This window comes from Euwallacea similis, chromosome 12 (assembly GCF_039881205.1).
Source record: "Euwallacea similis isolate ESF13 chromosome 12, ESF131.1, whole genome shotgun sequence".
NCBI classification, from domain to species: domain Eukaryota; kingdom Metazoa; phylum Arthropoda; class Insecta; order Coleoptera; family Curculionidae; genus Euwallacea; species Euwallacea similis.
The window spans coordinates 1,022,654-1,130,192 of record NC_089620.1 but is presented as its reverse complement, the minus strand read 5'-3'; the positions used below and the strand labels follow the sequence as shown (position 1 = coordinate 1,130,192).

At 33.9% G+C, this 107,539-nt stretch overlaps 4 protein-coding genes across 14 annotated transcripts; 1 reads left to right on the top strand and 3 right to left on the bottom strand.

Moving 5' to 3' along the window:
* Positions 1–6,373: 6,373 nt before the first annotated feature.
* LOC136412642 (rac GTPase-activating protein 1-like) lies at positions 6,374–11,564 on the bottom strand. The gene is made up of 13 exons (XM_066395781.1): positions 11,451–11,564; positions 10,355–10,482; positions 9,937–10,226; positions 9,705–9,873; positions 9,490–9,644; positions 9,254–9,394; positions 8,926–9,119; positions 8,499–8,619; positions 8,191–8,337; positions 7,846–8,096; positions 7,653–7,785; positions 6,898–7,049; positions 6,374–6,575 (listed from the first exon to the last, which is right to left on the bottom strand). Exons 2-13 carry the CDS (start codon positions 10,473–10,475, stop codon positions 6,521–6,523), a joined length of 1,929 nt encoding a protein of 642 aa, XP_066251878.1. The 5' UTR covers positions 10,476–10,482; positions 11,451–11,564; the 3' UTR covers positions 6,374–6,520.
* A 3,483-nt stretch (positions 11,565–15,047) lies between these two features.
* Positions 15,048–19,697, top strand: LOC136412623 (prion-like-(Q/N-rich) domain-bearing protein 25). Its single transcript, XM_066395740.1, has 9 exons — positions 15,048–15,170; positions 15,539–15,682; positions 15,760–15,874; positions 16,016–16,206; positions 17,051–17,518; positions 17,628–17,903; positions 18,282–18,401; positions 19,046–19,207; positions 19,260–19,697. Exons 1-9 carry the CDS (start codon positions 15,131–15,133, stop codon positions 19,463–19,465), a joined length of 1,722 nt encoding a protein of 573 aa, XP_066251837.1. The 5' UTR covers positions 15,048–15,130; the 3' UTR covers positions 19,466–19,697.
* Positions 19,698–19,709: 12 nt separating this feature from the next.
* On the bottom strand, positions 19,710–22,882 carry LOC136412624 (uncharacterized). Of its 3 annotated transcripts, none has more exons than XM_066395742.1 (5): positions 22,649–22,882; positions 22,455–22,578; positions 20,602–20,717; positions 20,092–20,226; positions 19,710–19,883 (listed from the first exon to the last, which is right to left on the bottom strand). In XM_066395742.1, exons 1-5 carry the CDS (start codon positions 22,755–22,757, stop codon positions 19,831–19,833), a joined length of 537 nt encoding a protein of 178 aa, XP_066251839.1. In that variant the 5' UTR covers positions 22,758–22,882; the 3' UTR covers positions 19,710–19,830. The 3 variants fall into 3 exon arrangements, with proteins under 3 accessions (XP_066251839.1, XP_066251838.1, XP_066251840.1); XM_066395741.1 differs by having other exon boundaries at positions 20,092–20,232; positions 22,649–22,880; XM_066395743.1 differs by lacking the exon at positions 20,602–20,717 and having other exon boundaries at positions 20,092–20,255; positions 22,649–22,879.
* Positions 22,883–23,376: 494 nt separating this feature from the next.
* Positions 23,377–107,289, bottom strand: sei (seizure). 9 transcript variants are annotated; one of them, XM_066395926.1, is made up of 24 exons: positions 106,528–107,289; positions 92,197–92,430; positions 82,934–83,083; positions 77,570–77,702; positions 76,626–76,898; positions 76,448–76,566; positions 74,995–75,143; positions 67,589–67,669; positions 49,350–49,593; positions 43,712–43,893; positions 41,788–41,808; positions 38,913–39,067; positions 38,617–38,858; positions 37,627–37,936; positions 35,962–36,152; positions 35,757–35,902; positions 35,537–35,696; positions 35,096–35,206; positions 33,915–33,983; positions 30,330–30,541; positions 29,953–30,270; positions 29,512–29,630; positions 29,298–29,442; positions 23,377–28,230 (listed from the first exon to the last, which is right to left on the bottom strand). In XM_066395926.1, the coding sequence occupies exons 1-24, from the start codon at positions 106,601–106,603 to the stop codon at positions 28,189–28,191; spliced, it is 3,882 nt and encodes a 1,293-aa protein (XP_066252023.1). In that variant the 5' UTR covers positions 106,604–107,289; the 3' UTR covers positions 23,377–28,188. The 9 variants fall into 9 exon arrangements, with proteins under 9 accessions (XP_066252023.1, XP_066252022.1, XP_066252017.1 ...); XM_066395925.1 differs by lacking the exon at positions 41,788–41,808 and adding an exon at positions 41,154–41,180; XM_066395920.1 differs by lacking the exons at positions 41,788–41,808; positions 106,528–107,289 and adding exons at positions 41,154–41,180; positions 95,849–96,255.
* Positions 107,290–107,539: the final 250 nt, after the last annotated feature.

Here is a 107,539-nt window from a genome sequence, read left to right as displayed (position 1 = left end):
GGAAAAAATTAATAGCGAATTTGTGGCACTAATAAAAATTAAATTAAGTAAAACTTAATTGAAATAGCAGAGCCCTTCTCTTGAAATTAGAAAGTAAATGAAAATGTCCGTATAATGTATGAAAAATTTTCTGGCGATACAGGTTGGGTAAAATATTAGCAGTCATTAGAAAATAATGACCTCCTAATTATGTCATACATATTTTGTTAATATATTTAACAAATGACCACCCATTTATTTGTAACAATTTAATTCGAACTGAACATGGCCAAACTAGTGATCTCCGTAAGTGATTTTCCTTTGTGCCTAGAAGTATAATGGTCTAAATCCCGATTTTTCAAACTCCTGATAGCTGTGCCAGCAAGATAATTCCCTTAGAAATAGAGAAATTTATCAATGATCTGCTCTAAATTCGTCGCTTGTATGGAACTTAGCTTGCTGGAGAGTTACGAGGGGTTTGAAAAAACCGGCCCGTTATGACTGTTTGAGTGTCAGTGCTACAGAAATTTTAAATCATAAATTTCCAGTTCCTGTTTTTGAGTGTGTGCGCCTACTGCTCCGCGTCTTTCCAGTTCAGCACCCTAGACACCGACAATGTTTCCAACAACACTAAGGACAATCCAATGGCGACAATATTATTCCAAAACCTTATTAACTTAATTTCTGAACAATTACAAGCTCTTACCAGAGCTTTCAATTTGAAGCTCAGAGTGATCAGGCTTTTGGCCTCCTTGTATACCAACGAAAACCTGCTTTTGGCCAGAGATTTAATTACGCATGGAATTAAACTGGCCAACTTTACTCTTGGAGTGCTACCACAATCAGTTGATGATCCTAGTTACTCCTGGATTTTGCCATTAATCCAGATTTTTAATGAATCCAAAGGAACAGGAGGTAAGTTCATCTTAACCACCGGATATCAATGTAATTTTAATGATGCTTTTAGGTATTGGCCTCGACCTTTCGGCGGATTCTGAGGCTGCTAATGATATTGACACTCTAACGGAGGATTCATCAGAATACCCAACCACCACAAATCCTCCTATTTTTTACAATGCCCCGGTAAATCGAGAAACGAGGAATGTTGTTGAAGGGAAACTGCTTGTAAACGAGTCTGAGCCTCATGTGGTTAAAGATAAGGCTTCAAATTTACATGAGGATGTACTACGTCAACACCGAGAGAGACTGCTGGCGTTAGAGAAACTAATTAACTCAAGAAGGAAGTAACTTCGTTTCGAAATTGTCGTACCATGTAACCTTTTACTCGCGTTTACTTGGAGAAATATGCCAATCAGAAAATGTCGTCCATTACAATGTGCTAAAATAAAAGATGCAATTGTTGCAAAAGTTCGATTGTCCATTTTACAAACAGATTTACATTCTAGTGACTCTTAAAGGTCGTTGAAATTATCATTTATTAGATTATGCAATTTACCACTGACACAATAATTTGATTAACGCAGGCGAAGAAAGAAAAGAGTTTGCCCCAGTAGGGAAGATGAGTAAGGGTCAAGCATTGCAGGCTAAGAATTCGAAACACGGAGCTCTAATATTTTAATTTAAAATCCGTATTTGGTAATCAACTTATGAAAGTCGTCCCGTCGCACAGCAGTAAAATCAGCCTTCAAGTATACGTGAACACTTCACTAAAACAATAACCGTCTGCTACGTGTAAATATTTGAAAACGAAAGTACCCATCTATTTAGAATTTAATACTACTTATCGTGATGGATGGTACTTTGAAATAATAAATTTGAGCAGACATTTTTGTCCTTAAGGTATTGCGTGAAGCTACTTCGTATTTGCCGTGTTAAATACAAATATAACGAATTTCGAAATGATAATATGTTGGAGGATTGAAACAAATAATTGCTTGAGAACGGTTAGGTATTTGGGTGCCATAAAGTAACCGTAAATGTAGCAATAAATCATTGTGCACGTATTTTTAGTGTAGAAAATCCATTATTGGTTCACTTCTTCTAATTGACCCAATAGCCGCAACCCACAAATAATAAGACCATGGTTTATTGAAATACAGGTATTTACATACAAGGTGTTTTTTAATAATTGCGAAAAATTTTAACCATGGATTCTACATCGAAAAATAATGCCAGTTTGCTATATAAACCATATTCCGAAAATGCTTCGTATAATAATAAATATTAATTTTGTAATCATTTCAGTTACTTTATGTTTATCTGTACATAATAATTGTTAAATACTGCTTTTAATGTAGTTATTTTATTATCAGAGTGTTTTTTAATAAGTGTCCCATATTTCACAAGATTATTTCTCGGGTATTTTTAAGACAAAAAGTTCATATAAACATAGGTCAGCAAGGCCTTACTTATCGAGCTACAGGGTGTTAAAAATTTATTTTCAATTTTGTTTTTTCTAATTAATTTTTGAAATAGTATCGAATTTGAAGGAAACTTGGTACTTAGAAGTTTTGTAACATGAGAAACTTAAATTTTATCATTAAAATTAATAATTAATAATATTATTTTAGTATTATTTTATCTTTTTTTTTTATTTTCAACATTTATTATGATTTTGATTTAATTTTTTATCAATGCGTTTCTTCGTTTATTGTTGTTTAAAAATTAGCGTTTGCAATTTTTATGTCAATTAAAAAGTTATTTTACACAATATTGTAATTTCACTTTTTGAAAAGCACATGCATCGATTACTTTATATCAAAATATCTCGAAAACAGTTGTTCATAGCGACGTTTGATGAGAATACCTTTTTTACGTAAAAATGATAGAGGAATTTATTTTTTTGCTAAAAAATGCGATACAAGCATGCGCGAAAAAATTATAACACTTCAAAAGAGAAAAAGATATGTACGTAGCGTTCTCTACATGTAAGAGTGGAACTAAGATAAAATTTAAGTTTCTCATGTTACAAAACCCCTAAGTACCAAGTTTAATCCAAATTCAATACTATTTCAAAAATTACTTAGAAAAAACAAATATGAAAATACATTTTTAACACCCTATAGCTCGATAAGTAAGGCCTTGCTGACCCATGCTTATATGAACTTTTTATGTAAAAAATACCCGAGGAATAATCCTGTGAAATATCGGGCACTTATTAAAAAACACCCTGTATACTACTGTAACATTACTCTCCCAAATTGAACTAAATACTTTTGTGCGAGCTATGCGAGCATATTTCTGAAATCAACATCCCGTGTAAGGGAAGTGAAGCATTTGTGGATCTTCCGGGTGGAAAAGAATATGGCTATATTTTTTCTATTTTTCTATTTTACATAAAAACTTGAATTTTAGATCACTTACAAGGGCAACTTGATAACTTTTTTGGAGAATTTATTATCTATTTCATTTCATTCAAAGAACTTATTGTTATTATTGTCAAAGAATTTATTGTAGATATTCATTTTTAAAAGATTTTAAAACTTTGGGTGTCTAAATGTATATAAATGTTCAGATTTTCCATTCTTGAATGGGATCCACCCTACTTGCGCTAAAAATAATCTAAAAAACATTTTGGGTGAAAATAACTACTACATAAAAAAACAATTAAGATATAGAATTTTTCCGATAATAAGAATCCCAAACAAAAGCGATTTATGAACATCTGTTTCTCAACTCATTATTTTCGAATCAAATTAAAATTACTTTATGCCAATAAAAAAAAAACCAAAAGGTCAACTTGTACTGATACAGGTTGCCTGATTTCGAAATCAAAAGTTAGCGTCATTTCCGGTTAAACCGGAAGGAATGTGACATTCTAAAGCTCAGCTATGGACATCTCCGCAACCATAGAAGACACCATGTCAGTTAAATGGGATCAAAGCTGCACAATTTAGAGTTGAACAATATATCATTTTAAAATTTGAAAAATCCCAATTACCTTAGGAAGTATTAAAGGTATTAAATTTATGTGTAGAATCCCACCCTTCCAACAAATAGAGGTGGTATTGTATACTATTCTCAGTTACCCCATACAAATATGGAGAAAAACAACTAAATTTCCTTTAAAACGTATCATGTTCCTATTCCCAAACCGATATATTTCACTAATAAATGCTTTTTTGCGTATCATCACTAAAGATTGAATTATTTTGGTATTTTTGTTGGAAATGGCCCTGAAACAGCAAGACATGGTGAAACAATTATGAGTCGTATCAAAAATCTCTTGGCGAAGCTGAAAATGGTGGTCGAGGTGCCATTTTCGTAATAAAGATGAAAAGTGCAGGGGTTCGAATCTAGGTCAGTAACGTAGGTATCAAATTAAATTTTAAAATGATGTAAAATGTGCTCAATTCGCTGCCTAAAGAAAATAATATTAAATTTCCTAATATTAAAATCATTCGTATACATAGAGGCGATAATCATAATGGACTGCCTTCCCCACATATTCAAACACGTAAATTAAGATGTTTAACCGTATTCAGGGTCGTCTAAGCTCAATTTGCTGCGATACCAGGGGCACTTGATTACTAAAGAGCACACTTAATTTTTTTGGTTTTCGCAAAAGCGGCAGTTAACTGATCACTAACGGTGGTTACGTTAACCTTAAACTAACCTGAACTAACTTTGCATTCCTGATGTTTACACAAAGTACTTCTGAAATGCACTTCCTAACGAAGTGCTTCGGGGATGAATTATTTATCACTTATTTGTGAATCCCCGTTTGTTTCGATTTCCATTTTGTTTTCACTTGATTATTTTTTTAATGGGATTGAGTGATCCACTCACATACCTGTTTCCAGCAACTTCGGACAGGACTTTGCCCCAATTTAACTAACTTCGTATTTTTTATGGATATCGAGATCCTTATGGTTGGACTTCACCACGGACACCCAGCATACATAATGTCTTGTATAGGTGACCCAAATTTCAAATTTATACGTGAAATAGCAAGACAGCTACAGGATGAACCTACTTTCTGTTTTCACCAGGTATATTTACTTGAATTCTGTTTTATTTTGATACAAAGCTCTACTCTTGGGTGTTTTCGCAACACGCATCTATCAATATACAAGACCTTTGATTTAGACTCAATCAAATATTGCCCATTTGTAGCAAATAATTGATGGTTGGTCTATAAATAACATGCAAGCAAGTAGAAATAAATTTGATTACATGAGCACGAGATGCGCCTGCAATCTTTATTCTCATTATTGCGTAAACTTTGCTCTTTTCTTTATGAGTGAAGGCAAGCTACCGTATAATCTACCAAAGCTTGAAGCAGATGTGTAAATATAAGGAAACATGTACGCAAAGCACAATAATTGTATAATATCCGTGTAACCCTGACTTCGTTCCACGAATTGGGATGGACTTAGTAATAATTATAGCTGAGCTGATTTACGGTAGAAAAGATGAAATATACGGAATTTTCCCACCTAATATATTATGCTGACAAGATCTGGCAAAATTTAAACTCATATCCTAATTTCATTTTATTTCCTAATGATATCATCGTTAATAGGGTCGAACATTATACACTTTTTCTTCATAATTATGCACAATTTAATAGTAAAATAGTAAAAAGGGTTACTATGCTGTGATTTTGTGTGTTTTATTTTCAAATAATTTTGTTTATCTTTATGACTAGAAGTGCATCATTAAATGAACAAGACGTTTATTAAATATAGACAAACTTTAAGGAATTAACAAAATTACCTTTCGACTGGGATAACATTGCCTTCGCTTAGAAAATCGTTATTTGAGCATGCATCGCCGAGCTGCTGGTTTACCAATTAAATTGCTTTGCTCAACAATTTAATTGGTAAAAACCTATGCATATCAAAGAATTCTTTTTCAAGCTTTAACTCTGTTTTTGAACAATTATTCAAAAGTTTTTGTTTTTAGTTATTTTATTAAAAATATCATTTTATAAAAATACAGAATCGAGTATAAGAAAAAAAATGTCTTAAATGCTTATAACAGGAAAAAAGACTATTAACAAGATTCTTTAACCTCAAGTTGCAAAAAAGTCTATATTCTACCACCATCCACACATACCACTATCAAAATGTCTCCAAAATGACTTGCTTTCTCTTCAGTAAGAGAAATTGAGAATCACTGTGTATGTCGGTAAAATACGGCATATTTACGTAATACCAAAAACATTTCACTGCTGTCTGCCTGCTTTAGAGAGGTCAAGTCACTATGAGTCAGGAAAACTATTTAAAACGTATTTGGATATGTTAAAAACAACTCTCACGTTTTTATCCCCTCAGGACATTTCCGGGTTGTTACAGGTTTGAACAAGAATTCGGAGGTTTTTAGTGGATAAGGGCTGTAGGCGAGTCCTACACTACCCGGTCGACAGAATAACAGACCGGATGTCTTTTTGAAGACTTTCTTCCCGATAAAAAAAGAAGGTATGTTAAAATGTGTTTATTATATATAATACTTATTCGCAATAATTGTAAAACTGGCGTAGCAACCAAATAATTTAATTAGTAATTAGAAGCTAAATAAGATACATTAAAAAATGGAAGAATAATCAATGTAAATGTAAACTCTAGCCATATTAGCTTTAATATCTTTTGATGCTAGGGGGTGTGTCGAAGATCTTTCGCTTCTTATTGGATCTAAAATAAAAAATGTAAATTTATAAACTTATCAAAAATATCTTAAGTCTAAAGTCCTAGAGAGCATCTTAAATCATGTATGTCAATGAAGTTTAATAATTACCAAATTGTTTATAACTGACAGACCGATATATTGAATGCTTACCAATACAGTGCCAAAAACATACCTATATATTGTTACTTTCTCGAAGTTCAACAGATTTCAGTGCACTCTTTTTTAACAAAACACTATTTTTTGCGTACGTAAAGACCTACATCATATCTAGGCTTCGTAAATTTACCGGAAGTACTGATAGTATACACTGTATCTATTAAAATTTACCTTGCGCTCCTTGGAGTGAGAAATCGTCCATTCGGTTTTAACAAGGAACCTGTGCTGGAAACATTTTGCAATCTTCCTGTACAATTTTGACTGGAAATATTCACGAACGAGGCCCAATAATCGGATGGCAACCGCATGAGTTGCTCTGCTACCTAAAAAAAGGATAAATTCTTTTGGAAAAATATCATGTACCGCGTGTTTCCAACTTTGCACTTTAGAACCGTGTTAAAAAAACGGAAAGTAAAATTGAAGATGATTAAGTGGTTTCACAACACTTTAGCAAGACCTTAAGGGGAAATACACGAGATGGTTGAAACTAACATTGAAAACTAGAATAAATTTACTTTTTTCGTTTAAGACTATCCGGATATTCGTCATCCCATCTTAATGCATTCTTTCGGAGTAGTGAAATGGTGCACAGAGACTTAACAAATATTGACATAACAACGGACACAGCATTCACTAAGAGAAAACTGCATCCAAAGTCATGTATTCAACTTCACGAAACATGCCCAGGGGGCACTATAAGATCGTGATTTAATAGTAAATAGGTACATCAAAAGCATACATATTTCTAAACTATGGGCAGTTACATCCTGAAACAGGAGACTGAAATATAATATCGAATTGAGTAACTAATCCCTGTAAAATTATATGCTTAAAGGATCCCAATTCCAAACACGATAAATGTAGGAAATTTCATTTATTCTCAGAAATTGTAGACGTAAGTATTTAAATTGGGCTCTTAGACTTACTGCAATTAGTTTCCTGGTTTCATTCAATAAATTGTCTGGTTTTGGGTTATCGGAAGAATATCCAACTAATGTTGGACCGAAAACTTTCGCTAAATTCTCAATAGGCATCTTACATTCCGGAGACTCAGCCACCCTACACAAAAATTTAAAAATTATAACAATTTCAATCCAAAACCTTGTTCTTTCTACGCACTTCTGCAAATGCAGGGTCATATATGCCAACGTATCTCGATTTGGTTGTGGCAGCTCAGAAATACATTGATACAGGGCTGGAGCAATATCCTGGGGATCTTTCGCTTCCACAGCACTCGTAAAATCTGCCCATAACGCGTTAGTAACAAGCGGTTCATTTAACGACCGCAAGAATTCTTTGACACAACCGCAGATCACGTGGATATCGATCTGAGTAAGAGAGGGAGATCCACGACCTCTCAAGAACCGCTCCTGGAATATAATAAGCATTGGATATATTCTATCTCTTAAAAATTGCTACATGCTCTTTATTTTGAAATATGTATTACTATATGCAGATTCTTACCTTTAGTAACTTTACTTCTTTTTCAGAGGCTGAAATCCTGTATAATCCTAATTCATTCAAGCCTCGAAGTTCAATTTCATTTGTGCAGTGAATAACTAATGCTGGAACCATGGGTGAAAGTGTTGGTGTATAATCGCTAATAAGTCCCTGAAAAATAAAAGTAAAGCATATGAGAAAGCCCTAACTAGAAGAAATCTGAAAAGGTGTTTCAATATAAAAGTCAATAGGAGACCTTCAACTAACATATTTTTAAGATGACAGCATTTCTTCTTCGTTCCCTGTACTTATTAAAATAATATTTAACTTACCATGGCATATTTATTCGTGGGTGTGTTAACCACAGGAACACACGGCAGGGCTAATTGATCCTTACATTCAAAGTGGCAAACTGATCTACATTCCTTGCATTTCATGGCAGATTTACCAAATCTACGAAATTTAGAATACTGAATGTCTGGGTCCACAGTTTAGAATACAGTTAACAAACAAGAACGTGTTTACGCGGATGATTGGACTTGTTGGGAACATATTGAAGGCATTTCTGCAAAATTTCATGAGTTGTGAGGTAGAAAGGAAAGAGTATGTTGGACAACGTGAATAGATGGACATATTCACATAAGAGTGTAGCCTGGAAATCCTATTTTCTTTCTACTTAACCCTTAGGAAATATTATAGAAATAAAGTCAACACTTTCGTAATACAATTAAACTTAAAAACAATTCACAGTGATATTACCTAAGTCTCTTTTCACAGCATATACAAGAATCTGGCATAACAATAGTTTTCTGCTGCAAAGAGTGTTGACGTAAATCCGGTCTTAAATTGCTTACTCGTTGGGATTTCAATGGGCTTCCATTCTTTGCCCATGACTCAAAAATCAGATGAGAGTGTGGTGGTACACTTGGTGCTGTGGATCCAATTCCATCATCCTATAGAGAGGACGTTTTGTCGAAGTTTTAAAAAATAACAGCATAAATAAATTGTAAAAATCCAGCTCTGAGCTTTTCTCACATCAACACCCTTAAGAAAATAAATGATTATCAAACTATTCCGTTTTACTTACACTTGATGGGCCCATATCAGATTGGACACCATTTCCATTATGGTCATTAGGAACAGACTCAATCACAGAACTGGCAGTAATTGGGCCCTTCTTATGTATAGTCAACGTTGTAGTTGTTCTGACAGTGTCAACAGCGCCAATCTAGATGATAATAACAACCTTTAAATATCACCCTCTAGAATCTCGATATATCCTGCTTGCATTGTGGTACAAATCAAATTATCAAGATCTATTACCTCAATCACTTTATTTGTTGAACGCATCTTCTTTTGAGGAGGGTCCACTTCACCTTCAACACTTGGTCTATGTTTTTTCCAGTCTCTTTTACCATGACGTGAAATATCTAAATCATCTTCGGAACGGGAAACACTAAAGTCTGACAACATTGACCCTAAATTAAAAAAAAAAAAAAAAAATGTAATGACAAATTTGAGTCTCCTTGCTTATTCACCTGTAGAATTGACAGCTTCGTGAATGCAACTCAAGTTTTTTACATTATACACATTATTATCATAGACATGGTTCCTGTTGAGGAATGATAATTTTTCCTTGGCATCGTCCCCTATTTTAACGCGATTATCTCTGAATAGCAGCTCTCGAACTTGGCTTAACTGATCATGCTAGAAATTAACAAATTTAAAAACTGCTTAGAAATATTGTAATTTCCTTGGTGCTATTCATACCAGTTCTTCATTTTCCTTTGTAACTTTCAAACATTTCTTTTTCTCTTCATCTAAAATATGTCTTGCAGTGTTCATACGCCTTTCAGCTTCACTGCACTCTTGCACTTTTAAGTCCACCAATGTTTGAAGTCTCTGACACTCGTTAAGCACTTCAGAGTATTTGGCAAATAACTGCTTATATTCTTTGGCAAATTGTTCAAGCATTACTTCTATACGAGTATCTCTACGACTAGCCATTAATCGCAGCAAATCATCATACATGGCCACTATCGTCAAATCATTACATGAACCTAAAATGGGTTGATATTGTATTTTCTAGTATCCCAAAGGAAATAAATCAAATATAAGTTTTTGAACTAAACTCTTCTGACATTTCACTCCTATAAATTATGATAATATATATTATTTATACACTAACCTGAACTATATAATCCTTCCGACGTTGTACTTCCCTCACTATCTGATTTTTCTGAGCCATCATTACTTCTTTTTAGACAGTGAGACAACGGAATTTTGAAAGGTGTATCGCTCATTTTCATATATTGACTAGAAATGAGAGAATTGAATACAAATTTTTTCTAGGTTCCTAAAAGATTACTAGAAAGTGTAACAAGAAAGTTTAAAAATTATCTTTAATATATATTATTGATTTTTGTGAGAGTTTCAACCTTAAAATGAAAAATTATGAAGTCAAAGTATATCAAAATATATGCTGCCAAATAGTGAAGAAGAATATCTGCCTCTCTTGGTGACTACAAAATATGACACAAGTCAGAAAACCCTCAAAAGTGACCATCAATAGGTTTTATAACTTTACTGCTCACAAATAAGTACTGTCACAGTGCTGCACTAATTTTACAAATAGAACATGCTATCAGATTTTATACAAAAAATCTATGTTAATGCTTTTAAATTAGTCCATATTAGTTGATGAAATTATTTGTAAAAAAATTACACCTCAGAAGGATGACAGATCCAGCATTTGTGGAACTGTATGTGCATTAAAGATACCCCACCAGTTAAAAAAAAATTAAGTTCTAGAAATGGAGCAAACTGAGATTGCCAGACTAGGTATTGGATGATCTGCAGAGCATGGCTCAGAAACAGGATCATCAAAGCCCAGTTTTCCATACTTGGAAATTCACAGACATCAATTAAAAATTAAATAAGATAGATTATGCCTGTCACTGTAGGTAACATAGACTATCAGATGGGCATCTCTGAAAAATTGTAATACTACTTATGATTTCAAGAGAGTGTGGAGCATCTTCTGTGTGAATGCTTAGCTAGAGGAATTGCCCGATCAAGGAACATATCCTGTGACTATTGTAATATGCTGTGGCATCACAAGACATTATCAAGCCCGTAGACCTGAACAGAATGTCAGTGAGACGGGTAATCAGTTTACCAAAGAACTTGAACCTACCAGGAGACAACAAATACTACAATGCAATACAAGCTACTGTTAAGCTCTAACATTTGAAAAATGCTCTAGCAATAAGTAATGGAATTACCTTGTTACTGACACTGAATTCAAATTTCTAATATGAACATAACATCAGCAGACCAACAGTTTATTTTCTTTTTTTATTTAACTGGGAAAGCAACCAAAATTCTAAACCGTAATAATTTTTTGAAGTTTGAATTAGTGGAAAAATCGGTTAAAAATCGTGTGACAAAACTGTCATTTGTCACAAATGTCACAATCTTAGGGTATGTTCGGTATCCTGTCCGGGATTTGAAATCATGTCGGAGCAATGCCAGAGCCGAGATTGTGATCGGTCGGTATTATCCAAAAATTTCAAATACAAACGTCGTGTTTCTTATTTCACTCAGATTTTTGAGTAATAAATCTATGTTTATGTAAGATTTGTCTTTATTAAATGTTGAAATTAACAAAGACAAACGTTGTATAAAAATAGATTTTCTACCAACAATTAATAGCTCAAAAGAGTGGATGCTGTTATGACCACAAAATCCTCTCTTCTTACTCCTCTGAAACAGAAATTTTTCATGATTGGAACATTGTTGCCACCTATATGAATAACAATTAGAACTTCCTGTAGAATCATTTCCGTTCTGTGACAGCGGCGCTGTTGCCGATTTTGTGGCGCTCGGGCTCTTTTCCCGTCAAGTAATCAAATTCTAAGAAGACACGAACTTAAGATTTACCTAATAAAAGAAGTTGCCGTGTGATTTAACTAAGTAATAAGAATATTCCAGCAACAATAGACCTGAAAAACAAATCTGGGAACGCAGAAAACAGCGTATGTAAAATTTCCCCAATTCAGAAGCCCTCCTGTTTCTGTCGGGTCTCTAATTTAGTGTAATTTCAATCATTCGACAGGCCCTACATATTTTCCTACTAGGTAACCCGATCCGTTATAACTGTAGCATTAGCTTGGTTTGCTAGAAGGATATTAATATTTTTATCTTTACACAAAAAAATTGATCGTTTTTTAATCGATGGGGCTTAAGTTTTATTCAATTTCAAAAGGTTCAACTGAGATTAATTTTGACCTAGTTCTAAACTCTTGTTAGTGTTCCTATGGTCAGCTTTGAGCTGCTCGTTCTATAACTAAAACGAAGTCGAGCTTAGGAGTATATTTGGAAGCAGAATAATTTAAGCCAGTAGAAAAAACAAGTTTCAGTCCCAGAGAAATTTTTATTGGAGGGAGTTCTTAGTGCCTTTACTGCTCCTTTATTATTGTTATTATTCAGTGTTCCTTCAAGCCCTTAGCAAACGATGAATGTTTAGCTATTGCACTATTTAAGCTGAATTTTGATTTTGCCGCTCGATCATTTTTAGCTTGGACGAGATATTTTTGATATGACGTAAATACGCATCAAATCTTTAACTCTTTTCATCATCATCATAGCGCTCCAGAGCGACCTTCGGTAAAAATTAAAAAATAATTCAACGCTTGTAGACGATACACAAAACAAAATTTATTAATGAAATATATCGTGATTCGAATATACAGGGTGTCCGGAAATTAGAGGTAAATATTTCAAGGGATGATTGTATGACCAAAAATATGTAGAAAACCTCATATAAGCATAGGTCGGCAAATGGACCCTAAGAGAGCTAGACCCTTTTAAAAGGTGAAGCCTGAAAATGGTTTTTTATCGATATATTCTAAACAGTTTGAAGTAAAGTTATGAAATTTTGAAAGTTAACTCAGATTTTTATAGCAAAATTAAAAAACTTAAACGAAATTTAAAAATCTTGTTTAGATGTGTGTTAAACAGGGCCGGCTTAAGCTATTTTAAGCCCTAACTTTTGTGATTCTAACTTTTCCTACATTTTGACTACATGAACTGAAAAAGAATGGTTTTCTAGATTAAAAAGGTACTTTTTGTCGACTTCGAAATAAGGCCTCGTTTTCGAGTAATATCGATTTTAAATAGCATATGCAGTGTCATGTAACGTGAAAAAAAAAACTTTTAAAAGAATTAATTTATGTTTGGAACTAGAAGGAGATCATTTTGAGACATTTTTATAAAATAAAATAAATAAATAAATTATTATTTACTTAATTATTTTAATTAATTAATTAAATTAATTAATTTTTCACGTTACATGACACATTGCACATACTATTTAAAATCGATATTTCTCGAAAACGAGGCTTTATTTCGAAGTCGACAAAAAGTACTTTTTTAATCTAGAAAACCATGCTTTTTCAATTTATGTAGTCAAAATGTAGGAAAAATTACAATCAAAAAAGTTAGAGCTTAAAATGGCCTAAGCCGGCCCTGTTTAACACACATCTAAATAAGATTTTTAAATTTCGTTTAAGTGTTTTAATTTATCATAAAAATCTGAGTTAACAGTCCAAATTTCATAACTTTACCTCAAACCGTTTCGAATATATCGATAAAAAATCATATTCAGGGTTCACCTTTTAAAAGGTCTAGCTCTCTTAGGGTCCATTTGCCGACCTATGCTTATATGAGGTTTTCTATATATTTTTGGTCATACAATCATCCCTTAAAATATTTACCTCTAATTTCCGGACACCCTGTATGTAGATATAGAAATTTACTACATCGATTTAAAGAAAGTTGAACAGCCTTTCAGTATACTTGCTAATATACAGGGTGTTCCATATAGAAAAATGCCCTCTAGGCAGATTCAGAGTCTCACCGTAAAAGCATTTTTTAAATTACACGGGAGGCGAACTCGTGGACCTTTCCGAAACAATCTCCGTGACTTTTGCATTTTATGAACTCAAATCGTGTAACAGAACTTTTCTCAGCTCTTTATTTTGAACTAAGAACATTAATTAATATTTCAAAAACCGTTAGAGATAGATATAGGAATTACTAAGTAGAAATGGTTAAAAGGAAACGGCAAACCTCAAAATGAAATAATATACAGGGTGTCCTTTCACATATCGGAGTTGTAACTGAATTGATATTATTTATAAATCCTTGTACGTGCGCCGTGAAACTTTATTAATGAAATATCCTAAAAACAACTAGAGATACTTTTTTTTGCAGAATAACATTTTGCTGTAGGAGAGTTCAGATCACATCACGAAGCAAATACTTAAATCAATTTATTTTCTGGATATCCTGTGGATATGCATTGCAAATGACAACGATGCAAGACACTTTTGCTGTTATAGGGGATATTCATAGCACCTTCTCCAATGAATATACATTTCTGGACATCCTGTAAATATGCATTACATATGCATATACAAATATACATACTTTTGAGAATATGTAAGTATAGGTATATACTTATCAAAACTATCTAATTTTTAATTTATTTTAGCGCTAAAGGTGAAAAATCAAGTAAGTTACAATGTTTAATTTTATCTTTGAATTATCAAAATAAAGTTCAGGTGCATACATATATATGTACATAGGTACAGGTGGTGAAAAACATTCTATATTAACCGTAATCAAATTATTTAATTTCCCACTTAAATTGTCTATAGTATCTATAGAACATTATTGTATCAATACACCTGCATCATCTTAAGATAAAAAAGCGAGTAAGTGTCTAGGACTACCTAATCAGTAAAAACATGTGGTATTTATTCTCTTTCATCGAAATACTAAATAGGAGGAATATTCTAGTCGTTAATTCTGTCTCGTTCGTCTCATTAGCAGGTTTTTAATATCTTTTTATTTTTTAAATATTTTAAGTAGTGCCAAAGCTTCAGTGAGTGAGTGTAAAATGAGGTACTTTTTTATTATTGTTGTGTCAGCTATCTTAGGTAAGTTAATCGAAGATAATATATTAATGTGGTCTTAAACGAATAGGTAAGAACTAATAATATTACTATATATTGCATTTATTCAAATCCTCTCCTTAAAAATACATATGCAATTATTCTAAAAACTTTTCCAACGAAATATGTATATCAAAGGCAATTATTCCCAATCATTAACACCTTGTAGTATTGTTGTCTCCAGTAATATTTGTGCTCTATTGGTTTTCTTTTAGTTTCATTTGAATAAAACACCTGTGTTATTAGATTCAAGTTATAAACTATAGATGAATTTTAATATAGAAAATAATAGGGTATTTCCCAAACATTTTTTATTTCGAATTCTAGTGATTTCTATCTATATGTTCTTTCAGTTTATTATCCTGCTCTTGCTATAAATGAGAATTGCACTAAAGATGCCAATTGTACTGCCAACGAGAAAAGTGTTTGTCTCAACAATAACTGTACTTGCAATGAACTTTCGTACTACTTAGAGAAGGAGCAAAAGTGTGTTAAATGTAAGTAGGACAAAGGCGAACATTATCTATATAATCAAAGCTTAGTTCATTCGAATAAAACTGTTGCTTTGTTTCAGATTCTACTGAATATGGATCTATTTGTTTTGAAGATAAGCAATGCACAGACTTTCTCGGAAATATGTCAGAATGTAACAGTCTTACCAATACATGTACTTGTAAAACTAATTTGACGTAAGTTTTAAAGGAAAACAATTCTGAAATATCCATAAAAGTACTTAAAGCACTTATTAAAATTTTTCCACTAATTGGCTAAGAGCGAAAGAGAAAATATATAAGATGGTTTTCTAGAGTTTAAATAATTTTTTTTTGTAGGTGGTATCAAGGGGAATGCCAAGAAACTGCAAGTAAAGGCGAAGCATGTAGCGCTACAGACGTAATCTGTTTGGATCATAGCAATCCTCAATCCTTAACTTGTAGCAAGTCGAATATCTGTGAATGCAATGATAGTAATGGATATTATGATAGAGGCAATGATTGCAGACTAAAGTCCACTCTTGATGGAGGTATGTTAATTTTCTCTGCTTAGTCAATCACTAAGAAAGTGCTGTGAGAAATGAGATCTTATTTAAAACTCATACTATAGTAATTTACCTAACAAGCCCCAGTAGGTGATTTATTATAGTATGTGGTTTTTACGGACGAGACGCAGTTAAGAACCTCGTCTGGATAATATCAACAAGTGCTGTACCAGCACTTAAAAGACGTGTATCCTATATGGGTTTTTCCAGTACTAACTTTAAAAGATACCTTTATTTGGTGTATTAAATGACTGAAAAATACGTTTTTTAAAACAGTTGACTAACTGCTTAATAATGACATGTATATGCCCTTTATGTCTTAAATCCCCTAGTACTGTGCGCTTGAGAATTTAACATACAGTTTCAGTCAAACAATAATGTACTTTAAAGCCATAAAATATTATAAATTATTATTTCATAATATTACTTAATTTACAATAAATTTGTTTTTCTAGGCGAAAACAATGTTTCTTGAAAATGTGGCGAATTCAAATTATCTAACTTGACTCTTGAAAAATTGAAAACAAGTAGATATTTTGTTTAATTTAAGGTAAAAAATAATTGCCGAAATAACTGCGATTTTTTAATTCGTTTGACGACAGCCTTAAATAAAGCAACAATAGGGAATGATATCGACATTGTGGCTCGATTATCTCACTAGGTAAATAATGAGTGATATACGTGTCATTATTAACCTATTGTTCAAATATTTTAGAAAAAAATCGAGAAATTGTATTTTACAGTTATTCAACCCACTCAATAATGATTATTTTAAAGCTAGTAGTGGAAAAATGTAATAGTCATAATCATAATAATAAGTTTTTTTTAGAATGTGCTATTTCTCTGGACTGCTTCCCATCGTGCAGTATTCTTGATTTACCTATATATAGCCATTGTGAACTCGGAATATGTGTCCAAAACCATACGGATACGAAGGAATTAGGTGACGATTGCATCACCGATGTCTATCTCTTCAATAGCTCCCTCAGTTATGAAACACAGTCTCCTTTAACAGTGGTTGATGAAGTCTGCTCTACCTTGCCTATAGCAAATTTGACAATTGAACAATGCGTGTCATGTCCCAATACTTTACTCTTCAAAGATTTAATATGTATCTGTAGGCAAGGGTTTTTCCTATTGGACGGTGTTTGCGTTGCTGAATTAGGCGTTAAAGATACCTCAAGAAATTACACTCAAGATGCAGATTGTCTTATCAAACCTGGAAAACTTGTGGATGGGGTTTGCTTCTGTAAAGACTACTGGTTCCAAAGCGAGAATAACCGGGAATGCAAAAAAAGTAAGACTTACAGGAATCTTTTCATTGTATATGCGAATTAATAATATATACTTTGTTCAAATAGACGATTTGTTATTTGTTGATGTTTATATTTTCCAATTTATTTCAGCTACTCTTGAATTTACCAGAAAATGCATGGATAACGATTGGTGCAAAGCAATGGGTGAATACTCGTTTTGTGACGTAGATACCGAACAGTGCAAATGTGGCGCTCAGACTGAATTCAATGAAACTTCTTTTTACTGTAATTTGAAGAAAAACGCAAATTTGACTGGACTTTGTCTTTCAAACATGGACTGTCCTCTCTATGAAACCTGCCATAACCAGCAATGCGAGTGCACGGACGGGTTTTATAGACCCAATGCAACCTCTTTATGCTTGCCAAGTAAGTACAGATATCCATGTTTATTACCACTTTAATAAACAAATCAAACGAGCCTAAAATATTACTTCATAAACAGATTATCAATAATAATTTCTTGTAAGTGAATCTCCTTTTTATACAATTCACACCGAAAAGCAAAACGAAAAATACGGGTGAATTCTGGAGTTCGAAGTAAATGCATGTTGCCGGAATGTTGCCGATAGATAAAATAAGATTAAAAAAAATTAACAGGTTTAAAATAAAATAAACTGTTTTAAATAATAAAAAATACATGTTTTGTGTAAAAAAAATCTGATCCATACATGAACTCCTACTTATTACTATAATACATGAACCTTCCAACAAAAATGAGTACTAACGTTTTTATTTCTGTTTCAGCAATTCAATCCTCATGTGAAGTTCGAGATTGCAGACATATTAACAATTCCTATTGTTCAAGTGATGAAGTATGCTTATGCAAAAGCAGATATGTAACGAACAATTATATGTGCGTTGAACGTAAGTTCAATTTTTAATTCTAATAACAAAAAGACTTTTACTTCCTCATAGAATTCAAAACAGTAGTTTCGGGTCTAATTTAGATTCGTTTGTTTTCATTTTGACTTTAACTATTCAAGACGATATCAGTGTGAGTTATTTTTTCAATTCTTTATTCGATCAATTCTATGACGAAAACTATAAACTTCCTATATTGCCATTCCTTTTAGATACCTAATTCTTTTACGTTGTGTTGCACTTGTTTTTTATTTTTTTGGAAAACCATATGAAAATTTTTGTAAAGATTAAGAAATTATTGAGAAGATATTTTTGGGATATGTCGATTAATTTGATTGCTCAATCTTTGAAACAGTTATAGTTAATATGGGAAAGATAGAGGTGTTGCCTTTTATAGAGCTCAGTTAAGATTTCAATGAGCATTTGTACATTTTGTTTAATTTCTAGATATAAAGAAATTTAAAAAAAGGGAACTTCCCCTAATTTAACATTTGGCATTGGAATTGGCATAATATGGAAGCAGCAAAAAAGGATTATTTGCGAATGTTGGTTGAATAATTTTCAGTTTTTGCGATTGATAAACATTTCATTGGATCTAATATCTAGAGGTAATTTCATATCTAATTATGTATTTCTTTTCTTTGCAGCGGCAGTAAATATTTATGATGAATGCTTAATTGAACAGCAATGTGAATTTGTTCTGCATAGTTCTTGTTTGCCTGATGCCAAATCTTCTAAAAACGCGACGAATCGTTGCTATTGCAGAGATACATATCAGGATGTGAATGGAGAGTGTCACGCTGTGAAAAGTAAGTTATCAATTTGTGTGTTAAAAAATCTAAATCTGAATTTAAATTTTAGTCCCAGGATCTTTGTGTTCTTCTCAAAAAGATTGCACCATTATATTGGGAAATTCCTTTGTGTGCAGAAACATGTTATGCCAATGTCCCATTGGGCAGTCATTAAATGAGCATAACGTTTGTGCTTCTGCAACATTGCTAAGTTGCAGTACGTGTATTTTATTAGTAGCAGTATTATTTTCATTGCTAAATGTTTGGTTCAGTTAAGCAATTAATGGCAATGAATTAGTAGTCGGATGTTTTGCCGATGTTACTTATTCGAAGTTTTCTTACAGAATTGTTTCCTTCGAGATTTGAATACATATGTACATAGATATAACTACAAACCATACAATCGCTCAGAATGATAAGGTTTAAGGCAAGTTACAGTCTAAGTGATTGTTTTAACTTATATTTGCAACTGTGATATTTATTTAGTTAAATTTAGTCGATTTTTTAAATTAAAATAAAATTATTTTCTTACAATAACTGCTTTATTTACTCATTTATATACATACGTAATTCCTATTCTTGTGTATATTTGCAAGTTTATGTTTTCCATGTTGGAAATTATATCAAAATCTCGGATATGTTCATGATTTCCCTTCAGTAAAGGAAACAGAGACTCCGTTTGCATTACTCGTCCCTGAAAGACAATAAGAAAATTTTTAATAGTTAGTGATTGTGTATCTATCAAAGACAAATTTATATAAAAACAAACCATTAATTAATGGACAAGACCGTGGGGCTTGCTGCCAGACTATTTGAAATACATTATACTGTAAGACATTATCCAGACGTGAATTTTTCTCGGTAGGTCTCTATCGTTCTCAGAATTATGGCATAGAGCTTACCAGTCCCACCAATAGCATTTCCGAAAGACACATTCAAAACTTGACCATTGGGCAACTTGTATTGTTGTGCTCCAGCGAAACTGGCAGAAAATAGTGGCCCATTAGGTCCAAAGTTAAAAGACTGGCTTTGGCTACCTGAAGCTGGAATAATCAAAGAGAAGGTCCTAGGGATTAGTGATGCCTAAGAAATGGCAAATATTGAGTGATATTTGTATATATTTTTCGAGTTTTATAAGACAGAAGAAACAGGAAAAAAGAAGAATCTATTAAAAATAACAAACAAGAGGAAAAGAACAAGGGAAGACTGTAAAATGAAGTAATTTAGGTTGAAAATTAAGAAGCAAAAAGGTGATACATGACACAAGACACAATGTATATGAATAATTGAGAAATAAAAACACCAAAAGGATGAACACATCCAAATGGAAAAGGTTAAAAAGATTTAAACCTTCCTGCGAAAATCAACAAATGTAATTAGAAGAAATCAAAATGGAATTATAATATTTTTACCGGAACCTCCAAATGCTCCAAATGGGTTTTTGGCTTCATGTGATTGAGCTTGAGCCAATGCTGTAGCCCCCGACGAACCCTTAAATGGGATGGGATTTCGCGAACGATGAGGGTGGCTGAAATGTTTCGATGTTTTTCGATATCTGCTGATATTTTACCATTATAAATATCGTTTGTCATTATTAGTCAGTTTTTTAAGCCACAAGTAATAAAATCTTAGAAACCTGAGGAAATAAATGTCTTTAAATACCAGGAGGACTGTGGTGAGAACCAGGGATTGCGAAGTTTTAACTTTTTTTTTAAACAAAATTAAGATTTTCGATGTTCGATTGGTACTGATATCAATAACCAAAAGCATTCCATACAGATGAAAAATATTCAAATGCCCTTATCCGGAATAGGTACTTAAAAGTCAGTAATTCTGTCAGTGGTATATTTCATTCCGCAGCATGTGAAAAACTTTAATAAATTCAAATTTCTGAAACAAAGTAGTCAACAATTGAAGTTAAAACGGTTAAAACGGAAAAGTTTAGGGTAAATTCAAAATCAAAATCTCGTTAACGTCTGATTTGATTTCGGCTCTGTTAAAATGGGTAACTTTCTTACTATAACAAGACCTTTTGTTTAATCGGGTACATTTTTTTTATAGGTCGAAAACCATTGTTACCCAGCAAAAGCATAATATACTAGCAAAACAAGGAAATAAAGTTAGCCTATATGCAAAATTCATCGGATCACCTATTAGATCAAATTTGTATTCGGCGGGACAAATACTCAAAAAATTGTTTTATCTTCTCATCTCTTTTAACAAATAAGCTATTATGGGGTTAAATTTAACGTTGGGAAATAACCAAACTGGTCATATTTAACAACACTGATAAAAATTTTATTTTTTTTTATTACCATATGCTCATGGCGGAAAATCTAACATTTCTAAGGGTGAGTGATGATTTTATTTGTTTATTTAATATCATTTGGCTTTTTCTACATCTAGACAATTTGGGAATTTTTCAATGTCTCTAATAACAACAAAGTTTCCTAACTTCTCGAGATAATCGATTTTGAATTTGACCCAAAAATCTCTAGCCATTTCAATCATCGACTATTATACAGTGTGCCCATAAAGTAAGGAATAAATTTGATTAAAATTCAGGGAATTTTCTTTCAGAAAAATGCTCCGACACGTATGTTACTGTTTTTAAGTGCGGATATTTTGAGAAAAAATTTGATAATACAGGGTGTTCCGAAATTGAGAGGCGACCCTGAAGTGGAAATTTTCAAATGAGAACCCCCGTTTTTTGTTGCTTTTATGGATTCTACGTAAAATTCCGAGTATTTTTCATTAACGTACCCTATGTCGATATTCACCTGCTTGTCAGAAATTGGCGATGAAAAAATATTATTTATGATAAAAGATAACAACATTGTATTTAATAATAAGGAGCAATAATTATTTACTTAATTAAATGCTGAAACTGATAAATTAGAAACATCAACATTTTAGACGTTATTCAAATGTTTAATAACATTCCTATGGAAAAGAAAAATTACCAACAATGAAAAATAGATGATCAAAGATATCTTGACTTCCTACAACAAATTTATTTTCCAGTGCTAATAACCTGATAATACACGACGAAAATTTATGTAATTAATTGCTGAAAAAAATTTCCGAAAGAAAATTTCCTGAATTTTAATCGAATTTATTCCTTATTTTATGGACACATTGTATATACGTATCATAAAAAATGAAAGATAATGTATCATTTTTACCAAAGAATGGACGACTCTTGTCATTCCTTTATGTATTTAGTTACTTTATGTTGTATTCTATAACCAAAATATTTTCTTACTTATGATATTGTCTCTTTGTCCTCTTCAGTTGACCACTTCTAGATTGCCTGCCGGGACTCGCTTTCCTTTTAACATTAAGCGTTGACTCAACAATTACTTCATCAAAAGGTTGACCGAATGCCGCTGCAGTGATGCAAATATATTAATCATTATTAAACATTTCATTTATTTTAACGTCAAATTTATAACTCACATTTAGCGTTGGATTCGTTCCTACTCAGCGACGTATCCAGCGGTAGTCCCTGAATGAACTGACTCAAACACAAAATCCAGATAAATAAAGCTGCATATAAAAATCTCATTTTGAAGTATATAAGAGAAATTTACAATATCACATAAGTATTTTGTGGTCTTCGTCGACCAAACTGAAATGATCACATCAGACTTGTTCGGAGAAAATGAAAGCCAGCTCACTTTGCAAAATATGATTTAATGTCCCACTTGACCTTCTTTCTGTAAAAGGTGGTATACCACTTATACCGGGTATTGGAGATAAGTTGGTAATGGTTGTTAGGGACATGGTTGAGAAACGAAATCAAACGGGTAAAAATTTTTGGGATGAATTGAGATAGGTTCCCTGTATGCTCTCATGTTTATCTTCATTGAGTATTAGGAAGTTCGAGCTTTTAAATTGGCTAAAGGGTGTGTAGTCATAACATGATGGTTATTATTATTATTTCTTGAACATCCACTATAAATACAGCAAGTACGGAGAAAATTGAATCATTTTTAGTTAAATATTATGTTGGAACGCGCGTTATAAAGAAATTTATTCTGCCATATTCTTAGGAATCATTAACATTAACTACACATTTATTTGTTTTGTCCCCACATAACCGAACAAATAAAAACATTAAATTTAAAAAACATACTGAAATTTCATGTCGCATATTGATTAATAATAGGAAAATAAAACTACGATTTGTTAACTGAGCGTTCCGCAAACTGGGGCTGCTCATCGGCTTTATTTGGGGCATTTTTCAAAATTATATAGTATTTATTAAAAATATGATAAAACGTGTATAAACATATTACATTTGTGCTTATAAAACGAATTCGTTTTAAGTATGTTTAATGAATTACCTCATACGTAACAAGCGTTTTCATTCTTTCCATAAGTTTAATTTTACATGACTGGAAACAAGCGAGATTGGTCAACAATTTGGGGTGTTTGATGTAGCAAAATGGGAATATACATATTTTGAGAAATACGAAATAGGCTGATGTAGGTATCTAATCAAATTAATAAAAAATTATTTATCGGTACGTACATAAAGATACTTATGTAACTGAGCACCTAAAAATATTCCATTAACATGTCATGCTATAAGACTACGTATATAATAAATGTTACTAGTATGTAATGCACAAATTTTGGTTAAATGAAAATTTGTAATTTAGTGCGCTTATATTAATATAGAATAAGTATAGGATATCTGAAACAAGGATGACCCTTGGTCAAGAGGCAGACAGGTACTTTTTGGCAGAAACGTTTTTTCTCTTCAACAGGAATTTATTGAAAAAGTCTTGACTATATAATAAAAATAAAAGAGACGCAATAAAAATCCCATTTTCAACTTGTTTTTCAATGTGCTGCGACGTACATATTGGTACCGAAATATGCAGGTGCTGCGTGTAGTTTGTTCAGTATTTGCTTCTTCAGTACGTAGGAAGAAACACAGGAAACAGGTTTAAGTGAGCTGTAGAAATCTCGAGAGAGATTAAAGTATGTAAAAGATTTGAGTAAAAGCGAACTTAAATTTTAAACTTTCCAGATATTTTAAATGGGGATTCCCGATCTCCATTTAATTCATTCCCGGTCCTTCCAATCACTTAAATGTAAATTTTTCATGAATTTGGTCTGGTAGATCCCAATTCAGATCGTTTTATTCATAGGTATTTTCCCTTCTCAAAGCGAGGATAAAACTGGAAATCTCTCTCCTCATGGACAAACTATGACTTATTGAAAGTACTACAAAGGTGTCTCTACCAAGCTGAGGAAGAAGTTAGGATAGATATTAAATTAGACCAGATCATAATGAATGGAAAGTGCTAAAAACAATGCATTATTTATGAGACTTTTAAAACATTACAGAGCTATTGGAGATGGCATGATTAATAACGTTATAGTGATGTTAGGCAATCAGATATTTGCTGTTCTTTCCATGCCTTCTCACCACCTCCTTATCAAACTTAATGTCAAATATATCGGAGAAAAGTTATTGTTTTAAACCAATAGAAAATCTCATTATAAAATCCAATACCAATTGGGAAATGCCTAAGGACAAAAGTTTAGTTTAATACTTTGCAGATGTATCGAGATATTCTACTAGTATATCATCATCAACTTATTATTAGTTTTGCTCACTTTGAGATTTTGAACCTCCCTATACATTTATTGAATGTTTCCAAAAATCTTTTTAACTGATTTCCCGCAAAAAAGTACTTCTCGATCTCCTTTTAAAAAGAGGATCCAACATAGGGTAAATTATATACGTTTAATCTTACAACGCCACGATAGAAAACTATACAGGGTGTTTCCTAAATACGGTACATAACTTCGGGAGCGTAGTCTGTCGCTAAAATAAAGGTAATTTTGTTACATAAACTATATCCCAAAAATGCTTCGTTACGGAAATACAGGAATTAAAAAATTACGTGGTAAACGTGGTACGCCAGTGTTCTTTATCAATTATTGAATTATTATTATATTATTATTTTTAATTATTTCAAAATTAGATGAAAATGATTTAAGAAATCGAATAATTCAAAGTTGTAGTGTCACAAAAAATACTTCAGGAGTTTTTTGAAAGATGAGACAATCAATGATGATACGATTGGAATCGTGCGTTTTATCAGAAAATGAACATTTTCAACGTTCGTTTTGATTCTGTCACAAATGATTATTTTTATGATTACTATTTGTCGTTAAACAATAAAAAAATGAAAATGGCTCTTTATTCATGAATAGTAGTTATTACATTACGGCGCATTACAATGTCTTTTTTTTATCGAAAACGTCAAGAGGTATTTTTCCTTCTAAATCGAACAAACAATTAAAAACGAAAAAATATTGAAAAAGAACACCGGCGTACCACGTTTACTATGAATTTTTTTAATGAAACTTTCACACCCTGTATTTCCGCAACGAAGCATTTTTGGGATATAGTTTATATAACAAAATTACCTTTATTTTAGCGACAGACTACGCTCCCGAAGTTACGTACCGTACTTGAGAAACACCCTGTACAAGCAGTTAATAAATTTCCTAACAGCTATAGTACATATAATTAATAATACGACTAAAAGTGTTTAAATATGTTATTCTGCTGAAATGTGTGATATTGCTTACGTATTTCGAGTGATATGAATGGACTAACGTATGTTATATGCAAAACATAATTGAAATACATATTTATTTATCAGATTAATTCAATAATTAGTGATTAAAACGAAAACTGATAGTAAATGGTGTGTGATTTGAAGGTGCCTTGGCATTTTCTAATATGAAGATTTTATGCAAGAACATTGCTACATCAAACACCAATAAAAACTTCAACAAATATAACAATAATAATTAATGGATGCGTTCTTAACCAATACGTATGCCATATACCTATTTATAATGTAATAATACAAGACGGATTTTTCACTTGTGTGCTTTGCCATCACTGGATATGCTTTTAAAGTCAAATCTTAATATCATTAACCCCAACAATACAAAAAAACTAAGTACTAAGTAGTCTATAACCTACGAGGCAAATATGGATAATAATGGCTTCAAAGTTGACTTTAAAATCACAGAAATCCATCAGAAATACCCTTTCGCCAAGCTTTTATATACGAATTAAGTAGGTATTACCTCGAAATATTTTTTTTATTACAATAATTAAAAAATACTCTCACTGTCATTGTAACAATATTCATTTTTAAATACAAATCTCAGTCATTTGTATTTACCATTATTGTTTTTGCGTTTAAGTTATTATAATCAGGGATAATTTAGACGCTATTTGTCTATTAAGTGAAAGGCGAGAAGTGTCCGCTTTGAGGAATTATTAACAATTCTAATGCAATGAAAAGGAAAGCAGTAGATAAGGTTTTATGTGTTACTGATAGTGATGGTAATAGTGACTTTTCTAGAGAAGACGAAAAGTCATTAGTCATTAGGTGAACAGAACTGATTTAATTTGTCGAATATGTGTTGGAAAGGGGTTTATTAAGGCCTAGAAAGTGATATCGTTTTGAGTTGGTTCACACATACCCATTAAATATATAAATTCGTTTTCTCCCACTTCTTTTCAAATTTTCTTATTTTTTATATCCTTCAGTTGCATTCTCTTCACATCTCTGGATATATTCAGTACATAATATGTATCTCGTATAAGATAATGGAACCGATGGCACTCATGCCATTGATATGCATACCAGATTCTGCTAGTCAATACCACCTATCAATATTTGATAGACAATGTTAGAGATTGCAGTTTAAACTTCAGTGATAATCAGGTGCAGCTATTCAATATTCAATTGAGGTACGAGGATTTCTATTTGTTTATCTCCCACAATCTCGGGTTTAGTGGTGCATTGACAAAATGTGACATTTTCTTTTAAGGGGGGAAATGGCAACATAGCAGCTAGCTTTTGTTTTTGAGTAAACTTTAGAAATTCTATTTTGGATAAACCAGGTTGCCGCATCTACGCATAATACACGGAATCCGAGACGAAAGGTGAATTTTATACTTAAGGGGGGAGTTCGAAATTGCAACACTGTAATGAGTTGATATTTTGGAATTGACCGTTCGGTACAAGTGGATGGTACTGGTACAAGGTTCTCCGTTGCGTAAAAATCTTGATTTCTACAGCATTTTTGTGAGGAAGGGCATTACATTATCGTTTGAATGGGGAAACATTTTTTTTTCTAACTCCCGCATGTAAAGAACTCCCTGCTTAAATAACTCAATTTTTGTATAAATCGATCCAGGAATTTTATGTGCAATTCCCGTTGATTAAATCCCATTATTTCTGAGGACATTAAAAAAAATTAGAGACTTTGAGGGATTATTCAGAGATGTCTTAAGAACCACGTCATGGAAAGTATTAAATTCAAGACCTTTCTCAAATCCTCATCTCTAATTTTATCCAAATCACACATTTGAAGAATACTTTTTTTTTTAAGTTTCTTAATATCGCTTTATCCAGGCATTAATATTTTTGCTTCACTTTTTCTGTTCACTCGGTTATTTCTCTCCTTATTGTTACTTTTCTTTTGACGAAGGCTTCTAGGCACCTTGGTTATTTAAGTCGTCAACCATCAGTGAAATTTATTCCCCTCAATAACAATAAATTCTGTGATCTTCGTTTAGACACCTGCCCAACCTAATTATCTACTGCTTCCCCCTTACGTGATCATTGCGCTTTCCTTAAGCGCCAAAACCAAATTTTATACTCTTTTAGAACTAGGTCATTAAGGAATAAATTATAAAGACATTAAGGGTCAAAGTGAATCAGAGTCGGAAGACTAGCCTGCACCAACTGGTATGAAATCATATTAAAACGCTTTATTGAGTATCACGCTTCTGGGCCGTCATGCTTCCTACTAGCACAATGGATGAATAATTTCAAAATGCTGTCAGCTGCGTGTAAACTCAGAAGAGTTCAATGCCACATTTTGACTATTAAACAACATGCTTGTGCGGTGGAATATTCATTCTCACTTCCTTTCTACGGCAACTATTTCATTGACTTTTTCGTGGGGCTACCAGGAGGAGATTCCTGAAAGTCACAAAGAAGAGTTTATCAGTTTCCAAAAAAAAACTCAACTTTGGAAGGAATAAAGAGCTTAATATGTTAGTATTGATTTAGTGACCAACTTCAGACCAATTTAGTGTTAAGATTACGTATTATCCCATGAGTAGCTGTTGGCTTCTAATTTGTCTATCTATAAATGCGGGAGTTGTTCTGAATAATTTTTCCATCATTGAAGGTGCTTAATTTTCCCGTTTTACTGGATCTAATATATCACAGATAATTAGCACTGAGTTATTTTATGATTTTATGATAATATGAGCACATTAGTACCGCCCGCCCATCCATCAGGAGGATTCTCCGGTAATATCTTACAGCACTCATCGCACACATCACCCTCCAATTTTCCATGACATGCGACAGGTTAAAGAACACATATCCGGACCAAATGCCATGCGAATAAGACTTCTCCTTCAACTCCAAATAAAGAACATGATGATAGTAGCTGACTGCCCACCTATGGGATAGTCTCCTTCTAACCTCACTACTGTCTTCCAACACTCATCTCACATATGAACCTCCAATTGCCCATGCCATGTTGTAACCTAAGGAACACATAATCGAACTCAGTGCTGTGTTGACGAGACTTCTCCATTGAACTCCAAAGGAGGAACACGAAGATACTGGCTGCTCTATTGCCTGGTCACTGTTACCTGGCGGCATGACGAAACATCTGGATACGTACTGGAGGACTGTCCAGCTTTCATGCATGTCAGAATGGAGTATTTGCGACAAAAAATCCTGTTGTCCCACGGGATCAAGAATTTATACCTCAATAGACGTCATCGATAATTCGTCAAAAGGCAATTTTTCTGCCTTCCTCCTTCTTCGTTCATTCATGCATAGGACTCTACACAACGCGGTTCATTAATAAATATTTATTGTCCAGCTTAATTTCTGACAATGTGCTCCTAAATTCTGTACACTTTTTATTTTCATTGAAGTTAACTTTCCAATGGGATAACAAAAATGTAATAAAAGTTGTGGAAATATAGTGACGTGCTAACCTGAAGTAACAGGTGCTAGAGACTTACCAAATCTAATTCATCTAAAGATTCTAATTTAGCAATGGGAGCGCTTCTTTCATCTGAACTTTCTTTGTCTTTTGATATTAGACATTCCATCCAAGAGGGATCTTGATACTTTTCGAAGTCGAATGCTTTGTTAAAAGAGGCAAACCTGGAAATTAAAACTACATGTACTATTTTTACGACAAAATTAAGAGATAACCTAAATGGTTGATCTTACCTATGTAATACTTGGGAATGATGTGTTCTACTAATAGGCTTCGGTTCGCTGACAGATCTCTGGAAAGTAGTTCTACTACGACTAGGAGATGGCTCTACAGCGAAGCTTTCTTCAGGAACCTTAAAATAAAGCGATATTTGGATTGACTGAAGGAGACGCATTCTTTCACTACATGCTAGATGAATGATATGGGTCCTAATATGAACATGGATATGAAGCTGTGAACTTGGAAACTTTCCATATGTATGTATGAACAAAAGAAAGAGACATGTTTTCCATACTTCGATGATTTTAACTGAATATATCACTAAGTTACTCTAGTGATCCAAGAACGCCATTGGCAGACTTAGAAGTTCTCATCATGGTTACTAATTTAAATATAGCAAAAGTTGGAAAAAAAGAAAGAGAAAAACTCGACACTCAATGACATGCTTTATTTACCTCAGACTCTTTTATCACAGCTACTTCTCCAACGATCCACCTTGATTCAGTCACCTGTTGCTCATCAGAAAACTCCTTCACACTCACCGCTCGTTCTTGCAATAAGCTCAGTATCGTCCGTACATCGTTGCCTAGTGAACTTTCGAGTGTTTCAACTTTTCGACTCAGTGTCTCTATTTGGTTGTATAAACCATCTAGATGGACACGTTTAATCTCCAAGGCGTCGCCATCTTTTTCGGAATGTTGAGTAACTATGTGAGGTATGTGTTGAGATCCCGGAGGTGGCTGCCCTCCACCTGCGTCCACTGGAACCAGTATCTAAAATATTTATTGAATTGATCAGTGATGTATTCAACAATTTGTTGAAAGTTGAATACTTCGTCTCCATGAGGTTGTTCATTTTGAGGCACTGGCGGACTAGGACTATTGGTGTAGTAGCTGGTACTGCTGGAAAGAGGCGCACTAGAATGGACATGGCTGGTAGTGGCCGTAGCTGGAGCGGTTGGAGCAGCTGAATGGTGATGGGTTTCTACAGAAGACTGTCGACGGATAGTGCGCACTCGGTGGGAGGACGGTGGAGTGACTTGTGCTGCGGCAAATTTTGAGATATAGATACAAAACTCGACATAATTTAACAGCTTCCAGGTATAGAGACTGTCCGTTTTTGGAACCCAAGCATGAAGGTTTCGGTAACCTTAAAATACAGGAAGTCGGTTAAATTGGGGCAAAATTGTGCAATTTAAAGAAGAATATGTCGTCTCAAAATTTGAAAAATTCCCATGGAAGAACCTACTAGAAGGACGTTAATATTAATTTCTTTCAACAAAGAATTGAGCGCGTTTCACAACACCGGCATAAAAGTTAATTTATTACCTGTTTCCTGCACGGAAAAAGCAATTGAATTATCATTTTTAGTTTGACGATACACAAAACCAAATTTATTAATTAAATTCTAAAGTTTAGGTGTACAAACATGATATATCGTTTTAAAGAAAATTTCATTGTTTTTCAGCGCATTTGCTAATAAATTGGTAATTGAGGACATGGTACAAATTCACCCCTATTTATGTGTAAAGTTTTATTCTCAAATGGAAGAAAAAAAAACAGTAAAAATAGTTGTGAAAATTCAATATCATGTTCATAAAAAGCAAAATGGATGATGATTGCCGAAAATCGATATGTCGGATTTTAAATATAATACCGCCATGCTGTAGAAAGGGAAGAGTTGCAACGATGAAGTGTGGATTATGTTGAATTACCTCCCCAAATAACCTGAAAAAAAACTTTTTTACAAAATTTCAGTTTTTCCGAACATTTCTGGAAGTCGCGAAAATTTCAAATTTTCAAACGGCACGTTCTTGAACTAAAAATTGTTCAACAATGCCTCAATTTAACCAATCTTATATTTGTTATGGTTATAGAGAACCCCGTGATTGAACTCCAGAACCCTGTATATTATCGTCGAACACAGGAATATCTAATATTCAGATTAAATTATAAAGAAAGATCTGGGCATCCTTGTAGATCTTCGTTTCTGGTCAGGAAAAGTTTGCTTTAGTAGCTGTGGCTTAACTTCAACAGACCATAATCTCTCCTGTATGTACATTTGCTTTAAATAGGCATACAGAGTGTTTTATAAACATACAGACAAACTTTTAGGAGATGTAGAGTTCATTAAAACAAATATTTAGATCGAATAAAGTTAGATCCAAAATCGTTTCGTTTCCAAAACACAGAGTGTTTAATCTATTTTTTAAAATATTTTTTAAATATTTCAAAAACAGTTTGGGATACGGACATGAAATTAGGGATGCGCTATGATGGGATAAATGTGCACGTTCTGGAGTAGACAGAATATTTCTACATACACCAGTGGCGTCCATGCGGCCAATCAATGCAATGCTTTAATGAAAAAAATGGTACGCCGCTGACTTTTTTTTAATATGAATATATTTTTTTAATATTCCATTAATGCTTTGTAAAGCAGGCCTTAGTGTTTTGATGCTCAAGTAGCTGTTTTCAAGATAAAAAATAATTTGTTATACCTATGTCTATCAAAAAATTGATGTAAGTTTCCAAGGGCGATTTATTTTTAATTCTTTAGGAGCAATTAATTAAATTTTTTTAGTAGAGATAGACGACATGAAGATAAATATTTCTTGTCTAATAAAATATATTCGCAAATAAAAAATAAATCGCACTTGGAAACCTATACCAGTTTTTTGGTAGGCACATGAATGATAAATTATCTTTTATCTTGAAAACGGCTACTTGAGCAACAAAACACTAAGGGGCCTTATTTATTAAGAATTTATGGAATATTTAAAAAAATATATTCGTATTAAAAAAGTCAGTGGCCCAACATTTTTTTTTCATTAAAAATATCCCATTGAATAGCCGTACGGACGCCACTGGTGTAGGTGGAAATATTCCGTCTACTCCAGAACATACACATTTATGTCGCCATACCGTGCCCGTAGTTTCATGTCTGTATCCCAAACCGTTTTTGAAATATTTAAAAAATATTTAAAAAAAGAAATTAAACCTTCTGTGTCTTGGAAACGAAGCGATTTCGGACCTAACTTTATGCGATGTAAATATTTGTTTGTATGAGCTCTACATCCCCTGAAAGTTTGTCGATATGTTTATGAAACACCCTGTATACCTTCACTATGTCTTACACACTATTTCGAGGCATTCTCATTGCATGCAATGGCAAATTTACATCCTGAACTGAAGCATATTTTCTGACATGACAAACAGTACATTTCTTAGGGCGTCGTAGATATGATTACATGCGTTAATCAAAATGTCTTGTAATTATGCTCGAATTTGAGTGAGAAATTTATAAGGAAACAGTTTTGTTGGTTGCTCTGATGATTGCATGCAATGTCGTCTTTTAATGATGGTAACAAGGGATTTTATTAGATGGCCAGTTCTTGCATTTATTGGTTAGGGACCTAAATGCATACAGTAAAATATAGGGTGCCTCTAGCTCGACCTAGGAATCTTGAAAGCCATTAGGGATGCAGAGTGAATTAAATGAAAGCAAAGTTTTCCCGTGCGGATCGGAAAACCAAGAGAAAATAGCAAATTTATTGCTGTAGAAGGAGGAAGCTAAGGCAACAAATTTACATTTTAACTGAGTAAAACACATTTTTTTTCTGACTTTGGAATTTTTGCTTTTAGTTTTAGTTTTTAGTGCCTTCCAGTAAACAATAAGTTGCTTTAAAGCTATTAAAATAACACTTTGCAGCCCGTTTTGTATCACTAAAATGTCACTTTTTTTGTTAATAACATAAATTCTATGAAGTAAGACATATAGTTGTCTTTTAAATAATCAATAGTTAACAGAATATGTATAACAATGATCAGAGCCCTATTACCGAGAAGAGTTGAGGATGATGATGATTATAGTGCATATTGCAGCTCAGAAAAAATGCTTTAAGAAAGTGATCTCAACTTTTAAATTTCTTTTTAATTTAAGCAAAAAATCTTTATAATTTACAGTTATTTGAATTACAATACAGAAAAGGACTGATTTGGAAGGCGGGCCAAATGAGTTGCAATTAGAAAATGATTTTACTAATCCTTTAGGAAAATTGTCCGGCTTTTTCGCTTCTAGATCAATAGTTTCAGATGGCAAAATTGGCAGAAAATGTATAATCTCTGCTCAATCATAAGAAATTGCAATTTTCGATTTTTTCCGGCTGTCTTTTTAAACAATCGAATGTTTCCCATTACGTATTAATAAAAATCTTTATTCTTAAAAAAGATACAACTGTGCGTCAATTTAATCCACTTTGTGACTTTAATGGTTTCTGAGATCCTCACATTGAAAGTCGATTTTGGAACACCCTGAATACCAAATTTTCGAGTAAATATTAGAAAACTTGAATATATCTCTGAGTTTTATATTCACTCCGCTGAAATGAAAGTGAAATGATGTTAGTGTGACTTACCTACTAAGGGTTGATGAGTTTTGTGTAACCTGAGGTCTGGAATGCTGCGTTTCAGTTGTGATAGCATGCCTAAACACATAAAAATGCACAAAATATTTTTAATAACAAAAACCTCATTCCTTAAAATGCTAAAGCTTCCTGTATGTTGGACGTTATAAAACGTAATTGATACATGTTCGCGTAAAGGAATACACTGGATGCAACAGAACCACTAAATTGCATGCGGCTGTTTTTTGATGTTAAATAATTATTAGATCTTGAAGATGAATTTATGAAAGATTAGTAATGGGCACCAATAGATGTGAAGGAAAGGGATATCAAAATTATTTGATTAGCGATATTTCTTTGTCCAGTGTGCCACGTGTACAATGTACTCATGTCTTTAAAATTTACTAGGAAACGCAGTACACGATTTCTACCATTAGTAGCTACTTTGGATTTATATGCACTATTTTCTTGCAGCAAACAACTAATTCTGGCGATTACATCTGTTAAAAATAATAATTCGCCATGCATATACAGGGTGATATTAACGACCACGCGGAGCGACTCAGTATCCAGGAATAAGACGAAAAGTATTTTTCTTTGTGAAACCCAATGAAAAACAGTTTTTCGTACACTTTCACACCTTTTACCACAATAAAAGACTCTCAGAGATTTTTCATTGTGGTTTTTATTGTTAGATTTCTTGTTATATTACTTCCTGCAGTTTAATATATTTATTACCATAATTCTAGGTTCAGGTCGAAACTGCGGGAATTGATATCGAAAGATTGAAAGCCAGATACGTTTCAATTGATGGCCAAAGTGCGTGTAAAAGTTACTTTGAAGAAATATGGAGCTCGATGAATGAAACATTCAGAATTGTCTTAACCGTGATTATAGAAGAACGCTTATTTTTGGATAAGAAATCACTCCCTATACTGAAAGTGCTTCACCCTGGCTCATAAAGCAGCAAGTAAGTAAAATGAACTGTTATCTTCTACTGGCTAAGTCAGCATTAACGATATTGCAATTAAATTAAAATATATTACTTAATAGAAACGTCTACTTGGAGCTAACGTTCGTGAAAATCTAGGCTGAACTTATTTGTATTTTTCTGGTAAAACGGTGGTTCACTTTCTTTTTAAAAAGTAATACATCTGTAATGGCACTTTGGAGGTACATTTTGTAGTACTAACCTGTAATGGAATTAAGTGTCGAAGATCTACGTTTTTCCTCTCCAAAGTCCAGATTCAGTGGAGTCACATCTTGTCCGGCCTTGTCCGTGGAAAACTCTAGTATTCCATGTCCTTAGATATGCACATAACATAGAAATCATAGTAAATCTCTTAACAATTCTTAAGCACGATGCTCAACAATGCAAATTTAACATCTCAGGCAATATCTCGCTAGAGGTGTTGCATTATGGAAAAATAAATTGCATGACAAAAGCTGCATGGTTCTTTTGTCCTCTATGTTTTATTTCTATAATTCACGGTTTCATTTTTTGGCCTAATATACATAGATGAATAGAAAATAGATGTGATGAAATATATATCAAAAAATCTACTTTCTCCAGATTGATCTAGCATGCGTATGTATATTATTTTTTACTTTTTGTGTCAAAATATCAAATTTACCTGACTCTGACTCATCGCTGTACTGGCTCTCTTGTCTACCATTGAGCGAATTGCCTCTAGAACTGAGCCCATTCGACCTCGATGGAACCCCCCTGAAATATCTGCTTTCTTTGTCTTTTGGGTAAAAGGACCGGCGAGGTATAACCCCAGCTTGCTCATCCTAATTTTTTAAGGTTAGATTGCAGTTATTTAGATTGAAGCTTGAAGAAAACATACTCACATCTCTAAGATTAAATGTAATTTCCAAATTATTCAGGAAGTAATTGTAAAATTCTGGATAAAGCTCTAGAACGTCCAGCAAATCTTCCCTGCGGATTTTATGTAGATCACAGTAAGTCAACGCGCGAACGTTACAGGCACTCTTTCCTACGAGTATGAAACTGTGAATTTACCAGAATTTCCATCAATAACTGGTTACGTCTTACCTATTGTAGGAGACAAACAAGGGTTTTCCCCAAAAATATCAAATTTTCCTAAAATAGCCATCACAATGTCATCTCTTAATATTTCTATTGAGCCTCGTGATATGAAGTAAAGAGATGTTAGGACATCACCTCGATGCACCAATGTGTCTCCAGGCGGGGCGTGAGTTGTTTTGAATTTTAGAGATAAAGCTCTGGAAGAATATTAAATAAATAAAAATAAGGTCCAAGAGGAAAAGACAATCAAATTAAATGGATGAAGATAAATTTCTGCCACGTAGACATCAGAAATTTAGCCACAAATTAAGGTGTCTCTAATCCATCTAATCCAATAACTTTCATCTGCATGCTAATTGCTGAATCCATGTTGGTTATGAATGCAGAAATTTCCATACCGGCTCTTAGGAAATCAAATTCCTATTCTTCGTGTTAGGGTTCCGTGATTGAATTATAAGTATTCATACATAATAAATGATAAACTTTTCTAGGCCATAATACCCTAGAGTGGTTTGGAAGAAATAAAACAACAAATTCCTTTTAAATTTCAAACGATATAAAACCATCTCGATCAAAACTTTCCAACCGATCTGGCCTAGAACTTGAGAATTATTAAGTTGAAGAAAGAAATATTTATGGAACGAAAACCTGAATTGACGTGACTGAAACTAAGAGAATTCTGGTGTAGCACTGGGTAAACCATAGTAAAAGCCATACAAAATATTTTTAGCCAATGCCCTTTACTACACGAGCGCGATTAATAGCACTTCCTGAATAAGAGCCCTTTTATATCCCTATGAAATATAAAATCAATTTCAATCACTTGGAGGAGCTCCTGGGAATAATAATTTCATAGGGCGGAATTAGTTTGCATTTTATAGTGCCGTTTTAATAAAGAAATTTTTGTCGTACAGGGAGGCTCTTACACATTATTGAACAAAAAGAGAAACTCCTGATCACAGCGCCTGGAAATGACCTATCAATCCTATAATATCAACCTATTAAAAGATTGGTGAAGCAAGTTTTCGCCGTACTCCTAAAAGATCAAATTCTGTCCCAACCGATTTCACCTTATAAAAGACGGATTAAAATCCGGGTTTTGAGAAGGCTATGGAAGTAGACCATTTATTCCTTAATGAGTCAGTAGACTTCAAATACTTTTCCAATTAATCGCGGTAATTGATTGCCTCATTTTAAATATTTGCTTTCATATGATCTCTAACAAAAATCTAACGGATTAAAATCTGGGTTTCGGACAGGCCATGAAAGCGGACAACTACATAAACGCGCATTAAGATAGTTTCTCACCTCTCGTGAAAAAGGGTGCTGGTGCTCCGTCTTGTCACAAATTCAAAGGTACATAATCTAAGTACATTAACTTACCTAGTTCTTTCTGTAGGAAATTCAGTTGGTCGCAACTCATATGTTTTAAATTTGACAGTTTTTTGGGATTTTGACTACAAATATGCACCTGCATTTGCTTTAGAACACCATGACACTATCCTAAGAGATCCGACCTAATGGTAAAGTATTACTTACCAGTTACACTTCCTACGTGTTTTTTTTTTCTAATTCATACCCTGAATGTAGAGGTGGAAGTTTGTTAATATAAAAATAGTGTTGAAAACCTTTTGACTAACAGTGGCACTATTAGTCTATTTAATGTCTTACCTTAGACACCCAGGACTAGCTCCCTCGAATACCCCGCAATTTTGCAGCAAGTTCCTGTTCAAATGCAAGCAAATATCCGCCTGGAGACATTCTGGAAATCCCTTCAGGACTGAGTTCATATCGATGCCATTTGTATAAGTCCATGCATGTTGGAAATATTCTTCTAGTCTTTGCCTTAAAGGATTAGGAATCTGGTGGAACCGGATAAATTCTCTGACGCGCAGCATTTGGGTGTGGTACCGCGCAGTACCTGAATACAGGCGTTGGATGATGGCCGATACGTTACCAAAGATACTGGCATACATCAGAGCTACAGAAAGAAACATTTTAGTTAAATTCAATTTATGACTTTGGGTAGAATTTCAAGAATCAGTCATTGCAAAGAGAAGTCCGATGTGAGAAGAAGACCGGTTTCGACCCAGTTAGCTCTCGTTAATTCAGTTCATCTCCAGCCAATTAAACGCAAGTAAAAATCGACAATGTCAATAGCAAGTATGTTGAGTCTGCAGGGAAATATCCTACTAGTGCAATATACCGTATCCTTTTTACGTGGAAATATGTGTGTAAACCGATATTGCCAATTATTGCGTGCGTTTAACTGACTCGGATGAATCGACCTGATGAGATCTAATGGGATCAATACCTGGTCTTTGGAGTACTCAAGAGTTAATTAAACGCAGAGCTGTAATGAGGGGTAAAGTCTTAATAGGACTTCATCTTCTTCTCAGATTTTTCCTGACTGTTTACAGTCATCTTCGTTCCTCATGACTATAAGTCGGTCTTGTGTACTAAGTGTTGCTGCTTATACTCGAAGATTTTATCAAGATACGGCAAGGACACGGCAGATGGAGCTGGTAGGATATTTTCCCGTAGGTCCAACATATTTACCATTGATATACCCGATTGCTCAAATGTTGGTGAGAGTATCTGATTTATAAAGTTGTCAAGGACTTATGTCTAGTATCACCTATTAATGAGGGAATCACTCACATCCAACCAGCATGACGCAAATAGTAAAAATCTTCTCAGCATCTGTATTCGGAGCGACATTTCCGAATCCCACACTTGTTAATGAAGTAAAAGTGAAGTATAGCGCAGTGATATATCGACTTTTGATGCTGGGTCCCCCGGTTCCATTTGCTGTATAAGGCTGCTGGGTGTCATTTGCCAGGATATCCAGCCAGCTAATACTTGCATGAAGATTAGGTCGTTCTGCATTCCCTATTGCGTACCTACAAATAAGAACTAAATTGAATTAACTTGCTACTTTCTCAAATGCAATTTACCATATGCAAGCTAGCCAATGTGCAATGAGAGCGAAAGTGGCCATCAGCAGTAACAAAACTGCTGCACCATACTCTGAATATCTGTCAATTTTCCTTGCAACCCTCACTAATCGCAGCAACCTTGCAGTTTTGAGGAGACCGATAAGAGTGGTAGTCTGAAATTAAACGGATCACCGTGGTGTGGCCGATGTGAAGAAATAAGGATTTCGTGGTTTAGTCGTCGAGAATGTAGGTGTTAAGTTGTAAAACAGAAAGGCTATAGCAGGCATGAAAAACATGTTAGTTTTAGAATTAGGTATTTCGAAATCGAAAAAATAAGAACAAATTTAGCAGTCATTCCTTGTGAGGTGTCTAAGGGCCAATTTTTCAACGTCTAATTAGCAAGCGGCTAGTTGCTAACTGACAGCTGTCGCTCTTTACTAACTGGATATTGAAAAACCGGTCGTAATCCAAATTCCCATCTCGGTAGACACATAGTTCATTGCTTATGAAAAAAGGCGTATTAAATAGATATACCTACTCGTACTAGTACAGCTCATTACCCTCTGTTAAAGTTAAAAATTCTGATTAGGGCCGAATTATTAATGTGCTTTAGTTTTAACAGCAGGCTAATCTCTATAAAATCCAAAATTTCTATGGAAATTAGCCGGCAATTACAATAATAATAATAATTGCTATTATTATTGTTATTGTTACTATTATGATTATTGCTCTTACTATTATTAAGTTGATAGCACGTTAATAATTTGACTCTTAAAGCCGGTTCTTCAATGTCCAGTTAGGGAGTGACAGCTATTAGTTAGCAACTAACAGATTAAGTGTTTTCCAAAATTATAGTTAAATTTAACCAACAATCGAAGTAAAGGCAAGTTTATGAAATATCTTTGTAATCGATAGGGACAATTTAACCGACCGTTACCATTGACTGCAAGTTACTTCATATACAGTTCAACAGGATATTGAAGAACTATTACTTACTTGTGCAAAAGCTGTCAGCAGTGCCATATTCTTAAGGCCATGAGATGAAAGTTTCCCAGAAAGTTATCAAGTAATAAATTAAAGTGCAGTTAAATTAAATATTGAGAAAAATATCAAGTAGTTTAGAAGTGGCCAGTGAAATACCAAAAAAGTTTAGGACATATATTTTGATTTAAGAAAATCTCTACAGTAAAATAAACCGCGCCCTTTATCCTCCTTGAGAGATTCCTATTAGTCAAATGTTAATTTAGGGGTGTGGTTTTTCCTCATTTTTCTCTGGACAAGATTTTGATTGGTTGATGAAAAGTCGACCAAAATATGCCACACCCTTCATCCCTCATCCGAGACTCCAATTGTGTATCAAAAAGTATCAAATTCAAGATATGATTTTCTTTGATTCATCACTTGAATTCTAATTCACTATTGAACAATATAAACCCCAGTTCACTATTCGTTTATCAGAAATTTCTATTTTTTAGAATGTGTTGATGACCAAAAATAAATTATACCTCCCCCTCTCATCCTTAGAGATCCCTATTATTCAAAGTATGTTAATTTGCGGCTGTGAATTCTTTTCATTTGTCTCTTGGCAATATTCTGGTTGATTAATGAAGATCCAAGCCAAAGAACCACGCCTGATTCATCCCGTGTGAGAGATTTTTATTGGTCATTATGCCCTAGTTGGGATGTGTTTTTTTTCTGTCACCAAGATTCTGATTGGTTATTGCGAAGTCGAGAAATAGCGATGTGAACCACGCCTCACTCCCTAGAGACTCCTTCCTATTGGTCACTACGTATTCATTTAGGTTTTTTCTGACTTAACCATATTTTAGATCTTTATTTCAAATTTTGCATTGATACTTTACAAGAACTCCAGATAGAAGAAATCGTCTCCTTTCTTTTTTGAAACGCTGTATACACTTAATAAAGTATTGGATGACCGCTTCTGCACAGAGCTATTTCGGCAGGCAATAAAATATTTGAGTATTATTAAATTCCTCTAACTTTTTAGAGGCAGTGCACTTGATGATATATCCGTATTCAAAATTTTCGTGTGAGAACCCTTAAAAACTTGGTCACTGATTTAAAGGCGGCATTCCATATTACCAGTTAAACAGAATGAAAATCTTCAAGTACTTTCGTGCTTTTCCCAGAGTTTAATCGGAAATATGAAATTCGCCTGTAAATGCATAATGTTATGGTACAGAGGCAAGGATATACAATTTGGATTAGTACATAACAGAACATCGATGATGGTATTACCTGTTTATTTTGACCATTACCTATTCCCTGTGAGAGAAAAAACAAAACAAATTAAAATCATAAGATAAAAGCTATTAATAAATAATACATAATCAATAAGCATATTATAATAATGAAAATTGTGTCATTTGGAAATATGTTCAGTACAATTGGCATAATTCAAATTCATTCAAATATTGTGCACATTTTGTTTAAAGGCGCGAGTATATTTGCTCCCATTAACGATCACTTTTAATGTTAATACATACGAGTGAAATGCCAATATCGGTGAAATTCGGGAGAAATATACAATTCCTTTAGACTAGTTAAGTAGGTGCAAAGTTACGTTATCGAGACACAATCAGAATATCAACAATAAGCTCTACAAAACACGTATTTATTTGTATTACCATACAGTACAAATGGTACGAAATAGAGCATAACAATAGCGTGCACTAGACCACAAACAAATTGCGTCAAGCGTATACCAAAATATGTTATGTACGTGAAAGTGTATTCATGATGGGAAACATACAACTCTAAATGTATTTGTTCGATGATTCTGAACATAATTTATAATTAGAGCACGTAAATTTCCCAAAAGCAGCTGAAATGAAGAGGTAAAACAAAAGCGTTTCAAATCTATTTCCTCTACCTCATCCTTATCCAAGCCCAACTATAGAAAAGAATTGAAAAATATCGATTTTAAAAAACCGTTTTTAAGTACACAAAAAGACACGATATGTTGTTTATGGGGGAGAAATATGCTAAAAGGAGACGTGATTCCTAAATGTATTTAACATCGATGTTGAAAGAATACTGAGAGAAGCAGAAAATAATTCAAATAAGCAAAATTCACTTTAAAACGAAGGTACTCGAAGGAATTATAGTCCGTATTTCATACCATGAAACAAAACAGAAAATGATTAGCTTGATTAAAGAAGATATAAAGGTGATAAGCGTCGACCAACATCTGGTTCAAGTTGATGTAGAAAGTGAAACAACTGGGAAATTATTAAAAAAGTCCTATAATTTAATACTCAGAAACAGAAACACGACACACGGCATGAACATAAAACATTGACTCTCTTGCAACATTCCAGTTTTCTTCAAAATGCAACATGTATTAAGTAACACCCTATTAAACACAAAAATGATGATTGCATCATTGATAAAATGGTTGTTCTGCATTCTTTTCGGTTAAAGCTTGCTTTTGCAGGGTACAGGATTGCTTGGTGAAGATGGTAAAGGTGTTTATTGTGGTTGGCCGCCGTTTCATCATAAAGAATTCGGAAATTTTACACCTTTCAGGTTGGTTCATGCTATATGAAGTATCATGAAGTCAATAGAAGCAGGAGGTGCTATACAGGGTGTCTCTAAAAGGTCTTTACAACGCTCTACCATAGGTAGCTGAGATCAAAATAAAACGACTTAACTACATTTGCCTTAGTTCAAAAGTTGATAATAACCGAGTTACAGGGTGGCACACAGCAACACAGCAACAGGGGTTAATTTTATTCGTCGCATTAATTTTTGTGTGCGTGTAAATGGTGGGCATGTTGAACAGTTACTTAAGTAATTTTTTAATGTTATTTTTAATGTTAAAAAATAAAAAATTAGAAAATTACATTCCTTTCCATTTACTTTACAAGCGTTTTTCTCGAAAATGATTGCAGTTAGCGACTTGATTAAGGTATACATTTTTTAAGCAAAAATACCGCGCAAATACGTTTTTTCATCCAAAACTGGTTTACCGTTAAAAACCAAAAAGTTTGAAGGACCTAAACAAGTACCTAATGCGTATACGTGGGGCCCTCTGCGATTTACTGAAATTTTGTTTGTAGATATGAATTCCTCATCCCCAAAAACCCCCTTGTAGAAAATTTCATGAGTTTTCCTCTTACCATTTAATAATTATGGCTAAAAATTGAATTTTACATTTCTACTTTGCCACCGTGTGGCTCGGTTATTACCAACTTTTGGACTAAGGCAAATGTGGTTAAATCGTTTTATTTTGATCTCAGCTACCTATGGTAGAGCGTTGTAAAGACCTTTTAGAGACACCCTGTATAGGAAGGAAATATAAGGAAAGTGGCAGTTTAGAAAAAGGTCTCAAGACTATTCTGAAGATGAATCAATTTCGAAGAAAACTATCAGCAACAAGATCTTAAACAGTTTAACTAATACTGATAGATGGAGAGGTCTTCTTTATGAAGAGGATGACGAAAAAGAAGTAGATAAAGAGGAACATATTTTAAGAGGAAAATATCCTGAGTCTGCCTAGACCTCGCCAGGAAATATTCATTTTATTCTAAGATTTATTCGTCAATCAAATTTAGAGGTTCAATCAAGGTACTGAACTACCATTTTATCATAATGATGGAATGCAAATACGAATTAAATCAGTTATTTTCCTGTGATTGATTCGCTGCAAAAGGTATAATCAGCTTCATGATACAATAATATCACCAAAAGCACGAATCAAGACCTTCTGCAATGAAATGTGAACACATATCTCCAACATAAATCATATCCTAAACAATATGCACTAACGACAATGAACATTCAATAGGACTTACCTCGTCAGTATCGGTACCAAAAAATAGTAAATCGAACGGGACTGCTGCTACCAGATCGATAAGGAACCATCCTTTGAGGTAATGCACTGCTATTTTTCCTGGATCTGAGACGATCTCGTCATTTCCAGAAACGTAGGTTGTTCGGAAATTTATCAGAATGTCTACGATGAAAGTTACGTCCACTGAAACAATTAAAAAGATGTGTTATTGAAGGTATTCGATTAATTAACAGCAATGTGGTGGAAACGGGTTGGCATTAACAAAAGCGTTTTTTTATCAACTTGTTGGACTAACAGGAATATTTGAAATATGCACTGAATGTCAATACTTATATGAAAAAGTTATGGGGCAACCCGGCGATACGTGTTTCTACTTAGTGGCTTCGTCAGATGTGTGCGTATGAAGTAGTACACACACGTCATCACACATGTCACAGACACGCTTCACATATCCGGAGACATACACGCATGCGTATAAGCGGCATGGAAAACATGATTGAAAAAAAAGGGATTTACAAGCAGATACCAGTTTTGTGCAACTATTCAAGCATGATGAATACACTTTATCTAATTAAAGATTTGTGATAAGTCCGAGAAAACTGAAAAAGGGTATTCTTGTTTGCAATATGGAAACTATACGAAAACTTTTCATAGAATAAACTCCCTTTAAGCTTCAATGAATGGAACTGAAACGACATCGTTCAAAGGCATTTCAGTAAATCCGTATTATCGAAGATTATGCTGCTCTTACTCTTATGCTCTTGTCCAAAATGTTGACGTATTGAGAATTGAAGTACAAAGAATGCAAAGAGAAAAGTTAATTACACATTTCACTTTCAGAAGTTTTAGTTTTGCCAATAATAGGCAATTTCAGGTAAATGTAAAGAGAAATGAAGGGAACGTTAGAATTATCCTTATATTACGTCCTGCCAGGGGTCTATAATTGGTAATTTCAATGCGTTGTATAAAGCACATAATCTGTGAGGAAATTTCTTTTGAAGTAGAATTTATTCCATATGGTTTAAATTTTTCTCATTACCTTATTGTTGCACCTTAAATCAGATTCTTCAATATTAATATTAAAATGAAAATTGGTTTATTTTTTGGCGACGAAGCAAGGAATATTTGTAGGATCGAATTTGGAATGTGAAGGATATAGTCATTTTTATTAGAATTTGTCATATAGAAATTTTACGAGTTCATACGCGTAAATATAAAGGAGAATATGAATATGATAGTTTTGCCTGTTCATGATTAGATTGACCCTATCCATGCAATAAATTTCTATGAATAATTATATAGCAATTGTTCATTACAAATTACAAATTACCGCAATAATGCTGTAAGGGAAAATTTAAAATTCTACTCTAAATTTGGTAGGTCTGTGCAGAGCCTCTAATACTACTTAGTGATCTTATTGTTTGACAATGGTTTAAACAGTTAAGAGCGTTGGACGTCTAGAATAAAATTCACAAAATTTTCAATTGAAAGGTAAGAATTACATTAAATTAAATACAGACCTCACACAAAAATGTAAAATATACCTAAAAAAAAAATAAAAACAGTAGAAGCGCACATATGCAGAAAAATAAAAATTAATACCTCACAACACCAAAACACCTCATTTTTATGGTGTGCCTAAGATCAATAAAAATAACGTACCCTTAAGAACTGTTAGTTACTGATATAAATTCACTTTCTCACTCACAGTCTAGATTTTTGATAAATAACCCAAATCCATTAGTAAGATAATATTCTAATATTAAGAATTCGATTAACTCTTAGAAAAGCTGAAGTTCCGTGTATTATTTCTACACATTAGATTATTTTGGCATTTTTATCGAAGGTGGCCGTGAAACATCATGTTGGTTGAAGACAATTGCGCGTCTATGCAGCTCCAAGGAAGTGTAACGTACTACACTGCATGTCACGGCCATTCTTAAAATGATATATTATGCAACATTGTCATGCAACAATCTGGATTATTTTTCTTTTATTCTGTTGAAAAATAAGGTCTCACAAACAAGGAGTTAAAATTAACTAAGAATAACATACATCCTTTATTAAGGGCTCGGACGAACATTAAATAATAATAATAGCAATGTAGCGGCAAAGACAGTAATAAATCTGTTCAACAAAGACTTCTCTGAGACTAAAACCCTTGTTTTTCCTAAAAGCTTAAATCACTCTGTTGTTCTCAAGTATATTCCTAAACTTGACTTCATTTTACCCGTAGAAGAAGCTGCTCAAACCCGATCAGAGGAACACCGACAAGAACTTAAAATTCAGTAAATACTCATTTTAGATAAATCTTTTACAATTAAAGCAAGTTTAACTTACTGTATGAAATTTTAACATAAGTTTCCGTGATTTCGTTCTTTTGTTTTTTTTTGACAGAATTTACAGTTCTTATGTCAAAGTGATTTATACTATTTTAAAGCTCATATTCTTCTCTACAAAACCTTTGTTCCCGTTTTTTAAATTCATTTAATTTCTTTTCATTTTTTAATTTGAAAGATGGAGTGTCAAGTCGATAAAAAATAGCATTTTCGATACCTATTATTGCTTGCTTTTAATCAAGGCCAGAAAGTCGCCGAAGCGGTACGTGATATTTGTGGTGTGTACGGAGAAGGTGCTACATCCAGAAGTACTGCTAAAAATTGGTATATCCAATTTAAAAATGGCACATTCGACCTTCGGGACAGTTCATGTGTTGGACAATCATCCGAATTCGATGAGGATCGCTTGAAGGCGCTATTGAAGGACGACGGTCGTCAAACATGCGGAGAATTGGCCGAAAAAATTGACAACAATTCAATGACAAATCACCTTCAATCAAACGGTTTTACTCAAAAAGTTGGGGCTTAGGTACCACACGAGCTTACCACAAACAATAAGGAAAATCGCCTTCAAATTGCTGCTCAACATTTCGCACGACATCAGGTAACACACAAGCTCACAAGCAACGATTCTTCGACAGAATTGTCACGGGAGACGAGAAATGGTGCCTCTACGCCAATATGACGCAGAGGGAGGAGTGGGTAGTCTCGGAAGACAAGCCAAAACCGAGAGTAAAACAAGACCTTCATCCCAAAAAGGCTATGATCTGCGTTTGGTGAGATTGGGAGGGTCTAGTGCACTGGGAAATGCTCGAGGAGAACAAGACGGTTGACAAGAATCTCTATTTAGTTCAGCTACATCGTGTAAATGAGGCTATTCAACTGAAAACACTCGATGGACAAGGCCAAATCATATTGGTTCAAGACAAGTCGTCAAAGCTGCTCTCCAAGAGTTCAAGTGGGAGCTTCTTTAACATCCTCCGTATTCTCCCGATCTCGCACCAACGGATTATCACCTTTTCCGTTCACCGTCAAATCATATGCGCGGTTTAATCTTCGACAATGATCAGCATCTCGGAAACTGGCTCTCTAACTTTTTCGAGCCCAGACCCGCCGACTTCTGGAGAAACGGCATAAACAAATTGGATGACAGGTGGGAAGAGGTCGCGAACAATAACGAAGAATGTAATATTGATTAATTTCTTGTTATTACTTTCTTAAAAATAAATTTTACAAGATCACGGAAACTTTTGTTACGACCCATTAAATAATCATTTTTTTTTGTATAGAGATAATAATAGTAAAATCTTTCCAGCAGTCAAAAGTAACGCTACAGTCATAGAAGGGTCTATTATCGATAAGAAAAAATTGAGGACCTTTTAAATGATGGGAAATATGTTGAATCAAATAAAGACCCCATAGAAGCACTAGAGGCACAAATTTATAACACACTTAAAAACATAAAAAGAGTTCCACGCTTGAAGAAAAATGCAAATTAACACCTCACAATAGTAAATTACCTAATTTCTATGCTTTTTCCACATTTTACCTGGCGGACGGGCGCAGCAAAAAAGTCATATTCGACGAAACTACAAAAGTGTGCGAAACACGCGCATGCTCACATGAACTGTTAATATTGACAGTTTACAACATGCAATTTTCAGCTTATCTTACTAGTGCTTTTTTGTTGCGTAAAAAAGCACTCACATATCCACTGTTCAGATTTTTGCAAAATATTCTAAATCCATTAGTAGGAAACACAAATTCTTAAAAATTTGCGGAAAATTGTGATTTCATTCATTGCCTCTGCACATTAGATTATTTCGACATTTTTGGCGAAGCTGGTCCTATAACGTCATAATGGTTGAGAACAATTGACCGTTCGTTTGCGTGTTGAAGTCGTATCGAAGATCTCTGGGCCACGCTAAAAGTGATGGTCAAGCTGCAAAGTTCCAATTCAGCTTGAAAAGCACAGTGGCTCGAATCCAGATCAGTGGCGTAGATAGCAAATTATGTTGTATGTACAAATTATAGTTTTCTATAAATATCATGAATCAATTAGTAGGGAGTTTGCTTAAGGGAAAATTACGGTCGTTCTTATAGCCGAAGATATGGCGAGGACGATATGGCAAAGGCAAATGTTTTAAGCTGGCATAATGTCCAAGGGGGGCACTGATTTAGTTCATATTCAAGGAATAATGACGGGCCATAGATACATTAAGGACATTCTGAATCCTCCAATTCAATAGTTGTAATTTTATAAATGTTTAGTGCTTTTAAACCAAATTTTTGTCTATGTAGAACCCCGAATATAATTTAAGTAGATAAAACCGGGGCTTACTGTTATGAGTCAATGAGGGATTTTAAATTTTGAAGGTGTCTAAGAACCAGATTACCGTTCAAAGATAATAAGAAAATTATTGTCTCTACTCAAAAATCCAAAAACATAGTGAACAATTTTTACACTACGGTTTTTTCAATTTCCTACCTTAAGGAGACACCACTGGAATCTTTACTTTCATCGTTCAACGTTAATAACTCTCTCTAAATATAATGGAAAGAAATTCAGTAAAGGAGAAGAAATATTAAATTTTATGGGTGTTCTAACTGAGTAACCCCTACAACATCATTATTCACGTGTATCAGTTTCTTCGATACCGCAAGTAAATTTCACAATAGAGATCTTTTGCGCAATAAGTGTAAGTTTTCTGGATACATTTTGGAAAATATACATTCTTGATTTTGCCATCTCAAAGCAAACTTATTTCTCCTACATTAATAATTTGTATACCCTAAATTGAAACTTTTAATTAGGCAATTAATTAATTTTTTAAAGTTTCCCAGTAGAAAGCTCTAACTCCAAATTCACAATTTCTAAGTCGAAAAACACATTTAAATTTCGTTTAAAAAAATTACTAAATGGTAATATCGAAAATAGCAGCTCTTTTACAAACTAAAGTTTGAAAGGACTTGTCCTTTACGACTTCAGAAGTGTACCGCAAAATTTTCGTTATAAGTTTCCTGGTTTGAGAACATCTTGAGGGGCAAACTCAAGACTAAATTTCTATGCTAACGAAGTATCTTAATTCCGTTAACATGTTTACACTTACTTATATATCGGAGGATTTGCAAAATTTTGCAACTTCAGTCACTTTGCAAGCTTCTTCATTCTCCAATGTGAATAACTTGATTTTTTTCAAAGGGTCACCCTGGTCAATGCCAAAATTTTGAATATACATTTTCTATATTTGTGAGATGAATTTGAACAAGCTTAATTCAATAAAGTTACCTACAACTTACCAATTAAATCTATGATGACTATGGGATCTTCACTATACTTCTTGTTCTTCCTGTTGTTAAAATCCGGTTCCCCCAATAGAAATGCCGCCACATATGGAGTAAAAATCGCCGTATACATAACGAGGATTAATATTATCCAATCCCAGACTGCTTTAAAAGGAGAGTAATGGAGAATTGTGTAGTTGTGTATTCTGGGATTCTGTAGTTTGTACTCCGGTAAGACGTCTGCTCCCAAAGACAGAACCTGAAACAAAACATGAATTCTTAATATAGTAAATTTCGATCATATAACGCCCCAAAATTAAGTTCGCTAATCGAAATTTTGATTACCTGAAACCATTTTCGCTAGCTCACCATTTACATGAATTATTAACCACTTTACGTAATTACAGCATTATAGAGCGACCTTCAGAGTCCCTAGATTGGCTTCTATTACATATTTATCTTGTAACTCAAATAAACAGATGGGATGGAAGTGAGTTTTTATTCATATGTAGCTGCTAGATTGCAGTAATCAATTAGCGCTATTTGGTTTCTAAAGTAATGGAGAAGTACAAATACCGAAACCTTAATTACTCTGAATACTAAATGTCATAAAGCTAACACCCTCATGCATGTACGGTTATTTGAACCCGTTCAGGTTAGTCCAAAATTTTGAAAATAACTCGTTGAGGCTAGTTTTTTATTGACCACCCTATATACTTTTGCAAAGTTTGATAAAACTTTTTACATTGTCGGAATACAGGGTGCTCAAGTTTGAAAATGGTTTAATGGTCTATAACATATTAAATTTGTTTTTGACGCAGATTGCTCAGTCTTTTCTTTTATTTATTCGTGAATGACCTATCTCGGCTCGCGTTCGTGCTTTCCTATAATTTTTCTCTTCCGACACGAGAGAAAAAAGCAAAAATTAAATGACTTCAAAGAGAGTAAAGGAGCTTTCATTTAAGGCTAATTGAAGTAGCGATTAAACGTGACATTGTGCAAACAACTTACGTTTCCTATGTTGTTCTTAATATTTCCTGATTCATTGTTATTATGTGACCCTGTAGTTGGGCTGGTGAGTTTGTTATAAACAACCCCCACAGGCATTCCATTGCAGGGTTCCACTTTTACTTGAGTGCTCTCCTCGAACCCAGTACCTTTTATCCTCACTGAACTCCACTTCACGGGGTACCCGATTACTGAGGGCCTCTCGCCCCCGATTTCGTATTTCAAACTACCGCCAATTGCACTTTTCCTTCTTTGCTCGGGATTTGGACTTTTATTTGGAATTTCACTTGAGCCAGCTCCAGAAGGACCTGTGACCGTCCTGTGACTATCACTTGACCTTTTCCCGCTGGAAATTGTACTTCGTTTGCGTCTCTTCGGTGTCTTTTCCTGTTGACCATCCATGGTAGACGTCACTATTAGCGGGATTTCGACTCCTGCTCCATCGTCGTCCATTTTATAGATCGTGTAAAATCATTTAGTAAAAATATCTGGGATCATATGTCTTCAATGATAGTCTTTGTCAATATTCGTTCGTATGGGAACGATAATAGTAGTAAGGGGTCAAGTTTCTTCGCCTGAGGGTATATAAGCTGCGTATAAACTCTCTTAAATCTTGAGTATTTTCTTTTAGGAAAACTGTAAAAACATCAGTTCTCTCTTGCGATACGTTTAACTTGGATATGTGCGGATTTTATTAAATATTGTCAAAGTATTCTTATAAATTATGTTGCGACTTGTTCCTTGTAAGTTGATTCCACTTACTTAAACCGTTAAAAAAATGGAATGTTTCATTAACAATTATCGAGCTTTTTTAGTGCCAACAACAATGTTACAGGGACAATTAAATTGCGACTTGCCTATTGAATTATTCGTTGTTTCTAGTCACCTGCTGAATACTCATGCTATGTATTTATCTATAGTTTATTCAAAAGCAAATGTAGGAAATAAAGGAAGTTCTACAATTACACGGACGCACAAAAACAACAATTCAATAAAGTTTCAAATAAATATCCACTTCCTTATTAACATACGCAAGCACTCTGTCTCTAAGATACGCCGTTTTCCACTCGTAGTACCATTTTATGAACACTCTTAACGATGAGAAATAACGAGAAAAAAATGCTAAGAAAAACTGAGGAGTTTTCAATATGAATAATGAATGACGAGCAATCAAACCTTTGAGAGACAGTGCAACATTTCAGGTCAGTATTTCGAAAACTGCAGAACGTCGCAAACTCGTTTGCAACTCAGTTGAAGTGTAGTTATTAAATTCTAGAATATTCTAGACATAGATTTCGCCCGAATCTTCTATGGCCTAAATCGTCGAGGCGGATCGTTAATTTTTGTTGTTGAATATGTGAATGCGTTAAACGTATAAATGGAAATCACATATTTGGTGTTTTATATCGTATCTTGAACATCTATAAAAGAATATTTCATCAAAGTTAATTTTGTAATAGTTTTATACGTATAAGCGCATACGTTGCATGCACATGTAATGCATTAACCATTATTTCCTAATTTCAGACACTTAGTAGATTATTTGTATCAAACTAGGCCAAATTATAGGAGAAAAAGGTCATTAACAAGACAAAAAACCACGTCACGTTATATCGAGCATCAAATAATGGCATATAACTTCGATGAATTATTTACTTCTCCTTGGCTTTACCAGTATTGATTGATCGGAATTGACAGTCTACCTCGAGTGAATAGGTAGACTTTTATATTCTGTTCGCTTTCAGGAGTCTTATAAATGATGGTTGGTTTTAATTATACGCGGAAGTCTATTAGCAAATGAGAGACTTTTGCGAGCTAAAATATTTACCTATTGAATTCTTGTTATTATGTTGAGATACTGACGTGCATTATAATAATTGCTAATTCTGCAGGTTTAGCTAAAACAGGATTTAATCTGAATCAAGATATGAGAGGTACATAAAATTGTTGTTACAACATCAAGCAGGAACAGACATTAAACAGGTAAGATATGACGAAACATTTTTCATAGAACGTGGTTCCCATTTCATGAGTTCAAAAACTAACCTGTTAGAGAATCCATTTGTCATTTGAATATTGGAACCTGTTCTCTGTTGTCAGAGCTTAAGTAAAATTTTTAAAAAACATTTATGCAAAATAAAAAATTACGAAAACAGTCTTTAAACTGAAGCTTTTCACGCAGTAATTTCAAATTAAATGTTCCTTAATGTTTTTTCCTTGGAAGAGCGTAGACTAGAGTTGTACAGAAAGAGCCATCGCAACGCGGTAAATTCTGGAAATTCGTCTTCGACTTAGATTTCCATGAGGGAAAATTATCTTGGCTAAAACATCTTAAATTTTCCCCCTTTAAATCTGATATCTTTGTTGCAGTTCATAAAACCTTGGGGAATTCATGTATTCCCAGTTTTTAAGGAATATTTAAATGTCTGGTTTATCAGAAGAACTAAAAAAAAATGCTAACAGACAACAAAGAAATAACAAATGACCTAAATTTTAGCCTACTTTAAAAAATTAAAATTAATTATGGAAATGAAGATAAACAAGCAAATTACCAAAAATGCCACGTTGTCCAAAAAAGTTCACTGAGATGCTGTTGGACTTCATAAGTTGTTTTTTGCAAAATGCTGAATTTTTCAGCTTTGGACTATCCCTTACTTACACTCCTTGGGCTGCAGGAGCAGTAATGATAACTTTCATTCCTTAAAATGGTAATTAAAACAAAAGAAATTAAAACAGCTTACAGAACGTCGCTGATGTCTGTACAAATGCACAGCAACAATATATTAAGAACCACCATACTCATCATGTGAATGGCTATTTGAAACTCTTTAGATTATTGAATTGACTACTCAAACGAGAATCAATAGCTCGAAAATAAAGATTAATGTATTTACAGGTATATTTTTATTATACGTTATAGGAGACCCAACTCTGGTCTAAAATATTAAACCATTCAGCAAATGTAATTAATTAACAATTTACATGTATACAGAGAGTTATTATTGTCACTGTTTATTGTGGGTGTATTGAGGATTGATATCGTGTAGATATCAATTCTAGTGGGAATATGTGTGAGGCATAATGCGGGAACGTTTGTTTTAATATTCAGTAGATAACTGGTGGAAATGGGAAAAAAACATGCAGATTAATCTTTACTTTCAGTAACAGTCAATTGCTCCACACTATTTCATAAGATATCTAATGAAAACGTATTAAAATCGTAAAATGTGTCGAATTTGAATGCTTTGCTAAAATGTGGTGTATCATGTACCATTAAATTATGATTCAATTGACTTTATCGACAAATAACTTTTTAATGCCATAGAATTTTTAACCGGCGATGGCTCTACAAGGATAAACAGTTAATGGTAATTTTGTCGTGTTAGTTTCCACTGCAGCCTGCGGGCTATACTTTGCCAATAGGTGCAACCAATGGAATTAACATTAAAATATTTTTTGTCTGTGTCAGTTCGATTTGTCACCACATGTAGGCCGATATACCATGAGCCGATATCGGTGAATATAGATTAAAATGTAAAATAAAAATTAAAAAAAAAAGCTAAAAATTATCTATATGTATGAATGTTACATAAACTACCATACACTGAAATCTATGCATAGCTCAATAGTTGTTAGAACATCTTCACGCAGAATTTACTTTGAATACTTTGATTACACGTTTTGAAACACAACAAAGCACTACAAAATATATTTCTGCTCTATCCTCCCGACACAATGCCCGATTCACACTAAACCAGATGAATGCAAAAATTCTTCCATCTGCAATATTTTCATTGATAACAAGAATTCTTCCAGGGCTCTTGTAAGGCAAAGGGCGAAGCGATATGTGTTTATACTTCTACGGCCGACGTACAAATTTCCACTGAAGCGATACTCGATCAGTTTCAGGACATAAAGGAGAAAAAGCGCTTGCGCTATAGCTTAAATCGCAGGATTAACAGTGGGAGATAGACGAGTGATCCTGTGGGAGGTAAATGGAAATAGCTGAATGACATTATAGGGTTTTCGCACGAAATGATATAGTGACATAAAATTTCTGGACAAATCTTTGTAAACATTTATTCCAGAAAGTTTTCACAAAACTTCTTGGAAAAATGTTCAACACTGGAATTGATTTTCCATGTTCAACTGACTCCAAAATTGGGAAAAAGTGGCGCAATAATATTATGTAAATGTCAATAAACTCTGTTGAATAACACGCGTAACGCAAATTATTGAAAATTATTGTATTAACAGGACTAATATATTTCATAGTCCATTTCTTTCTTATTCTGTCTGGAAACGACGCCTCTCACACAAATAGAAGCCATGGAAATGGTGGAATTGGATCTACAGATTCTAGGAAAAATCATAATAAATATTAACGTTTTTGTCTTAGTAGAGTTTCATTTGAACCAGAAATTATATTAAAAATTAAAAAACATTTGGTACTAACACTCTTGGCTTTTATCTTAAGTTGCAGGGAATATTATTAAAAATTTGCTCAAATTAGTCATTTTGTTGAGCTTTATAAGTCTATGCAGACGAGACTACAGCATCTCCATTACTTTTTGAGATGTGAGGTCACAGTAATACTGATTTTTGAGATTTTGAATGTGTCAGGAAAAGAGGTTCCTCAGACTTTTCGCCAACTTTCGAGAGGTTCTTTATACTTTTAACTGCTTTTGAAATTTTGAGCACCGATATATGGGGACCCCTTTTATTTCAATTTGTAATGAATCTTGTGATTAAATATTCCTCAAATTTTGACTCTGAGCATGATTCTTCACAGAACGTGCTATTGCCTCGCTTTTTGTTCCTTTTAGCCTCATTTTTGTGACGAAGTTACTTCAAGTCTGGCAGAGGCAGACTAACGCTCATTTTTCCTCGATTTGCAACGAGTATCACAAAAAAAGTAATTTTCAAAATTTTAGAACGATTTTCTTAGATTTTTCGCTTCTTTTATAATTGCTCTTAGGTAACGAAGCACTGTCGTTCCACTTAATTGTGGTCATTATAAAAAGCATGCTGGCGTAAATTTGACCCATAAAATTCTCAATTTTTAACGTAGTTTTAGTTCTTTACATCACTGTTTTAAAGTTTCGTCAGTGTAAAATTTTTCTAAATGATTAAAAAAGTTACTCAAATAATTATTATCATGCTCATATGTGAAAAAACGTCATCAATATAACTCCACAAAATTAAAAGTTTAAAATAGTAATTAGAAGCAGGATAAAAAAAACTGATTGTAATAAGCGAAAGCTCTGAAGTGTTTGTGAATCCGCGCTAACAGCGGAAATGTTTTATATTTTCTTTTTGAAAATGTTGCGATAGATATAATGTGGCAAATTCCTGAAAAAATAATGCAGTTATTTGTCTCATTTGTGCATGCAACGTTCGGGCGAGTTTCACCAAATTTTTACGTTAATAAAACTAACAAGCAACGATAAAGTTTATCTGAAATTAGTTTTGACCTAATTCTAAACTCGTTTTGGTGCTTCTACGGTAGCTTTTAAGCTGCTTCTTCTAATTGAGAATAGTGTGGAAATCCATCCCTATTTGTGTGAGCGGTGTTATTCTCAAATAGAATAAAAGAAAAACAAAGCACGTTGTTGGTATAATATCGTACTGCCTCGGATTCAAGCCATGGTACTTTTAAAGTTGAATTTGTATTTTGCGTCTCAACCGTCGTTTTTACCGAGCCCTTGAAGTCTTCGATACGAGGTAAACGCGAATATTCAATATTGTCAAAAATTACATTCCAAGCTTACCTTCGGCAAAAATCTCGAAATTTAGGTGCCTGTGTGTGATCTATATCTTTAATGTTTTCTTAAAAATAACTGAAATTTTTTATATGAAAATCTGTGTTTAGAGTATTCATCAAAAATCTAAACTGTGCATGTATGGTTGAATTTGTGCCACTAACAATAAGTGTTAAGGATAAGTCATTTTTGTGGATTTTAGGAGTACCATGGAAATGAGGCATTTTAGTGTTGTGGGTTGTTAGTTTGTGTTTTCCTACAGTCAGTCACAAACATCTACATACACCCGCAAAATTTCTTATAACTAATGAAAAAAACCTGAATCTACTTAACTTAAATAATTAAGTAACGAAAGTTACTTAATTATTTAATAAGAGTACTCTAGTAATAATGCATAAACACACACTTGAGAACATTTCTTGTTAATTTTTTTCTACATTCTTATGACCGAATTTGAAAATAAAGATGTACCTCTAGTTATTACAAATTCTAAGATTGCTGATATTCACATTGCCTTGAAAGTTTATATTTAAAATTAGGGTAAAAATGGAGATCCATTCAGAAATTCTAAATTTGGTTGTTAAACTAAGAAATCAAAAAATCTTACAATAAAATAGCAATCACTGTTGGTTTGCCCCGCAGTACGGCCCAAATAATAATTAGAAATAATGAAAATCGAGGTAATGTACTTAATAAAGCGATATTGGAGCGCCCAAGGAAATTAAATGAAAGAAATGTTCGGGTGCTTTTAATGAAAGTCAATTTAGAACCTAAAGTAAGCGTGCCCAGACATACAATATAAATTGAAAATATTACCGCGAAAGCAGTGCATAGTGAAACAGTAAGAAAAAGTTTGGATCGCATGGCTATCATGGAAGAAAATGAAGAAAAAAACCATTAGTGTCTACGAGAAACAAGCAGAAAAGACTTGAGTTTGCCCAGGGATACGTAATCAAGGATTTTGACTTCTGCAAATTGGTTCTCTTTACCGATCAGAATAAGATCAATATTTTTGAATATGATGGAAAAGGCAAAGTGAACTGAAAACCCGAATCTCAAAATTTACTATCTACAGTTAAACAGGGAGGAAGCAGCTATGGTTTGAGGTTCAACGTCAGTGGCTGGGGTAGAAAAATTGGAGTTTATTGGATCCACAATGAACCATGGAGATTATTTGAAATATTGCAAGAAAATTTGACACCATCAGTTATAGAACTACAGCTTGATGATCGCTGGATTTTCTAACAAGACAGCGATCCCAAACATACGCCTAAGATTGTTCGCGAATGGATTTTATACATAACGTATCCAAACAACTCAATTCGCCTCCCCAGTCGTCTGACTTGAACCCTAGCGAACATCTATGGAATGTACATCCGTGAAATTATTTTTATGTTTTCTAAGTGTGTTATAAATTTGCTCTTAACGTTTCTGTGGGATCTTCCCTTAATTTAGTGGGACTCCCATAATTTAAAACGCCTTACATTTTTCGCTCATCGAAAAGGCACTCCATCATGACTGTAATGTTTCTTTGTTTATTCTGAGGATTCTATTATTATTATCTTTATACAAAGAATTGAGCGCTTTTGTTCGATTATAATTGAATATTGTTTAATTTTAAAAAGTTTAATTAAAATAAATTTTGACCTAATTCAAAACACTGATCAGTGTTCCTCTGGTTAGATTTGCGCTGCTTCTTCTGTAGTTAAAATGAAATCGAACTTAGGCACTTATTTGGGACTAACAGAGTACTTTAAGCCTTTATAAAGTACAAGAATTTCAGTTTCCTAAAGATTTTATTGGTCGCATTTATTACTATGTTTGCAGCTATACTGTTATTATTATTGTTCAATATTCATTCGAGCTCTTAAAGCATAAGTATTACTTTCAGTTAGTTTTTACTCAAATAGTGTGCACTTCCTCCCCTACTTGTGCGTGAAACTTTATTTCTAAATAAAATAATAGGAAAAAAAAAACAGATTGTTGTACAACAATCCTGGATAACATATTTGTTTTACAGTTTCGTTATAAAACTGAATTCGTTATCTACGCCAATGACCTTGTGAGGCACTGTATTTTTCACGTTCAATGCAGAAATTTCAGCTCGATCATTTTTTTTTAGCTTGGCCCAGTGAACTTCAATATGGACGCAAACCAATATTCCCCTCTTCTAACAATTTAATTCTTTTCAACCATCACAGCAATCCAGACCCGCAAAAGTACCACAATAATTAAATGTTTAGAGACAATGCACAGCAAAGCATTTATCAGTGAAATATGACGGTTTAGGCATAGGAATATGATATATCGTTTTAAAGGAAATTGAATTGTCTTTCAGCACATTTACTGCTACACAGCGTGTTTTATGTAAAATAATACACTTTAGGCAGGTTTATGGTTTAACCGGAAAAGCATTCATTTTGAGCCACCCATGGGGGAAATTCGTCGATTTTTCCGAAACAATCTCCACGATTTTTGCTTTTAATGAATTCAAATCGCATTGTAGCAGAGGTTTTCTCTATGCCCCATCATGGGTAAAAAATAAGAACTTATTTAATATTTCGACAACCGCTAGAGGTAGATATCGGAATTATTAAGCAGAAATAATCAAAAAGAAATAGCTAACCTAAAAATGAAATAATATACAGGCTGTCCCATTTATATATTGGAGTTGCTAGTATTTTTTTAAAATAACGTAGCAGTGCTGTAAATATTTTAGGTCGATAGGACATTAGGGACGTTAGTGCTCCTATGGTGAGGTTTTAGCAATTTCTTCTATAGCTGAAATGAAATCAAGTTTAGGAACAAATTCGGGTAATTATTTTAGCGCTATTATCGTTATAATTTTCCTAGTCGCTTTAGAAATGCTGCAACAACATTATACGTACATTACACACAACATTACACACACATTTCTGGTAAGAGTGCCTTAGCTACTTTTCTCTTGGAGATGCAAATTTCGCTCATTATCACTTTTTTCTGGGCCTTATAAATTATAGGAAACGAATCTTTCCATCAGCGCTTCACCAATTATTCTCGACTATCACGCTAAAATATTTGAAAGCGAACTTCACAACTCTTTCCATTTCCATGCAAAACTATAAGATTTTTTCCAACAAAATAGGCGCCAACGACAAGACGGACATGGACTGAAAGGAAAAATTTCTTCAGCTGAAAGTTCCCTTTCAATTCGAAAATTTTTATTCCACGAGAATACCTAATGGGAACGTTCCCGAAGAAACAGTTTATAACTGCAGCATTTAAAATATTGGAGAACTTAATTAAATAGTTAAACGAGGTGAAGGTCAAGTGAATAATAAAGAGAAATATACATGTTATAAGCCTCATATAAATTCATATTATGCATAACGTGTTATGCAGATGCCAGTATGTAGGCAATGCAAAGCTTTGAAATTGAACAACCACTATAGTCGATAAGACGTAATAAATAGTTTAATGATTCGATATTTCACTTCATCAAATTTAACAAAAGAACGACACAAAACACTTAAAAAGGTAAATTCATTAAAGGGAGACAAATTAATATGACTTCGAATTATTTATTGTCAGGTCTAATTTCGAAAATAGGAGGGAATTTAACGTGTTATTGCCTGTCTCCTTGGGCTATCAAGACAACTTAACACACTTCTCAACAATAACTTTAATTCGGGTATCAAGCTATAATCCTTTGTAACACTAGAAGCTTTTATTCTATTTCCGATATACGCTTTTTGCAACTGCTCATAAAAATGTAAGTGACCTATTTTTTACATAAAAAATAATTTTTCTGTCGCTTTAATGCAGAACTCGTTGTAGACTTGTTATTTGAAAACTGTGATATTTCCGCCCTTCTCTCATAATTCCTTAACAGAAAAGACGTCCCGGGACGAGTTAGCTTAAAAATCATAATACAAAGACGACTGTTCACAAATGAAAATTTCAAATTTCAGAACAATGTTATTCTTGGAGATTTTATGGAGATCAAAATACTACACAAACCTCTGTGACATTCTTATTAACTCGTTCCTGATGTTTCTTGTCTTCAACAAATTTGCTGATTTCGTCGAAAATTCCCACTGCAGGGTCCTGACTAGTCCGTTTGGAGCTCCAAATGCTTTTTCTTTGGGACTTCCTGCCCCCTTCAGTATGAAATTTGCCTAAATTCTCACCATTTCCTGTGATCTTCGCAGAGTTATGTTTGTTCAGCCCTCCCGAATGACTTGTGTAGTTATCAAGGAATTTATCGGTGAAGTACCTATAACAAACATTAAGAAATAATGCTCTTCAGTTTCACCTGAATTTATTATAATAATGCACTTACCCGACCTTTCCTTCTTGAGCAAAATTATTGCCTTCATTATTCTCATTATCACAGTTCTCCATAAAATTGATGTATACATTATTGCCACCACTTTTCTCTGATGAGACTATGTTGTCGTGGTCGTTCCAGGGATCATAATAGTGCGGCGTTGAGTTATTAAGTCTATATAATAAACTTCCTCGTAAGCTATAAGAGGGCTTTGGGGAGACTTGACATCTCTTGGTATGTCTAAAATGTTGGAAAATAAAAGATCACGCGATTAGAAAGAGTTTCACAAATGTTCTATTGTGGAAAACTTTCTACCGTTAACAGAAAACAAAATTAGTAATTTTCCTGAAGATACACATGACGTACAAAAGGCCTGATATAGTTGAAGTCATTTATGAAAAAGTTATCCAAATCTGTAATAATCTATAGGGTGTTTCATTTGACTAAAAGGTAAATTTGGTATGGTAAGGCTTTATAAAGTGTCCTGCATATACACAAGATATCGCGAAACTGGAGGAATGTGGATAGTGTTAGGATTTTCTCTACATCATCAGTTTTTAATGCATAAGCGACAATTAGATAAATCTAATTGCCGCTTGTAGAGATAGAGAAGGAAATGTAGTGCATGAAGTTTCATGCACTACATTTCCTTGGTCCAGCTAGCACTACCTTCCATAGTCAAGTTTGACTACTTTAAAATGATTTTAAGAAATCCAAAAAAAGGTACTTCAGTGTTTTCACTAAAATTTCTGCGAATTTGGAGAGCAAAGGACTGAAGATGGAATAGAAAAAATTTTAATATTTGTCAAAAATTTCTGACAAACGAACTAGAAAAACGACAATATTAGGAGCTGTCTAAGTGGCCATCTTGTTGGAATTTGCTTAATTTGTCTCGGGGAAACGAAAAAATATTCTTCTTACCTTAGGAATTAATTTAAACAATAACTTACCTGCAATCTGTATGACTGAGAGTACTGTCACTACTACTAATAATCCGGCTCTTGTAAGTCTTCTTATTCTTCTTGTCGACTTTCGACTGAGTTTCAAAGTCGTCAATAAGTTTCCTTATAATATTAAGGTTTTCCTTCGTTTCCATATCATCGGGAGAGTTTTTTTCCACTTTTTTCTTCGAACTGTTCGCCTGTATCACCATGTTTTAGAAAGTCGCATGAGCTTCTGTATTAACATCTTCGAAATGCACAACTTTGTCCAGTATTAAGCACTCGATAAAAATGAACGTAACAAAAGATTTTTGCAACATACAAGAAGCGGCTAGAGAACGCACAATCTGTAATAGTATGATACGCACGTTTTATTTTCTGGTTTATTAAATATATCACAGATACTTTGCACAAAATAACATCACAGGAACGAGTTTCTCCGCTATGAAATTCAAGGAAATCACAGTCATACTGGCTTCGACAAGAGTTGTAGCTCCCTGAATTGATTTAATAAATTTAAATGCATAATGTAACATCGTTTAGGAGTCACGCAATGCCACCAAGGTCAAAACATGTTTTATAGGCATAGCTGAAGAAAAATGCCGCAATTGTCGAGGGTTAATGGCGATTTTCTTAGGAAACAAACGACACGAAAACGAGGGGTGTTATGAGATTGTTAGGCACCATAATTTCATCATAGAATAATTCGGTCTCGGGTAGAGGGGTTGCGTGCCATTCCTTTTAGAGGCTGAAAGACTGCAAATTATTCATTGATTGATTGCTTTTTTCAATCTGAAGTGTTAAGGACTATAAATATAGGTAATGAAGTGGTATTTTGTATAGTCAGTGCACGAGTTTCAGTGTGCTAACCGCTGATTAATAATATAACAGCACAATTGTGCTTGTTGAGTGTATTTTTTTATATAGAAAATACAAACTTATCCCCAAAACTGTTAAAAACCGTTTCGATTTGTTTCGCCTCGGGAATCATTTATACGGAGGGTGTTCAGCTCAAGTTCATTTTAGGTAGAATTAGTGCAATTTCTTCTTAGCACTGACGACTAAGCCATTATAGTTTAATTAAAAGATATATAATTAAAAGTATTTTGTCGTGTAATGGAACTAATAAATATTAGGTAAGTAATTCGGATGTTGTTCTTAAACACATTTTTTGTAAACTAAAAGCAAAACTGAACATACACTTCATGTCTGCAATATCTTTGCATGTTCTCCTATATGAGTAAATCATGCACACTATTGCATACTACACATGAACATCTATGCTTGTCTGAAACCTCAACACATTTCAAGGGCAAAAGCGCAAATTCTCTATTATTCCATTATCATTAATCACTGTTGGCCCCTCCGCTGTTATTCATACTTTTATTATAACCTAATTACTTTATAGCTAATAAACTCGGGCCTAAGTAAGTACCTACCTCTAACTAAAAACTTATACATGAGGATCAATATTAGGGTAAATTGTGTCTTTTCTGTACAACCAGAATAGAATGAAAGGCAAAAACTATATTCATTTGTGAAGGCTTAAAATAATGATATGCAGGGTGGGTATTTTAAACGCAGACTTTCAGTGAATTTTGCTTATAATTGTTGTAAACAATTAATCTTCGTAAGTTAATTACATGAATTTCTAATCTAAAAAGCAAGTCAGATGTGCTTGAGTGGGATCTAGTTAAAAGGCCCGAGGAAAATTGTTGGAGATTCTATTTCTGCACTAATTTATCATGAATATCACTACATAGAAATGAAAAATAAGAAATAACAGTAAAAATGGCAAGATGGGCCTAGGGGATTTTCCGAGACATATGAAAAGATAAAATATTACCAAAGGCGCAATTTCTGTGGAAACGTAGCTAAGAAACAATTTAGTCCCCGAATTTACAATTTCTTTTAAACAGTAACTTTATGTTCCCGATAAATTTACAAAGACCTCAGACTCTTAGGGCTCCACTGGTGACGTTAACTTCGAGCTAGTTTTCCATTGAAATCTAAAATTTGTGGGTAAACTTGTTAAATCTTTAAACACTAGTTTGTGATTATGTTAATGCCAATATCTTATCAGCCTGTTTTCTTTGAAATTAAAAGGGGGTATAATAATGTGGGAGCGTATGATCTTAAAAATTAGATAATGATATTAATTTGTTATCTATATGTGAATATTCATTACCGCATACAAAGGTCTATCAAAAACATCAATGACCAGTAACTAAAGCTATGATACATGTCATTGCAAGTGTACTTTTCGAACTAAAATAGCTGATAAAAATGTTAAACACTTAAATAAATTCATGTCCCGACAAACGTCTCAAAATACAAAAAAAACACGTTTATAAAAACTTATATATTTATAAATAAAGAAGTTAAAAGAAAACCCGAGTAAGCATAAAACCAAAAAAATTGCAAAATATTTTCAAAAGATTAATCAAAGTAAGTACCAAAAATGTGTGTTTGCGACTTGTGAACTTTTAATATTACTAAGAAACGTTGCTTTTTAAATAATTATTAATGGGATAAGCATAACGTCTAGTCGTCCTTTGCTGTTGTCCATGAAAATTGCAAAATTTTCATTTCATTTGTCCTAATTCTTAAGCAATATGATAGAAAATGATAGGCAAGTAATTAAGACCTATTCAGGGAATATCCTCATTTGGATTCAGATGGTATTTAGATGTTATCGACAAGGGCTGAAGTGTTAATGAACACGTTTTATGGCATTTAATTAGATGCTATCTAACAAAATGTGATATGGTGCACAGCGGAAAACCACAAGAAATTTTATAGATAAATCGGTCAGTTTTTGTAAGTAAAATGTGTATCATAAAATTATCAGTTATGATTAAAATAAAGTTGTACCTACTCTGACCGCTTCACTTGTACTCACATTGAAATACAAAACAATTCTACTTGTAATTATTGTCAAGGCTCAAAGTCATACTAAGCAGTGTTAAAAATTTTTTACCAATTTGCGTGTGTTCTATTGGTGTGTGTGTATGTCATGTATACATAGAACAGGTTTGGTGGCTTGAAGACGACTGGAATAAAGCAGGACTCCATGCCAAAAAGAGACAACGGCGAATCAATTTACAGGAAATAGAGATGTTTCACTTTAAGGGGTCTGAAAGGTTATTGTCGTTTGAATGGTTAAAGCTGCGCTACTGTAAAGGATCGTTCTAGTTGCGCCACTGACGTCAGTAGGAGACTTGCAGGCGCTAGACAGTGGCGGCGACCTGTCTGTGTTTAGACGTTTTTCGTACACAAGATTTCCCAATCAAAGAAGCATAGCATCAAATACGTAACACATAACACATTTGATTTGACATTTTTCGCATAAGAACTGTTAAATAATATAGATCTAACACACAAGATGAAAACTTGGAGAATCTATTGCTTGGAATGTTTAGCGTTTGTGCAGAAGTAGGTACAATGCAAAAAAATTGCAAAATGAAAATCTGTAAGCAAATCCACTTTGCGGGCATTTCACTGGTTGCAACCGGTTCTTACAGATAGATCGAGATCGAAGTTGAGTGTGAGTGGCAACAATATAAAATTGAAGAAATTAAGCAAAACAATCTGGAGAATTATTTCCAAGAATCACAAATCTTATGTTATGATAAGCAGTTGGCTTATAAATCACCTAAAAATGACGTTCTTGAACTAGATGATTAGGCTGTTCTCTATATTAAATCCCCATAATTTTCAAATTAAAAAAGTACAAAGGACTTGAACAGAAAAAGGGCTGGCAACGCTTGAAAATCTATAATAAGGGCGTTGGAATTGCTTTGGATTCGCAAAGAAATGGGGTCAAGGTGGGGTGATGAAAGTCACGTCCAATACGACTGTTGAAAGCTTCTCGCCTATTGCGTACCAAAGATATACGAAAATTATATATACGTGAGGTCTGGAGCTGCTTCCAAATTTATCTAAATATCTTTCAAAGCGCAATGCAACTCCAGCGTCTATAGACACAGATTAGAAAAGATTCGATTTATTCTGAGCGGTGGGCTCTATACTGCCTCAACATCTATTGCAGTCAATGTATTGATTATTGTCTATTATTGTATGCACCAGGAATCTGTATCAATCCAAGGTCAATAAAGATTGACAGAGGTATCACCGAAAATCGATAAAATTGGTAGCCGGTAGTATTAAACCACATATTAAAAACTTATATTTTCGGTTGTGGACAGTAGGGATCAAGTTTTTAAGCCAACAGGCTTTCGATCATATTTTTAACTAAAAAAACAAACCCCCAAGAAATCCAACCGTATTACTCCTTTCCTCCAAAGGTCGAAAATTTTGTTTTTTTCCATACACTCGTCACAAAAAATTATTGAAATTCAGACTACCACAGCCATATTAAAATCAATAAAACCGGACCAGACACGTCGGAGCCTCACTATGGTTAACTCTTCGTAGTATTCAAATTTAGGAATTTAGATAGATTAGGTTTTTTACTTTCGTATATAGTCCGCGAACCTTTTAACTACCTTCATATTCTCAAGCGTGTGTTAAGACGACAGTTGTGCATGTAAAAGTGTGAAAGAGTACCCCCTATTGAGAGAGTCAAAGTACCCTTTGGTCTAAATTGAAAACCTAACTAAATGAGCATATAAGTTTATAAGTTATAACCCTCTAATGCTAATGAGTTGTGCAAAATACCCTTACCCCCACCCTTTAGATCAAAAAAACTCTTAAACCGCCATCTTCTCAATTATAATTTTTGACTTGAAAACTGGTTTTTCGAAAAATCTGAAAAAATCACACATATATATGTAGAAAACCCTCAGGTATTCGCCATATTGTTTTCCTTTTTTTCTTACTAGTTCTAACCTAAAAACGATTTTTCAAATTTCCAAATGGAATCATTTTTTTTCCAGAAAAAGTTGCAGGTTCAGTTTTTTCTTCTAATAATGGACATTTTTATGACAAATCAAAGTGCATATAAAATGTGTCACTTTTTAGGCTGCGCCATATTGGAAAATGCGACAGACTAATTTTTTTAATACCCAATTAAGCATTTCGGCTTTTTTAGGCATTTGATGCATTTTTTTATAGTACAATAGTATCTGTTTATCGCAGTTTACGCCGGAATGCTTAATACACTATTGAAAAAAAAAACAAAAAAATGAGTTTTTTTGCATTTTTCAATATATCGCAGTCTAAAAAGAAACACGTTTTATATACACTTAGGTTTGCCATAAAAATTGCCATCATTAGAAGAAAAACATTAGAAAAAAAAACCATTGTGTAAAAAAGTTATTCCATTTTGAAATTTTAAAATTCGTTTTTAGGTTAGAATTAGCAAGAAAGAAACGAAAAAAATGTGGTGAATGCTCGGGGGTTTTCTATATATGTGTGATTTTTTTCAGATTTTCGAAAAACCAGTTTTCAAGTTAAAAATTATAATTGAGAAGGTGGCGGTTTAAGAGTTTTTTTGGTCTAGAGGGTGGGGGTACGTGTATTTTGCACAACTGATTGGCATTAGAGGATTATAACTTATATACTTATATGCCCAGTCAGTTAGGTTTTCAATTTAGATCAAAGGGCATTTTGACTATCTTAATGAGGGGTACTCTTAAATTAATTGATCAAGTTCAAGCTCACCTTGTTGACTTACGGGGAATACCACCCGTATTCTCCGAAACAATACCGATGACAAGTTTTTGTTCAAACTTGCACTAACAAATGCTAAAAGTAGGTAAACTTATGGCCTATTTTATTTCGTAGAAACCATTTTCAGTTATACGTGGTTTAGACACGTATTCTATATTGTCAAAATCTAACAGTCAAGTAACTTTAAATCCTTTACACCCAGTACTTTTCTAATTATGCGCATGTGCAAAGTGCACTTTACACTCATTGGTATGGCTTATTTGTAGACGGTAAGTTTTCTTTTCAAAAATTACTTTTTAAATTGAAGAATAGACTGTCGATATATGAAAACTCTATATCCAAGTTATTGTCAATCTCTGCATCAAGAGTAATTTCGTTATCTTCATCTTATTGACGTCAAAATAATTGAACATATCCATGTATCAGGAACTTTTTAATTAAAAATCTACCGTTATAGAACTACATCATCTGTTATATGACTAACCTGAACTAAGGAAATTCAAATTTATATTATTACTACAACTTACCTTATTCTGAAATTCCGTGTTTTTATAGATAACTCTTAGAGATAAGTAAGTAGATACCTAATTAGGTACTTACCTGTGCAACTTTCTCTCCCATTTTTGGTGTGTGTATCCCGCTCTGGAAATACTTGGCAGATCCGTTATCTTGTATGGAAAACTGAAAATAATAATTTGATTGCTTGTGACAAATTGTACATTAGAATTTTGTGGCATATTAATGAGAAAGAATTGTTTTAATGTAAAAATAAGCTAAAGTATAAAACTAAATATAATATAAATATTTTTGTATATTTAATGGGGGATTTCTTGAGAGATGTTTAAATGTATGTCAAATAAAATTATGTTATTATTTCCACCTGTTAGTCAACATAGTATACTTACAAACTTCATAGAAGAATCAGTAGCTTTTATCTGGTTTAAATTCACAATTGACTAACTACTGTTAACATGCTTAATAATTTAAGAGTTTGACCTGTTCCCAGTTAAAAATTGTCCTGTTCTTGTTTTTTTTTTGTTTGATATGTATCTAGAACATTTGAGCGTAAACAATTTTTCGCACAATTTGCAGTGTAGATTGGAAAATTTGACGTATTTATATATACAGGGTTATTCACGCTATACGGCGCGGAATATTGTGGCTGAAATACGAGGTTTTCAAAAGGTTTCACTTTTGGGCTATATGGGGATCTATTATGGCTACTTTTTAAAATTATTTTCACATTATACAGGGTGTCCCAAAAGCTCTAAAAGTATCAAAGTTGTGTTTTTTTAAATGGAACCTTCTGTATATTATTGCATTTTTGGGTTCTCCGATCAAAATAAGTGTGTTTTAATAAGGTTTGCTATACCTAAAACTTAAGGTTTTTTAAATAATTAGAATTTTATCAAAATTTGACCTAATTTTCATGTTTTAAACACTTAAGAAGTATTTAAGTTATGCAAGTGCAATTTACAGCGTAGTGTAACAATAGATCATATTTTATATCCCAATCATGATAAACTTGCCATTTTATACAGGATGTGCAAAAATTAAAACTAATGAAATAAGAACTTTAAGTGACTATAACTTGATTAATTTAAATACAATGCTATATTTTTTAACTTACCAGGATATGTCATTTTTAATTACCTATTGAATGGTATTAGGGTGTTCATAACTAAGTCTTCGCGTTTTTACAGAATACGCTAAATAATTGTTCTTTGTACCATTTGGTGTTATTTAGTTCAAAGTTCTAAATCACATATCAACTATAACATAAAACAGAAAAAAAATATTTATAATAGATGTTCGAAATGTCTACCGTCCATTTCTAGGCACTTACAAATTCTTTTTTTAAAAAGCACTACTAACTCTGGAAAGCATTTGCGGAGTAACAGTTTCAAACGCGTCTCTTATACATGTTTTCATATCCTGTGAAGTTGTCGGAGGCGTATTGTAGACAATTCCTTTTATGTATCTCCACAAAAAGAAATCTAGTGGAGTTAAGTCCGGGGATCTGGGGGGCCAATTTTGATATCCATTTCTTCCAATTCACCTTTTTTTAGTTAGTTGGCATTTAAAAATTGCCGAACCTCGCAATGATAATGAGGCGGAGCTCCATCCAATTGAAACCACATGGTGGTTCTAATAGTTAAAGGGACTTTTTCTAATAATACTGGAAATTGGTGTAAAAGGAAATTTAGAAACATCACACCATTTAAAGGTCCTTCAAAAAAATACGGTCCAATTAAATATGGGCCCAGTATTCCACCCCACACATTAACGGACCATCTATTCTTATTTCTCATGACTCTGTATTCATGGGGATTCGAATCAGAATGGTAATGAAAGTTGTGTCTATTTACAAGACCATTGTTATGGAAAGTACATTCATCACTAAATAGAACTTCATCGAAAAAGTTTTCATTTTCTGCCACTTTATGTAACACCCACATACATGCAAAATTCTGTTCGGTTGTCAAAATCATATCCATAAAGTTCTTGGCAAAGCTGGATTTTATAAGGATAAAAACTATGTTTTTTAAGAATTCTTGAAACACTTGCTTGACTAATGTTCGTAACTTCGGATATCAAATTTTGACTAATATTGGGATTTTCGATAACTGAACCAACTACCATAAAAACATTTTCGTCATCTTCAGTGACAGACTTCCTTGTAATGGGTTTCTTGTAATTGACACTTCCTGTCTCTTGAAACTGGTGCAATAATCTTTCAAAAACGGCTGGCTTAGGATGTTTTCTTTCGGGAAACCTTTGAGCATAAACTCGAGAAGCCAATAAACAATTCTTATGACATTCTCCAAGAATAAAAATCATGTCAATACGCTCTTCTTTTGGGTAAATCTTCATTTTAACTATGTAACACCACAACAATATTTCAAATAACAAATGATCTAAGCGTCCAAAATTAGGAAAAATAATACCATTCTAGCAAAAACGAAAAACAAACTACGCAGACTAAACTGACAGATTAAATAAATTATGCAACTAGATATTATACATTGGAATTTTGAACTAAATAACACCAAATGGCGCAAAGAACAATTATTTAGCGTATTCTGTAAAAACGCGAAGACTTAGTTATGAACACCCTAATACCATTCAATAGGTAATTAAAAATGACATATCCTGGTAAGTTAAAAAATATAGCATTGTATTTAAATTAATCAAGTTATAGTCACTTAAAGTTCTTATTTCATTAGTTTTAATTTTTGCACATCCTGTATAAAATGGCAAGTTTATCATGATTGGGATATAAAATATGATCTATTGTTACACTACGCTGTAAATTGCACTTGCATAACTTAAATACTTCTTAAGTGTTTAAAACATGAAAATTAGGTCAAATTTTGATAAAATTCTAATTATTTAAAAAACCTTAAGTTTTAGGTATAGCAAACCTTATTAAAACACACTTATTTTGATTGGAGAACCCAAAAATGCAATAATATACAGAAGGTTCCATTAAAAAAAACACAACTTTGATACTTTTAGGGCTTTTGGGACACCCTGTATAATGTGAAAATAATTTTAAAAAGTAGCCATAATAGATCCCCATATAGCCCAAAAGTGAAACCTTTTGAAAGCCTCGTATTTTAGCCATAATATTCCGCGCCGTATAGCGTGAATAACCCTGTATAATTTAAAATTTAACAATGGATAAAGTTTTGCATATACAAATCACAATAACAATACTAGTTTTTATTGTATTCATGTACATATTTTGGAATTTAGTTAATTTTACTCAACGTCTAAACCAAAACGTACAGAGTACAATTTTACATTTTTTAAAGCAAATCGAAAAACATCTATATTCAAATATTATATTATTCTGTGCGTTCCCTAGTCCTGATATGGAACCCTTCGACAGGGTGTTTCAAAACTATAAGATTATGCTTCTAGAAATTGTTTAGTGAAACAACAGAAGACATCTAAATATAAGAATACGTGTCCGCAAATGTCTCTCTATTACGGCCTTATAATGCTTTAAGATAGTTATATGGAAAAATATTTTTATCGAGTTTTAGTACATTTCATTCAATTTATGTTGTCCTTGAGCTTTACTGCACCAACCATGGTTTCTGCGGACTAGGCTAAAAATTTGATAATTGTTTTGAACCAATTGTTTCAAATGTCGCAGTGATTTGTACAATCAAATATTGCTCTGTGTCCACTGATGTTTCATAAACCAAAGACTTTACATGTCCCCACAGAAATAAATCTAAAGGTGTTAGATCGGGCAACCTTGGGGGCCCCAAAACTGGACCACCTCTGCCGATCCAATATCGTCCGAATTGACGAAATTCAAGGACGACATTTTGAACAATTACTATAATATTATTTTGTACAAACAAGTTAAAATAAAACGTACTAAAACTCGCTAAAACATATTTTTGGACATAACTGTCTTTAAGCATCATAAGTCCGTAGCAGCTTAGGGAGATATTTGCAAACAGAGGTTCTTATACTCAGATGTCTTCTCTTGTTGCACTGAACAATCCCTAGAAGTTTGATCCCATAGTTCTCAAACACCCTGTATAGGCCTGTATATAAATACAAATCTGGTAATACGACTAACGCCCCTGAACGGTGAATAGCCAAAGCTGGAGGAAAGTTTTAAATCAATACATTCAGGGAAAATTAGGTATTGCAGAGCTTGATATTGGAAAATCGGTCTCATTAATAGTAATGTGAACATGTTCTGTTATGCCACAATACCGCGCAGTGGCCAGCAGTAGATTACTTTGGGAATGTTACAATATAATTTTTTTACAAACTAATCACCATTTTGGGGTAATAAAATTTATTTCGCGAGATAAACATCTACTTAGACATTGAATCTGGTACTAAAACAACTTACAAATTTGCCTACAAGAAAATTTAGATTTGCTGACCATCATGAGTCTTGTCTTTTCTTGACAATCCCTTAAGATAAAACAAACTGCAACCTGTCTTCTGCCCAATACCATGAACTCCACAACACATGTCCATGGTCATTACAGATTACTGGTATTGACACGTTCTGTATTTAAGAGATTATATGGTGTATAGAATTGATTTGTTTTTCTAATAGTTCTCTTATGCTAAATTGCTTAATGAGTGAACATTGTTAGAACTGACGTCCATTTGAATATAAATTTCATCTTATTGGGCTTCGCCTTTATATTTAATATAACTAAGATAATAATTATTGATTTAATCCGGCAAGTATGATCATGAACCAGAATGAAACCCAGCTAACCTGTATCTTTCTGTTCTTTTCTTGTTTTAATATTTCTACTTCTCGCTCTCTCAAATAATTATCTCAAATAGTTCTTATATTCCTATCTTAATGTATTCGGGGTATTTCAGAAAGAAATGGCCATAGGTTGAAGGCGGTTAGATCGTCTAAAATGTAATTAAATGCAGCCAAAATGAAGGCCCTAGCCTGGCTCTTCTGGGAGATACAGCCATTTTAGTAAATTTCGTTGAAAACCCGATTTTTCCATTTAAACCTTCTATTTCCCCAGTTCCTAACACTCAAAACACAAACACGACTGCATTTTTAAAATCCCCATTAAATTTCATATGAGATAGGATAGTTTTTGTTGCTAAATGTGCTTTTTCGCGCCCAACGTAGTCGCCTAAAGAAAGGGAAAATCGAAAACTCCATATTTCTTGGTATTACTCAATAGTAGCTCACTCAATGAACTTCCGAGCTACCTCTTAGGGAATTCCATCAAAGTTGTCCTATTTAATATACTTTTAAACGGTATACCCGCTTTTAGTATTAAAAAATCTTTTGGTCGAAAATACCGCATAAAAATAGTTAAAAACTACAAACACAAGAGACAGAAGTGGGTATACCACTTTAAGGTAATTTTTTTAAATAAGGTAACTTTGATGAAATCCTCTAAAAGGTAGCTGGAAAACTCATTGCGTGAGCTACCATTGAGCAATACCAATATACACTGACTTTCAAAAAAACCGCAACACCAAGAAGAACACATCGTACACGTTTGAAATTCTGGCAAGACGTTGGGTCGGGTAATAGATAAAAACGATCAAAATATCAATAGAAAATTATTGTGAATAAGTGAAAAAATTTAATAATAATTTAATAATGGATGGTATCTCCTCTTAAATTAATAAATTCCTGTAAGCGACATGGCATGCTTAAAATTAAATTGTCAATATCTTCCTGTGGTATTGTATCCGAGGCAATCTCCACCTGCTCGCGGAGTTCATCTATGATCTCTGGAGGGCGAGCTAAACGTTGAAGTCTCCGACCCATTATATCCCATACATTGGTGATAAATCTGGAGACCGAGCTGGCCAAAGCAAAGTATCCAAATTTTCAGCTTTCAAATACCTCAAAGTATCGTTGGCTACATGTGGTCGCGCATTATCCTGTTGAAATGTGCTTCCAGGATGGTCGTGCATATATGGTACAAGAACCGGTTCTAAGACACTATTAATGTACCTCTTAGCATTTAATCTATCATAAATGAAAACAAGAGGAGACCGACTACCATACTGGATGGCACCCCAAACCATGACACCTGGTGTTAAACCAGAATGACGCCTTTCCAAAAAGTCCAAATTTAATCGCTCTCCTCTGCGCATTCTAACACGTAACCGTCCATCAGATCGCCATAAACAAAATCGGCTCTCATCACTGAACACGATTCTTCTCCACTCATCCACCCATTGCATTCTCAGACGACACCACTCCAGTCGGGCCACCCTGTGGTTTCGTGATAATGGAAGCCGACGCATAGGACGATATGAATTTAGTCCCAAACTTCGAATTCTGCGATACATCGCACTAAGGGAGACCCTTCGATTTAGGGTGGCTACCCAGTTAGCACCAAGAGACGCAATTGTTTCGAACGGGGCGCCTGTCGCTGAACGACGAAGTCGCCGGTCTTCGCGTTGGTTCGTCATTCTTGGACGGCCACTACCACGATGACGATTTACTGACCCTTCGTTAGACCAATCTCTCTAAGCTCTTAGCACTGTTGATGCGTTTCGATCCAATCTACGTGCAATTTTGCGGAAAGGTAAACCTGCCTCATGCATACCAACAGTTCTTCCCCTTTCAAAGGGAGTTAACTTCCGATAAACTGCATTTTGGCGTACACGAGGCATTTTGCGCTACCACACGTTTAATATGGTACTAACAATAATACCTTTATCGCTATCCGCCTGTAAAAAAATTTGCAAAAAGAACGATCGTCACAGATAAAAAAGTAAAGAAAAACTTCATATCGCATTAAAATACGAACTTGAAATTTTTATCATTTTTTTCCCTTTACAAGTCTAAAATCATACCAAAATTTCAAATACATACAATGCGTTCTTCTTGGTGTTGCGGTTTTTTTGAAAGTCAGTGTATTACATTACTCATACAAATATGAGTTTCAAGTTTTTCTGTTTTTTTGGCGGCTGCGCTGAGTTAAAATTTACTAACAAAAAATATTCTATATCTCATAGGAAATTTAATATGAATTTTAAATTATAAAATACGAATTTTTGGAGTGGTAGAAAGTGGAGAAATAGCTGGGGAAATAACTAAAATGCCTAGATCTGAAAGATAAATCCGACAGGGTCGTCATTCTCGCTGCATTTAATTACGTTTTAGATGGTTAATCCAGCCTCAACCTATAGCCCTCACTTCCTGAAACATCCTGTATAGTAACAAAAATAGTGGTGCTAGTGAAAGTCTCACATTTATAAAGTTTATTCTGCCATATAGGGACAATTCACGCAAGTAACAAAGAACACGAAAGTAAGAAGAAACGACTTATTGTTACTGTACCAGGATTTTTCAAACCATTTACCGAAACGAGTTAGTTTACTAAATTGTTCTTAAAGTTATTACATTGAACATATAGCACGCAATAAATACACTTAAAGGCAACTAATTTCCCTTGGAAAAAACTTAAAGCTAATTTCTTTGCTGTAATATAAAATCCCAATCATAAAGCTATAATACTTACTTGAGGACAAACTTTTTGCCTCAGGGAGTCATTGGCATTGGACAAACTTGGACTTTTTCTTTCATTGGACTGCTGAGCTGTCCGGTATCTTTGGAGATCGCTTTCAGATGATACGTTGGGAAATTGTTTACTAAGGATAGGTTTGCTTGCTGGAAAGAAAATCATCTTGATATCAGAAATATTTGCATCTTTGCTAAGAGAAAGGGTGCTAAGAATACCCAATATTGTTGCAAGTGTTGGCTTCTAAGGATAAATTATTAATGTGCAGTGAAATGTTACTGAAATGAAATTTCTAGAAAAAAATTAAAGTAAAGGGCGAAGCGTCAAAAATCGTCTTTTTTAATTTCACCAAGACATTTTTCATTTGAAGTACTTGGAATCCGAATGGAGATGGTATAGGAACCTTTTAACTACAATATAACAAATCAACCCCATGATTTGAGTTAAACAGATGTAAAAAATATACAGAGCGTTGTATTTTAAAAACTTGAGAGCTCTAGGTATCTAAAATTAAAATTTTTCAATTTCATCTAGAACCTCTTATTAGACATCCGACACCTCCAATAGAAGTGGAGGTAAGTATACAGATTGTAACTTAAGTGATGTCATTAATTTTAAGGGGTGATTCCATATTTTGTAAAAAAATGTTCATATAAACATGTATCCTAACTTTCATCATTTTTGAGATACAGGGTGTCAGTTTCATTAAAAAATCGATTTTTTATTAAATATTCAAAAAGCTTTGAGTTGATTTTGATGAACCTTGACATGTTTGCTAGTATTAGGCACGTAGCAAATGGTTAGCTGATTGATATTTACGGTATGATTATTGTACGCCACCGTTTTTTCTGAATTTGATATTTGTATCAGATTAAACAATTAAAGCTACAACTTTCTTGTCCTTTAACTTTTTTTATAACTCGCTTAAGTTTTGGGAAAAAATAAAAACTTACTTGAGTTTGAAGTCACACCATAAATATCAATCAAGTGACCATTTGCGACGCCACTGGAATTATTATTTAAAATGTGATAACATCAACCGTAGCCCCTTATTAATGCTAACAAACATGCTAAGTTTCATCAAAATCGGCCTAAAGCTTTTTGAATATTTAATAAAAAATCGATTTTTTAATAAAACTTTGACACCCTGTATCTCGAAAATGATACAAGTTAGGACACATGTTTATATGAACATTTTTTCATGAAATATGACAAGGAATCACCCCTTAAAATTAATGACATCACTTAAGTTACACCCTGTACAGACGTCTTCACCAAAAATCACCTTCATAGTTTGGGTTGGTAATTACATGTAAAATTGCATGTACTCGTATTCCAAAAAGGTTTACAAGCAGACGGGCGATAAAGTTGCATTTTTTATACTTTAAAAAATAATCAAACTTTAATTATATTTTTATTCTATTTCTCTCTTGCTTCCGCATCTCAAACTCACATAAGGTTTGTGCAGGATATCCCGTTCTAAAACAGTGACGTCTGGCAATAGCGTCCAAGCTGGTAGCATGGGTCACTTTCTGACTAGGTACTGCGTTTTGATTTGAATGGTGTAAATGCCTGTTAGGAACAAATACATATTAACATTTTTTATATGGACATTAACAAGAAAGTCCTACCTATTATTATTGCTAGATCCATTATTTCCATTATTGCTATTATTTCTCCCGTTGACTCCTCCTCTCTCCTGGCTTTCCCCCCTCTCGAAACTGGCCTGATGACTCGCAGGAGCACTATGGCTGATGGTAAGCGCGGTATAGTCAGGAATCCGATGCAACGTACCCCCCTGTGACGTCAATGGCGGATTCAGATGTGGAATTTGGGGAGCTTCTGAGCGGGATACCCACGTTTGTTCTGAGAGGATTGGCGTTGGCGAATTTGATGTAAGAGGACTGAAAAACATCACTTTAGGACAGTTTTTACCAAATTTTTGAATTTATTTAGAAATCATCCGTGAGTAAGTAGTACCAGAGAAACAGAAATAGTGTTCGCGTTTTTACTTCTTATAGCGAAAGCGTTTCAACGATTTCTCGCAAAATGTAAATGACTCTGACTGTGACAGTGGCTGTGTACTTGTGAGTTGAGATTGAGTTTGTGAGTTACTGTGACTGTCAGCGTGAGTATGAATTTGAACGTGAGCATAAACCGTGAGTTATCGCCGTTTATCTTTTAGAGACATACTGAATTACCGCCAGAAACCAGTTCAGTTCTTGTGCTTTATCACCTAAATTATGATAATGACTCCTTATGCAAAGCTTTAATTCATGTCTATCTCTAATGAATCGAGCTAACCGCCTTTCACTGCTGCTCCTATATTCCCTTCCGGCGACAAATTCGTAACAAGCATTGATTCCATGCCTTTAGGGAATATTCAATATTGTGGAGCGTTAACACAATTTCCCAAAATGTATCTAACGAACAAATTACTCTATCGGGAATTCCTTTCGCAAATTGGGACGTGTTTGCACTCCGACGGGACACAGAACTCAAAACTCTACCAATTGTTCTTTGTTTCGCATGCACCTGACATTTGCAAATTTAATTGAAACCAATTAACACTGACCATTGCTCCAATGTGTCCTCCTCCTCTTCGGCGGCCGTGACGTCACTCGGAGGGGTGAGATATCCTCCCAGTCGTAGAGCACGACCTCTTCCGAGGCGCAGGCTCTGTCGAAACGAAGCTCGGGCTCTGTCGACTTCAAAAGTGTTAGTTAGAATTATTGTGGTTGTTTCTAAGTAACTTTATGCCATTTAGACAAAAGTGTAAAGGAATGCTTAATGCTTTAAAAAGCATTTTAACGGGCAGGCCTATACGGACAAATTGAGATTTTCTCGCCTATTCAGCTGCCTAGACCTGATGTTAGTAACTTTAAAGTTATTTTCGCTGAATTTTTTACAACGTTTTAGGTTTAGTAGCTAATGAGTAGTAAAGTCACTTAATATACAGGATGCTACTGAAATGACCGTACAAAGCTTGACCAAAAATTCTTAAACCAAAAATGTGGCTCTCTAGATACTTACCTATACAGGGAGGAACAAATTCGAGTCTATCTATGGGGATCGCGAAAACGGTAAGAGATACTAAGTCTGTTAGAGATAGAGATACTAAGTTGTTGGAGGCAAAGTTGCGTATTTTGACGCTCAACAATAGTTAATTTGCAAATTTAAAAAAATCCGAATACTTTCGGAAATATTCGATAAAAACCGAAAATTTGAATGTTCGTTTCTATCAAAATACTCGAAAACCATTATTCGGAGAAAATTGATAATGAAACATTTTTAAAGTACTTTTTGTTTGTGTGTACTTTCTACTAGTGTGATCAGTATTTTAACTCGATGATTGATTTTTGAGATATCATGAACTACTTCGGATTTTCTTATGGGCGTCATTTTGAATTTTTACAAACTTGGAATCTATATGAAATTGCCTTTCCAGTAATGTATTACATTCCAATATTTTAATGGATTCTATATGAATTAAATAAAAACTGGAATAAACCACTGGAAAAGAAATTTCATGTAGATTCCAAGTTTGTAAAAATCCAAGATGGTGCCCATAAGAAAATCCAAAGTAATCCATGATAGCTCAGAAACCAGTATAACCAGAGTAAAAATACCAATTACACCAATAGAAAGTCAGACAAAAAGTACTCTAATAATATTTTATTAGATTTCAGCATTGTCAACATTATCATCTTTCTCCGACTAATAGTTTTCGAGTTTTTTGAGAAAAACGATAATCCAAATTTTCGATTTTTATTGGATATTTGCGAAAGTATCCGAATTTTTAAAAAATCGCAAATGGATTATTGTTGAGCTTCAAAGTACGCAATTTTGCCTCCATTTAACCGGCTTTGTATCTCTTATCATTTCTGAAATCCCCACACATAGACTCGAATTTGTTACATCCTGTATACCATCTTACTTCGTTTTACTCCTCCAGGGCGTCAAAGGTTTCAAATTAACATACTTTTTTCTAAATAATTGTTAAACGCTTTTATCGATTTTCACTAATTTCGGAACTAAGACTTACTTCATAAAATCTTGTGTTTTGACACAAGCGAAATCTTTTTTTAATGCTTGAAAATGTTAAAAATGGTGCGCGCTCCTGGAATAAAAGTTTGTATTTTTGTTACTCCCTGTATGAATGACTTTAAATTTTTCTCCGCCATTAGCTAACTTTACTTTAAAACTTTTTTACCTCTTGTAAAATTATCGTCAGACATATAATTTCTCTACAAAAAAAATTACTTACGATACTTTGCAACTCATGATTGTTGTGAAAGCAGTGTTAAAAACAGTCCGATGTGGTGCCTAAAGTACAGATTAATTTTTTGAAATGAATTTATTTATATATTCAGGAAAACGCGCAACATTTTAAACATTTATAATAAGAATTAAACTAAATTGGTAAGTATTTGGAATTAAAACTTTTTTCATGTTTTCGTCCCTACTAAACAACACCGATGAATTGCAAGGTGCCGTAAATAATTTTCTTGTAAAGAAACTGTGTCTGGAGAAAATTTTACAAAAGACAAAAAAGTTTCAAAATAAAGTCAGCCGGTGGCAGAGAGGAAATTAAAGTCATTCGTACAGGGGGGTCACAATACAAACTTTTATTTACGAACCACACGCTGTTTTTAATATTTTCACGCTTTGAAAAAAGATTCCACTAACATCAAAACACGTTAATTTATATAGTAATTCTTATGTCAAAATTATCAATAAAAATGTTTAGCAACTATGTTGAAAACACGATAGTAATTTGAAAAGTTTGGGGCCCTATAGCGGCAAAACGAAGCAACATTGGATATAGCTAAGTTTTCCTAAAACGCCTTATTTTAGATTAAGGAATTTTTGGGTAAAGCGTTGTGCAGTTATTTCAGGGACACCCTGTATGAAGTAACCGCAATCGTCATCACTTTGCAAGTCAATCGCAAAAAGTAACCTTATCACTATTTGCTCAGGCTAAGAATGCCGTCACAAACTAACCAATGAAAGGTGCAAGATTAGTTCAGGTTATTTTGTTGTTTTAGCGCCAATTTAGGATCCAAAACGACAACCATTGTCATTGCCTACTTGACATATTGAGTGACTTTAATAAGTACTAACCTGAACTAACCTAAACATTTTATATCACAGTAGATTCTTTTAAATTATAACAGAGACATATTTCCCAGTTCGGAGGATAGAAATGCAGACAGACTTTGTGCTATGGAAGAATTATAAACTCATTTGAAATGAATGTAAAACTGCAAAGTTATAGAAAAATAGAATAGTGAAGAAACACACAAAATATTTGCAAACTGCGAGAAGGAGATACAGGATTATTGAATCCAAACCTGGAAGTTCCTGGAGGATGTCGATGACCCCTGGAACGAAATGATTTCTATAATCGAAGAGCGATATACTCACATGTTAGGATTTATTGGATAAGGGTAGAAAGGATTAAAGACATCCAAGTTTCACTTTAAGAGAATCTTGAGATATGAACTTTCCAATGTCGAAAAACATAATAACAAACAACAATAAATCTTGGAGAAGTATCTGGAAAACAGCGTTTTCAGCACATTTCCTGGAAGGTAGATGGAATTAGTGAGCACATGTATAGAAGAATCTGGTTTCTTTAATTTGGAGATTTCCTATCGTTTTCGAGCAGTGGATCTTTGACATTTGACAAATTTTTTTAGATCTTTAAAAATTTACAAAAATTCCAAAGGTATTCGAGAATTCATCGAAATTTCAGGAAATCGCATGAGTTTTTCAATAACTAACATGCGGTTCATTACGTAGAGATACATTCAAGATCTTAAAGATCTTGGTCCTCTTAAGGATTGGACAAATTGCTTGCAATTTTAAACATTTTCTAGAAATACTGCGATTGTTTAAGAATTTATTGGAGTGTCGAGAAACTGCACGAGTTTCAATAGTTCTTTAACTCAGGACAATTGTAGAAGTTTAACTTAAAGATTGATGTTTCATTTTTTTTGATATGGAAGTCTGTCCAGAGATCTAGTTCCGAAATAATCTCGAACATTTGACGAGTTCCTTCAGGTCTTTAAAAGCTCATAGAATTTTTTATTTCACGAGTTTTCCAATAATTAATCAGCTTTATTTTGATGCAAGAGACATCTTGAAAACTTCCGAAAATCGAAATGTCTTCAATTTAGTTTGCACTCGAATTAACCTAAATTAACCTAATGTGATGGTCTGTAACAACTGAATCACGAATTTTTGAAAGCACTAATTTGAGAGATTCGAAGAAGTATATTGACTGTTGATAGAATGATAACACTGTGTTCCATCTGTGAAGAATATAAATGTAATACAGTATATTATGAAGGTTTTTACATACTAATATGAAGTCGAAAGGTAGTAAATACATCTGCATTAACAAACCATCTATTGAGAAACTGCACAGTTCTTATAACAAAACATAATTAAACATTCCTTAACTTTTAGAAGTCACGCCATGCAGGTCTGTGTTACTGAGGCCGAAAATTGAACATATGCCTTCCAGCTTTGTCACTTAATTTCATTTAAAGATGGAAAGAGACGCTTTCATATGCTTGAAGGCTGGAGCTATTTTAATTTAGTTAGCGATGTATGTTGTTACTATGGCAATTAAAAACGTTATTATAGAAGAAAAAAGGAAAAACAAAAAATTTAGCAAAAACGTCTTACAAGGAAAGGGATCCAAGTGTACTAGATGGCAATGAAATTCTGCAAAGTAGTTTAGACCTATCTAAGAATAGTGATGTATATTTTACGTGCCATCTTCAAGATTTAAGGGGTGAAAATTACCTCCAAAGTTTCGTCAATTCTTTTGTTTCTTGACGATAACTTTTGATCCAGATGAGTTAGACCAACAAAAAAAAGCAAAACGTTCCTTTTTCAATTCGCCATCGATCTGTCAAGGTTCGGAAAAAATATCACTTTTAGTTTTTTTTCACAAATTTCAATTTTTTTGGCTCCGTTTTTGCACTCGTCCAGCTTTCTCGTTTAATTTTTTACCATCTTATAAAGAAAACATTTCTCAATAGAATGGTCAAGGCAGAGTTCGATATCATGTTTCTAACAAAAGTTATAATTGTTTATATAAAAGTGTGCACGCTATGTTCGACCGCTATAACATCAGAACCGCAGATCGCAGAAGAAAATTTTTTATAATAAAAAAGGCTTTATTTAATGATGATTAAAGAATGGTACCATGAAAAATATATTTTTTATTAAAAATTAGATTAATATTCTCTGTGTCGTTAACAAGTATTGTGCGTTATGCATCAACGTAGGGCATTTTTCCATATATAAATAATATACAAGAGAATATTTCATTGGTATCTATGGATTATATGTTTTGCAATAATGATCGATTGCAATATTCATCGAAAAACTGTTTAAAACGTGCATTTATTCTCTTGTATAATATTCATATATGGAAAAATGCCCTACGTTGATGCATAACGCACAATACTTGTTAACGACACAGAGAATATTAATCTAATTTTTAATAAAAAATATATTTTTCATGGTACCATTCTTTAATCATCATTAAATAAAGCCTTTTTTATTATAAAAAATTTTCTTCCGGACCTTGACAGATCGATGGCGAATTGAAAAAGGAACATTTTGCTTTTTTTGTTGGTCTAACTCATCTAGATCAAAAGTTATCGTCAAGAAACAAAAAAATTAACGAAACTTTGGGGGTAATTTTCACCCCTTAAACCTTGAAGATGGCACGTAAAATATACATCACTGTTCTTAGATAGGTCTAAACTACTTCTCTACAAAATTTCATTAAAATTGGGGGGGGGGGGGGGGGTATACTGTGTCCTTCCCTTGTTCGACGAGTTACAACGATAGTCCGTGGTAAGGACACATGGCAAGTTACACAATCACACCTCTAATGTCTAACAATACAACTTACATTTGCTCAGTCTATTTTTCCTCACTGGACTACTCTCAAGTGACGGCGCAGGCGCCGTCGTAAGGTCCTCAAAATTTATAATGATTAACGATATGTCATCCACCTCGCTTCGAATCGGGGCTATAACTTCCGAACATAGGAACTTTGAACCTGAAATTAAATTCCACCATTAGATTATTGGATTACTAAACTTAGCTGTAATTTACTGTTGAGCCTATAGGGGATGTTGGAGATTTATTGGAACAAATTTTGTTTGGTTAATAGCATGAAGGGCCGTTTGCGCGGACTTCAACTGAGTCACAGCGTGGCTTAAGTTGACAGTGTTACATGTAGACGTGTCAGTGTAAGTCACGTTTAGGCTTAAGCTTGACTTATAGACTTACGACTAATATAAGGGAAACTGCTCTGTGTCAATCCATACTGGGTGTTTTATTATCGGAGGACGATGCTTTAGGAGATGATTATATAGCTCATTTCCAACAAAAAAGTCGTAGAAACAGGGCCTGATTTGAAGGGTTAAAAAAACAATTCGTTTTTATTAATTTTTTTTCTGAGTGCTTTTAACGAAATTCTTAGGAAAAATGTTAAAATTAGTGATGCAAAGTGACGGAAATTGCCAAACTACTTTTCCGATCTACTTCGATGTCCCAGAAAAAAGGTAATTTCCACATGTATCATAACGTGTAATAGTAATTTTATTATTAGGTCATAAAATCCTCAAATAAAATAAACAATGCATCAACCACTCCGCGCTTATAATATTAAACAAACAAATTTTATTGACTTACGGCTACAAGAGAAAATATTGTCAGCTCCCAATGCGGATTTCATATTTTGTATAAACGTATAAATATTATCAAGGGTGTGTATTTGAGTACAAGCCTGCTCATAATTGAGTTTTGAAACTGTATATTTAGTTTTAACAGATATTCTAATGTAATTTGAAGCGTTATTACTGTTTTAGGTACTTTTTTAGGTCATATTCGACGGAAATGCGCTGATTTAATTAGAAGATGTTGGTTCACTGAAACATTTCAGGTTGGCTCATAATTTACGCAGATTTCGAATTAAGTCTTGATGTTATTTAATAAGAGATCATAAATGAAGCGATAAAATAAACGTAATATAAACGTATTAAAAATTACATTGGGGTTAGTGGAGCAGTCACGGGAAGTTTATAAGAAGTAAGATGATAAGTACGCCTAGAGTAACGGTTAAAAAAGAAAATCTACGTAAAATCTTGATTGAACTTATACTTAAATTGAGCTTAATGTACCGCGCGACTCTAAATTGTCGCCCCCAATTAACTTTTTAACAAATTGTTATTTTTTTATAAATTCAAAATCAGCGTTAAATAGGACAAAAATATTGTCTTTTGACGTTTGTTTATTTTTTTAATGTTGCTCACTTCATCGCTGGCGCAAAATGGCTGATTTTTTAAATTGGAACATGGGCCAAGTGCCATTTCAAATTAAAGGTATTGCAAAACTACATTCAATGGTGTTTTGCGATTCAAAATCTAGCGATTAATTTTTGAGAAAAACAGCTATAAATTTGGTAAAAAATGCAATACAAATTCAATTAAATAGTACGTGAACAATGAAATTTGTTTTCTGATAGAAAATTGTTTTTTTGTGCTCACGCAAAGTCTCTGATTATTTTTATTTTTTAATTTAATTCATTTTTTTAACAAAGACTTGTTTGTGAGCATAAAATGGAAAACAAACCAATTTCTTATCAACAAACATGTTTTCTCATTATTTACGCACCATTTAACTGAGTTTGTATTGCATTTTTTTACAAATTTATATCTCTTTTTCTCAAAAACTAATCGATATATTTTGAATCACCACACCCCATCAAGTGTAATATTGAAAGACCTTAAATTTGAAATGGCACTTGACCCATGACTCGATTTAAAAAATCAGCCATTTTACGCCAGTGGTGAAGTGAGCAACATTTCAACAATAACCAAACGTCAAAAGATAGTATTTTTTGTCCTGTTTAATGTTATTTTTTAATTTAAAAAAAAATAAAAATTTAATGTTAACTGCGGGGGTACAATTTAGAGCCGCACGGTATACCAGACTTCTATCCAAAATCTTAAATCGAGTTTTTAACTTAACACTGAGAAAATACTATCAGTCCTCAAAAAATTTTATCGTGTGAGAACTAAAAGTATTTAAATTTTAGAAATCGAAAATATAGAGCGTTTATTGATATGGAAGAATTTGTAACGACGAAACTCTACCTTAGTTCTTATTTTTCCCAGAACTCCGTCTCATATCGTCTACATATGCTTTTGCATGCATAGAGCAGCAACTTAAACAAAATTTACGTAGCGCCTGTAGAAAGGTGAAGGACATCTCAATTGATTTAGACCAAAAAGAAATTCCAACTCCTTTGGCATTTATAGGGTTTTTTCAATAGAGTTGCGCGAGAACCTATTAATGATAGATGCGATTCCATGGTTCATTCACTAATCAGAAAGCTGAGAAAAACATTAAATTTATATTTATATGAAATTTCCCAGGAAAAGGCCATCGACCATTTCGTCTTCCTGCCTGAAATTATTACTCATAGAAACTCGATTTTTCATAACAACCTTAGTGCATATTTAATACTTTTTTGGAAAAATCTGCTTTCCTGCACACAGTAATCGTGGAATTAAAACTTTATAATCTACACTTAGTGAAATTAAAGTAAAATTTACTTACGAAAAATTAAATCACCAATTTTTAGCAGCGTAATGAATGATAATTCAAAACGTGTCACTCGGGAGGATTGAACTTTTATTAATATAGTGGAAGCAAATCTATAAGGCCGAATGCCTCATGGACATTAATGGATAATCGCGACGGTACAACACTTATGTCCGCAAAATTCGCCAGTTGTGTCCATACTAAGGGAGTTTTCTTAATAGGGGCCGATAATATTCTTAATCTAGAAGGCGGCGTGTTTTCCATATCAGACCGATAAAACCGTTACCTCTACGCTATTCTATCGATCGGGAACTTAACCCTCAAAAGGCGAGCCTTTTTAGCCTAATTTCGTTCCATGGCAAATTATAGGCACCTGGAATTATCCATAAAAATGTAGCAGCCTGCCCTCATGGGCCAGAATTTCGGAAGCCAATTTGGCCTAATTCGTGTAAAGCGGCTGATGATACTCTAAGATATTTAAGACCTAAGAGGGTATAATTTGAATGCGGATCAAAAGATTGCAATTTGATTGGGGGCGCCACTGGAAATTTGATAATTTGACGCACTGAACGTTACTCGAAATGCTTTTGCATAACATTCAGCGACATGACCTGCTGAAGAAAAGAAACTGGAATAACTGGATAATTTTTCCAGCGAGATGTTTTTAAAATGGGGCCGGATAAAATACGAGGCTTGCCCTGCTGCTTGTCGTAAAATTGATATGCTCTCGGTTTTCTTTCACTCGCAGATAAAAACCTCATTTCATTGCCAAATAAGACCAAGTCCCCACTCGGAGCTAGTCATGGAGATGATTCTTCAAAAATATCAATTTTGACGGACTCAAATAAAATTGTTCGATTCCGTTCAGTGTTTTCCAAATGGACTAAACGTTGGACAATGCAACATAAGACAAAGAGGAGGGAAACCATTATTTTTTTTGTCCTTTATGCTAAGAACTAAAAACCGAAATAGAAACTTTGCTGTATATTTTTTCATTTCGCCCAATTTGTCATCCTCGAAACTTTAGCCATCACGCTTCATTCAAACCAAAGGAGAGCTGGCTACTCGTCGTTTATTATGTGTCTGGTATTAAACTAGGAATGTTTAAAAAATAAATCTTGGCAACACCCACTTTGACTCATTAAACGGTAGATGGTTTGTCATGCTTCCTTTAAAAGAACGGACTAAGTTACGCTATCATTTATTATGCATTTACATACAAGTAAGACTAAACAAGTTTTACGTGTTCATGCATAGTATATTACATAAGAAGCAAAGTCGTTCCCAATACACAAACCGGGAGGGCGAGGGCGACAATCACGCGAATGAAAAAGAGTGAAGCAAAAGCACAAATAAGAATAATAAACAAAAAAATAATTAGCAAAAGTAACTGACTGGGAATGGGCCCTGGTATGCGCAAAAAATATGTAAATTGATGTTTAGTTGGAGAGCTGTTGACCCTCCTGACGAGTTATCGGTTCGCGTTTTTAAACTTTTTTGAAAAGAAAAGGTGAATGTGTATGGGCCAAAAACTCGTATATAATTTCAAAACGTTTCCCTCTTTATATCTCCTGAATGCCAAACGATAGCTGGATGAAAAATATATCACCATAGGAATTTGCATATCAAACAAGCCACCGTTTTTCCGGTCCATAAAATTTCCAACAAGGGACAAGATTGTAATCTGAAATGCTCGTCGTGACCTTGTGACCTCCTGCTAAAATAAGTACACCTAAATTATAATCCATGTACTGGAGTGAGAGTATTGATGTACGAGTTACGTAAATGCCTGCTTACGCCACTACACACTTATGAAAACACGAATTGAAGCCAAATTTCCCGAAAAAACTAAAGCGACTTGACGGCAACATTTCGCTGAATGTTTTATAGAGAAGGGAAAACATGTCTGATATCGAAGACATGTCGAACCAGACATTATCTAATCCCATATCAGTATCAGTTTACTCATCTAATCTAAAACTCACATTTGCAGGCATAGTCAAATCTTCAGTTTCACCATCAACTTGTGAGTTAACGAATCATTATTGAACCCGCGATAACTAATCCTGATCCTGAATTTGTAAATCATTCCTAGTTCGCATTGCAGTGGAATAATTTCACAACTTTTAGATCCTTGAAATTGATTATTTATTATTTCATGTTAAGGTTTTATGGTTAGCAAACATGAGTATTGGGAGTTTCCGAATGTAGGCACTTGTGAAGAGAGAAATGTTGCTAATTTTAACACGGCTCCAGGCAAACAGATATTGTATAATTAACTTGTGATAGTTTATCAAATTTTGCCAATAGGAATCAATCTGAAAAAACGTTTTTAATGAGTACTTTGATCTTCGGGAGACTGATTGGATGAGGCAGGCCCCTACTTTGTATCAATATCCAAAAACCATAAATTAGAGAACTTTCCTGACACTGCTAATAAATAGGCTTTAAGTCTGTACGAACAGTACAGGATGATGTGATAGTGTCTAGTAATTCAGGTGTGGGACCTCGTTTTCGGTATTTTTATGGCATTCGCTTAATCTAACATCATAAATGGCATTATATAACAGTCTAAATTAACAGGAAATTTATTACATGAAAGGCGGTTTTACTTATTGAGATCTCAAGTATTTTTGCACCAGAAAATAACTAGTTACCTAGAAAGTTTCATGAGAGAGCACCTCAATATCTCATGTTGTCTCATATACAGGGTGAGCCATCGAAAACTTTCCACTTGATTTTGTGAGCGTTCGCTGGAGAAAATTGAAAAACGCTCGGGCCCGTCAATTTTATATTTAAGGGAGACGCATCCCTTTCTTATTATTCTAAAAGTAAATGTTACCGTTTGCCAAGGGTGCCAGTGACTTTGAAAATCTTAAATGGAAAGAGGTGTCGTGTGGCACCTTATTTTAAAACGCTCTAAATTCTCTTTTCAACGACACAAATTTTTCGTAATTTGGATTAGTAGTTTTCGAGAAAGTACGTATACATCATCAAAAATTTATTTACTATTTGAAAGTCTTGAGAACTGCTAAGAAAAATGAAATAAACACCATCCAAAAAATAGCCTGAACAACAATGGCAGGTAAAATACCAAAATAAGTTTTAATAACATTTTCGGTTTGTTAAACTTGTTAGTTTACTGTCTCAGCGCGAATAATTAAAACCGTATTTTGCGTTTTGTAGTGCAAAAATGACCCATTCTGCTGAGGAAAAAGTGGAAATCATTTCTCTCTTCTTTAAAAATAATGATTGTGCCAGAGCCGCAGTACTATTGTTTAATGATAGATATCATGATAAGTTTCTATCCCAAAGATACGTTTCCGAATTAATGAAAACATTTCAAGAAACACGGTTAGTGTCAAATAAAAAGAGAAACGTTGAAAACCCTGTTATACTAAATGAAGTTGTTGAAGTAGCAGTTCTTGAGCATATCGCGATGGATCCTGCACTGAGTACCAGGCAACTCTCAGTTACAGCAGGTGTTTAGCGAACAAGTTTACGGAGAATCTTACGAAAACATAAATATCATTCGTACAAAATTAAGCTAATCCAAGATCTCAATGATAGATAACAATGACCGACGTTTACAATTTGTGAGCTGATAAGTAAACACATTTTGACCGATCCACCGTTTCTGTTTAATGTTTGTTTTTTAGACGAATGGTGAAATTTCCTAAATGGTGCAGTTAACAGACATAACTGTCGGTACTTGTCAGATTCTAATCCAAGAATTTTTCGGTAGACTCATACCCAGCACCTCGAAAAATTAAATATGTGAGTAGGAATTTATGGAAATGGAATTTATGGATCGTTGGTTCATTTTTTTACTTGGCAATTTAACAGGAGAAATGTATTTAGAGTTGTTAGAAAACGCCGTTGATTCAGCAATAACAGCTATTGTCGAAGAAGATAACCGATATAGCGCAGAAAGTTTGACTTTCGAACAAAACGGTGCTCCTCGACACTACGCCAAGGCAGTAAGACAATTTTCCAGAAAGGTAGATCGGTAGGAGAGGTCCTATTGAGTGGCCCGCTCGCTCTCCCGATATAACTCCATTGGACTTTTTTTGTGGGGTCATTTAAAGTCAAAAATTTATTCCACACAGCCAAATTCCTTAGAAGACTTACGTCAGCGTTATACACGAATACCGCCAAATAACACCTGAAGTGCTTCAGAATATCCGACAACACTTTGAACAGGTCTTATATTATTGTAGGGAGATTGGTGGTGGCCATTTTCAACATTCGCTGGACTAAAAATGGTAAGACATTTAATTTTTGATGACGTACTTTCTCGAAAACTACTAATCCAAATGACGAAAAATTTTTGTTGTTGAAAAGAGAATTCAGAGCGTTTTAAAACAATCTGCCACTCGACATCCCTTTCCATTCAAAATTTTCAAGGTCACTGACACCCCTGCCAGACAGTAATATTTACTTTCATAATAATATGAAAGAGATGAGTCTCCCTCAAATATGAAATTGACGGACCCAAGCGTTTTTCAATTTTCTCCAGCAAACGCTCACAAAATCAAATAGAAACTTTTTGATGGCCCACCCTGTATTTCAATATCTCCATTGTTAAGGCGAATTCTGGCAGAAGAGATCGAGAAATAGATATTAAGAAACCATTTTAAAATGTAAATTATTCACATTTTAATTGAGTCTAGAAATTGCACTCGGTTTGTCTTTGGTACCTATTTCTTTTGTTTAATTAGATTTCAGGGCAAACTTATCAATGTAATGTCAAGTTTAACTGCAGGCTAATTTCCATAGAAATGACGAAATAGAGCCTCGTCAAGATCTTGGTTTCTGTGAAAACTACCTCGATGTCAGAGTTAACAGCGCATTAATATGTAATTCAGCCCTAAAGGCAAAATTATTTATAAAAACAAATCGTTAACAGTTTAGCCCTTAGGATTCTCCACTTTAACTACAAGCTAATGGTCATTATCGAAGCATTAAAATGGAGCTCGGATATGTGTGTTATTCCAAATTTCCCCGCAAGCATGCCCTATTTCATTAGCAACAGACGTAACGTTCGACGTTGCGGAGTTACTGAATTTCAAACAACCGCCATCCTCCGCATAAATTTGTAAAGTCTATTTCGACACTTTTCTCGGAATAAAGATTTTCTTTTCTGACCTTCCAAATAGCTTTTCCACGTGCAAACAAATACGACTTCCTCAGCTGCCATCTGCGTATACACAGCCATGTCGCCAGCTCTCTGTACATCTCCCACGGGATAAGAAGCATCATGGCCCGGCATGCGTGACGTCACACGGGCATTCGCTATTACGTCACGGATGTATGGCACGTTGCCAGAAGATAAAAATTGATGAGAGCCCGGTACGCCTTGGGGCTTGGCTAAATTATGAAGAGGATCGACTCGAGGAGATAGATGGTTTGTATGACAGTAGAGGGCATCGTTCAAGTTGTATGTAGTGTGGAGATGGTGCATGGAAATATTGTTGAGTAGGGTTCGAAGAAGTTCTCTTAAATTTCAAGAATTTCAAAAAGTAACAACATCTTAAATTATTGACGTCAATGTTTCATTATGAATGGTAGCGACTCGAGAAAATAACGGGTTTTCCTCAGATTGGAGGGCATTGTTCGAGTTGTATGTAGTGTGGCGATGGACATATTGTTAAGTGGGATTGGGAAGAATTCTCCTAAATTTTAAGTATTTTCCAAAATAGGAGAGGTGAAGACGTCTGAATTGTAGCTTTAATGTAATGGTTTGTGTCTTGGATAGAAACCTAATCTTCCATTACAGCTCGCTAATGAGACCATAAATACCTTTAGCTTTTCGTTAAACTGAGTTTGCTTGTTTACCCATAATTTGTAAAGAAATTAATCGAATTATGTCAAATTAGCGTATCCTATTTGTTTAGCCTCAAATACCAATTTAAATCTTTCCGGTAATTTCACAGGCTTGTTTTCGAATACTTTTAGCAATTTATTAACTTTATCTGATTTCACATTTCAACCATTTGAAATTTATGTTGAGTTTATTGCCATTAGCATTTTTAACGTCAGTAATGTCTATATATCAATGCTATACGGTTCTAAAGACTTATACCTTGTGGCAGATCAAACAATTCATTTTAAAAATGTAAAAATATCTATAGGTAATCCCGAATAAATCTGCATTATCTGCAGTAACAATAAGGCTATTTACGGATTTCCAGAATTTTATCTAATATTTATTCAGTGCAAAAATAACAACATGGATCAGTTAGATTGCATTGAGCATTAAAAAAAGCTAATTTCTTTGCCTATATTTCTGCAAAAATCCAGAAGAAGCTATGAGAGAGAACAATCAATAAAGCAAATAAGGCTGAATCATCATGTTTGCAAATTTAATAATAACATAGTACATAGACATTAGTAAATATGCCAAAGTGATTGTAGTCCATAATCGACCCTATATGGGCCAATTGATCGTCTATATTACGAAAGCACTCTTTAAGCTGTTGCATGATTTATAAAACAAGATGTTCTTAGATTGAGGATTTTTTCATATAGTTCCATGGTTAAAAAGGTAATTTAACTTACCATCTTTTCGATAGTAGAGCACCTCCGCGTGTTTCTCCACTCCCTTCTGGAGTGCCTCCCGAAGTCCATTGACTGCTTGTTGGGAGGTGAGAGGACCACAGAGGAAAGAGCATGAAGCTGATCTTTGCATCACCTCTGCTCTGGAATACCCGGCCAAGCGGCAAAATCCATCGGAACAGTAAATTATATTGCATTGTCCAGGCTTGGAGTAATTAGCTACTAAGAAGGAACGATCTGGAAATTGAGAAAAAAATTATTAGAATTTGTTTATAAAAACATTCAAGATATTACGTATTTTCAGTTACAAATGAGCTCAGTTATATGAGATATTGATGCCTGATTAGCCTGGAAATTGAAACATAAACTGTGGAGAAGTTACTGTGGCAATTTTGACATCAAAGAACTAACTGGCAGTTTTCGAATGATAAAATATCTCAGTGATATGATGATACAGCCATTCGAAAATTTAAGTTTTTGTCAGTCTGTGTTATGTCTAAAGGATTAACCGTGATTAAAAGGAAGAAAAGTTGCTGATAAGAAGTGAATTCTCGTAACGCCCCCAGCAGCAGAACTGTTCTGTGTTGTGAGGCATTTCTCACGGGTCTTCAAGACTTTATGATTTGTAAAATTCGATGTCTGAAAGACGTCTTAAAGGTCTTAGCCCGACGTCATAAAGCCATCTCTGTGCTGCGAGTCAGATCACCGAATCTGGAAGCAAAAATCTCCAGTTCAAGTAGAGTAAATCTGAGCTATTGCTAAGACATTTTTTGGACAGACATCCAAGCTACTACAATAAAAAATGGCAACCCTGCAATATTCTTTTGTTTCCAAAACTCTACCCCTATTAATGGATGTCATAAGCGTGACATTTAGTCGCAACGTTGCCAGCTTTTAAACATTTCGCTAGCTTTCTTGTTTTAGATATTTTCAAAATTTTATCGACTCGGTGCATCTTTACAAGTAGCAATTTTAATATTTTTCAATTTTGCAGATAAATGCGACAAACCACGGTATGATCGAGAAGAAAGAAGATGTATCCCAAATAAATTGCAAAAACCAATATTCTAAACAGGCTAAAAGTGAATTGTAAAGGGACTGGCCTTAAAAACTAAACTTCAAGAAACATTTCAACCCTCAAGGTCAAGAAAGGGAGCTTTAAGAATTCAATTAGAGACGGTGGTCGCTAAAAGTAAGTAGTCATTAATTCTTGAGTAATAAATTAGGAAGAATAATAAATGGATGAGAATAGTAATAAACGAACTCCGGTAGGTTCGCTGGCATTCGTTAAGAGAAATTTGTTTGAAGTTCTGTAATCATCATTGTATGCTCCTGATCTGACTACCCTATGTTGAAGGAGAATCTTAGTTTAGTAGAGTTTCCGTGAGATCAATGCTCTGTAGAGCTTTTAGCTTTCTAAGGAAAGAGAACGTTCCAAGATTCTTGAAAATTCGAAATAGTTATGAAAACTTTCTTCTAAGAGTTCTTCCTTGATTAAACCTAACTAAAGTTCTACAGTGTTGCCGAAGATCATGGATACAGGTAATATCCAAACTATGTTCGTCGTCAGCATCTTTAATGAACCAACGAAATCTCAATCTAGATCTCAATCAAAAGTCAAATCCAGAGGTCATTTCCAGAATATCAAAAATCGCTTTTCTTTGCAACACTCCTTCTTACTTCCTGCCTAGATTGCAAAGAACGTACGTACATAATTATGCTGATGAAAGTGCACAAAATGGTGCAAAATCTACCCATTGTCTCAGACGCCACTAAGACATGAATAGCAATATTCGAAGTTTCGTTAAAGTTTTATGACTATAATCAGGCTACTGCAGACATATTAAAAATAAATTAAGAGCGGCCTAGATACGTAATATATCAACAAGTTTGCCGCATATTTCTGCACGGCATTGCGCATAAATGGGAAAATTGAAATGTATATGCCTTACACGAGGTTCTCCGTAAACATCCACACCAACAATAATATACGATTAGATCGGATAAATTTGCGGAAAAGGTCGCGTAAAATTGTTTCGCGAATTGGAGGCAATCGAGCCATTAGGAAGAAGGTGGAAAATTTCGAGATGCAATAGAAATCTGGGTTGAAGAAGACCATAAAGCTCAGAAAGCTGTACTCAATCCCGTCGTAGGCAAAAATCGAGAAATTTTCATTTCCTTTTAAATATTTCGAACATTTTCTCGAGTCGCTCAAAAAGCATTTTCGAGATCAACAATTTCCTCGATACTTACCCCTTTCTTTATTGAGACTTTGACCAACTGGGTCGAATTTTAGGTTACCTGCGCTGGATATAGAGTTACCTCTCTGTTCTGCATTTAAGTGATAGAATTTGAGCGCCGGCGAGTGAACTCGTAAAAAGTGCGTGCCAGATACAAATAAAATAATGGATATCCGCGCATTGTTATCTGATGCATACCAATTGTTCGTATATATTTTTAGTTTGCCTCATAACGATTTTTTTACAAAACATAGCTTAAATCACATATAAGCCATTGCAAACTAACGTGGTACCTTCGGAAACTTTGACCTTATAAAAGATTATTGACCTACTACGTAAATCTGCCAGCAAAGTTCAAGAAATCGGTCTAAACTGGGGGTTGAGTTAGGAAACTCAATGATAGGCGTGTAATAAAAGTGGCCTATAAGTTGTTGAAAACTGCTGCAAAAGAATCGATACCCAACAACACACCAGCGACCACTTTTCCGTATTTTACGAGGGAAAGGACGATTTTGTTCCGTACGTTTACTTTCACTTTTAAACAAACTTTCAGGCAAAACAAATAAAATTTTCATTTCAGATTCAAAAGATCAAGGTTTTGCAAAGATCAAGAATAGTCGTTTCGTTTAACTTTTTGCAACAGCAAACATGGTTATATGTGTAAGTTAGTAATTCATATTAGAATTATTTCACTGAACTGGAAAATGGCCTATCAGAGTTTTTAATGATCAGCAAAGTTTCTCCGTATTTATCTTAAGTTAACATATAAAAACGTTGTATCTAACAAGTACGAAAGTTTTTACCACCCCCGGCTTCGTGTCGTTCAGTTAACTGCAATCAGCGTGCTATACCACTTGCCACCCTCGTTAGGTAAATAACTGTTACGCCCTCATCTAATTGTTGCCCGAGATGTTCGAGCGATTTTAACTTTTTTTTCACTTTTTAAAAATTGAGTTCTACACCCTTAGAACAAAAATAACTGTCTCTAATCCCAATATTGATGTTGCACACATGAAAGAAATTAAATGTGTAATAATTAACCCAAGAATTAGTATCTTCAGGTTGGACATAGGTTTAAGCTCGCGCTTTACTGTTCTCCTTCATCTGTACATGGAGTACATAGCTTTGGGACTAGATGCGTTGAGAATCAAATAGTTGCAAGAGACCTAAATATCCCGAAGATTTAAAAGCCATTAAAAAATTCAACAGCATATCAGTAGAAATAGAATGCAAAGCTTTGCCAAGTTTGCTGAGAAGAGAGTGAAAAAGAAAGAAACACACACATTCATCTACTCTGATCTTAGAGGTAATCCAAATGATCAAATTTATCTCGGTTAATTTGTCTTGAAACCACAGACAACTCTCTTTAAGCGTTTAAAAATGATTTATTTCACTAGGAGTGTAAGAATACTAACCTCTCTCGTGAGTTATATCATCCGAATTTTCAATGAACTTTAAGATATATCTACTGATCTTTGATGGCATATTGCACTTTTCTTCATAGGCCATGTTCATCTCAGTGGATAGTTCGCTGTGTGTGGCCAAAAATCCTCCTATATTTAGGCCCCACACAAGCACTTTTATGTCCGATTTGCCGGTTCTTTGTTGTATTGTGAACGGATAAAAACGAGAATTTTCGTTCTTAATAATAAAATTTCTTAAATAATGATGACTCATGAATCATTACGAAGATCCGGGCTCCCTTAAAAATAGCCGGATTTGCGTTTAATCCAAATTTTTCCCTTATGATTTATTATTTTTCCATGAAAGGAACTGGCATTAGAGCGTCAATCTTTGAGTATTACAGCTACTCCCAAGAAGTTTTTTTGCAAATCCTGAATGTAATCTATTATACACTTTCAGTATTGCTTTTACCGTAGTTCTTTGTTTAATGCTATGCTTCCTGTTTCTGGTAGATGGCACAGCAATTAACTGAATGTTTGCAAAAAACACAAATATTCCTGATATCACTGAACTCATAATGCTATCTGTAACATATTTCAATCAGACTTAATATATGGGGAAATATGACACTCTAAAAATAGATTTTTTTCATATAGTTACATAAATAAATTATTGGCACTCTCTGCATGTTTTTCTTAGTAAGCTGATTCTTAATGCTTATTGGGGATATGAATTCCATTACAACACTGTGTGAGCTATGTGTATTATTGTTCATTTCGCAAGTGGCTAATAACGTACTTTTCAAGATGTATAGAAAGCAACAAATTAGTCTTGAAGATCTGACTATGCACATAGTTTAATCGACAGAAAACGGAGCATAGCAACACCACCCCACTAAAACAACACTAATTCGTTTTTACATTTACCGAATAAATCGTGTTAAAATTATATTTGTACCAAGAAATGAATGAAAGGAAATCTGAACTTAAACAGAAAGCTAACATTGTAATTTAAAGAGAACCTGTGATGCGGTGGAAATTTTTTAAAAATTTCAGGTTATATTGAATGCTAATGAAGGCAATAACGTGAAATGAGTATTTCAAGGCTTGTGGATAGTTCAAAGGGATTTTTCAACTATCTTAGGTATTTATTTATCGCCTCTTTTTCCAAAACTGCACTAACACGTCTTGAGCCAAACTTGGCTAAAATAAATTGCAGCCTATTAATGAAATCAATCAAACGCAATTTCTTTTGAAATTTTCCAGAAATCAAAGGTTTCTCATAAACTGTGCCAATTAATTGGAGTGGCTATGTCAAGGTCTGTCCAGATTTCCAGATGTTTTTGTTTCTATTAATCACATCCTACGTTTCCGTTTGCATTATTATCGATTCAGCACATCACGCTTTCCACTCCACTTCGCGCAATAAAATTAGTGTTTTCCCTATATCACAACATTCCAGGATACATAACTGTAAGTCAGACATAAACAACCGGTATTTTTGACAGGTAAGACCGCATAGTGTCATTTGCTAGTGACCGCATATAGTGACTGAATTCCCAAAGAAGTTGGAAACTGCGGCAGAACGTTCTTAAAATAAGCGCATCTTAAAATATCCAGGACTGTAGTGTGGAGAATTTTACGAGGTGCTATTTTTAGGGGTTTATATACAATGCTGTTTAGATGTTTTGTTTAGCGAGCAACATTTGCAAATTATAGAGTGTCTATGTAAATAATAAGAGTTAGTTTCGTTTCATTTGATTGGGATCTTGTGCCAAGTTTTGGAACTGCATATGCAATGCCTCCTACTTAGTTGATAATGTAAACTACAGAAAAAAATGTTGAAATAATGATAAAAGGGAAATTTGGGCAAAGTGTTTATGACCCAAATATTTATCAAATTTATGAGTAGTTTCTTTTAAACAGAACAGACGACAATGTCCCGCAAATCAATCGAATCAATCAAATCAATCAATGCGCGCATTTTGGCATTGGTCTGTGATGAAATGTCCTGTCTTCTCTCTCTTCCCAGCCCCTATATCAGTTTGGAAACCATGAATATAGATTTTTTAAAAATTTTGATATAATGCCCACATATGAGCCCTATGAATTAGTTTCTTCAATATATATGTCATGAATTGCTATTTATCTTCTAAACCTCAAAATAAATATTATGAAATTTGAGAATTTTTTTTGTTTGCTCTTCCCATACTGTTTACGTTTTTGAATTTTAAGACGCAAATAATGCTTTTTGCCTCTGCTGCTCTTTATAGAAAAATATTCCTACAGGGGAATGATCGATCGAAAGTTTCTAAACCTCTATAAATTTTCATAAATTATGTGTTCAATATTCATTCTTCTTCTTATCTGCCCTTAATAAGGCTGCTGATACTTCAGTGCGCCTGAGACAAATCGATTCGGTATTTTCCTTAGTTTTACAGATACGAGTCAATATGCCAAGTAGGAGGTCAATCTACACTCGTTTTCACATGAAATGCACCACCCAGTAATAATAATAATTAAGTCTTGTAATTTTGGCAAAATAATGCTTCATAATAGAGTATCAAATGATCAGAGTTTTAGTAAAAAAGAAAGAATATTTATTAATTAAAAAATTAATAATGAATAAAGTCCAGCTGGCCGATGTCACTGAATCCCTTCTTCAGACCACGAAGACCATATTCTCGCAATAGTAGAGTGACTCAGATTCATTCTTTGGGTAATTTCACGAAAAGAAAGTCCGCCCTGCTTCGTGCCGATAATTCGCCCTCCATCAAAATTCAAAACATGGAAAAAATTTCGACGCTGTTTCACTGGGGGCATTTTAAGATGTCTTGTACACAGTTCAGCAACAAAATAAACCGATATTTCCATGTAAATATTATTTTATTTATTAACAAATGAATAAAAAATTTTGAATTTCGACGACAAAAAAACCATTGGCATTTTTTCTTTTTACTGAAACTCTGATCATTTAACACTCTATTTGAAGCATTATTTTGCCAAAATTACAAGACTTAATTATTATTGTTACTGGGTGGTGCATTTCATGTGAAAGTAAGTTTATATTAAATTCATCACCCTCGACATGCGGAGTAGGGTAAAGTGCCATTGTTTAATAACAATTTTTTTTCGGAATATTTGGGATTAACACACAAACTTACACGAGTAGAGGTTCGTGATGTCGAAATAGAAATCCTCACAAATTATTTGTCACAATACTGAATTTTTCAATTTCATCATTTTCATCATTTTCAAATTCAATTCAAGGTCGATTCAATAATCCTTTTTTCGCTAATTTTTGAGATAAAATGAAGTTTGATACACATTCATTGTGACTGGTTAGATACTCATTTAGACTCATTGCACATTATTGCTTGACTTCGCAGTAATTAAACGCGAATTAATAAAATAATTATAAATTCTTCCCATTAAAAAAACAACATTCTAGTTTTACCGCCACAACTTCTAAAGTGACGAAAATTTAATTCCACATTTCCAGAAAGACGGTATTCGGAATGTTGACTCCAAAAGTTTACCCCTAATCTTTATTGAGCTACTCGTAATCCGTTGGGGGCCTAGGTGCACCCAATTTGAGGGTTTATTGAAACAACCCTGTCAGAGAGCTTTAAACATCGCCGAAGTTTCTCCCTCACAATTTCAGAGGATTGTTCGTAGTTACGAGGCTTAATAAATCAGATAAGTTTTGATGGGATTCAGTGCTAACTTCTTTGAGGAAGGTTATAGCGATAAACCCACTGTTCATAATTATTGAAGATGTTTGCTGACGCGTACACATATTAGTGTATTTGTTGTTTAAAAGAATTTTGCCTATTCGTCCGTTATAATTAGTGAGAGAACACAGTTTCTGAAAGTAAACAAGCATTCAAGATCGTCAATAAAGCAATTGCAAAGGTAAACCAGCTAACCTGAACTAACCCGAACAAATCTCAATCAGGGGTGAAGAAAATAAGAAAATAAAAAATTGAATATACAGGGTGCTCAAAGAGTATAATAAGTGTTATTAAAATGGGACTTGGGTTATTGGAAACGACCAAAGTAATAGCAAGACAAGACAACCTTAGGCACCCAATGTACGTGAGCCGATGTGAAAGTTTCTGGGATTTTGAGATTAATATTGCAAAGCCCGGGACTCTTTGAGGACTACAAACTGGATATTTTTTAGTATCTCGTCTGATGACATGAATTCGATATCCTTTGACTTATAATAATAGCAAACAGAAAAAGATATGTCTGTAAGTGAATGCGATGTGTGTATGTAAATCCACAGCTAAGATCTATTAAAATTCGTTCTGTGCTTTAAGAGTAGTTTGACCAATTTTCTGCTAATAATTCTTTAATCTAATTTTATTGTGTCTACGACATTCTCTAGGCATATCTACGACGAATAATTAATAATGGTCAACAATATTTTAAATAAACCACTCATATACAGGGTGATTCATTTACAAGGAAACAGCCGAAAGCTGGAGACACTTTACGTCAAACGGTGACGATTGGAGAAAATATGCCTTATCCGAAAATTGATAGTTTCGTATACACAGGGTGTTGAAAGTAAAAAGTTCAATTAATTTTTTTGTCATTTAATGAAATAAATTTAATGAAATGAAAATATTTATGATAGACACTTGAAAATTTGTAAAATTTCTTTTTTTTTTGGGGTAACGAATTAGATACGTTTTGCAATTGTCGCGTTGCAAACAAAGGGCGTCACTTACAGTTAATAACTTTTTACCCTGTATGTCTAACGTAAAATTTGATTAAAAATCTAAAAGATCAGTAATTTTTTCATTAATTATGTATTCTTGTTTCAATTAGATATCTCGACCCGTTTTCGAAAAAAGTCTATTTAAGGAACATTACGTTTAAATTTGATAATACGAGAAATTAAAAGCAAAACAAACCAAATATATTTTCATCTTCTAGAACACATAAAAACATAAGTTTACAAATCTTCAAATGCATAACCTAGACATTTTCATAATAATGACAAAATAATGCATTAAAATTTTAACTTCCAACACCCTATATATATTTTTTTCAATCGTCACCATTTGACATGCAACACCTTCAGCTTTCAGTTGTGTCATTGTAAATGAATCACCCTGTATACTTCATATTAGTTGCAACTTTTAATACTTATGGACATGTTTTGCATCGGTATATTGTGCTAGCTGATAGTCAAATAAATACAATTTTATGAGAATTAAATAAATATGAGCTGTCATACATTAAAAACGCGGAAGATCAAACGCATTAAACAAAATTTATTTTTCTTCTTGCGATTTACGATTTTTCAGAGTTGTTTATTTGAGACTTATCCGAAACCAATTAATTTTATACGTATTTATGGGTCGAAAACCAATTCCTTTTAATAGAATTTAAGGCAACAGGAACGTCTTCATTTGCACGAAGAACGCCAACAAACCCATCAAGATATGTATCAACAATATCATCTTCTTCCCTTTTCTCTTTCCCTGTCTGTTTGTAAATTTCTATTATCTGCCCAATTAGACTGCAGTTTTCCAAATCGTTCACACTTTGACATTTTCGCTGGTAATTCTCCCATAAACGGGAAAACGAGAAGGCCCATTGGAAGGCCAGCCCGGACACATTCAAGGTAATTCAGGTCATTATTGCAACGAAAAAATTTACGGCTTGATACTTGAACTTGTTGTTTCCCCAATGGAGGGGTCAGACCTCAAGAAAATAGGCCAGAATGAAAATTCTTTTTTGAAGCGAACAAAAAGCACGAGACGTGCATTTCTGCGAAACAGCAGTTTCCTTTCCCTTATTACCACTGCAATTTCAACATTGCCTTAGATGGCAGTTTGCATGTTTCGCCAGCACATAGAAGTCAAATATTGAAACTACTCTGTACATAAATTCCACGTGATATAGATTTTTCCGTGAATGAGAATATTTAAATTATTATTTCTATTCCATGCAGTCACAAACGGAATACCGCACAGAACCGCATAATGGTTTTAACATAATTACATTTATCTTTACCTTTAACGGCATTGCCATAATAATTGATGAGCGAAATTGTTTATTGCTTCAAAGCGGGTCGAGTTAGGTCGAATTTATTCAGTAATGCAATTTTAAATAATAATAAAGTAATTAAAAAGTATTACAAAGGGACGCACGTATTTGCGTATTTATGATACTGCGCAGCGTTGTGAGGCAATACGGTATCATCCGCATATCGTAAGTTCTTTCAAAGGTCTTTTAAAGAATTCTCTTTCTCCAGTGTTGCAGCTATTATTTGCTCTTTGACTCGCCATTCTGCCATTTGAAAGTCAGAATCGTCCTTCCAGAATTAATTCCTTCAAACGGTGCCTGGACAAAATTGCCGATTGAAAATATAAAATTGCCAAAGCTTTTCTCAATAAATCCATTATGGCTTGTACCGACAAACTAGTCAAGCCACAAATGTCATGATTTGAAAACTTTTATCGTTTTAGATTTTGCACGATAAGCTCCTAAATTATGAGAAAAATATGGCCTATTTTCCGGACAGTGTTCCAGGGTTACCTCATACGTTATTGCGGTGACATACATGTGCCTTTCAGAATATACTTGCAATCACATTTTGCTGGAATGTCTTAATGGTTGACCTAAATTTGGAAAAATGGAGCAACTTTGAAAAGAAACTGGCAAATTCGATGAATCTTTTAGACAGCAATTTCAATGTCGGCACCGACCTCGCGCCAAGAACGAAATTGCAATAATTAATCTTTCATACGAATTTGGTGTGATAGAACAGCAGAATCCAGATTGCGGACATTAATTTTTTATAGAATAATGCTACTCAGCAGCTCATATTTTGGGCCGTGAAAAGATCGTTTCTTTTATGTTCCTCGCCGTTTACAGCTACAAGAGACATTAAGTACATCGAAAATTTCTTAATCTCCCACTATACTACTGAATTTCTGATATCAATAGTAGAGCTTGAATTAGGGTATGTCAATCAGGATGGAGATTTTGATCTGATCAATGCCAGATCAAATGTACTGCTTATCATAAAAACTGCAACACCTAGAATTAATACATCAAATTCAACCAAAATTAGTATACGTATATAGTTCTAGTAGTAGCATAATTGATCATATTTTACACATAACGCCGCACGTTACATGCAGGAAGTGTTAGAACTAATTGCTATACCATACATTCAACGTATTGGAAACGTACTTTGTAGCAAGACCATGCAGAAGCATATATTGAACGTATAACTATGCCTTATCTATAATGTCGCAATGTTAATGTGCTTCCTTGGCCTCCACACTCTCCTGATCTTTCCCCCATAGAACACATATCTTACATGAAAGGAAGAAAAGTTACTATTATTATAGATAGAACTACACTGAAAAACCTATGACGTACTTCAGTAAAGTTACAAAATGCAATTTAAGTTGCCTGGGATACACTACTTCAAAAGGAAATCGACTATTTGTTTAGAATCATGTCCAGATGAGTTTCTGAAGGTATAAATTCACAAGGTAGTTATACACATTATTCGAATTTTAAAAACTTTCTGGACTTCGGTTCATTCAAAAGTTACATAATTTATTTTGTATGTTGTTGTCAATATATTTACAAAATTTCATTAAAATGTGCGCATTATTTCTAGGTGTTTCAATTTTTATGATAAGTAGTATATAAATACGTAAGGTGCTCTTTTGAAGAAATCAAATGGCTGCTTTGCCAAGTAATGCCGGAATTTTTGGAATTTACACACTCTGAATCTTAAATTTTGAACGAAATTCGGCAACATTTGAAACATCGCAAAAACTACTTTAGTTATAGCATAAACTGAAAAATTGAATTCAGATGTATCCACGAACATTATCATACCTTCCCTGTCTCATTTCTTTCAAACCCCACAGGACGTGCGACATAAATATTCTCATCATTCTTACCACAATAATTTCCAAAATGGTCTATCATGAGCTGATTTTGTTGCTAAGGATCAGTTCTTAAATGTCCAGTTAGGGAGCGAGACATATTAGTTAACAACTAAGTGGCAGATGAAGTATTTTTCAAACTGAAATTCAACCTTAGCCAAGAGTTTAAATGAGGACAGCTATCTAGAAAATATCTGCAATTAATAGAGACGCTTTGACTGAAAATTGGCTGTAAGTTGCTTCATAAGCGGTTTGGCAAGACATTGAAGAATCGACCCTAAGGACAAATTTTTCAATGCTCGATAAGGCAACGAAAGTTGAGAGTTGCCAACTGACTGAACTGGTCCAACCGGGAGCCCCCGCTGTCCAGACCCGACTGGACGTTGGAGTTGGCACAGACAATGACACTGAAGTTGGCGTTAGCTTTGAAGCTTGTGCTTGAATTAACTTAGAAATATGGAAAACTGATATGTTCTGACCAAGACACCTCAGCTCTCTGGGTTCGAAGATGGTCAGGTTAAACATTGTAACTGTCTTTTGTTGTTTTTTCACATTAAAACGCATGATCAAGTCACGGTCAAGCAAACCAAAATCATGAAATAGATTGCTTAACCTGACCGTGATCTGATTAATAAAATTAATCGTCCTTAAATTAATTAATTTTTGAATCAGAGAATTTATTTCTGTAAAATTGTCTTGATATTTGGTATAATTATCGTATCAGAATACTTAAGAATTTTTAGTAAGAAACGTGTATTTCACATCATTTTGAGCCATTTGTTTCCTCAGATTGTTCCACTGGTTCTGGATCTATCGGCTTATGAAGCCTAAAAAGCTCTACAAGTGGGCCATTTTTCTTAATCTGAGGTAATCAACTAATTAAGATCTCAGATTTTGATAATATGTATTACCTCCTTGTGGGAATCTACTGGGACCTAATGCATTATCGTATACAGAGAAATTCAGAACTATGGTATCAAACTGCTAACGATTATTCAGTGCAACAATAGAATACATTTTAGTATAAGAACCCATATCCGGAAATGTCTCCCTAAGGAACTAAGACCTTATGATGCTTTAAGATAGTTATGTGCAAAAATGTGTTTTATCGACGTTTTATTTTAAAAAACTATACGACTGTGCTATAGCTAAGTAAATGTGAAAATAGGTTTTTTTCGACTTTTTAGTAGATTCATAATATATCAAAATAATAATAGGGTTGCATTTCAAATTTTTAAGTTTTGACCATTTTTTGATGTCCAAGTTGACTCTATTTTTGTGGTCACCCTATAGAAAATGTTAGGCAAAGCTTGACATTATACCAAAATATCGACCTTCTGGCAAAAAAGACTTACAAAATACCTTTCCGTTTGTTAGCAATTTGCAATTTTGCAGACATCTGCATCTGTGACTTTCAACATTCAATTGCATATATTTTGAAAACTATTAATTCTAAGAAAGCCAGCGTATACAAAAATGCAATAATATATAGTGTTTTCCTTTTAAAATAAGCAAGCAAGTATCGACTTCCGGTACAACCGGAAGTGTGACGTTGTTGAAAATATTTTAGAGAAGGTCGTCCCAAAGTTCTAACTAAACCACTAAATTTTCGTAACTTTGATATTCATAGTTTTTCCGAAATGTTTAATGGCGTTTACCAGTGGGACACCCTGTATGGGATTACAGTTATCTACAATATTCAATGCACGAGTTATATTCGGAAGTAAAATTTAAAAAACCAAATACTATGTATTTCGGAGACTTCATGGAATTTCGTAGCAGCTACGATAGGACTCGTAGCGTTGACAGGAATTTAATCGCGATCAAATTTGCTGGCAGCAATCCTATTACAGCAGTTTCCATTGTTAATTGATAATGAAAAAGCTTATTTTGGTAAATACAGTAAAGTTTCCAGTATGCAGATTTCAGCTACGTCGGTAACAATAGAGTTTTTAGTCAAATTCAATTGTTGTTTTACCATCAATCTTCTTCTCACGGGCAAAGAATCTACGCGGTAGTTGAGGTTATTCGGGTTAGAAAGAATGCTTTTTGTCTAAACCAGAATTTTGAAATTACCATGTGTTGAGTCTTTGGCGGATTGGGACAATTCGAGGAGAATTATTGAATACCTAGATGAAGAAGATGAGGTACGAAATGTGCAGGTACCATGCGACAATATCACTGACAGTTTCATAAATCCATGGATCATGGACTATTGTCCCGATCAGTATTCTCGAAAATGAGCATTCCTGGTTGAATAATTGCGTTTCGCCCTCGGGAATTCGAAGTTAATTCACCGGAGAGCATTTAACGACCCCCTGTAATTGTAGTAAACTATTACTACAGTGTTAGCTACTACTCCTCACTCAAAGCTTTTTTCTAATTAATTTTTTAACTATTATTATTTGTGAGGCAAAGCAGCCTCGCACGGAAACCTGCCGAATCGCAGGTCACCTAGGTGGGCAGGCACCTGCCCACCTGCTACTAGGTACTGCTGTTTCGTTGCCGAAGAATACATCCGCGAATCGAATCCAGCGCTCCATCTGGACTCGCATATCACAGTTCTGAATCTGCACGTCAATATTTTGAAGAAAACGGATGTTTGGTTGTTGTGATGCAAATAATGACCTGCTGGGATACATAAATACGCAACCTATTGACCTAAATACTCTGTTTCACCTTGGCTGCCCTTTAGACTTTTTACCATAAATTAAAATATAAAATTCTATGGGGAATTAGAGACGAAACATGCGTACTTACTGTCAGTGTCAAATTTTCTAATTATAGTTTCAATTAACGTAGTTCTAGGTGCCACCAGTCCCCTCCTTACAGGCATCTTCTAACACCGTTCGTTTCGTTTATACATTTGTTGTTCTAGTCTTTTCTTCACTGTCTTCAAATTGGTTTCACCATGCATACACTAAAGTGTTCTGGAGGTACAAATATTCGTTGATGTTTCACAAAAATTAAATTCGGTAATAAGCGTGTGGTTTTTTAAAACTATTTCGTTTGTCATGGCTATGCAAAACGAACCGTTTTACATAATTGTATTATTATTAGCTTATATCGTAAGGTTGCCTAGTGGTCGATTCATATCACTCCTGCACTGTGGTCGTGACGTTAATTATTGTTGAACAAAGCGGCAAACAATGCAAAATCTTATCAATATAAGGCAGATTTCTTTAAGGCATTAATATTGCGTTTTCCATTGTTAAAAAACTGGGCCAACTCAATGTTTTCTATATTAAAACAGCGCGTGCAGTTATTTTTATCGTTACCTCGCGAAAATAGATCACAAATTGAACTTTTTCACTTCTGTACCTTTATTTTTACATGTAATCTCTTGATTTCGATTGAAAAGCGTTGCACATTTAAATGGGTACGTAGCAATTCCTGCGTAAAATATATAAGAAACATTTGATAAACGAACTTATCACAGTCAAACAGAATAGTAGGCTCTGATAAAAACAATCGAGTAATCGCGATTGTCGCGGCCGACTTGACGTTTGGGAAATCCGTGCGCGGATTTGACAACGGTGGAAAATGGAAAATGTGTGGCTTGTCAGGGTGGGGGTCGCGCGCAGCCAATTGTCACCGCCCGTTGTCATGGTTATGCACAGTGGGAAAACGCAGGGAAAACGAGGATGTCCGGAAAACTTTGCCTATATAGAAGTTTCAGATTTCGAGAAGTTTTTCTGCACAAATGTATTACTGTCAGTGCAGCCACATTGTTATTATTATTATTATTAGTATTCGATGTTTGAAACTCGTT

Bases quoted from the DNA above. Each gene is read 5' to 3' on its own strand.
- LOC136412642 (XM_066395781.1), bottom strand. From the start codon at position 10,475: ATGAAAATGAGCGATACACCTTTCAAAATTCCGTTGTCTCACTGTCTA. The intron at 9,395-9,489 runs GTAATAGATCTT...ATTATCATCTAG, and splicing joins CAACAAATAAAGTGATTGAG to ATTGGCGCTGTTGACACTGT. The intron at 6,576-6,897 runs GTAAATTTTAAT...TTTTTATTTTAG, and splicing joins CTCACTCCAAGGAGCGCAAG to ATCCAATAAGAAGCGAAAGA.
- LOC136412624 (XM_066395741.1), bottom strand. From the start codon at position 22,757: ATGAGATTTTTATATGCAGCTTTATTTATCTGGATTTTGTGTTTGAGT. The intron at 20,233-20,601 runs GTAAAAATATTA...TGATTATTCCAG, and splicing joins TGGAGCATTTGGAGGTTCCG to CTTCAGGTAGCCAAAGCCAG. The intron at 19,884-20,091 runs GTAAGCTCTATG...ATTGTCTTTCAG, and splicing joins AAATGCTATTGGTGGGACTG to GGACGAGTAATGCAAACGGA.
- sei (XM_066395920.1), bottom strand. From the start codon at position 96,110: ATGAGTCATCATTATTTAAGAAATTTTATTATTAAGAACGAAAATTCT. The intron at 83,084-92,196 runs GTAAGTTAAATT...ATTTAATTTCAG, and splicing joins GCTCTACTATCGAAAAGATG to GTTCAAAGTTCCTATGTTCG. The intron at 30,271-30,329 runs GTATTCAACTTT...TAAATATTTTAG, and splicing joins AACAACCTCATGGAGACGAA to ATACTGGTTCCAGTGGACGC.
- LOC136412623 (XM_066395740.1), top strand. From the start codon at position 15,131: ATGAGGTACTTTTTTATTATTGTTGTGTCAGCTATCTTAG. The intron at 15,171-15,538 runs GTAAGTTAATCG...ATGTTCTTTCAG, and splicing joins TGTTGTGTCAGCTATCTTAG to TTTATTATCCTGCTCTTGCT. The intron at 17,904-18,281 runs GTAAGTACAGAT...TTTCTGTTTCAG, and splicing joins AACCTCTTTATGCTTGCCAA to CAATTCAATCCTCATGTGAA.